Here is a 134108-nt window from a genome sequence, read left to right as displayed (position 1 = left end):
TGATATACTCCTGTATTATATTTGGTGGCAAGATCGTGCCTAGGTCCGTGTTCCACTGTTCAGTCAGCAACTGGTAGTCCGGTTCTTCTGTCCTGTCTTTTAAATGACGATGATTCATGGACAATGACACTCTGCCCTGGGACTGCAGGGAGTATGCCGATGAAAGTTCCTCCTGCACATCCTCTGTGAGGCACTCCCAGGGCAAACTTTTTACATAATGAGTCAACTACCAGTAGTGAAAACGATCCCTTGGTTTGAGGGTAAATTGTGTCTGTAGTTCTTCAAAAGTTCTCATTTGCCCCTCTTCTGTTACCACTTGATGAATATATGCCAGACCGCTTCGCCTCCATATACGGAACCCATCATGCATGATTCCGGGCTGGAACTGCGGGTTTTCACAAATAGATAGATATGGGGTCACTCTCCACGAGAAGTTGTGCTTTTTACATACCCATCTCCATACTGATCTGGCTGTTGGAAGTAGGTATGATTGTTGGAGGAGCCTAGGCTGTTGGCCCATTCCCATATGTAGCCAGCAGCTAAAATGGACTCCTTGAGTTAGTGAAGTTTCTAAGGGTGTGTCTGAAAATTCTGTGGTATTCCTATACCAATCTGTGATATGTCGCATGCCACTGGCAATGGTGAGATAACGCATATTCAATAGGCCCAAGCCTCCATATTCTCGCGGGGTGTGCAATAATTGTATCGGCAGTCTTGCTTTTCGTCCTCTCCATAGAAATCTCTGAATGAGCTTATTTAACTGTTTTTCATCTTCTGTTTTCAGAAACAGAGGGAGAGTCTGGAAAACATATATCCACTTGGGCGCGATCATCATATTATAGACAGTGATGCGCCCCAACAGCGACAGAGGATATGGTTCCCACATTCTTAGTTTTAGACGTGTGGTCTCCAGCAGGGGCTCAACATTCTCTTGGTATAGTCTGCCCAGATCTTGTGTTATGTTGGTGCCCAGATATCTAATTTTCTCTTTTACTTTGGTCAGAGGGCAGTCCTCCCGGTCCGGGCCTCCTTTGTCTGGATATGCCTCCATGGCCAGTGATTTTTTTTTGTTCAAAGTAAACCCTGAGATTCGGCCATATTCCTCAGTTTTCTGTATAATCTGGTCTAGCGAGGCTGAAGGATGAGTTGTCACAATCATCAAGTCATCTGCAAACGCTAAGGTTTTGATAATTTTATTCCCCACCTGCACTCCTGAGACTTCTTCTGATTTCTTCAAAGCTCTCAGCAGGGGCTCTAATGACAGGATAAACAATGCTGGGGACAGTGGGCAGCCCTGTCTTGTACCCCTCGCTATCTCGAAAGGCTTGTCTCTAATCCCATTTACTATTACTGCAGCTGACGGGTCTGTATATAGTGCTACGATTGCATTGTAGAACCATCCCCCAATGCCCATGTACCGCAGGACGGCGAACAGATATGTCCAGTTCACTTTATCAAATGCTTTTTCGGCATCTAGTGAGTATAAAGCAGTTGGTGTCTCTGTCAGCTGTCCCGCTGCCATTGCCAGTAAGAGCCTACGTACATTCTTAGTTGCCTGTCTGGATTTGACGAATCCCACCTGCTCCTCTCCCACCACCCTGGGTAGTATCCCTGATAACCGGTTGGCAAGAATCTTGGCTAGGATTTTTAAGTCCACATTGATAAGTGATATGGGTCTATAGGAGTCGGCCAGGTCATCTGACTTCCCGGGTTTCAAAATTAAAGATATTAAAGCTAAGTTTGCGTGTTGTGGGAAGTGGCCTGCTTCTATTACTTGCTCATAAAATGCATGTATCACTGGGTAGAAGGAGCTGGGCAATAGCCTGTAAAACTCCCCAGAATATCCATCTGGACCTGGAGCCGACCCTGTAGGCATTGACTTGATGACTTCCTGAATCTCTTTTGCCTCCAGGGGTGCCTCCATTTCGAGTTTTTCTTTTTCTGATAATTTAGGTAGCCCAGCCTTATCTAAAAACTGGTTTATCTGCCCTACTTCTGGTTCGACAGGTGAGCTGTACAGGTTGGCAAAAAATTTTGAGAGAAGCTCAGCTATTTTGTCACTTTTATTATATACCTTCCCTGTCGAATCTCTGAGTGTCACTATTGGCTTGCGGGGTCCCCATGCATTGACTAGGTGTGATAGTAGTGTTCCTGGCCTATTCCCAAATCTTTGAAATTTACATCGCTGAGTCGCTAAAAATCTCTGTCCCCTCTCCTGTAATAAAGCATTCAGTGTTACTTGAATTGCTCGCAATTGTTCTTTAGTCTCTTCGGTCGGGCGTTTAATAAATTGGGACTTAGCTTTCCGTAGACTCTGCTCTAATCGTGTTATTGCTATGGATTGCTTCTTATTTTTGGCATGAACAAAGGCAATGATCTCGCCTCGAAGGACAGCCTTAGCTGCACTCCAGAGTAGTTCTGGTTGATCTATGTGGCCACTATTGTTAGAAAGGTAATCTGACCATTTTTTTTAAGAAAGTCTTGGAATTCACTGTTCTTTGCTAGGTAATTTGGGAAACGCCAGTTACGTGTCTGCTGGTAAAATAATGGCACTTCAATGTCAACCCACACTAGGGAGTGGTCCGAGACCTCTTCTGGGCCTATCTCCGATGCTAGCACCCAGGAAAACGCCGGTTGGGAGATAAATATGTAGTCTAGTCTGGAATAAGTCCCGTGCGCTCTTGATAAGTGGGTGTAATCATGCTCCTCAGGGTGTAAGCAGCGCCATGTGTCTATTAGGCCTAGAGACCTTTGAAAAAATGAGAGCGCATGGGCCCTAGGTCCCCCCCTGGAAGCCGCCCTGGGGTTCGAACAATCTGCTTTAGGATCCACCACTAAGTTGAAATCTCCCATCACCAGCAGCTGTGTGGATTTATATGGGAGACAAAGTTGCACAAGGTTGGTATAAAACTTTGCATCATATACATTGGGGCCATACACCCCTAGAATCAGGAGCTCCCTCTGATGTATCCAAAGGCGAACCAAGACATAGCGTCCGTTTGGGTCTGCTCTTATTAGTTCTGATCTTGAGGCAATCCCTTTACGGATCACTACTGCTACCCCCCCTTTACGATCCCCCGAGGATGCTGCATGGACCTCGCCCACCCATTGTCTCTTTAATTTATTATGTTCCTCCATGGTGAGTTTTGTCTCCTGCAGGCATCCTATATCTACTTTGTGTCTCTTTAAGCACATAAGTATTTTTGCCCTCTTTACTGGTGTAGAGATCCCCCCCACGTTCCATGAGGCAAATCTTGTGGTCTTAATGTGGGGTTATTCTATATGTGTTCATTTGCTGTTTCTGTCTACCTATAACCGTCCCCGGGTGCCCAGCCCCACCCAGGGTTGCAAATACACCTTGTTCTGTAATGTATGACTTCCTATAAAGCTTACTCAATTTGGACTTTGTTTGTGGTCTACCCTCCTGGTTGATTTGCTTGGTTCTCCAGTATCTATCTCTTGCCTTTATACCCTCCCTTACCCACCCCCCTTGTCTCTTCCCATTCCCTTTCCCTTGCATCACTATTTACCCTTCCTCCTATCTAATGTGAAAAATATGGGGATCAATAATGTGAGGCTTTCCCTCCCCCCCCCCTTACTTTGAATGTTCCAGTCTTGCCCAGTACCTCCTTATTTTCAGGATCGCTTTCTTGTTTTACAGTTGCATTCTCCAGATCTGCCTGGCGCCATGTTTCATGTAAAGGAAATCTTACTTTCTTTGACATTGAGATTCGCTGCCAGCCAGTCCTGCGCATCTTTCGGGGTTAAGAATGTTCGCCATGTACCTTGGAAATTGATTCGCAGTGTGGCAGGGTATATTAACATAAATTTTTGATTAGCATCCACCAGTGTTTGGCAAACAGGTCCATAAGCTCGCCGTCGCTCTTGCAACGCAGGAGAGTAATCTTGAAAGATTTTAATTGGCGACCCCTCAAAAGCCAGTGTATTGCGTTTCTCTCGTGCTCCTCTAAGGATTTCTGCTTTGTGGATAAAGTTATGTATTTTATCATTACCATTCTAGGTCTCTGGTTACTGTCTATCTTGCGGCCCACGCGGTGTGCTCGTTCAAGGCAAAGCGCGCCAATACTATCAGACAGGGCAAATTCCGTTTGGAGCCATTTTTCTAATACAGAGGGCAGGGAACGATCTGAAACTGTTTCTGGTATTCCTATAATTCGAAGGTTTCCCCTTCTCGATCTATTTTCTAGATCATCAAGTTGTTGCGATTGTTTTTTCACTGTTTGTCTTAGATCTTCAAGCTCCGTTGTCATGCCCGCCTGTTCATCCTCAGCAGATGATACTCTCTGTTCTAATTCTCCGGTTCGTCGGGTCGTGTCAGCCAGCAAGCTTTCCACCGCTTTCATTTGCCCAGAGAGCTGTTGTAATTGCGGTTCCAGGGCTTGCTTAACTGCGTCGGTAATTTGTTGCAGCTGTGGCGGAGAGAACATCGAGGTTGGCGCCTCAGGCTGCGGGCTCATCGCCATTTTGGAGTCTGCGACGCGGGGCCTCTCCGCTTCTTTTTTTGTCGATTTCGGAGGCATTTTTGATTCCAATCGCGTAATAAAAGGGTCCATTCACTTGCGCGACCCCTACCTCAGCGAATGTTGGCTCGAAGGAGTGCTGGGCTGCTATTTTGTCGGCGGGATGGGGGATTCGGCCTAAGAGGTGAGCTTTCCTGCCTCCGCTCTCCTCAGCACATCACGTGATCTCCATCAACCTTTGGGTTTAAAAAGCAAAACCATGTGCATGAAAGGACTGGATAAATTAATTAAAACAATTGCCTTAATATGTAATACTTGGGAGCAATAATGAATAGTCACATAGCAAGCAGCCTGAACGTTAATTATGTTCAGATTTATTTTCCACTGAACATAACATTGTATGACTCCATTTGTTTATACAGCTATTGCATAATAAATCATGGAATTTCTTATTCTTTCAGTACATGATGGTTCTTATCAAAATTCTGATGCTGCTGCTGCTTCTAAGATTATCCAGCACATATGTTCACCATAGACAACTCAGGGGCTTATTTACTAAAGTTTTCTCCCATTTTGCATTTAAGAGGAATAATGCTTAATAAATAGGGTCCATAATCCCATACTCTTCTACCAAGTTGTTGATATCGACCCAGGTTCTAGGTCAGTTCCCATCAGACAGTTCCCACCCACCAATTCCCACTGAACCAATTCCCATCACACCAGGGAGGACAATTCCCACCCCTAACTAAAAAAAAAACAAAGCACATTAGGACAATTAATCTCCTTCCCTTTCCTCTTCTTGAGAATTTTTTTTTTTTTTTTGGGGGGGGGCAATGCCCCCTCAAACATTACCTTTTACACATCCCTTTCCCCCTCCAGACATGCAGTTTGTTTGGGGGGGCAATGCCCCACACACTCTCCCCAAAACTACATCCTTCTGCCTGCCACTAAATAAATAAAATAAACAGAAAATGTAGGCACAGAAGGAAAAAAAAGATGTAAAATTCTCCCAGGTTTCAACCTAATTCATATTTAATGCGGGATATATGTAAATAAATAGATAGAAACCATCTCTCGCCGTCTTCAAATCTAAGCTAAAAGCCCACCTTTTTGATGCTGCTTTTAACTCCTAACCCTTATTCACTTGTTCAGAACCCTTATTTTATCATCCTCACTTTAATATTCCCTTATCTCTTGCTTGTCCTAATTAGATTGTAAGCTCTGTAGAGCAGGGACTGTCTCTTCATGTTCAAGTGTACAGCGCTGCGTACATCTAGTAGCGCTTTAGAAATGATAAGTAGTAGTAGTACAGAAACGCTGAATGTTGAGCTCATGTGCTAGGTGTCCCTATAATCAGCCCCTCAAAATAACACACAGATTACGAATTGTAACAAATACTACTCTACCTATGAAAGTTATTCTATTATACTTCCTGTGTACATCCATCTGCTGCACAATTATCTTCCCTGCCAGCGTCTGAAATGAGCACCCGCTAAGACTTATGGGAATTCACTCGAAAAACAAAAAAGAGACAAGAATGAAAACAAAGGTTAAAAAAAGGATAGGGAGGGTAGGAAATGACCAGGGGGGAAAAGTCCGGAGTGGAAATTGTCTGGGTGGCTACTCGCTGGGATACCTTACCCAGGAGTTGTCACTGTGTGTTCCCTGCTCTGCCAATCAGATAGCAGCATTCTATTCATCTCTAGTTATACGTGATCAGAAATTATCTGACTTTTACAGGTTGGATCAAAACATGGCTGTTCAGTCAGCCTTTTAATTAGAAAGTGGTTTTTTACACTTTTAATTAGTTTTTATTTTACTGTTTTTAATTTACTCTTTTTATATTTTCATGTTGAAATAAATTCTGCTCAGAACATAAATTTATAGCCATTATATTTATTAGTGTGACATTTTAAAATTATACAGAATGTCCAGAAGAACAAAAAAAAAACTCACAGAGATAATGACACGCAGGAGACAGAAAACGTGGCTCAATAATATGATGCTGTATGAGCTTGAAAGTTAATTGAATCAGCAGCAACAACTTGACACAGCCATGTTTCAGGCTAGTGGCCTGCCTCAGGGAGTCTTCTTGTATTAGGTGGCTGAGTCTAACGAGTCACTTCCAGGAATGAAGTATTTCTAGTCTTTTATATTTCAATATTTTTTTTATTTTGATGACAATTCAAAATACATATATTTACAGTCTAGATATACAGAATCACAATTATGTTAAAATGATCAATTAGATCAATGAACTACAAGCCGTCATCAAACTATTAACATTTACCCCTCTCTCCCCCCCCCCCCCCCGCCCTTCTCTCCCTGTTGGTTCCAAAGGCCATTAACATTTCCACCACCATACCACGTCCTTTCCTCTTAAACTATGATAACATAATATATGCCCAAATATTCTAGAATGTGGCAACCATGAAACATATCTTCAATTTATCTTCCCCCCAGTCCCCCCCTTCCCCTCCCCCCCCCCCGAGATAACCGGTAAAGATGTGGTAATTGTCTTAACATCCACCTCTCCGATTAAATCTATAACTTCGATACAGATATCCCAAAAGACAACACCCACTTAACCCCCTCTGGGTGAAGTATTTCTAGTCTTATTTGTAATAGTAGTACACAAAAAGGCGGGAAGCACTGCAAATAGTGCCACATGTCCAAACACACTTGAAGTTATCTCTAGACTTGTGACACCTAGTCTGTAGTCCAAAGAAGCACATCTCTCTATATAAAAAGCAACACCAACGTTCTATGAAGCCTCCAGCCGGAAGTGTGAAGGGGGCGAGATATCCGGTTTCCCTATGAGTGTCTGCCCCGCCCTCTCTGCAACACAGTCAGAGAAGTAAAGGAAAACAGCAGAGCACGAAATCAAATCGCTGGCTCTGTAACAGTGAAGGACTCAGAGGGGGGAGGGGAGAGAGGCCAGAGGGCAGGGACACACACACTCCCACATGCACACAGAAGAACACATTGCTAGCCCCCGTTTCATTTGCATCAGAAACGGGGCTTTTTTACTAGTTTAGTAATAATTGACTGATCACCTTAGTGGAATAACAAGTGAGGGAAATGTGAAGGGATCTGGAAATGCCTATAAAAACCTAGAGCTCAATATTCAGTCAGTGGTGATCAGCGTTTTGCCAACCGGCACCAGTGTTATACCTGGAAAATCAATGCTGGGCTCCGATATTGAATTTTCAGGTATAGAGCGGCAGTAAAAACATAGCCGTTTAAGTGCAATATTCAGCTCTTAGCTGGCTACGAAGAACCACATAAAGATATATAGGACAGCATTTTATTTATCCTATGTAATTATCTTAACCAGGTAAGTGCTGAAGATTGGCATTTAACTGGCTTAGGGGTACTTTTACTAAGCCGTGGTAAGAAGTGGCCTGCAGTAGTGTGGGCTCATGCTTTTGGCACACACTGGGCCATTTTTTTTTTTACCATGGCAGTGGAAAAAAAAGGCATTTTTATAAAGAAATGGGGCAGTGAATGGCCATGTGCTAAAATGAAAAGTAGTGCATGGCTATTTACTGCCTGAGCCCTTACCACCACCCATTGGCCTAATGGTAAGGGTTCATGCACTACTTGTGCGGTAATCAGGCAGCGTGCCAATGTGGCCACACTGCTGATTACCGCCAGGAACCGCCCTTGCGGTAGAAAATAGAAAAATTATTTTCTAAAGTGGGAAACAGCATGTGCGAATTTTGAAACTACCACAGGGTGCCCGTGCTACCCCTGTGGTACAGCCGATTTGGCACACACTATCTGTGTGTTAGCCCTACCACTGCTTCGTAAAGGGGAAGGGAAAGGGAAATGGGACTTGATATACCGCCTTTCTGAGGTTTTTGCAACTACATTCAAAGTGGTTTACATATATTCAGGTACTTATTTTGTACCAGGGGCAATGGAGGGTTAAGTGACTTGCCCAGAGTCACAAGGAGCTGCAGTGGAATTGAACTCAGTTCCCCAGGATCAAAGTCCACTGCACTAACCACTAGGCTACTCCTCTATTCCAAAGGGCCCCCTAACTGCCAACTCCACCCCCAGAACATTCCCCAAAAGAGTCGGTTTTGGCTTGGGCATTTTCCACAGCACTATCTGGTTAACTGCCACTAAAAATGTGCAGTTAGCTCCGAGAATGGCAAGGACAAATCAAACTCGGGTATACATATAAAGTACTGCATACCTTGTAAAATGAGTTTGTCTTGTTGGGCAGACTGGATGGACCGTACAGGTCTTTGGCTGCCGTCATTTACTATGTTATGTTAAAATGGCTGGAGTGTCTCCTGGTCGTTTAAATCATTTTGAATATCCGCTCTCTAGGGTAGATCTGAACTAAGAAGAGCAGTTGACTATGGAAGTGATTGGGAAGGAAAATAGAGAAGTAAATCTAGCTTCTAGAACATTTCCCCGCACCTGCTGTCCATGTACTCAATGGCAGGTTCAAGGAACATTATACCAAACATCTCCGTTTACCCTATTGCTTGTTCATACTTATTGCCTTTTCTACAGCAGCTTAAGGGATTGTAATAGCAGGTAACAACAAGGCCCCTGACGTTTTCCCTATCTTCTGTTCATTTTGCAATACCTCAGTCTAAGCAAACTCTTGTTTTACCCTTCTTCTGTATAACTAAGGATCCTCAATGCTTGATCCAATAATGTGAGAATGAAGCAAAGACAAATATAAATTCATATGAAAAAAGTGCAAATGGAGGAAAAAGACCTCTAATTCCATTACTGTTTTGATCTTCACCATGTCCAGTGGAGGCTATTCCATCCATCAACTTTTCTGTGAAGAAGTATTTCCTTATATTACTCATGAGCCTACTACCTTGCAGCCTCATACCCTGGCCTGTTCTAAAGCTTCTTTTCCACTGGTAATGCTTGTCTTTGTATATTTATAGACCTTTGATGTTTGACAAGTTGTTTCCTTATATTAACACCCCTTCCCCCCACACCTACTACATATTCTCATTCACTCCTTTTGTAGCTTATCTGCCTTTTTGGTATGTTAATATCTTAATCCCCATTTTTTCTTTTCTCTAGCAGAGGACATATTGCACAGAGACACACCATTGTGGAAGCCCTCCTCTGGCCTGGGGATTTTTGTCCCATCTATTTTGGGAATTATTGCAACCACAGTGCTCCAGCTGAGGTCTCATCTGTGTTTCTCTGCCAGTTATCTTTTTTTTCCTGTGCACTCCAGTGTTTCTCTGGCTCTTGCATCTTTTTTGTCAGAAACTTTGACACTATTAAGATATAATCACCAGGGCTGGATTTAAGATTATGATGCCCATAGGCAGAAGACTGGTGGGAAGAAGAGTCCACTTATGATTGGTGAGTCTCAACAGAAGCGTAGCCAGGTTTTGTCGACAGGGGGAGCAAACCTTTTGTAAAACAGGCGCCAGTGCAAGGCTGCAGGGCAATCCACACAGGAGCCATTTCATTCAAAATCCATTTGGGAGAGCAACCACACCCCTTGCACCCCACCCTAGCTACACCTTAGAGTCTCAAACCCAGCCCTTGTGATCACCCATATATTCCTCCTTTTTTTTTTGTACACATTACCTCACCTCCTATTACATAGTGCTCTCTTGATTTTCTGGCCTCCAAATACATGATGTTGCCTTCTTATGTATAATTTTAATCTTCAAGCTTTTTTAGAACAGTCCTCATTTTTTCACTGCATTTGGAGAGTCCTACCTTTTGTAGATCATTGTATCATCTGGAAAATCTACAACTTTCTTGCTAGCTACTGTAAACTACTGAATTTAATAAAAGTGCACCTAGGACTGATCCATGAGGCATTAATTCAAAAGATCTAGGGGTTTTTAGCTAAACTTTACCATTGCCCTGTTGTCTATCATGGATCAGTTTATCAACTGCTCAACTAATCTAGAAACACCTCTGTTTGAACAGTGTCAAAATACTGTTTGAGGGCTCAACCTCATTCAATTCTTTGGTCACAGAGTTAAAACGTTTGTTTGACACATCAATCCATGGTATATCCTTTGATGTGCTAGATTGCTGCAACTCCACCCATCCTCTCATTGGAGCAATTTAATTGACACGACTAGAGTTAGAGTAAATGGTCTTATGGGAACCAGCCTCCTCCTTACTTCCACTATGTGAAGAGGGACAATAACTGCAGTTTTTGGTCTGTTCCTGTGGAACCAATCCTAGCAGATTTGTTAGAGCTACCAGAACCTCTTTCAGCTTCTTAATGTCCTATAGTTTCTCCTGTCTTGCCCCTATCAATTTCTCAGTTTTTCTCGTTTCATGCAAAAGCTTGTGTAAATCGCTTCTGGTGTTTTCACATTGATGCATTTGCCTTCCCTAACCCTTTTTCAGTGAAATATTTGTTTGATATTGTGCTTTTCTTTGTGATCCTCCACAAATTCTTAACCTCACTCTTAAACTTCCACACACTTCCTTTCACCAACATATTTAAAGATACTGTCATATTGTTATAACTTTTTTTTTTTTAATCTTAAGTCTTCTACCGGCTCCTGGCTTCCCTCAGCTATTGCAGACTTCTTGCCTGTTGTCATCCTCCTGGTAGCACTTGTACCTTCTGAATATGGTTAAGGCCATGTTCTCTGAAACCCTTTTCCCAATTATTTTAGCTGTTGCCTTTACAAGAGCTTCTTTTAGCTAACGGACCCATTTTATCATAACTGACTGATGGTTAGAAGTTTCAAAAGGCAGTCAAAACATTTTAAATTAAAAGGGGCTGGGCTACTTTGACCCAAGTTGGGCCTTCTTCTCCATGAGCTGGAACTGCTATGAAGTCACTGTTCAGTTTAAAGCAGGAGAGAGTTGTGGCCATTGCTTAAGAGTGACAGAGTGGTCAGATGCAGGGCTCAGATATAGGGTTCCAAAAGAAGATTTAGTATATAGCTCTGGACCCAGGAACACGTCCAAAGCCCCTACAGACACTGGAAAGCACGGCATCATACACAGAAGCAATCATCTCTCTAAATCAATGGGGCAAGGAAGATTGAGCCCCACTGAAAAGCACAAAAAACAAAACAAAAAGCTTAAAGTAGCAGACGTGTAAGCAGTATGGGCTTGCTCCTACAATACTGATAAGGTACCAAGTAAACTTCTAATTTGCAAAGGACCACTATGAGCCCAACTCAGGTTCATAAAAAGGTTTATTCTATAAATCACAATGTAGGCTACTTTTAGTTTTAGTTCAGGCACACGGTTTCTTTGGCTGCAAAATATACTTCTTAGAAAGTCAGGATAATAAAGTTTTAAGTACCAACAATAAGACACTTAGACTTGCACATGATCCCTACCTAGCCCCAAAGCCATAAGATAAACACAGCCTAACGTTTTAGGGACAGCTCTCATGGAGGTAAGGAGAAATGTCAATCCACAGTGCAATTTGGAGTCGATACCTTCACTATAAGATCTGAAACAGGATTATTTTGTTCCTCAAGTTCCAGAAGGTTTCTTGGCAGAGTATGAGGGTAGACACATGGTGGTATGCAATGGGGATAGGTTAGAGTCCAAGTATGCCAGTGGCAATCAATAGAGGTTAGATGTCAAAAAGCCAAGTAAAGCGTAAGCTCAGGCCATAGGCAGCACTCGAGGAAGGCAAAAGGCCAACAGTGGCCCTTTTAAGGCCTTCTCAGTTCTTATCAATCCTAATCCTGTAATTAAAATGTCAGGATCCTGGAAACAGTCTCTATGATTAGTTATACTAGAGGTCACTGGTACCCAGTGGCTGAATCCACAGTCATCCTTTATGGACCAATCAGGTACACAGCAAACTCTGGTGATGAGAGAGACACAGAGATAGCTACTTCAAGGTCTTAACAGGAGGACCTACATAAATCTACAAACACACACTATCAGCAGTCTTAGCAAGCTTCATTTAAATCTCGATATACTGTTCAATAGCAAACTGAGCAGTTCACAAATATAAAATATCAATATTTAGAATGGAAAAGAACTACATATATTCAATAGGAAAGAAATAGCATTAATAGGCAGCAGTTGGTCAGAGTACATTCAGCACGGTTTGTTCCCTGCTCTTCAGATGGGCATAAGTTAGTAAAAATTCAGGAAACAAGTCTCTAGGTAAGCAAAAAGAATTAATTCTTAGGAGGAAAACGCCTCAAGAAGCACCTCTTCTGCTAACACGCAGAAGGAGGGCTAGGACTTCTTCATCATGGGCAAAATACCTCCTGGTGTGTATCGCTTGCTTTCATATAGCAATAATTATAAAAGGAGCTTAACTTATAAAGTCATGCATATCTTCCATCTTCTATTGTATTAACTTTATGAAAACGTACTTAGCTTTAGGACGCGTGCTTTTCTTCAGTCTTCCTCCGTTATTATGACCGTGGTCATTTTTGCCCATGATGAAGAAGTCCTAGCCCTCCTTCTGCGTGTTAGCGGAAGAGGTGCTTCTTGAGGCGTTTTCCTCCTAAGAATTAATTCTTTTTGCTTACCTAGAGACTTGATCCCTGAATTTATACTAAGTGGATTTCACTAGAGCGGAGACCTGTTCCCCCTATAGAAATATAGTTTATCTCTACATAAGTTAGTAAATACATAGAAGTTGAAGGCATCATGAAATAATAATAATAAAAAAAGACATTTAAATTTCAGATGAGAATGCTCTAGTCTTAGAGATATGGGCAGAGAGTTCCAATGTGTGGAAGCTAATAAGCTGAAAGTTTTGCTCTAATGGCGTCTAGACTGATGGTGCAGAACGAGGGAACCATTAAGCAATTATGTTGAAAGGATCTGAAAGATCGTGAGGGTAAGTAAAGAATCAACAGGCAGAAAAGATATACAGGTTGTCCTGCATGAAAGATTTTATGTCTTTTTACTGCAGCATTCTCAGTTTTCACTGTAGCATAACAAGTTCATAAATGTTGTTTGTACACAGACTCCATCTTAGTTTGCTTCATGTAGTTTTTACAGCACAAAATATTGCATAGGCTATAAGCACTACAGATCAATACTCTGTCAACATTAGCAAATGAAGATCCTTAGAAATCCCCTATTCCCTACTCTTGGAAAAAGCAGGGAGACAATTACAATGAAATGATGACACCACTTTCAACAGAAAATAAGGCACAGGTCATAGGGCTATAGAGCATAAACCAAGGTAGAGATTTGTACATGAAAGAGCCTGCAACTTAGAAATATACCAAGCAGAACAAACAGCCACCAAGGAAAGTCTCCATGACTAAATCCTTTACAGCTGTATAAGGCTTCAAATGGGGTTGACAAATGCATGCCCAGCACCAAATTAAGCATGCATTCAGGTATTTCTGCACTAAAAGAGGGGGGGGGGGGGGGGGGGGGGGGTCAACTCTACTTAACACCATAAAGCAGGGGTTCTCAACCCGGTCCTTGGGACACACAAAATCAGTCTGGTTTTCAAGATATCCACAATGAATATGGATGACAGAGATTTGCATGCAAATTTATCTCATGCATATTCATTGTGGGTATCCTGAAAAACCTGACTGGCTTGAGAACCCCTGCTGTAAAGGAAGCAAGGGATACCTAGATGAGCTTCCACACACCCTACCACTGCAGCCCAAGCCCTACAACAAATGTCTTTATTAAAAAAAAAAAAAATATATATATATATATATATCACCCCTATCATAGTGCAGGAGTTTGTTGACATCTGTGGGTTTCCTATATATGTCCGTCATCACTCTGCCATCTTTAATGCTAATTAAAATATCCAACTGGTTAGGGTATGGATGCACAGATAAAAAAAAAATCTCTCTCAAACTTAAGCCATGTATAAATTAGCAATTGACAGCACCATGGTACAACCCATGGCGGTTCCTCTAGCTTGTTGGTAAAACACTATCAAAGCTGAAATAGTTCTCCTTCAATGCAATCTCTGCTAGGCAGACTAGGAAAATACCAGTTGCATTTTTAAACATTGTATTCTCCAGTAGGATGTCCTCAATAACCTTAAGGGCCTCATCTGCAGGGATGTTCATATATAATACTAATTGTTGGTTTGAAAAACATATATCAACTATATTTTTATTGTTTGGAAAGGCACAGAACAAGAACTTTTTGAATTTATAATTGGGTGAATAGTTTAAATCCAAATCTCAAGTTTCAGCTGAATTTCAGTAAGGATCAGACAGCTCTTTTGGATATTTTAATTAGCATTAAAGAGTGATGACAGACATTTATAGGAAACCCATAGATGTCAACAGACTCCTGCACTATGATAGGGGTAATTTTTTTTTTCTGGACCTGCTTTGTGTTCTTTCTGCCCAAAGTTAGGCACCAGGACGAGCTGTGCTAGGATAATATTCTGTAAAGGGGTTCTGTGTGGAACGACTTTTACAAAATACTAGCTTAGCATGCATTTTGCACCTAACTTTGCATGTCAGCATTTACACCTGTGAAGAGCTGATGTAAATGCTGGTGGCACACAAATGCAGTTATTTCTATTATATTGCGACTAATTTCTGGGAACGCCCCTGAGCCACCCATGCTCCTGCCATCGCCACACCCTTTTTGGAGTTCCACACTGAAATTCAGGCACACATCTTCAGGAATAGTGTGTAGGGCAGATCCGCAATAACTCCTAATTACTGCCAATTAAGTGCTTGTTAACACCAATACTTGACTGTTAGCGCCCAACTGCCTCATTAGTTTACACGCAGATCTGGCATCTATGCCCAACTTCATGTGACCTATATGGGGCCATCTGTTTCATAAAGGCCAAAAAGGAGGGAATATCTGTTTGCCAAGCAGAAAGCCCCTGTTCCTTACACCACCCTTCAAATTGCCACATGTGCACATAAGTCAAATCATATTGAGAAGCGTCAATATCATGGTGAAGGAACAACCTTTACTGGAGGGCCAGGCTGTAATCTACAATGGATTCAGATCCTCCATCAAGATCAAGGCCTTACGTAGCAGCCCTTCCCTCTAGGAAGTGGAAGGGGAAACCCTGCAGAACACTGTACTAGACTAGCATGCCATTGCCACTTAGGCCAATCCAGGGCTACCGAGATGACTACCTCAGCATGATCCTTTATCCTTTGGAGCACTTAACCTCTGAGAGGCCACAAAGAAAAAAAAATGTAAATAAGGCCCTCTGCAATAATGTCTTAGGTTGTAGATGCTGTTGGATCCTGGTTCCTTTCTACAACTGAAGAATCTCAGAGCTTTGGTGTTTTAATGAGTTGTCAAATGCATGACCAGAAAAGTCCCATTCCTCCACTACTAACTGAAAAGCCCAGGCATCCTGCTCCCGCTCTCCTGGATCCAAAGTGTTCCTGCAGAGAAAATCCACCTGGATACTTTCCACACCAATTACAACAGCTGCTGAATTTGCATACAGATTCTGCCCTGCTCAATGAAAGAGCAGACTCATCCCCTGTGCTACCGCCAAACTTCTGATGCCTTCCTGCTTAATAACATATACTACTACCATGGCATTGTCCGACAGGGCACAAACTGCTGACCCCATTCACAACTGGGAGAAAATGGACTAGCACAAGACACTTGGTTTAGCCTCCAACAATCTGATGGACCAAGAGGCTTCATGTTGCGACCAAAAGCCCTGTACCATCTGCCCTGGTAGTGATACCCTCAACTCAGACTCGCATTTGTGGTAGCTGCCAAGTAGTTGGTGGCCATAAGTCCACCCCACTGAAGAGATAAAAAAACAAAAAAAAAACCACTCCATTATGACAGGTCCTCTTGGACCAAAGCAGGGAATAAGAAGCTGAAGCTCAAAGACCTGTGCCTGGTGTGACCAATGAGATAAGAGGTACCCACTACAGAAGTTTAATGTGAGTCCATTCCCAGTGCACCAATCAAAGGCTGCAGCCATTGACTTCAAGAGTTAAGACAATCCCAAGCCCAGGATGCTGGCATAGAACAAAATCTATGCACCTGGTGAACAACTTGATCAAACTCAGATTTTGACAACCGTTGCATCGAAGCAAGCCCCAAGATACTCAAGAGGCAGAGGACATAATTCACGACCCAGCCTAGACTTTCCAAGACCTGAATCACCCTGCTAGTGACCCTCCTGCTGTCTGGCTTCAATTTTGTCACCATGATCACTAATCAAATTTTCCATCTGAAAATGGGGAGAGAAGAGTTGACTTCCTTGAAGTCAAAGATATGCTAAAAAGATCCACCCTTCTTGGGCATAAAGTAGATGGAATAGTGACCTTGACCCTGCTCCTCTAACAGAACTAGCGAAACCACCTCCAGCAGAAGTAATCTTTCCAAAGTCAATTACACTACCAAACTTTTAAGCTGATCCATAGGGGGAAACCATAAAGGTGCTAGAGATTGGGGACGTGAGCTGAAGTGTACACGCATTCCAGATCAGGTCAAGAACCCACTGGTCTGACATATGGTCCAGGCAAAAGACTAAGACACCTTTGGGAACCATGGCTTCCATCAAGAGGTGGACACCACATCATTTCTTGAGGGCTCCCTAAAATGGCCAACTTTTCCAAAACATATTAGAGGAACAGGAGATCCACTTCCCTGATCTGTAACCCCCCAGTCTTTAATGCAAGCACAAATCTTGGTGAGCTCTATCTTCAGTGACTATCTGAGGCTTGGTCTAATCAAGATCCTTCACAAGTTTCTTTACATCAACTCAAAATAGCAAATGCCCCCTAAACAAGAACTTTCTGAGCCAAGTCTTTGAAGAAAAATCCACAGACTAATTAGGAAGCCATAGGCAATGACAGGAGAAAGCCACTAAAAAAAAGACTTTGAAGCTACCATAATGAGGTCATAAAGGCCATGAACAAGGCCACCCTAGATTTGAGACAGGGCACCTCAGGGTTCCCCAGTAGCTGTTGGATCCAATGCAAGGCACAGACCAGAGCATCTGCACACTGCAGGCTCAACACCCAATTCTCAGAAAAGGAAGGGAAATGGGACTTGATGTACCGCCTTTCTGTGGTTTTTGCAACTACATTCAAAGCGGTTTACATAGTATATACAGGTACTTATTTGTACCTGGGGCAATGGAGGGTTAAGTGACTTCCTCAGAGTCACAAGGTAATCGAAACCCAGTTCCCCAGGATTAAAGTCCGCTGCACTAACCACTAGGCTACTCCTCCTATTGCCTGCTTCAAGAGAATAGACACTTCCTATTCAGCTGTCCATAAAAACTAAGCCCTCTTCTACTGGGAGGGCAGTCTTATGAGTCATGGTTATGGAGGCATCCACTCTAGGGAGCCAAAACAGAAGCTCCAGATCTTCCTGGGGAAGGAAGGTGAGTCTACTCATAACTCTGATTCCCTTAACTATCACTTTTGTAATCTCTCATTCTGCAAAGATCATTTTACAGAGGGCCTTATGGAGAGGAAAAGCCCTGGAGGTGTTTTCCAAATTCCTTCCAGGATAGAATCCCATCCACCACTTCCTCACTTGCAGCCTCTGAAATCCAAAGTGAAAAAAAATGTCCTTCCTAACCACACAGGTCGCATCTCCTCCCATCAAAATAGTCCACAGATGGAAGACTTGTGGGGTAATGCTACTACATGGGCTACTAGCCCCCTCCATCCTCCTTTGTATCACCCAAACCCCTCCACAACAGAAAAGGGACAGAGCCATAAATCTCATCTTGTACCTCCCCAGACAGCCTAAAAGCCTCTTGGGAAGTCAAAGGGCCAGAAAATAGAATCCTCTGGTCAACCCAGGACCAGAGATCCCCTTGAACTGCCCTAAGGAAGATTGCAGAGCATTATTTTGCACCCTGTAAAACAGCCAGATTCCGAATGGAGGGCCATGAGAGGGAGAAACAAATGGAAGCTGCTAAAAACAGGTCCACCCCACAACTCAGGGATGGGCTGGGGGGAGGGGGGAGTCCCCAGAAATCCACAAGGACCACAGCTGCCTCATTGAGAAGTGCACCCAGAATCCAAGATGGATGACATTCTTCCTGGCTTACAGTCCAAGGCCCGGAGAGAAACCACATGGTCACCCTGTCCCATGGTACTCCTGCAACCAAGGGAAAGCGTGCTGCACATCTCATCCATACACTCTGCTGTTAAACTCCTCCTTCTACACTTTGATCACACTTGGGGAAAAGAAACCTGGCATGTTACCTATGCATCAACTGATGCTGGCACCACAATGGCACCCTTGTTCCAGCATATATCCCTTCTTATAATGTGCAATTGTCTTCCGCTTTGAACTTGATGGTTAAGTGGATTATCAAATACCTAAATTAAATTAAATGCTTCAACACTCTCCATCCTGATGAGAGGAAGGACCCTAACTGCTGTTTGCTGCTCCCAACTTTCTGACATGATCCATTGTTTTTTATAAAATAAGCTTTATTCCATAACCCTGAAGAGGAATGAAACTAAAAACAGCAGTGAAGCGATTGGGGGTGCAAGGAGGGAAGAGTCTGGCCCAGCTACCAAACACATCCCTCCTCAATCTGGCAGGAACCCAGGTAAGAACCAAGTTCCATCAGGAGAAAGGTCTGCAGCCCAATTCCCAAGAGCTCTAATCACCGATTTCTGTTCAACCCAAGTGTGCAGCCCATAGCCTGCAGCCCGTGTCTCAGGGACCTCAATCAGGCAACTCTGCTGCACCAGTTTAAGCTGTGCCACAGTTTGCTGTTGACAGAATACTGGCAAGTTTCTGAAATGGACCCTCCTTATACTAGCAATGTCATAACTGGAAATATGTGTTCTGTCTCCATTTGCTGGCAGGGTGATATAACCAACTTATTCCTCAGACAAACCCAGGGAAATTCTATAATTGGGTGCGTGAAGTTAGGTGTGTCTTATGCACATAAGTGGCATCTTAATTGGCACTTACACACACAAATGTACCGTGCAGTATTCTACGCCTGGAATAAACTTCCTGAGCCCCTACGTCTTGCCCCATCCTTGGCCACCTTTAAATCTAGACTGAAAGCCCACCTCTTTAACATTGCTTTTGACTCGTAACCACTTGTAACCACTCGCCTCCACCTACCCTCCTCTCTTCCTTCCCGTTCACATTAATTGATTTGATTTGCTTACTTTATTTATTTTTTGTCTATTAGATTGTAAGCTCTTTGAGCAGGGACTGTCTTTCTTCTATGTTTGTGCAGCGCTGCGTATGCCTTGTAGTGCTATAGAAATGCTAAATAGTAGTAGTAGTAGTAGTAGTAGTATCTGATCTAGTGGGATGATATGGAAGCCATATTTAGCAATATGGCCAAATGCATGCAGGCAAGCTGGCAAGGTATACTATGCAGATGTAGCTCATTCCTTTTCAATATTAATTCAAAGCAAGTTATATTCAGGTACTGTAGGTACAGTGAGAAAGACAAGATATGGTACGTTAATCAGTCACCTTTTTTATTGCATTCTGCACATCAGCTAAGAGTTGTGCATTACAGTTTTCAGCTACACATATTACCTATACATACACTAATTCAATTTGCCTAGTATTAAAAGGTACCAAGGCGAAAACTTGATTTATGTTTCTCAGATGAATATTGAAAGTCCTGGTGTTCAGGCTTATTATTATTTTTTTGTTTTAAAATACTTTGGAATATGGTAGATCCTCAAATACTTATCAGGTTTTGGACTTATTCCTCAGACAAACCCAGGGAAATTCTATAATTGGGTGCGTGAAGTTAGGTGTGTCTTATGCACATAAGTGGCATCTTAATTGGCACTTACAACCCACAAATGTACCGTGCAGTATTCTATAAGTTAGCGCTCAAGTGCTATAGTACTTAACTGCAAGGGAGGGGTGTACACATGGGTGGAGCATGGGCATCTGCTACTTGTATGCACACCTTATGGAATACTGTAAGTTGCACACACACACACTTCATGGTGCACATGGGAATGCCTAAATGTTGGCACATCGAGGCTTAGAATAGTACTCTATAAAGAATCTTGGTGCCATTACAGAATTGGTACTCAGGGTGTGGCATCGAGGAGCCTAATTTTAGGGGTAATTCTATAACTTAGCACCTCATCTGAACATGTACTCTTGCAGCTGGTCACTGCAAAGCTGTTGCTGCAGAGGGCACACAAGCAGTAAATCGCCCTCACTGAAAGGCAGGGAATGTGTATGTGCTGCATCTCTGAACAGAACTGCTGTACTATCATCCTGGAGCAGGCACTGTATAATTGGCGAGTTGCACACTGCTCTTTATCTGTAGGATGATTGATCTGGATATTTTAGTTCATTCCTTATTCTAACTCCTCTTGCTAACATGGTGCTCTTGCAGCCAGTTTCCACATAGTAAGCTCATAGACGCCACAGTCACTCTCAAGTGGCCTTAATTTGGGCTCATCTCAGAAAAAGAGCTTCCATTCAAGTGTCTATGTATTTCACTTTATAATTGGAGAGCTTTATTGATGCAGTCTATTTACATTATCTGAAATAATCTTCCTTTCATCGTAGCTAAACATAGAAGCACAATTGCTAAATCCATCCCTCAAATAAACCTTTCCTTTCATACCACTTCATGAAAAATGCGCCCTTGAGTCTTCTTGAAATCACCAGGACTGCACCTCCACCCCCCCCCCCCCCCCACACACACACAATTTTGTGAGCAGAATGTACATTGCAGGCAAATTGTTTCCTTGTGGACAATGGCCACACATTTTTTACACAAGTATACGAGGATGAGGCAGATGAAAGAGGCTGCTACCAGCATGAATTACTTTTGCAACTCTTCCAGCAAAAACTGCCCTTTCAGACTGTCAACTTGCCAATACTGATCAATTTACACTGGCTAACCATAGTGCGGCAAATTCAGTTTAAAATTATAACAGTAATTTACAAATTGCTAAATAATGATGCCCCTTTGTCTATGGCAGCTTCTTTACAAATTTATCACCCCCCTTAGGTCTCTTATGTTTTTCAGATTTGTTGGATGCACCTTCATTCCAGAAAACAGCAGGGCAATAAAATACAAGGGGCACTTGTACTGGGGCAGTTCTGCTATAAATTGTTTGGCTTTTTCGAGTTCAATCAGTTTTACAGCGCTGTAAGCATAGAGGGACTGTACTGCTGAACCGTTTGATACCTTCTTGCAACCAATGGCCTTTTCTGGCTGCATACATCTGTTCATCATTTAAGTGTCTGGTGACACTCTTGAGTACTGCATGACTCCTGATGCAGGCACCAATTGCACAAACGTGGCCGTGTCCAATTCTTGAGTTGTTCTGTTGGTGCCACATTCATTGATGAACTGATATTAAATGCCTGACGCTTTTATTGGACTGGTTCTTGTATTTTATTGCCGCGCTGTTTTGGTTTGGTTGTTGTTGTTACATGGGACTTCATCCTTCTACACTTTGCTTGCACCTTCATTCCACCAGATTAGGCTCGAAGAATACCAAGCTTCTACTTTTCATGTTACAAGCCCAATACTTTTGGACACATCACCTCCTGAATTGCATTCTATTAACAAATTAGACCTTTTTTGGAAACAATTAAAGACTTATTTATTGAGGTACCAACTAGTATCATCTCCTGGTAATACAGGAGGTCTAGTAATTGGTTGGCTGTTGTACTGATCATCCTTTGGAGCAAATTAGAGTTCGCTAGAGGCTTTTGTCAAATTTGTTTATCTTGTTGCTTCATTGTATGTTAAGTTTTGTATTTTAATTGTATATGTTTTATTTTTACCTGTCTAGAATAGTAGGTAGTGTGCGTTACAATTTTATTTTTAAATACAACAAACCCAAGAAGCAGGAATTCAAATTCTGATCCGGGCATACTACAATAGCACTTCATAATACAAAAAAAAAAGCAAAGCCTTTGCATGAAGGAAATGCTGTGAAGTCATATGAGAATACCCCAGCACTGAAGGTCTGCTGCAATCAGTTCTCGAGCAGTATTCTGCATTCCACATGCTTGCAGATATGCACATCCATGGTAGAGTCCTAATTAAGAATCAACTTTTAGGTCCCTCTGGATTTGTGTATCTTTCTCTTGCAGCTCCAGGGAGTTGTACCTGTGAACCTTATAGGTACTCTTCTCGCCTGGAAGAGAGAAACAGATCAAAAGAAATCAATGTCCATCCTGAATTCTCATCCACAAAAAGAGGGGCTGTTGAGTCTGCAGATGTGTCTTGGATATTTTGTACCAGCAGCAGGCCTGCAAGCTCATTTTCAAAGCAAAATTCACTGTGGAGTTTCCCTATGAACATTTTCAGAAAGTGAGGCATAAATATATTGCACCTGTTTTGGACTGTAAAATGGCCCTGTGGGTGGAAGCAGGGGAAAGGAGGATGTAATTTCGATAGGGGCTTTTTACTTTTTGTCTCTCTGTGTTTTAGCAATCTTATAGCAATTTATCAATCATAATTATATCTCTCCTTATTCCATGTCAGGTTACGGCAAAACATACATACATTTTTTTAAACATACAAATTATAAATTGTAGACATGTCTAACATTAAACTGCTAACTCGAAGGAAAAGGCCACAACCAATTTAAGTCACTTATCAACTGTAACTAAAGCTGTAGAAGTGAGATTTATAATTTTTTCTTAACTTGGGTCTGTTTGGTACTCAAAGGGTCTCTTCATATGCAGATTCTAAGGAAAAGTATAATGGGAGAGATTCGTTTTGATATTATGTGACTATTTGAATCTAAATAAAACTTTGTGAGATTTAAAACATTAAAAAAAAACAAGGGGGGGGGGGATGGCAGTTTTAAACGAGTTCATCTGCATATCAAGCTTTGAATATTGCCCCATATTACAGTGGGCATCAAGATTAGAGGAATACTGGGAAAGGGTGAAGAGTGAGACACCAAATACGTTTCCAAATAAATGCAGAAATTCTCATACAGTACAGTCCCTGTCTTATTGCGTATATTTAGTTAGTTTTATTTAAGGCTATATATTCATTCATCTACTCAGTTTAACCCTAGGTCTTATTTTATTCCTGCCGTGACAATATTTAAATTAAATTAAAGATAAAAATCTAAGTCTTAAAACCCACATTTACAGCCAAAGGCAGTGTATATAATACCACCCTCCCCCAATATTAAAATAAATGAGAAAACTATGGTGCAGTCATATCATCAGCTGCACATACTGCAGCAGGGCATGTTTACCCACTCCTCTACTATGCTATGTTACTACATTACCCTAGCTGAGACAATATTTAACCATCTCTCTGACCTCACGTGCAACTTTCTCTAAATCAGTCACCTTACTTTCTAACTCTTCTTACTCTCTTACCTATCTATATGTTCCATCTTTGCTTAAACCCTTCACTGTCAATTAAAATGTTCTATTACGTATTGTGTTGACATTGTAAGTAGTATACTATGCCCAGTGCTTTTTTTGTAGAAAAAAAGGTGCCGGTACTCATTATGGGTGGAGTCACCACATATGGTTCTACCCTCCACTCTTGACAAACATTAGCTGTTTGCTACTACCTAGAGGTATTTCACTGAGATTGTTGAATTTACACATGTTGCACAGCAAATATAAAAACAGAAAAAAGGAGATTTGAGTAATATACAACGGTTTCATTTGTACTTCTGTCTACCCTATTATAGCCACTCCCACATTAGCCATACCTCTTATACTAGCCATGGCACATATAAACAGACATCATTGAAAATATTATACTAGTATAGAAGAAAAAAAATAACATGATTTTTTTTCATTATAAATAATTTCTGTAAGCTGTTACAGCTCCAGTATACCCAGTGCAAAATAAGACAGCAGATGTAAATTCTCAAACTGGACATATTCCAAACACTAAAATGAAAATAAAATGATTTTTTCTACTTTTGTTGTCTTGTGACTTTTGTTTTTCTATCCATATTGGTCCCAGTCTCTGATTCTGCTGCTCTCTATCTGTTCTCTTAACACCGTTTCCAAGGCTTCCTTTCCATTTATTTCTTTACTTTCTTCCTTTCTTCTTCATTTCTTGCCCCACATCCATAAGTAAAAGCTGGATCCTCCTCCGTAGAACTGACTGGAGGAGGTATAACATGGATCCAGCTTTTGCCTATTTTCTCCATCCATGTGCAGTTTTTCTCCTCTCTTCCCTTTCCCTCATCTCCATCCATATGCTGCATCTTCTTTTTTCTTTCCTCCCCTCCATCCAAGTCTAGCACTTCTCCTCTCTTCTCTCCTCCCTTCCACCCATGTCCAGAATTTCTCCTGTCTCTTCCCTCCCCTCCCCTGTATCCATATAAAGCAATAATTCTCTCTCCCCTCTCCTCCATCCAAGTCCAGCATTTCTCCTCTCTCCCCGCCAACTCCATCTATCCATGTCCAGCAATTCTCCTCTATCTCCTGTCTTCCCTCCCCTCCATCCATGTCCAGCATGTCTCCTCTCTCCCCTGCCCTCCCCTCTCATCCATGTGCAGCGATTCTCCCCTCCTATCTATGTCCAGCAATTCTCTCTTCCCTGCCTTCCCCTCAAATCCATGTCCAGCGATTCTCCTCTCTCCCCTGCCCTCCCCTCTCCTCCATGTCCAGCAATTCTCCTCTCTCCCCTCCCCTCCATGTCCAGTGATTCGTTCAAACCCCAGCCCCCCCCCTCCAACTTTCCGTTCGTGTACCTGTGCTCCCTGCCTTGAAATCTTTTGTTTATCCGAAATCGCGGCGAACCGGCAGTAAAAGCAGCAGGCAGGCAGGCACTGGCAGGCAGGCTCGCCTCCTCGTTGCTTCCCTCTCAGTGCGTCCCGCCCTCGCAGAAAGGAAATTACATCAGAGGAAGGTGGGACGTGCTGAGAGGGAAGGGAAGCAATGAGGAAGCGAGCCTGCCTGCCAGTGCCTGCCTGCTGCTTTTACTGGCAGTTCGCCGTAACGTTAGGTAAAGATTTCAAAGCAGGGAGCACGGGTAACAGAAGAGAACAGGCAGGTGAGTCGGACCTCACAAAAAAGGTGCCGGTACACCGTACTGGCACAAAAAAAAGCACTGACTATGCCATACTTTGTATTGATATTTGAATATTTTTTACTGCTGTAATTTTCTATTCCTCATATTTGATCTATTCTTACTGTACACCGCCTTGAGTGAATGCCTTCAAAAAGGCGGTAAATTAATCCTAATAAGTAAATAAATGAATGAATGAAAGAAACAGGCCTGAACCGTTTTAAGCTCCTCCAGATGTTTATTCCACACCAGAGAAACAAGACACCTGCATCCAAACTAGACGAAACTCCTCAGCCACAGGTTAACATCATACCGACCCAACATAAAAAAACCTGGATACCTGCGATATAACGCAACCAAAGAACATAATGGACATACCCTAACTCTTCCTCTGCCTCTCTAAATTCCCCCAATGCGTTTACCATACATGAACCTCATTCTACCACAATATCACCTTCTATTTGCTCATACCTTGTATTTGTTCATACCATAAGTACATAAGTAATGCCATACTGGGAAAAGACCAAAGGTCCATTGAGCCCAGCATCCTGTCCCCGACAGCAGCCAATCCAGGTCAAGGGCACCCGGCAAGCTACCCAAACGTACAAACATTTTATACATGTTATTCCCGAAATTGTGGATTTTTCCCAAGTCCATTTAGTAGTAGTCTATGGACTTCTCCTTCAGGAAACCGTCCAACCCCTTTTTAAACTCTGCCAAGCTAACCGCCTTCACTACGGTTCTCCGGCAATAAATTCCAGAGTTTAATTACATGTTGGGTGAAAACACATTTTCTCCAATTTGTTTTAAATTTCCTACACTGTAGTTTCATCTCATGCCCTAGTTCTAGTATTTTTGGAAAGTGTGAACAGATGCTTCACATCCACCTGTTCCACTCCACTCATTATTTTATATACCTCTATCATGTCTCCCCTCAGCCGTCTCTTCTCCAAGCTGAAAAGCCCTAGGCTCCTTAGTCTTTCTTCATAGGGAAGTCGTCCCACCCCTGCTATCATTTTCATTGCCCTTCGCTGCACCTTTTCCAATTCTACTCTATCTTTCTTGAGATGCGGCGACCAGAATTGAACACAATACTCAAGGTGCGGTCGCACCATGGAGCGATACAACGGCATTATAATATCCTCACAACTGTTCTCCATACCTTTCCTAATAATACTCAACATTCTATTTGCTTTCCTAGGCGCAGCAGCACACTGAGCAGAAGGTTTCAGTGTATTATCAATGACGACACCCAGATCCCTTTCTTGGTGTGTAACTCCTAACGTGGAACCTTGCATGACGTAGCTATAATTCGGGTTCTTTTTTCCCACATGCATCACCTTGCACTTGTTCACATTAAATGTCATCTGCCATTTAGCCGCCCAGTCTCCCAGTCTCGTAAAGTCCTTCTGTAATTTTTCACAATCCTCTCGTGAGTTAATAACGACTTTGAATAACTTTGTGTCATCAGCAAATTTGATTACCTCACTGGTTACTCCCATCTCTAAATCGTTTATAACTATATTAAAAAGCAGAGGTCCTAGCACTGACTCCTGAGGAACCCCACTAACTACCTTCTCCATTGTGAATACTACCCATTTAACCCCACTCTCTGTTTCCTATCCTGACCCTGGTTTTTAGGCCCAAACATTTTTATATACAAGGTCATGCACCAAACACAGACATTCCCTGGGGGATTAGTTTGAGCACAGCTGCTTGGTAGGTGAATACTTACAAATATACATTACATGCTTAAGGTACATGCGCACATTTATACCTTCTTTGGAGCAGGTGTAAATTTATGCAAGAGCATGTACGTGGTACTGGGTGTCACTGCACAAGCCTATTTTATAAAAGGCATATAGGCATAAAAGTTTTACTTTTCTTTAAAGAAACTTTTAGGTGCTCAGTTACAAAATCACATCCATTATATCCATATCTAGGTCTTTAAAAATATTTGAGTCAGCCCTGCCTCCCAGAATTAATTTAAATTCACAAAAGGAAGTGTTTTCTAAAATTAATACACACTTTATGAATGAAGTGTAAAGTCATTAATCACACTATTTCACTGTCCAATTTGTTTGTATCCATTTCTCATCCAAACTCCAAGTCAGCTCTCTGAGAGAAGTTTTCTTTCGACAAACCTTTTAGAAGTCCTTCGTGGGTATCTCTGGAATGGGCAAACTTGTGACTTTGGTTCTCTTGAACCTGTCTTCACTCTGTAAATCCTCTGTGCCCTCATGTTTTCGCTTGGGAGAGGTCTGACCACAGTGCAACACCTTTGAAGCTAGTATGCCAAATTGAAAAATGAACAATAAAAAAAAAAATCAAACCACACAAATCATTCTTATTTTTTCCTTTAGACAGATTCCTACTGCACTCAGGTTTCTCCTAAGTATTTTTATGAGGCTAAAATTCACCAGGTAAAAAAACCACAAGAGCTCTAGCTTCCCTAATCAGCTGCAAAATTAAAAGCCACCTAGAATAAAACAATCTGAGACACAACCTGGGTTTTCTCTGTTCATGGCATCAGATATTTGTTAGGAGGGAAAACACAAGTGATGTTTTATAAATAAGAAAATTACACAGTAGCACTCAACCTTATTTTAAAGTTGCTAGAGAATTTTACTTAATATCCAACATTACTAAAAGACTGTTGACCTGACAGAGACCTTTCTTTAGATCTGTTTGGTCACTTTGGGCCAGAAAACCAAGAGACCTCGGGGATACCAATGGCATATAGAAATGGGAACTATAATCCTCATCACAACAGAGAAAATAAAAGTGCAAGAGGTCAAACACCTGCCTGACTGTACCTAAAACAGTCACCCCCCCCCCCCAAGAAATTCCCAATGATCCATGATGAAATCGGAGAACAGCATCTAAACGTTTAGGAATAACTGAAACTTGGATAGGTGAAACCAGGGGATCGTCAATGTCCGAACTACACTCAAGGAGACAGGGTGAAGGTTGCAGTGCTGACTCAGGACACAAACTGTGCAGAACCAACATCCTCTAACTGAATCCAGATCTCTTTTAGTCCAGCTCAAAGAAAAGAAACCAATTCCGGGGGGGGGGGGGGGGGGGGGGGGGGTTCACTTCATAAAAAAGTTGATAAGCACTGGTCTACAATCAAATCAGTTACAGGACAGTTAAAAGTCAGATCAGTATTCAAAACTTGTGCAATCAGCATCAGCTGCTGATCACACAACACATCTGTGCAAGCACTCCTCAATCTGATTACGGAGGTGATTACAGGATATTTTTATATATCAAATACCATCACAACTGTCTTCCTGGACGTAACAGCAATAGGATCTGCACAGGTGATCAATTCTCTAACCTATGTGCAACCTTAAAAAGTATTCCTAAAATCACAGGGTAAATGAAAAATACTACTAAGTTTGGAAAATCAATGGTCCAATACTAGAGCGCAAAGAAGAAACAACAAAAAAATGGAACAAGGAAATAAAAATTGCAAAAATGTGCACAAGAGAAGAAAAAAACAAAAATTATGTATATAAACAAAATCAAAAAACAGAAAAAGACGTCTTTTTCTGTTTTTTTATTTTGTTTATATACATAATTTTTGTTTTTTTCTTCTCTTGTGCACATTTTTGCAATTTTTATTTCCTTGTTCCATTTTTTTGTTGTTTCTTCTTTTTTCTCCTTTTTTATTTTTTTCCGTTATTTTGCATCATCTTCGCTGTTTTTGATTATTGTTGTTTTCTGCGAAGACAGGTTTCTTCTGTATTTGTTCCAATACTAGAGCGCAACATATATTAAACAAATGTAATGAGTAGAATAACTGGGTTTAAAAAATGGTTTGGACAAAACTATTCGTCAAATAGACCTGGAAGATTGCTTCCTCTTACTTCTGGGGATGAGCAACTGATCTAACAGGGAAAACCATTATCTATCAGGTACTTCCAAGTGACTCAAACTGGCCACTGTCAGAGAAAAAACGCTGGGCTTGATGGGCCGGCAGTCATATGAACATTACGTCAGGGCTGAATCAAAATCAGCACACTGTCTCTTACAGTGGTCAATCCAGATGCTAAAAAGTAGATTACATTTCTCATAGTTCATTCCAAGCATTAAGCAATACTTTCCCCAAGTCTTATCTGGCTAATCATTTATGAACTTTTCCTCCAGGAACTTATCCAAACCTCTTTTGAATCCTGCTGTAAAGTCACCTTAAACATGTCTTTGGCCACAGATTTCACAGCTTAACTATGTACTGCATGAAAAAATAAATACTTCATATAGGGGGTCTTTTACTAAGCCGTGGTAGCGTTTTTAGCTCATGATAGGGAGGAGTGGCCTAATGGTTAGTGCAGTGGGCTTTGATCCTGACAACCTGGGTTTGATTCCCTTGCAGCTCCTTGTGACCTTGGGCAAATCACTTAATCCTCCATTGCCTCAAGTACAAAAACTTAAGATTGTGAGCCCTCTAGAGACAAAGTACCTGCATATAATGTGTACAATGCTGCATACATCTAGTATTTATTTAGATTTTGCTCACACCTTTTTCAGTAGTAGCTCAAGGTGAGTTACATTCAGGTACACTGGATATTTCTTTGTCCCAGGAGGGCTCACAATCTAAGTTTGTACCTGAGGAAATGGAGGGTCAAGTGACTTGTCCAAGATCACAAGGAGCAGCAGTGGGATTTGAACCGGCCACCTCTGGATTGCAAGACCGGTGCTCTAACCACTAGGCCACTCCTCCACTCCAGTAGCACTATAGAAATGATTCTTATTATTAGTAGTAGTAGTGATAGAAATCAGCTGGCAGTAAATTGTGAGAAGCCCATTATATTCCTATGGGCATCTCGGCGTTTACTGTCAGCTGATTTCTACCGCGAGCTAGAGGAGTGTGGTAGCTTAGTAAAAGACTCCCCATTATTTGTTAGTTTTGTGGTATGTCTCAATATGGCATTTCTTATGCTCTACACGTTGTTATTAACATCCTTCCTTACTTCCCATATTAAGGGTAGGACTAATTTCAATTTAATGGCAAATTCATAACAGGTGGAGAATAAGTTATCAAATTGGCAGACGTCCTAAGAGAGAAGAAATTAAACAAAATGTGGCAACTTTGTTTCAGGCTGCATGTGAATCTCCAGTACTTCTAAATTAACTAACACTTCTCACCTGTACCAGTTTTATAGCCCTGGCCTGAGGCAGGATCTGCAAGCGGGTTACTGAGATCTTCTGAACAGGAAGGGACAGAAGCCAGCATACCTGAAACAGGAAAAGTGAAAGTGTGATCAGTAAACAAACTGGTAATAAAAAATTACCAAGAAGGGTAAAATCTCAACACAGGTTTCTCAGCCTCATGGCCTTCTGTGGCACAGTCTGTACTTACACAATCCCCTGTAGCGCGATAGCTGCTGGTAGACCTGCTTCATGCGCTCAATATTTAGCCGGCTTGCTTCTGCATGATTGACAATCGGTTTGGGGTAGTCAACACCAACAATGCATTTGGCTGCTTTTTGTACCGACTCAGGGGCATTCCATGGTTCATAGATGTACCTTGAAGGGTATGCCTTCAGTTTTGGCAAGTACCGTCTGATGTACAGAAGATTTAATATTATGAAAGGGACTAAGGAAAAGGACTTACAAATGTTAAACAACTGAAGAAAACATTTCATAGTCTATAATGAAGTTATTTCTAGACAGTAAAAATTTCTATTTGGCCAACATAAATGAGCCAAGAAATGTTGCTTTATGTAAGCTTTCAAGGCCCCACAGTTCTCTTTGTCTGACAGCCACAGAACCCTAAACTATATAATGAAACCATTGTATATATGCTTCCAATGCCTTACTATATTAAACTAAAATGCAGAAGTTCCAAAACAGATCTAGGGAAAAAGATAGTGTGTGGAATACTGGCTGTCATCACGCATACAGCTAAGGGTACCTTCTTGTACCAAAATCACATGTCCCCTCAGGAGCACTTAAGAGGAGAAAATTGACTTTTGATGGGCATATTTTACCTAGTAAAATAAGACAATGCTATGTTGGCCACTGAAAACAAGAGAAGCATAACACTGGTTTACATCATCCAGAACTGCTAGATGTACTAATGGGAAATGTGCATCTGAGGGATTCCAGCAATACTACCGGTATCTGCACCACAGTTCTCATAACATTGGTTGGCCAAGGTATTCCAGCACTGCTGGCCAAACATTAAAACCCCTTTGTTTTATACACTTTAATTACAATTACGATATAAACTAGGGCTGTACATTTAATGCATTAATAACACGGTTAACACGCTAAATGCTTAACTAGCGTTAAAATTTTTAATGCAGTTAAGGCATTCCTCTGTCTCCCCATCCCCGAATCCAGCTTTGCCCCGTCTTGTCTCCCTGGCCTCTCCTCCTCTCACTGGCTTACTCATTTTAGATTGTCTGGAGCTTATGCGCCAATCCCTTGCTTCTCTCTTCACCGTGGCTGTAGTGTCAAGCAAGCAAAACACAGGCGCAGGGATGTTCCACTCTGCGTGCTGCTGCTGGCTCTGCTGGACCCAGAAACTGGCAGAGCCAGTGGCAGCACGCAGAGGGGAACGCCCCTGTCTCTTGCTTGCTGCCGCTACAGCCATGGTGAAGAGAGAAGCAAGGGATCAGCGCACGAGCTCCAGACCATCTAAAATGAGTAAAGCCAGTGGGAGGGGGAAGGACAGGGCAACTCAGGATCTAGAGGATGAGGAAAGGGCAATACAGGATATGGGGATGAGGTGAGACGGGGCAGTGCACACTATGGGGGGGTGAAGAGAGACAGAGCAGTGCACACTATGGGGAGGGGAAAAGATAGGGCAATGCAGGATATAGGGGAGACAAAGCAAAAACAGATGGTTGGGGGTGGGGAGAGCGGGAGGGAGACAGAGATGGGGAAGTGAGGGATGATGATTTTGTTTTTTGGTAGTGGTGGTGGGGAAAGGAGGAGAGACGGAGTGATGGTAGATGGTTTGGGGAGCGGGACAGAGACAGAGTAATGTTGGATGTTAATGGTGTATGACAGGGAACAGATGGGAGACAATGAACAGTGGGGGGAGAGAGAGAGGTGATGCTGGATTGTGAGAGGAAAGAGAGAGAGATGGGTCGATGGTGGATGATGGAGGGAGAGGAGCAATGCTGGATGGTTGGGAAAACAGGGAGAGAAAGGGGTTGATGCTGGATGGAAGGGGAAGAGAGGGATAGATGTGGAAATGGGGGAAGAAAGAAAGAAAGAAAGAAAGAAAGAAAGAAGGGATATGGTGGCCATGAACAGAAGGTAGGAGAAGGGAAGAGAGGGGAAATGCACATAGATGGTAGGGAAAGGAAGAGAAGAGAGGAGAGAAGGAAGGATTTGCAGCCTATAGATGAAGGGAAAGGGAAGCGCTGTAAACTAGACAGACATAAGAAGGATGAAGAAAAATGGAAGAAAGTTGGACATAAAAGATGGATATAGGGCAGGGAGTGAAGAAGAAAGGAGGATAGAATAGTGAACGGACAGGAGGTCTTGGAAACAGAGTTCAGACCACAGAGACAGGGAACAAGATGATTAAAATAAAATCGCCAGACCATAAAGGTAAGAAAATGATTTTATTTTCAGTTTAGTAATTGAAACATGTCAGTTCTGAGAATTTACTTCTTACTGTCTATATTTTGTACTGAACGGGAGGAAATGCGAATGAGGTTGTTTCTAATCACAATCCATCGTGAGATTAAAAATTGTAATCGATGAACAGCCCTAGTATAAACATGTGATAAATGGAATAGCTTCTACACCTCACAAACCAGCCTGGATCAACAGTAACACTAGTGCCTGTATAGATTTCCCTCTCACCTTACATAATCACCACTGGGGTCAGTCCGACGCCCAAATCCCACAGGGCAATAGCAGTGGAAGAACTGTTGGAAGAAGGCACTACAAGACAGCCACATCCAGCTTCCAGCATTCACACTGAAATCAGCATCCAGTAAGAGTTCATCAAAGACCTGCCAAAGAATGAGAGATGGAAAGGGAGAAAAGATCTTACAAATGGAGACCAGATACAAGACACAGGTACCACAAGGTTTTGAAGTAAATAAAACGCTGGGTGATCGTGTCACTAGCATTTTAGTTTTAAAGTCTGAGCTATCTCTCGTGCGCAACAAAATTGAAGTCAATAATTTTATGTAGCTCTTTGCATATAAAGATATCTCAAAATATTATGCCCTGGCGTATGTATGTATTTATTTATTTATTTTATTGCTTTTGTATCCCACATTTTCCCACCTATTTGCGGGCTCAGTGTGGCTTACAATACATTGTAAGAATGGAAGTACAATAAGTTATTACATGATTATGTGGCTTACAATACATTGTAACGATGGAAGTACAATAAGTTATTACATGATTATGGTTACATTATGAGGAGTTGAGTTGAAACAATGTTCAGGTATCGATAAGGGGAAAGAATAATAGTGAAGAGAAAAAGGCTGGGTGTGTTAGAATTATGGGGATAGGTGTAATAGAAGAATGTGTTAATGCGTTGCCAACAGTGTGTGTGGTCTTCATGTGCTTTGATCCTTTTGATAGATTTTTTCAAAGAGATGAGTCTTTAGTAGTTTGCGGAAGTTGGTTAGTTCATAGGTCGTTCTTAGGTTTCGTGGTAGTTTGTTCCAGAATTGCGTGCTCATATAGGACAAGGCTGATGCGTGCATCACTTTGTATTTTATGCCTTTGCAAGTTGGGAAGTGGAGGTTAAGGAAAGTTCTAGATGATCTTTTGGCATTTCTGGATGGTAGGTCTATTAAGTCGGACATGTAGGCTGGGGCCTCACCATTAATGATTTTGTGGACTAGTGTGCATACTTTGAAAGTGATGCGTTCCTTGAGTGGGAGCCAGTGTAGCTTCTCTCGTAGTGGTTTCGCACTTTCGTATTTTGGTTTCCCGAAGATGAGTCTGGCTGCTGTGTTCTGGGATGTTTGAAGTTTCCTCAGTATTTGCTCTTTGCAGCCTGCATATAGTGAGTTGCAATAGTCAAGATGGCTGAGTACGAGTGATTGCACTAGGTTGCGGAAGACGGATCTTGGGAAGAAAGGTCTTATTCTCTTCAGTTTCCACATGGAGTAGAACATCTTTTTGGTTGTGTTGCTAGCGTGGGTTTCGAGTGTTAGATGGCGGTCGATAGTGACTCCAAGGATCTTTAGGGTTTCTGAGATTGGAAGGTTTAGGTTTGGTGTGTTTATTGCAGTGAATTCATTAGTGTTGTATTGGGAGGTGAGTATCAGGCATTGAGTTTTTTCTGCGTTCAATTTCAATCGAAATGCATTAGCCCAGGTGTTCATGATTTGTAGGCTTTGGTTGATTTCGTTAAGGATTTCTTTAGTGTCCTGTTTGAAAGGGATATATATTGTTACGTCATCAGCATATATGTATGGGTTGAGGTTGTGGTTTGATAGAAGTTTTGCTAAGGGTGTCATCATCAGATTGAAAATAGTTGGTGAAAGGGGTGATCCTTGAGGTACTCCACATTCTGGTGTCCATGCTGCAGATGTAGTTGAATTTGATGTGACCTGGTATGAGCGCAAGGTTAGGAACCCTTTAAACCAATTTAGGACATTGCCTCCGATGCCAAAGTATTCAAGTATATGTAGTAGGATTTCGTGGTCGACCATATCAAAGGCACTTGACATGTCAAATTGTAGTAGGAGTATGTTGTTGCCGGTTGCAATCATTTGTTTGAATTTAGTCATCAGGGTAATTAATACTGTTTCTGTGCTGTGATTCGATCGGAATCCTGATTGGGCGTCATGTACAGCAGTAGGTAAACAGAAATGCATCACAAAACTAACAAATTAGATAAGTCTTGACTACTGAACCCTCCTTCTGAAGTAGTTTCCACACACCTCGTGGCTAGAAGTAGATACTTAAAAATCCGACATCAAAAGACTGATGCTTTCATTGATGCAGGACCATGTAAGCAATGTAACAAAGCACAGAAACTAACTGGCAATGGATATTTTAAAATATTTGGAGGAAGCATTTTATCAGTCAACACATAATTAAGCTGTTAAAATTTCTGCCAGAAAACGTAGTTAAGGTGAGTACTATACCAGAGTTTAAAAAGGGTTGGACGTGCTTTTTAAAGACACATCTGTAAATTATTAGGCAAACAATATACATAGTAGATTATGATAAAGGCTGAAATAGCCCACCCAGTCTGTCCAGTAAGATCTGTGTAGGTTACCCCCATTGCTGGGTACTTCCAAGTGAGCTGGACTGGTCATTTTTGGAGACAGGAAGCTGGGCTTGATGGACCACTGGTCTGACCCAGTGTGAAATTTCTTACATGCTCAGTTCTTTCTGTATAGTTAAGCAAAGGTTTCTAATCAATGAACTGACATTTGCAAGTGTCAGATGAATACTTACTTTGACTCCAGATTCCCAGCTGTTCCAGAGGTCTCCCCTTGTTAAGAAGCAGGCCACAGCATGCCTGGCTAGATGGTGGATCCAACCCTCCTGTCTGAGCTGAGTCATGATGGCATCAATCCAGGGGAAGCCAGTTTTGCATTCTGCCCATTTGGCTAAGGCTTCTGGATTCTTGTCCCAAGGAATCTGGACACAGATCGGGTTCCCTTCCATCCGATCAAATTTTGGGTTATTGGTGGCAGCTGTGTAAAAAAATTCCCGCCACAGGAGCTGACCATACAGCGAGAGAGGTGGCAAATTGTTCCGCTTCACCTAAAAAAAACAAAAAATACCAGTGCTTTCCCAGAATCTACTTATCTATAATAGCATACATGTAAGATTTATTTACTATTTTTATGAAGAAATTCACCCAAGGCAGAGTACAACAAATGTAGTATGACAGACTTAACTCCCATTGTAGTAAAAGCTCAAAACAACAGCGTATTTAAAGATGATTTTAACCTAGTCTGTTGAGGGAGATCACTTGATCCTGGTTTTCAGGATCCCTTCACTCCCACCACTAAGTTATATTATTATAACATTACATTCTTCAGCAAATTGCTGCTTTGGCCTCAGAATGAGAAGCAGTTTTTGGCTATTACTACCTATGAACTGCCTGTCAGATCAGATACGTTGAAACATGACTACATACACTACAACCTGGCCTTTGAACATGTTAATCAGCAAGTAACATACATCAGAGCACCTTGAAACTACTACGAAGGCTAGATAAAATTACTGCACAAACTTTTTTTTTGTCATATTTTTTTTTCTCTATCTCTGTGGATAACACTCTCATCCTCCCTGTCTCATCAGCTTGTAACCTTGGGGTCATCTTCGACTCCTCTCTCTCCTTCTCTGCACATACTCAACAGATTGCTAAAACCTGTCATTTCCTTCTCTATAATATCACCAAAATTTGTTCTTTCCTTTATGAGCACACTACCAGAAACCCTTATCACCTCTCACTTAGACTATTGCAACTCGCTTCTCACAGGTCTCCCACTTACCCATCTCTCTCCTCTTCAATCTGTTCAAAATTCTGCTGCACTACTTATATTCCGCCAGAGTCACTATGCTCATACTAGCCCTCTCCTCAAGTCACTTTATTGGCTCCCTACCCATTTCCACATACAGTTCAAACTCCTCTTATTGACTTACGTGCATTCACTCTGCAGCTCCTCAGTACCTCTCCACTCTTATCTCTCCCTACAGTCCTCCCCAGGAACTCCGTTCCCTGGGTAAATCTCTCTTATCTGCACCCTTCTCCTCCACCGCTTTCCTTTCCATTCCTTTTATCTTGCTGCACCAGATGCCTGGAATAGACTTCCTGAGCCAGTACGTCAAGCTCCATCTAGGGCCATCTTCAAATCTAGGATAAAAGTCCACCTTTTTGATGCTGCTTTTAACTCCTAATCCTTACTCACTTGTTCAGTACCCATGTTTTATCATTCCCACCTTAGTAATTACCCTATTTCTTATCTTATTTTGTCCTGTTTGTCCTAATTAGATTGTAAGCTCTGTTGAGCAGGGACTGTCTCTTTATGTCCAGTGTGCAGCACTGCGTATGTCTAGTAGCGCTACAGAAATGATTAGTAGTAGTAGCAGTAGCCCTAGTTTCACCCAAAACAAGCCCTCTATAATTTGTAAGCACTTGGGTTTTTGATGTGCGTATCCCGGCTTTGTAAAATTGGGACTTAACATGTTTACGCAAGATAAATGTTTAAGTACTGGCTTATGCACATCTCAAACTCAAAATGACTTCTAAAATGACTGCCATAGCATAATAAAATACTTATTAATAAAGGTCTTGCATCAAAACTATTTAGAAGTGTCTTAACAATACCATAATCATGAAATACCCCTGTACCAAGAGCAAGAATGAGAGGAATTTATCTGGTTTGCCCCTAAACAACAAAAACACATACATTTTAAAGGTAAAATTATGTATCATACCTGATAATTTTCTTTCCATTAATCATAGCTGATCAATCCATAGACTGGTGGGTTGTGTCCATCTACCAGCAGGTGGAGATAGAGAGCAATCCTTTTGCCTCCCTATATGTGGTCATGTGCTGCCGGAAACTCCTCAGTATGTCGATATCCAAGCTCCATCCGCAGGACTCAGCACTTAGAGAATTACACCCACAAAGGGACACTCTGCCCAGCTCACCACCGCCAAAACGGGGGAGGGGAATTAACCCAGCTCATCCCCACACAAGTGGGGGAGGGGAATCCGTCCAGCTCATCCCCGCGGAGCGGGGGAGGAACACCACACCCGCCGATGCGGGGGGATCTGGCTTATCCTGCAACCGCAACCGCGGGAGGAGCTGACTGACTCTAACACCGCCGAAGCGGGAGGGGTACAAAGCTGCCCTACTGCCGCACGAAGTGGGAGGGAGCGCCGGCAGAATTTAAGTCTCAATCCAGCCCCATAAAACGGAGGGGAGAGGAATGCATCAGCTCACTGTAACACAAATTCGTCTCAACTCTTGAAGAATCCATTGAAAAACTTGAACAGGAAGTCCTCCTGATCAGGAACTGAAGACTAAACTTGAACCTGAAATGCAACCAGAATATAAACAATACAGATATCTGGGAGGGGCTATGGATTGATCAGCTATGATTAATGGAAAGAAAATTATCAGGTATGATACATAATTTTACCTTCCATATCATCATGCTGATCAATCCATAGACTGGTGGGATGTACCGAAGCAGTAATCACCCAGGGCGGGACATAGAAATCCCTGACCGCAACACTGAAGCTCCAAACCGGGCCTCCGCCCGAGCAGCCACAGTCAAGTGGTAATGCCTGGAGAAGGTATGGGCCGATGCCCAAGTTGCCGCCTTGCAAATCTCTTCCAAGGAGACGGACCCGGCCTCTGCCATCGAGGCCGCCTGAGCTGTAGTGGAGTGAGCCTTCAGCTGGATAGGCGGCACCTTCCCCGCGGCCACATAAGCCGCTGCAATGGCTTCCTTGACCCATCTTGCCACTGTAGGCTTAGCAGCCTGCAGACCCTTACGAGGACCTGCAAACAGGACAAACAGATGATCCGACTTCCGGAAATCATTGGTCACTTCCAAGTATCTGATGATGACTCGTCTCACATCCAGATATTTGAGAGCAGAGTATTCCTCTGGGTAGTCCTCCCTACGAAAGGAAGGGAGACAGAGCTGCTGATTCACATGGAAGCGAGAAACAATCTTGGGCAGGAAGGAAGGCACTGTGCGAATAGACACTCCTGCCTCAGTGAACTGCAGAAAGGGCTCTCGACATGAGAGTGCCTGGAGCTCGGAAACTCTTCTGGCTGAAGTGATAGCCACCAAAAAGACTGCTTTCAACGTCAGGTCTTGCAGAGATGCCCTCGACAAGGGTTCAAAAGGCGGCTTCTGCAAGGCTCTTAGCACCAGGTTGAGATTCCACGCAGGCACCACTGAGTGCAGAGGAGGGCGCAGGTGATTAACTCCCTTGAGAAAGCGCACCACATCTGGCTGCGAAGCACCCTTCAGGCGGCCCCTGAAGCAAGCCAGAGCCGCTACCTGGACTTTAAGGGAACTGAGCGACAGGCCTTTCTCCAGACCTTCTTGCAGGAACACCAACACTGAAGAAATTGGAGCAGTGAAGGGAGAAAGTGAGCCTGCTTCACACCACGCTGCAAAGGTACGCCAAACCCTGGCGTAAGCAGTAGAAGTAGAGCGCTTCCTCGCTCTCAGCATAGTGTCGATGACCTTGTCTGAGAAGCCCTTCTTTCTCAGACGCTGCCGCTCAATAGCCAGGCCATAACACCAAAGGGGGAGGGATCCTCCATCACCACGGGACCCTGATGCAACAGGCCCTGCTCCACTGGCAGCCGCAGAGGATCGTCCACTGAGAGCCTGATCAAGTCCTCATACCAGGGACGTCTGGGCCAGTCCGGACCCACCAGGATTATCCGGCCCGGATGCTTTGCCACCCTGTCTAGCACCCTGCCCAACATGGGCCAGGGTGGGAACACATAGAGAAGCTCCTATGTCGGCCACTGTTGGAGAAGAGCATCTACTCCCAGGGATCGAGGGTCCCGTCCTCTGCTGAAAAAGCGCGGCACTTGGCAATTGGCCGATGACGCCATCAGATCTAGGCTCGGCTGGCCCCAGCGCTTTGTGATGTCCAAGAACGCCTGAGCAGATAGCTGCCACTCTCCGGGATCCAAGGTATGGCGACTGAGAAAGTCCGCCTTGACATTCATGACTCCGGCAATGTGGGCCGCTGACAGCTGTTCCAGGTTCGCTTCCGCCCACTGGCATAGATTCATGGCCTCCTTGGCTAGAGGGGCGCTCTTGGTACCTCCCTGGCGGTTGACATAGGCCACAGCCGTGGCATTGTCCGACAGGACCCGTACTGGCTTCAACGCCAGTACCGGGATGAACTCCAAAAGCGCCAACCGATTGGCTCTGAGTTCCAGGAGGTTGATAGACCACTTTGCCTCTGCAGGAGACCAGAGCCCCTGCGCTGTCCTTCCCAAGCAGTGGGCTCCCCAGCCCGACAAAGAGGCGTCCGTCGTGACGACAATCCACTCCGGGGTCACCAGAGGCATTCCTGCAGACAACTTGTCTGTCTGCAGCCACCAGCTCAGCGTCTTGCGCACTGCTGGGTCCAAGGGAAGGCGCACAGCATAATCCTCCGACACCGGAGTCCAGCGCTGCAGCAGAGAGTGTTGTAGTGGTCTCATATGAGCCCTGGCCCAGGGCACTACTTCCATCGTGGCCGTCATAGAGCCCAACAGCTGCACATAGTCCCAAGCCCGAAGAGGAGAGGCTACTAGGAACTGGTCCACCTGAGCCTGAAGTTTGACAATCCGATTGTCTGGCAGGAACACTCTGCCCACTTGGGTGTCGAATCGAACTCCCAGATACTCCAGGGACTGAGTCGGGCGCAGCTGGCTCTTCTCCCAGTTGATGATCCACCCCAGGGAGCTCAAAAGAGCAATCACCCGGTCCGCACTCTGCATAAGAGGGGGCTCGGATCAACCAGTCGTCCAGATAAGGATGGACTTGTACTCCTTCCTTTCGCAGGAAGGCCGCGATGACCACCATTACTTTGGAGAAGGTCCGCGGAGCAGTAGCCAACCCGAAAGGGAGGGCTCTGAACTGGAAGTGTCGGCCCAGGACTGCAAAACGCAGAAAGCGTTGATGAGGAGGCCAGATGGGAATATGCAGGTACGCTTCCTTGATGTCCAAGGAAGCCAAGAACTCCCCTGCCTTCACTGCCGCTATAACAGAGCGGAGAGTCTCCATGCGAAAGTGCCGCACTTTCAAGGCCCGATTGACCCCTTTGAGGTCGAGGATAGGCCGGACAGAACCTCCTTTCTTTGGTACCACAAAGTAAATGGAGTAACGTCCCTTGCCAATCTGATTTTCTGGCACCGGAACGACCGCACCCAGGCGTATCAGGTTGTCCAAGGTCTGCTGCACTGCCACAGCTTTGACCGGAGACTTGCAGGGAGAGAGTACAAACCCATCTCTTAAGGGTCGGCAGAACTCTAGCTTGTAGCCGTCTCTGATGACTTCCAGAATCCAAGCGTCTGAAGTTACCCTGGTCCACTCGCCCAGAAACGAGGACAGGCGACCTCCAATCTGCACTGGGCCATGGACCAGGGTCCCGTCATTGGACCGGAGGGCGCACCTCCGGGACGGCGGTCTCTGCGAAAGGAATGCTGCTTGGGGGAGAAGTTCCTTTTGAAGGAAGAGGGGGCAGAGGAGCCCGACTTGCCCGGGCGGTACCGACAGGCTTCCTGAAACCGTCCTCTGGAGTTACCAGGGCGAGCACCACTGGCCCGAGCCCTGACCTCTGGTAACCTCTTGCCCTTAGATGTTCCGAGATCGGTCACAATTTTGTCCAGCTCGACCCCAAAGAGCAGCTTGCCTTTAAAAGGCAACTTAGCCAGGCGGGACTTAGATGCGTGGTCAGCAGACCAATGCTTCAGCCAAAGCCACCGCCACGCAGAGACTGTCTGAGCCATACCTTTAGCCAAGGCTCTCAAGACATCATACAGTAAGTCTGCCAAATAAGCCAGGCCCGATTCCAGGGCCGGCCAGTCAGCCCTCAAGGAAGGATCCGAGGGGGAAGCCCGCTGCACAATCGTCAGGCACGCCCTGGCCACATAGGAGCCACAAACTGAGGCCTGCAAACTTAAAGCAGCCGCCTCGAAGGACGACCTTAAGGCCGCCCCCAATCTTCTGTCTTGGGCGTCCTTTAGGGCCGTGCCACCTTCCACCGGCAACGCCGTTTTCTTAGTCACCGCAGTGATTAAAGAATCCACGGTAGGCCAAAGAAAGGCCTCCCGTTCACTTTCAGGCAAAGGATAGAGGCGGGACATAGCCCTAGCCACTTTGAGGCTCGCTTCCGGGACATCCCATTGAGCCGAAATCAAGGTGCGCATGGCATCATGCACGTGGAAGGTTCTAGGCGGGCGCTTCGTCCCCAGCATAATGGCGGAGCCAACAGGGGCTGAGGGAGAGACATCCTCTGGAGAGGAAATCTTCAAAATGCTCATGGCCTGCATTAACAGGTTGGGCAAGTCCTCTGAGCGAAAGATCCGCGCTGCAGAGGGGTCATCCGCTCCATCCGAGCGGGAATCCGTCTCCTCCAAGGAATCCCCAAAGGACCGTTGGGAGAACTCAGATACGCTGCCCTCATCTACATCAGAGGAGACAGAGTCCTCTAAGGCCTGGAAATCCACCCGAGGGCGTTTACTTCCGGGGGCCTCAATCCCTTTATCGGACAAGGGAGCAGGGGCAGCGTTTTGCATAAGGAAGGCCTGATGCAGCAGCAAAATAAACTCGGGGGAGAAACCCCCCAGACTGTGCACTTCAGCAGCCTGGGCCACAGCCCTAGATGCACCCTCAACCGGCGCTCGCAAGAGCGGGGGAGAAACATGCTGCGCATCCAAGATGGCGTCCGGCGCGACACTCCGCGAAGGAGCCGCGCGGGAAGAACGGCGCTTAACTTTAGCCGCTTTTCTGCCGTCGCCCAAATGAAGGGCGGCCATGGCATTAACGTCTCCCACCTCAAGGGCGGCCCAAGAAGAAGCCATCCGAGCAGCGTGGCCGGCCAAGATGGCGGAGGCGAGCAGCGGGGGATGGGCGTTTATGGCGGGAAAAACTGCCGCACCGAAGAACCGGGACACTGACCGGCCTCCAAACTGACACCCAACAAGGGCGAATCAGACTTTAAAAGCCCCGCATCCCCGCTAGACGCGCACACGCGGTCCGGGGAGCGATTCTTTGCGCCCTCGCCCTCCGACGCCATCAGCCACGTGGAGATCAATCGGGGAACCCCCTGCCCGCTACAAAAAGGTAAAATTACCTGCTTTCCGCTCCGAGCTGTAACGACCTGGTGTCCCAGTGAGTAGCTGCAATAAACGTTTAAATAAACGTCGAAATAAACGCCCTTAAGGACGTCCAAAAATTTTTTTATTTATTTTTTTTTTTAAACGGAGCCAGCGGGAGGGGGGAGAAAAGGAGGGACCTGGCACCACCAGGTTTGCACTTGCTCAAGAAGAGCCCTCAACCCCAGGCACTCAACAAAACCTAAAAATTAGGCTTGGAGGCCTAGCCAGAGCTGCTGCTGTGTGTGACCACCACCTGCTGAGATAGAGAACATATTGAGGAGTTTCCGGCAGCACATGACCACATATAGGGAGGCAAAAGGACTGCTCTCTACCTCCACCTGCTGGTAGATGGACACAACCCACCAGTCTATGGATTGATCAGCATGATGATATGGAATTACTTTATAGCTATGACACTGGCTAATCTTAAGTGATGTGAAATGGGGCAAATCACTAATTTATTAGCATTTCTCTATCTCATTGAGCACCTTATTTTTTCCACAGGTATTGCTATTGAGCAATGGCAGAGGACTGCATATCCCTAAAACTTGTAAATGCTGCCTCTGCAGCATCTTTTGCCTTAGCCAGCCCAGGAAGCAGAGTCTTGGCCTGGGAATTAAATTCAGGTCCCTCTTCAAGGACACACATAAAACTGCTGCTAAGCCTGCAAGCCAGCCTGTTGATTCACCTTTGTTTGTGAACAGTTGTTGCCCAAAAAACAAAGTCTTGAACCTCCATTCTCCCTCCCCTCTCCAAAAAACCCCACAATGTATATATATTTTCAGACTGTCTCAAGCAACTATAATATATCACAACAAGTGATGAATGAATAAAATTATTTCCCAATGATATTGGTAATCAAGAACTGGGACAAACAGCAAATGTTTAGCAGCAAGAAAGTAAGATCCGCAATAGAGCGGTGGGCATGGAAAATGGACTGGAGGGGCCTGAGACTGAGTTTTTATGTACATACTGACATCTAGATAAACCAAGTACACAAAAACTTACCTTCTTATAAAGGTCACGAAGCCGGTAATAAAATAATCGACAAGATAAGCAGCCAAATCTCAGGTAAGGACTCAACCCTGTGGGACTAGCCAACAAGGAGTTGGCATTCATCCTTGGTCTCTCGTAGTTGGCAACCCATGCCTACAGTGTGAGAGAGAATGTGAATAGGTGGCGCAAATGAAAAGTGTAAAAAATTCAGTAAGGTCTTTATCCATATATTAAATAAGTTTGGTAGCACCATAGTTGTTTCTACAAACTCAAAATGATTTTGTCCATACATCATCTTTTTACAAAACAAGCACTCTTTTGTCATTCACTATCTCATCATTACAATTCTGGATTATTGCAATAGCCTCTTACATGGGATAAACCTTCTGAACAATAACGACATCAATTAATACAGAATATGGCCATAAAATTACTGACCAACTCAAGAAACTATGACCATGGTACTCCCCTTCTCAAAAGGGGAACATTGGTTTCCTGTCTCCCATCAAATCATTTTCAAAACTCTTACCTTGAAACATAAAATTCATTACTCAGGCTCACCACCCTATCTCTTTCAACACTTAACTCCCTATATTATTATTATTTATTACATTTGTATCCCACATTATCCCACCTCTTTGCAGGTTCAATGTGGCTTACAATTCGTCGTGGATATTGGAAATAGAAAAGAGTATACATTTGGTTTATGGAGGGTTAGGGTTACATGGTGGTGAAGTACATGGTTGTATTACAGCAAAAGACGTTATAAGACATTCCTATATATATTAAAGATTGTACAGTTACATGTGTTGATCTTTGTGATAAATCTTGTCGAAGAGATAAGTTTTCAGTAGTTTGCGGACATTGGCCAGTTCATGGACCATTTTCAAGTTGCATGGTAGTGCGTTCCATAGCTGTGCACTCATATTCCCTCCAGGACCTTACGCCTGTCCCAATCTAACTTCTACAAGTCCCCTCTCTTCAGCAAATATGCTACGATTCCACTTGTACCAAAGCTTTTAACATTATAGGTCCATACTTTGAATGTTCCAAACTAAGATAGATGATTTCATACAATGACTTCCATTCTGCCCTTAAAAACTTTTCTTTTCAAGGATGCCTATAATCTCTAACTCTCCCAATTCCCTTTTGTCTTCTATCTCATAGGTACATTAAAGGCCAGCCAGTGTATGTAATGCGGGTCTGCATGGTCAGCACTTTGCTTAAATTTCAACCCTGTCCTTCTCTGTCCTATAGCAAATGGAGTTTCTGTTTTCTCTCTTACTCTTCACCATTTTATTTTTATTTATTTGGTACATTTGTATCCCACATTTTCCCACCTATTTGCAGGCTCAATGTGGCTTATATAGTACCGTAAATGGCGTTAGCTAATTCTGGTATGAACAAATACAAGGTATGCACAATTAGAAGGTGATATTGTGGTAGAATGAGATATCCACGCCTTACTTGTATTCTCCCTATTCTCTATGTCTGATTTTAATCTGTACATTTACAGGCCTCCTCCATAGGGTGGGACATCAAAATCTTAATACAACTTGAAACTCTGAATGGGAGGTTCCTCTTGCAATGAAATTACAAGATGCAATCACCAACCAGGAGGTAATTTTGCCCGTTATCACACAGCTCTCCTTACTCTTAAGTGCCACATGCACAGACCTGAAAGACTGTGGCACAAAAGGAAAACTATTTACACTCTAGCAGTCTTCAAAGAAAGGGTATCTACCTTAGGATATAAAAAAACCCCACCAAACATACCTACTACTCAATTATTCATTCTATTAGCAAATCACATTAAAAAGCTTTATAGGATTGTCTCTACCCTCTCTAATGTCCCTGATATATCTAATCCTTCAGCAAGTCTTTTTGTCAGAAGTTTAATTGGCAAACTATTTCAATAACAAAATAAGTATGATTCACTCCTCCTGCCCTCCATTCTCCCCTTCAAAAGAGCAGGCCTTATCTCAATTATGAAATAAGGCTGCTGACTGCTTAATAGATGAACCTCATACCTAACCTGTGGAAATAATGAAGTTCAAGCAATAGCCTGGGAAATGATCTCTAGCAACCAATGATCCATCGTAATGGCTTGCTATTGACTGAAAGTGCTGAAGCCTTCTCCGTTAGGAAGTCAAAAAGAAGGGGATAGATTTTGTAATTGGTGCTGCTGGTAAAGCTTGAATCTTGCATTCTCTTCGGTGCTTCCTTTGGATGTATGTTTGTGGTGGTTGTCATGAGGCTTGAACTCTTGGATATGGCAGATATCTTCTGGGGTAAAACTGTTGAAAATACCGATACTGATAAGGTATAGGCTTTTTAGACTGATCTTGAAGCTGAGCAGACAATTTTGACCATCAAGGAATGGTCTTTCATCCAACTCTTTTGCTGAGGAGGCCATCTCCCATGCAAGGTGCATCTGTTAATTTGTCACGGAGGCCTTCAACCAAGCTGTTTGATGTGCCGATACTACATTTGCCGCTGATCTGAATGCAGTGTCGTAAACAACATAAGTTGCATGGATGAAATGGTATGTGGATTCCTGAAGATGTAGAAGGAACAAACTAATCTGTTCCTGTGGTTGGGGAGTAGAAGTAAGATGGTCTTCCAACTGCTGCAGCATAGTACGCTGAAAATGTAACATTTGAAGTTGATGCTCTACTACCTTGAGGGTGAGCACTGAGCTCTATCTTCTTTTCAATGGCAAAGTATTTGCTTCCTGTGTAGCTGTTTTATTTAGCCTCCATTATCCATGATACTCTGCAGGGAAGATGAAATCCAAGACGGCCATGAAGAAAATGAAAGTAAAAGCAGAAGTGACTGAACCACATTAGGAGGAAGTGCGAGTCAACAGTGAAGAAAATAAGCAAAAGGATTATGACTGAAGCCGAGGTACTTTTTATGAAGAAAGAGTTGTTGAGGAGGAGAGTCGGGCATATGCCTGCAGACAAAGACTGAGAGGAGGGAACAGTCTGAGGCACTATGGGTGTCACTGTCTGACTTTACTGAGATAGGAGCAAACTGGTATATCACCTGGAATGTGGCTGCATTCCCATAGAGGCTGTATGGAAAACAGGCATGTGACATGAAGGGATAAAGGGCCCAGCTCCTAGTGGCATTTTTCTTTTAAGGATCAGGAGGTGCAGAGGAGCTGAGGGGCTATCAGTTTTTAAGTATTAGGAGAGGTAGCTATTTTTTTAAACACTGTGCCCCAGTCTTTAGAAGACAGCAGACCCAACTTGTAGCCTCTCATATCTGTATTGCTGCAGCTGGAAACATTTCTTGGCTGTAGCAATATAAAACACGATTTACTATAGGATTTACTGAGGTAACAGGTTAGCAAATTATGTGGTAAAATAGCACACAAATATGCTATTTTATTATAGGTTAGTAAAAAGCTTCTTACTTTTGATTATTTCACAAATTATATCTTCCTTTTAATTAAAAAGATCCTAAATATTAACACTTTAAGAGGGGAAGTTATCAATGTGGGCAATTTTTAAAGCAGGTTATTTTAGCACAGGGTCCCATTTTATGAAATGAGACCCTATGCTAAAATAATGATACCCCATGTTGATAACTTTCCCTCTAATTCACTTGCTATAAGCAGAAGATGCATCCAGCAATGCTATCACCACACACACAAACACATACATATGCCATCTCTGTATAGAGCCACAGCAACATCAGCAGCTACTGAGAAATAGCATCTACTGAAGGAGATACAAGAATACTAGTGGGGACAAAATGTCAGCTCATTTTTGCGCTCTCAGATAAACATGTGCAAAATGCCAGAAAGATTCTCCCTTTACCTTTCGTTCCAAATGCTTATCAAGTCGTGCCAGTGCCTCAGTTTCCCCTCCACACCACACAGCTGGACCCAGTCCTTCAGTACAAAACCCTAAATCACAAACAAGAATCAGCAAATAGCTTAATCAAGTCATGCCAATACAGCTAATGATATTTCTAACAGGTGCTTCCTGACTTACTTTGTAATTTAGTAAACAGGAATATGGGCATTCCTCAATTGCTTTAGCACTATGCTGCTTTACGCTTCCTTAACTAGGAATTTTGGAATTTGAATCAGCCATCCTTGGTCTTAAAAATCAAAGATTCTACCACTGACTTACTAAGCCAACAATCATTAAAGGACTACTGGGACAGAAAGGTATCAGTCCTCACATATGGGCAACAACAATATATCTCCTGTGCTGAGATAGTGCCAGCATGTGGCAGATACCTGGCAGGCAAAAACTGTTTAGAGAGTATAATCCCATGTGGGATTATACTTCTGTGGCTCAGGCTTCACTGGAAGACATCACCAATGTGCGAGGATATTGATATCTTGCTTGTCCTCATCCTGCTTGCTCTTCTTTTCTTCTACACAATCTGAAAACTACATTTCTTTCCATTGAATCTTCAGTGCCCTCATGAAGAAACACGCAGTTGACCTCACTTAATAGATTTCATACTTTATTTATTATAATATAACATAACATAGTAACATAGTAAATGACGACAGATAAAGACCTGAACGGTCCATCCAGTCTGCCCAACAAGATAAACTATAAATAAGATAAATATATACTTCAAGTAACTACAAAAAAAGTTTTATAATACTATGTTTATTAACAAACTTAAAAAATATATATACAACCCAAACTTCCATGAAAAAAAACCTTCCCTTATTCAAAACTCACACTTATCTCAATCACTCCTCATTCCAAACTGCATTCCAACATAATCTAACACTTCCCAAGTGCCTGTGTTGTAAATAGATCTCATCAGTAATTAACTGTATTGCTTTTCAGGTACAATAATTATCATTCCTAAAATCTTCATGTACATAGATCATTTAAACATACAGTGCCAAATAAAGCTATTAATTTCTGTAAGTTCATTTTCTCATACTGTTACCTAATTAAGGGATGATTTTTTTTTTGTTTATGGAAGTTTGGGTTATATATTTAATTTTTTTGAAATTTTGTTAATAAACTTATAGTATTATAAAACTTTATTTCCAGTTATTTGAAGTATATATTGTCTACAGTGAAACTGGAACAAAATAGCGATTCTCTGAAAAGTAGAGTGTATAATTTATTGAGATTTATTAAACACCTTTAAGAAGAGATTCACCCAAGGCGGTGTATAGCAGGTACAGTTTAACATAAAATTTACAATTTTAAAAATATAAGAATAGCCTTACTGGGTCAGATCAATGGTCCATCTAGCCTAGTATCCTGCTTCCAACAGCGGCCAATCCAGCAGAATAGTAAAACGACCAACTAAACACTGCTCACATACCTAGCTCCTCCAGAGATGGCACACCATAGGTATCATCATGGTTCTCTTGAATATCTGCCCTGCACGTCTCCATCTGTTGCTGGGTGATGCTGCACACAGGCTTCCTGGGTAGTTCCATGCGACTGATGATGGCTTGGAAGCGTTTGTACGTCAGGGGTGGCTTCTGACCGTTAAGCTCAATTATTCTAAATAAAACAACAACAAAAAAAAAAGTGTTAAAGCCATTTAAATACAAAATCATTACATTTTAAAAGAACATAACATGATGCAAATTTATGAGATTTTATGTTATTTTGGACTGTAAGGTTTTCAAGTGTTTTCCCTGCATTAACTGATTCATAATTGACCTAAACTGTTTTGTAATTTTTAATAAGATCAAAACACAAATCACAACACACTCTCAAACACTTAGTGGTAAAACTTACTAACCTAATTTAATATTTAAGTCATACAAAATATTTTCTGCTTTCTCAACTCTGCTCCCCCACCCCTGCCCAACACACACGTGGAGGGGTATAATCAAATGCGAACACCCATCTCCATGGGCGTCTATGTCCGAGAACGGGTACGTGAAAGGGCGGGACAAACCATATTTTCGAAAAAAATGGGTGCCCATCTTTTTTTTCGATAATACGGTTTGTGCCCGGCAAATGCATCGGATTTGTGCGGATTTGAGCTGGGCGGTTTCGTTTTTCAGCGATAATGGAAACCGAAGGTGCCCAGCTCAAAAACGAACAAATCCAAGGTATTTGGACGTGGGAGAGGCCAGGATTCGTAGTGCACTGGTCCCCCTCACATGCCAGGACACCAACCGAGCACCCTAGGGGGCACTTGTAACAATTACAAAAAAAAAGTAAAATACCTCCCAAGTCCATAGCTCCCTTCCTTTGGGTGATGAGCCCCTCAAATCCCCCCCAAAACCCACTGCCCACAACTCTACATCATTACCATAGCCCTTATGGCTGAAGGGGGGCACCTACATGTGGGTACAGTGGGTTTTTGGGGTAGGGGTTGGAGGGCTCCCATTTACCACCACAAGTGTAACAGGTAGGGGGGGGATGGGCCTGGGTCCACCTAGCTCAGTCCACTGCACCCACTAACAACTGCTCCAGGGACCTGCATACTGCTGTGATGGAGCTGGGTATGGCATTTGAGGCTGGCATACAGGCTGGAAAACAAAATTGTTAAAGTTGGTTTTTTTTGGTGGGAGGGGGTTAGTGACCACTGGGGGAGTCAGGGGTGGTGATCCCCGATTCCCTCCGGTGGTCATCTGGTCATTTAGGGCACTTTTTTGGGACTTGTTCGTGAAAAAAAAGGGTTAAAAAAAATGACCCAAATTCGCGGTAAAAACGCCTTTCTTTTTTTGATTATCGGCCGAGGGCGCCCATCTCTCCTTGGCCGATAAATACGCCCCAGTCCCGCCTTCACCACGCCTCTGACACGCCCCCGTCAACTTTGTTCGTTCCCGCGACAGAGTGCAGTTGCAGGCGCCTAAAATCGGCTTTCGATTATACCGATTTGGGCGCCTTTGTGAGATGGGCGCCCCTCTCCCGATTTGGGTCGAAAATAAGGCCGACAGTAGACCAAGACTAAGAAAATGGGAAATATTTCTGTATCTTTCTTCCACATCATCTTGGGTACCATATGGGCTTGATCAAAAAGAATTTCCAAGAACATCAGGATAGGTTGCCTATACATGTTACATCTTTACGATTTCCAGAGGAAAGCTGCAGTAAGATCATATTCCATATGCCCTGGCTTAGGAGTGAAGTTCATTCCTGTCACAGTATGTGCAAAACTAACCCATTTGGAGAAATTGCCCTTGACACAGACCCACAGGTTATCTATTGAGACTAAAATCCAATCCTACCTATGAATAGTCTTTAGCTCAAATTTTCTCTACAATACAGTTAAAATCAATCTCCCAATTGCCAGTATCTATCCTCTTTCTGATTTTCCTCTCTTGAACTTTCTACTATTGAAAATATTGGGGGGGGAGGGGGGGGGTTGGCATTAATATTTTACCACACCATTTTGACTATGTACATAAGTACCGCCATACTGGGAAAGACCAAGGGTCCATCAAGCCCAGCATCCTGTCTCCGACAGCGGCCAATCCAGGCTTCAAGAACATGGCAACCCCCCCCCCCCAAAAAAAAAACCCCAACCCTTTAGACGTAGTCATTTGGGTTTTCCTTTGACCTTTTTGAATGTGTGGTACACATTTTCTCTAAGCTTCCAGAGTGGTATTTTAAAACAATATCCACGCTTCATGCAAACTTCTAACCCTTGTAACTGCAACACATACTAAAATAGTCTTATTTCTTATATTTTTTAATGCTACTGTGGTAGATTTTTAAAATATTCACCCTCCAATGATTATGTCAATTGTTATGGCATTATACTCACTATTGCTAAGCAGCTCCATCAGCATTACCACTTGCACCAAGTCCTGAAATTCACTAAGAATCAGATATCTTCGCCTCTCATTGGTTCCAATACCAATTGCAGACACAGGAGAGAGAATCCAAAGAACAAAAAAATATAGACGCATACAAGAAGCATGAGCCTTCCAGATTGGGTAGCGTCAAAATGTTTCAGGACCCGAAACGGGCCATGATGTGATGTGATGTTTTTCTTGTATACCACTAACTCCTTCTAAACAGAGGTTCAAAGCAATTTAACAATCAAAAACAAACAAAAAAGGTTGAATTTAAGACATAAAGTGTTTAAATAGATACGTTTTCAACTGTTTTCTGAAGGAAAAATAATTATTAAACCCATGTTGTACTTGGGGTAAAGAAAGCCAAAATTGAGAAGCTTGAAAACAGAACGACAATACCAAAATTTGTTTATATCTAATGCCATTAAAGGAAGTCAACAGAAGAGGAAGTGGATCTCGGACCGTCAAGTGTTCAAGAATATGAGGAAAAGAAACTAATTTAAGAAAATATTCTGGTACACAGCCGTCAAATATTTTAAAAATTAAACATGCAAATTTAAACATAATCCTAGACCAGATAGGAAGCTAATGTAAGGTAGCTAGAGCAGCTTTTGAGCTGTCAGATCTATTCAAACCAAATACAAGTCTGGCTGCCGTATTCTGCAATAACTGTAATTTGAGAGAAGATTTTTGTGTAAGGGAGGCGGCATACAAGGCATTACAATAATCTAAATGACTTAAAATACATGCTTGTACTAGAATAGTAAAATTATATTTGTCAAAACACTTCCAAATACAACGCAACTGACAGAATTTGAAAAAGACAACTCGTGATAAATGGTTCACTTGGGGTTCCAAAGAGAGAGAGAGGAATCCAAAATAACCCCCAAACCCTAGAAGTTGACTCAATTTTGAGGGAGAAAACTTTAGAAAGAAACAGAATTTCAGGTATAATGCTGCCTTTACGTGCTAGCCAAAGTGGCTTAGTTTTAGCCTCATTTAATTTAAAACCATGAATGGAACTTAAATGTTTGATCTTGTTCATACAACTAGCCACCTTTGAAACAGTATCAGTTAATCACAAACTGGAACAAGCAACAACATATCATCAGAATATGAATAATAATTAGCTGTCAAAGAGGAGAAACCGAAGTCCATAAAGGTCATGTAGATGTTAAATAATACCGGTGATAATGGAGACCCCTGTGAAACTCTGGTGGCAGGGCTGCCAAGAGGGGGGGGGATGGAGGGGGGGGGAAGAACCCCCCGGGCCCAGCCTCCAAGGGGGGTCTGGCGCTGGTGTCCATCTCTCTTCTGCTCCTGATGACCAAGTGATAGCGTCCCGACAGGAGCAGGAGAGCGGGCATCGGGCCCCTCTTACATGCTGCCCTGCTTTTCCCCTCAGAACGAGCATTCTGAGTGGGCAATGCGGCGGAGAACAGCGCTGGAGGAAGGCTTATGCTGGTGGGGCTTGGGGACACCTGCTAGTCAAGGTACGTGGAGCAAAATGTACCCCCCTCCCCCCCCCCCACACACACACATAATTTTTGCAGTCTGGCTACGTCTCAGTCTCTTGGCAGCCCTGCACAGTGGTGTCCAGGGAACAGAAAACTCATTTTAACAGTATACTGTCTATTAGACAGAAATTCACCAAGTCACTGAAAAACTACCAGAAATTCAGACTCAGTTTGTACAATAAGATCTCGTATCAAGGGCATTTATGTACAGAAAGAGAGCCTTTTCCAAATGAAGGAGAGCTCTGGAATGAGGGGGCATATGACAAAGTTAAGAGGGAATAGGCTTAGGAGTAACCTAAGGAAGTATTATTTCACAGAAAGGGTGGTGGCAGCGTGGAATGGCTTCCTGGTGGAGGTGGTGGAGTCTAGGACTGTTCCAGAATTTAAAAAGGCATGGGATAAGCATGTGGGATTGCTTAGGAACAGGTAGAATTTGGGGATTACAAAGGATGGGCAGACTGGATGGGTCATATGGCCTTTATCTGCCATCATGTTTCTATCTACTGTATCAAAAGCAGCAATTAAGTCAAATTGTAGCAATGACTCTTCCTTTAGCCATGAGGTATTTAGCATCAGATATCAAAGCTAATCAAAGCTTATCTAGATTGCAAGGTTAGAAAGGTGCTGGTTCAAATCCAGTAAAGACTCCATGCAAAAAGGGAGAGGTGAAAAAACTGTAGCAAAAATTCTAGTAATTAAGGCACTCAAAGATACATACTGGAAGAAAGGATTAAAAAAAATATTTGGCAAGCTGTGATAAAATGCAGGAGGACCTTAGAAAATTGGAAAATGGCATCTGAATGGTTGATGAAATTTAAGATGAGCAAGTGCAAAATGATGCAAACTGGGAAAAATAATCTAAATCCTAGCTAATTGATACTAGGTTCCGCATTAAGAGACAACACCCAAGAAAAAGATCTGTGTCCTCTTGAACAATGCATTGACATCCGCTGCTCAGTGTGCAGTAGCAGCCAAAAGAGCAAAAATCTAGTGGAGTAGGGTAAAAGGATGGCTTTTACAATACAAACCAGGGAGTCGAAAATCTGTCACACACAGTGTTTATTATCATAAATATACCTTGAAGACTTCACACGGAGCCATATTTTCACATAACTGCTTACCTCAGGGGTCTGTAGATTATAAATTTGATGATATATTGCAAACACTATCCCCTGATTCTGTAAAAGTCGCTGAAAATTGCCAGGCAAATTTAGACATGGTGCTGATTTGCGCGCAAATTTAAGATAACAAGCCAATTAGTGCCAATAATTGTCTTAAGCAATTGGCACTAATTAGATTAGTGTGATATGTGCATAAAGTTATGCGCATAATCTGAACCTAAAATTTACTCATGGCCCGGAAAAGGGGTTGCGGAAAGGGGATGGTTATGGGCATTTTGGGGCGGAACGGGAGTGCGGTTTTCAGTTATCCGCATAATTATAGAATAAGTTTGCTCTGCGCATAAATTTAGGTGCAGGCATTTGCACCATGTTTTTACTGGTGTAAACGTTGGCACTTAAATTTATGTGTGACCATAACACTTAAGCGTTATGCTATAAACAACGCCACTTTAGGCATGGTTATAGAATAACGCTTAAGTGGGGCTTTTTGGTGGTGAATTGTTTTGGCGCCATTTACTGAATCTACGCTCTATGTGTAGAACCGTGTAGTTAGTTGAACAGCAATCTCCAAATAATGCAGTGAATGGCATGGTAACTTTTATAGTTTATTTCTTGTGCTGTAATCAATTTATAATATTTTTATTAGACCATAAAAGCAGGCATTCGCTGAAATACGGATTCAGAGCGTTTGATAACACTGATAGCAGAATGAAGAAATCACCGATTTGTTGGTGTCTCCCAATCTCACCAAGAGGCTCATTTTCAAAGCACTTAGACTTACAAAGTTCCATAGGTTATTATGTAATTTTGTAAGTCTAAGTACTTTGAAAATATGCCTCTACATCTCTTATTTTTTTCCACATTCAACCTTCATCAAGGCATCAGCAAGTGCAGCCTCCATCTAGGTTTCAAAGATATTCTCAAAAGCATAAAAGCTGCAACGTACTACCCTTCACCTGCATTATTTTTTGCCCATTAAAAGCGCTCTGCTTTATTCTCCCAGTCCCCAACACTATTTATTGCAGAATTAATCTTCACCTACACTAAAATGTTAATAGAATGAAGCTGAACCACTGCATTCTCTTAACCCAAATCCAATTTATGCAACAATTATGTAAGCAGTCAAGCTCTCAGCCTTGGTATATTATTCTATTTACACCTGCCTGAATATTTCTCCTCCCACAGTCCCCATTATTAAAACAATAGTACGCAATCCTGTTTGCTTTGCTGCTCTCTGAATGAACATTAATTTTCTGTTGTTCCATTAAAGCATTGTTATGTTTTAGTCCAAGACTCCTCCTTTCCTCTCTCAAAGTGCTGGGCAGGTTTCTACGGTCTGTGCCCTGAGAATGGCAAGAACAAATCAAACTCCGGTATAAAGTATCACTATGTAATATGGGCTTGCCAGCCACCCATGCACGTGTTCAAAGAAGAGATTTATTACTAAAGTATTCAGAGCCTCAGCTTTGCACATGGCCAGCTGTGTGACTTCCCTCAGAGTCAGAGAAACTACTAGACAGAATTCATCCTGTCTCTGCTTTCCAAAGCTTCCTAGCTAGTTCTGTGCACTATCAAATAATAAAGAAACTTACTTAAAGAACTATGTATTCTTCATCTAACACATAATTACTGTTTGTAAGAGTAGGAGTCATTAAAAATAAATCATAAGGACAAAATAATATATTCTTCTATATCTTGGAAACTTATTACTCAGTAGAAGCATATGAAATTCTTCTTCATAAAGTAAAAGCAGTTAATGAATCCCAATAAGGGCTCCTTAATAGTTCTATGTAGATCAAGATGTTGTAATGCATAAGAATCCATAAAATTGCATAGTATCTATTTGAATTCAGTAATTTTCTTGCACAAAATCCTGTGGCAGTTTCACAGATTAACTATGTGGTATGCGAAAAAATAGCTCCTTTTCCTTTCATCTTCCTACCCCTCCATTTCCTGAAATAAGGACTCCCTAAAATTGGGGATTATTGGATCCTGACTGGTGCTCCCTGCAGTACAGGATTGCCCCTGCAGAGAGATGTGAGTCAGCAAAACTAAACTGCTAGTGCAGTGCGCTTAAAGCATCAGGCAGACAGACTCAAGGCATTAATTCTTTTTTTTTTTGAAATTTTTTTTATTCAACCTTCCAATAACAGTCCAGTATACATAATATTAGCCACCAGGCCTCATAACTCTCACATACAAATCGGACCTGTATTCAACTTACACACAGAAATATATTGTTTTCTCCCTACCTCTCCCCTCCCCCCCACCCCCACTCCCCACCCCTTCACCTTCATGGCTTTCCCCCCTTTGTTCCATTTGCAATGTTCCATACACGTTCCAGATGTATCCATTCTGTCGTGTCTGGTTTGTATCTCCCACCTCTCCGACCAAGGCATTAATTCTTAATGTTATGAAGTCCTAATTCAGGAGCCCTTTTACAGAACGGTGGCAAGCCCAACATGGGCTTACTGCTCGCTCTTCTGGGACTACTGCTGGCCCAACACGGCCACCGGCGGTAGTCCTGCCCCGAGTGCACACCATTTCCAGGGAGAAAAGGAAAACCCCTGGAAATGGCTTGCATGGTGATAACCAGGCAGTAACTGGACATCACCGCATGCTGCCCGGTTAACACAGGAGCTCTTATTGCCACAATGGGTGGTGGTAAGGGCTCCTTGCTGCATGGATACATGGTAAAGAGTTATCTCACTGCATGGCCATTTTTTCAGCTTTTACCGGCTGAGGAAAAAATGGACATGGCGCGTGGGAAAAATGGCCCCCACCGCTAATGCAGGGTCCTTTTTCCTGCAGCTTGGTAAAAGGACTTCTCAGAAACATTGTGAACAGAGAAGATTTCAATTGGCGAAAATCAATCTCATGCATATTCATTGTGGATATCCTGAAAACCTGACTGGCAAGGTGGCACTGTCCTAGAGCAAGCAAATAAGATCCTTAAAAAAAATTCTCTTCTACGTAATCAACAAAAAAAATAACCCAACAACTAACCAGCAGTATAAAATTACAATTTAAAAATCTCCTTTAAAAAAAAAAAAAAAAAGGAATCAGGCAGAGCACGGAGTGGAGGAGTAGCCTAGCGGTTACTGAGTTCAATTCCCACTTCAGCTCCTTGTGACTCTGGGCAAGTCACTTAACCCTCCATTGCCCCTGGTACAAAAATAAGTACCTGAATATGTAAAACGCTTTGAATGTAGTTGCAAAAACCACAGAAAGGTGGTATATCAAGTCCCAATTCCCCACTTAATGTAAAAAAGCCAGGAAAAAGTCTAGGTGTAAAACAATCCTTGCTGAACAAAAAGAGGACCAGAACAGCATTAGAGAAAAGGAAAGCCTACATTATTCAAGAAATGCAGAAACTGTTTTTAGGTAATGCAGCTGTCTAGGAAGCAAAACAATTAAAATTATGTTTTCTACAGAATCTTCCTCATTTCTAAGCAGATATCACTGTTTTTAAAGATGTTTCAATCTTATGGCTCATAGGTGCTGCTAAAGTAACAAAAAGCTTTGGGAGCAACTCCGCTCAATTATATGAAACAACAGCTCAAAAATAGCGGGAAAAAAGCAATAAGTAGTGGGATATGAATATTAATCGTGGAGGGGGAGAGGACCTCAGACTCGTGCCACTTTCTGTTATGATCTTATTGATCAGAAAGTGGCACGAGTCTGAGGTCCTCTCCCCCTCCACGATTAATATTCATATCCCACTACTTATTGCTTTTTTCCGCTATCATAGGTGCTGCTGCAATAAACTATAATAACTAAAAACATGGCTTCAGAAAGATTATTTTAAAAATAAATAAAAAAAGGGGGAAGAGGAATTGTCATAACCAAGGTACATATCCTTTTTTTAAATACATTGCTAAAAGGAGACCAAGGAATAACGTCAAAACAGGAAGCAGAGCCAGAGCCAAAGAAAACTAAGCAAGCTGATATTTTGAAGAACTACTACTTGAAAGTCAGAGATCAATTGAGTCTATGGTACTGCATGTAAAAATGGCTGGTTACATGTTGGTTATTTGAATGTTCTTTACAGGGAGTCTCTTTATGTATGTTTATGTCTCAAGAACTCCTGTTTTTTGGCAAAATTCACAGGATTCCTGCATTCTAGTACTCAAGACACCCTATTGAAAGTAAATCATCTTGTATGGTATGCCACGGATTTGCTTTTTTGACAGAGATATTTGTTTCCAGAGGCCTAGTTTCTGCGAAGGATTTCCTTTTGTTAAAAGAGGATGCCCCCGATCAGGTCCTATGTTATATCTGTGCTAGGATCTGAACAGGAGATTTTTCACCCTTCTTTCTGCATACAAAATTAGCTGAGATACAAGTCCGACTTCTCACCTGTCCAAATCATACAGTGTGTGAGAGTTTTCTACAATTACTTCGACTCCTGACTCCTTTGCCATCTTCATAATTGCTGCATCTCTTTCCTTTCCAAAGGGCTCAGAATCATACTCAAAGGTCAGTCGATTCACTCCCCATTCCTACAAGAAAGAGACAACCGCATGTAACTTGAAGTTCTGAAAAAAAGCACTCTTTTGTTTTCCACTGTATTTATTTTCCTTGGTAATGCATGAACTCAACTGACACATTGGTCTCTGATGGAATATACACTTACTACTTTATAACAATGCATACAAAGAAATAAAACTTCCAGTCAGTCAAGCAGCTTGCCAGTAATATTTTGCTTCTACATATTGAGCAGGTCTTAGAGAGCATTTGGTGCTAACTCTATCAGTATACAGTACTGTCATGTACAGGTGACAAGAGAATGACGAGCATGACTGTCAGATTAAAAGTATTATCAAAAGTGCTTCAACAGGAAAGTACTAAAGAAATAAGGATCAGATTACAAATGTGGAAAGATTTCAAAAAGAATAAAATGATTGTTTGTTAAACCATCATCACACCTAAGATAAACCAATAAAATAACTGAATGCTTAAATAAGTTATCTAAAATTAAACAAATTTAGACAAAATTTTATTCAAAACATCAGAACCAATGAACTATAGAGGTAATTTCAAAATACCTATGTATGTAAAACAAAGCTATTTACATGTAACCATTTGTTAGAAATACACACATTAATGTTACGATAAATGTTTCTTGTGAACATTATAAGAATACCCTGAAGATAAAACATGATACAATTGGATAATTTTATGTCCTGCTTTTTCTATAAGAATTATTTTTCTAGTGGCTGTTTTTTAAAAATAATTCTTGCTAACCCAATAGAAATTAGAATGTATTATACAAAAAGGGTCTAAAATCTGTCTATGAGCAAAATAACTCTGAAAATTTAACAGAATGGGATGAAACTTAGCAGAAGGGGAAAAACTAGTAAAAGGATGAGAGTTCAAAAATAGGCCAAATTGGGCTGAGGGTTCCATACATACAACTTCTAAAAAAAATGATGCAATGCAGTTGTATGGGAGGAGTTCCAGCTTCAGTAGCAGATAATTAACAGAATGGGATGAAACTTGTCCCGTGTGGGCAAACTCACACACACTGCGGTTGAAGATGGGCAAAATTAGACCTGCGGTTCCAGAGAAATAAGCCCCCCAAAATATGGTCCAATGCATTTTTTTAAAAATCTTAACAATTTTTATTGATTTTAGCCAATAACATTCAATAAAGACAATGTCAGAACACACAAAAAGGAAATCATAGTACAGTCCAATACCAGCCGTCATCAAGTTTTTATCAATTTTATCCCCCTACCCACAGTCCCAATATAGCAGTTGGTAACAACCTTAACCCCCCCAGAGAACCTTTATCAATTAAAGCAAAGCAATAATACTAAGAACAAAAGAGCTCCGTCTCTTCCGACTCTCCCCTTCTCACAAACAAAAACAAGAGTCCCCTCAACTGCCCCCCCCCAACAGAATCAACCCTAACCCTTCACAAAACCCATGTATTCCCCCCCCCCTTCCCTCCTGAAAATGATCTAAACAGATTGAGCATAATTGAAGAAAAAAAAAAAGGGGTGAAAAAGGGGTGAATCTCCACAGCAAAAATCACAAAGGCAAAGTATTAAGGAGTGGGCTGTGCATTCGAGGAGCGAGGTGCTGTACAAAAGGTTCCTAAACCAGCCAAACCCATTTCCTCCACTTTGCTGTAAGACAAGCAGAGCGGGCCTCCCAGGTTAATAATAACTGGACCAAATTACGCCAGTGGCACTGATTAGGAGAGTCCAATGCATTTTTGTGGAAAAAGAAGTTCCAGCTAATTTAAACATTTAGTTTGACCTTTGAAAATATATTAGTATAATGGGTTTCTTTTCTTAGTTAATTCATAATTTTTGTTCAAAGTGTCCTCCTTCAACCTTGACATATTCACAGTCTTCGAAGTTACTGAGCTGTTGGCTCAATGAATTCTGGTGTTTCATTAATTAAAGCTCAATACACTGGAGCGCCATCCTGTTGAAAAATAAAGTACTCTGAAACGTCTCGAATTTCAGGCAGATATTTCTGCTGCAGTAGGATGTATTTGGGAAAATGTTGGGGGGGGGGGGGGGGGGGTCTCTTTTTCCACGGACACTGTGTATATCACATGGTTATGTGCATCTGTACCAATATGATGGCATGCTAAATTTATTCTGAAACCTCCACTTTTCTTGGTTGTAACTAAATGTTTTAGTGGTTGAAGGAAAAAGTCTCAGGAAGCTCTTAAACATCACCTAATAGCAGAGCCTAAAAAAAAAACCTTTCCTTTTAAACACACAAAAGCTACATTTTATATACACCCAGTAAAAAAAAAAAAAAAATTAAAATCACTTATCTTAGAAATTCAAGGATGTTGCTTAAATATCAGTTCCCAGAATTATTGTTCAAACTGTCTATATCCAACAGTGGCCTTGCTGCATCAGGGATAATTGGACTTCAAACCATAAACACAACTTCCACAGTGCATAGAGACCATACTACCCATTCATAGCTCCACAGAGGCGTTTTCCTTCCTGCAACCACTAAAATTTCCAGTTAAAACTAAACAGTGGCATACCAAGGGCGGGGGGCAGTAGGGGTGGCCCGCCCCGGGTGCAGATCGTAAGGGGGGTGCTGCTTCTCCCCCCCCCCCCCGATTCATGCGGTGCTGGTGCTGCTGCAATGAAGGTTCCGTTCTGGCGTCCCCTCCTTCCTTGATGTATCGCTCTCCCTCCTCATTCCACCTTCCCACCCCCCCCCACCCCCGCTCTGCAGGCCTTTTAACTTCCAGACCTCCAGGAGCGTGCATCAGCGATATGAGCGCTGCCTTTGGGCAGCCCCTGAAGCCTTCTCTGTACAACATCCCGCCTACGCGGGAAGCTGTACAGAGAAAGCTTCCGGGGCAGGCTAAAGGCAGCTTTTACATCACTGATGCTGCCGGTGGACCTGGAAAGCTTGGAGGTCTGCAGAGCGGGGTAGGGGTGGAGAGAGCCGAGTTGGAAGAGCGATGTCAGCCTGACCGCAGGGAAAGGATAAGGGGGAGTGGAAAGAGGAGGAAGATCACCTGGGGATGTCAGTCTGAAGGGGAAGAAGGGGTGTAGAGAAGAGGGCGAGCAATGCCAAAGCTCAGGGGAAGGGAAAAGGAGGGTGGAGAGAGGAGGAAAAGCAATGCTGGACCGAAGGGGAAGAGGGGGTGGAGAGGCAGACAGCGACCCCAGACCTCAGGGGAAAGAAGGGTGGAAAGAGGAGAGGAAGTGATTCCAGACCATAGGAGAAAAGTAAAATATACAGGAGATACTGGAAAGCAGAAGATGGATGGGGAGAGGACAGATAAAATGGAGAGAGGGGGAGATGCTGGAGTGAATCATGAAAAAAAGGAGAGAGGGGGCACAGGCTGGATGGAAGTGAAAGAAAGGGCAGGCAGTGGATGGAAGGGACAGAGAAAGCAAGCAGACACAGGATAGAAGAGAGGGTAACAGTGGATGGAAAGGGCAGAGAAAGCAGGTAGACACAGGATAGAAGAGAGGGTAACAGTGGATGGAAAGGGCAGAGAAAGCAGGCAAACGCTGGGTGGAAGGGAGAAAGAGAGCGCAGACGCTGGGTGGAAGGTGCAGAGAAAGTGGTCACATGCTGGAGAGGGAGGGAGGGAGGGAGGGAGCAGATTCTGGATGGAAGGGAGAAACCAGAGACAACAAAGGTAGAAAAAAAGATTTATTATTGTATTTTATTTTTTGCTTTAGAATAAAGTAGTATTATAATTAACTAGTCATCTTTCACGCTCCTTTTCTTTGATTTGGAATCTTCCTAGAGAGATGTAGCATGGCCTAGTTCTTTTGGCAAACACTGCTTCAAGAACAGATTTAGCTGTTTCCACAGCAACAGTGTGCAAGGTCATGGAAAGGAATCAAACAGCTCTGAACAAATCACTTTGATCTTTATGTAGGATAGCAAAACAAAATTCTGTGAGTTACAGAATGTGATCCAGAGTTTGTCAATGAGTAATAGCTAACTGAAAAGTAAAGACAAAGTAAGAGAGAAGTCTTACCTACTCTAGCCACATGGTATGGTCTGTCTACTTCCTTCTACCCCGGTAAATGCACATACAGCCAAGACAGACAGATGAGATTTTTCAGGATTACTACTACAACTGAACAATATTCTACCTCCCTCCAGGATTTTTCATCCCAATCCAGATCCTTTACATGTAATCAATCATCTCTTTTCTTGGACCAAACCAAAATTTATCAGAGAGAATTTTGCTTAAACATGAACTCTATGTGGAACTCACAATCATCGTAATCTCTGAATAATTCTTATGATTATTGAATTTAAAAAGTATTAACATACCTTTTGATTCTGATTTCACATATAGGCAGTGATTTCTGACTGTCTGATAGTTATACAGTTGCTTAGATTCAAATCTTGCTTCTTCCACTCACACTTGCAACCTGGAAAGTCACTTCACCCTCCACTGTCTCAGGTACAACTGACTGCAAGTCCATTTGGACAGGGAAATAAGCTGTTTACTTGCTTGTAACTTGCCTTGAGCTTGTATTTGGAAAATGAGAATATTTAAATCTAAAATCCAAATCCAAAGAAAGCTTTTTATCATATCCAGCCTTTTACTTGCTTAACAGCCCAAATCTTCAGTTCAGTTCACTAGAAGCTAAAACTTGTTTGTTTTTTAACTAATAGTTCCTGTTTGTATTGCGTGATAGACCTCTAAAATAGGGCCCATATTCCAGAATGCTTGAAGATCCTTGTTTTCCTGCTGAATCATTAGCTTTTATTGATATAGGGACCAATATTCAGCCTGCGGGAGTTTGACTAGCTAACTCCCGCAGTCGGCGCTCAGCCCAGATATTCAATACTGGGGAGTTTCTAGTGACCGGCATTAAATCGGCCAAAGATATCCCATGTTTTCACACAGCCAAATATGGCCGCTAAACCAGCCTTAAAAATCAGCAGATAGCCAGTTATAATCGGACTATATAACCAGCTATCTACTAGCTGCAAACCAGGGATATTCAGCGGGGGATAGCTGGTTATCCCATGCTGAATATCAGTGGATAGCCAGTTAGGTGCCATTTAACCAGTCAGTAGCCGTTCTGGCCGGTTAAATAGTGCTGACTATCTGGGGGATAGTGTTTCTCTCTATACCTGAAGATACAACAGAATGGGATTGGATTTACTACATTGGCACTCCCCACTGGAGTAATGAGCAATGCCATGGTTGTACTGGAAAGAAAATAACATTAATATTAGTGTATCATAAACATAGCTGTACTGGGCCAGACCAAAGATCCATCAAGCTCAGTATCCTGTTTTCAACAGTGGCCAATCCAGGTCACAAGTACCTGGTGATTCCATCAGAAAGAAGTAGAGAGATCGTGGATGCTTTTCAAAGTGCTCTGCTCAGACAAATGGTGATGGAACCCACAAGGGAGGGAGTGACACTGGATCTGGTGCTCACAAATGGGGATAGTGTGTCAAATGTCCGAGTGGGTACCCACCTGGGCAGCAGTGACCATCAAACAGTTTGGTTTGATATAACAGCTGAAATGGAGGGCAGCTACTCAAAACTCAAAGTCCTGGATTTCAAGCATGCTGACTTTAGTAAAATGGGGGAATACCTGAGGAAGGAGCTGATGGGCTGGGAGGACATACGAGAAGTGGAAGGGCAGTGCTCCAAGCTGAAAGAAGCTATAAATATGGCCACAAACCTTTAAATGAATGTAAGGAGAGTAAATAAAAGCAGGAGAAAAAGGAAACCAACGTGGTTCTCCAAGCAAGTGGCTGAGAAAATAAAGGCTAAAGAGTTGGCGTTCATGAAATATAGAAAAACTCAAGAAGAGGAACACGGAGAGGAATACCGGATGAAGCTGAAAGAAGCCAAGAGAGAGATACGTCTGGAGAAAGCGCAAGCGGAAGAACAAATGGCTAGAAATGTAAAGAGGGGCGACAAAAATTTCTTCAGGTATATTAGTGAAAGGAGGAAGACTAAAAATGGAATTGTGAGATTGAAAGATGCTGTGAATTGCTTTGTGGATAATGATGAAGAAAAAGCAAATTTGCTAAACAAATACTTTTGTTCTGTTTTCACTGAAGAAAATCCTGGAGAAGGACCACGATTGTCTGGCAAAAGTACATACGAGAATGGAGTGGATATAGCACCGTTCTCAGAAGAGAGTGTGTATGAACAACTTGAAAATCTAAAGGTGGACAAAGCCAAGGGACCAGACAGGATCCACCCCAGGATATTGAGGGAGCTCAGAGAAGTTCTGGTGGATCCTCTTAAAGATTTGTTTAATAAATCCTTGGAGACGGATGTGGTCCCTTGGAGACGGATGTGGTCCCTCTTCACAAAAAGTGGTGATAAGGAAGAAGCTGGAAACTACAGGCCGGTAAGTCTCACTTCGGTTATTGGAAAAGTAATGGAAGCGATGCTGAAGGAAAGGATAGTAAATTTCATGGAAGCCACTAAGTCGCAAGATCCGAGACAACATGGTTTTACCAAAGGTAAATCATGCCAAATGAATCTCATTGAATTCTTTGACTGGGCGACCGAAGAACTGAATCAAGGAGGTGTTATATATGTAATCTATTTAGACTTCAGCAAAGCTTTCGACACGGTTCCCCACAGAAGGCTCTTGAATAAACTTGACAGGCTGAAGATAGAACCAGACGTAGTGAACTGGATTAGGAACTGGCTGACGGATAGACGCCAGAGGGTGGTGGTTAATGGAATTCACTCGGATGAGGGAAAGGTGAGTAGTGGAGTGCCTCAGGGATCGGTGCTGGGGCTGATTCTGTTCAATATATTTGTGAGTGACATTGCTGAAGGGTTAGAAGGTAAAGGTTGCCTTTTTGCAGATGATACCAAGATTTGTAACAGAGTGGACACCCCGGAGGGAGTGGAAAACATGAAAAAGGATCTGCAGAAGCTAGAAGAATGGTCTAATGTTTGGCAATTAAAATTCAATGCGAAGAAATGCAAAGTGATGCACTTAGGGAGTAGAATCCATGGGAGACGTATGTGTCAGGCGGTGAGAGTCTGAAATGTACAGGCAGGGAGAGGGATCTTGGGGGTGATAGTATCTGAGGATCTGAAGGCGACGAAACAGTATGACAAGGCGGTGGCCATAGCCAGAAGGTTGCTAGGCTGTATAGAGAGAGGTGTGACCAGTAGAAGAAAGGATATGTTGATGCCCCTGTACAAATCGTTGGTGAGGCCCCACCTGGAGTATTGTGTTCAGTTTGGAGGCCGTATCTTGCAAAGGATGTAAAAAGAATTGAAGCGGTGCAAAGAAAAGCTACAAAAATGGTTTGGGATTTGCGTTACAAGACGTATGAGGAGAGACTTGCTGACCTGAACATGTATACCCTGGAGGAAAGGAGAAACAGGGGTGATATGATACAGACGTTCAAATATTTGAAAGGTATTAATCCGCAAACTAACCTTTTCCGGATACAGGAAGGCGGTAGAACTAGAGGACATGAAATGAGGTTGAATGGGGGCAGACTCAAGAAAAATGTCAGGAAGTATTTTTTTCACGGAGAGAGTGGTGGATACGTGGAATGCCCTCCCGAGGGTAACAAAATTCAAAAAAGCGTGGAATAAACATAAAGGAATCCTGTTCAGAAGAAATAAAGGAATCCTGTTCAGAAGAAATGGATCCTCAGAAGCTTAGCAGAGATTGGGTGGCGGGGCAGACTTCTACAGTCTGTGCCCTGAAAATGGCAGATACAAATCAAGGTCAGGTATACATATATAGTAGCACATATGAGTTTATCTTGTTGGGCAGACTGGATTGACTGTACAGGTCTTTTTCTGCCATCAATTACTATGTTACTATGTATTCCAAAAGATAAAATGCTGCTTATCCCAGAAATTAAAATCTCAGGGAAGGGGGTACGGACTAGAGCATGAAAGTTAATTGAAGGAGTGCAAGGCTGAAGGTTTGCCCAGGGTGCCTCATACCCTTGCAGCAGCCTGGCTTTGATGTAAAGTCATTACATGAGGTATGATGAATCAAAATTTGAAGATGTCCCAAAACTTAAAAAAATCTTTTTACGGGGACATTAATCAGTTAATTAACCAAAAAGAACCCACAGCAATATCATCAACCACATAAGTAAGGGCAGGAAATGCGATATTCTGTGAAAGAAGAAACCTCGGCAGTGACAGATACTCAACACTTTAAATTAATAGTTTACTGTGAAACACTTTGAGACAGATGACGAAGCTAGAAAGCTGTCGGGCAGTGTTCCCGGCATGAAACAAGTCGTTGCCGAGGTCTCTTCTTTCACAGAATATTGCATTTCCTGCCCTTACTTATATGGTTGATGATATTGTGTCGGGTTCTTTTTGGTTAATTACATGAGGTATAACATGTGCTCTGTATTCCTTTCTTTTGATAAATCTTCCTTCATGGAAAATGAAGGAATAGAAGTAAGCCTCTGTCAAATTATGACTTAGCACTATTTCAGTCTCCTGTTTTGACAGGGTCTTCAGGACTTTGGAGGAAAGGCAGCACACTCAGGTTGGAAAAGGGGATGTAATTAAGGTAGCAATAACCCTCATAACCACAAAGCACCATGCTGAGTGAAGAGAATATTTTCTTTAGAAAACTTCCTTCAAGTTCTCAGCTAAGAGAAGCCAAAATTGGCCAAATAATCTGGGAAGGGCAGGTAACAAGACATATTGGTTGCAGTACTGTGCCTGTCAAACCTGTCTGGAGGAAAGTAAAGGAGTTTGTGTATTCTGTAACTTAGTTCTTTTGGGCTAGGATTTTATTTGAACATAAGAATTTAATAAGATGTGTCACACTGGGTCAGACCAAGCCGTACATCAAACTCCATCACACTAAGGATATCAGAAAATCTTCTCAACTTTTCATCACATTCCACATGAAAAATCCAGGAGCTTCTGCCAACAGTAACTAATCCAAGTCACAAGGGCCCAGGCAGGATCCCTAACAGTAGATCCACTCCTTGTTGCATACACCCAGGAATAATCAGTGGCATTCCCAAGTCCACCTGGCTAAAAAATGGTTTATGGACTCTTATTCAGAAACTTATCTGAACTCAAAAAGATTTTAGACATGTTAATTGCTTTCATCAAACTCTGTGTAACAAATTCTACAGCTTAATTGTATGCTGGTGGCAAAAATACTGTCTCCAGATTGTTTTTAAAGTGCTACCTATTAGCTTCATGGAGAGACTCTAGCCTTTACACTTTTTCTTAAAAAGTAAAAACAACCAATTTGTATTTGCATGATCTATTCCATTCAGGGCCACCGAGAGACTGGGCTGGGCCCAGGGCAAGGCCGACCCTGAGGCCCCGTCCCCGCTGCCTCCCCTCCAACCGCCACTGGACCAGGCCCCTGCATTGAAATCACAGCGCCTTTCACCTCCGTGTGAAAGCGCTAAAGGCAGCAGGGCGCCTCCCTTCAGCCCTCCTTCCCTCCTTGTGTCCCGCCCTCGCGGAAGTTACGTCAGATGAGGGCGGGACACAGGGAGGGAAGGAGGCCCGAAGGGAGGCGATCTGCTGCCCTGCTGCCTGCAGCGCTTTCACACGGAGGTGAGAGGCGCTGTGATGTCAATGCAGGGGGCCCGGCCCGGTGGCAGATGGTCGACGACGGCGGGTAGGACTGAGGCGCCGGGTCCAAGGAATTTTGTCCCCCCCTGCCCCCCCTCTCGGCAGCTATGATTCCATTCATGCTTTTATAGATCAATATCACACCTCCTCTCAGCCATCTCCCTTCCAAGTTAGAGAGCCCTAACATCTTTAGCTTTTCTTTTATAGGAGAATTGTACTCAATATTCAAGATGCAATCACATCATGGACTTATACACATAACCTGATCAGAATCAGCACCCTTGTAGCACAGAGAGATTTCCAGAAGTTGAGGGGGAGGGCCTAAAGCCTTTGGTAAGAACTGATGCATTCTCAAAAGTACTGTTTGTGGAAAGGGAGAAGAAAGGCAATGTACAAACACCTTCAATATGTGGTTCAAAACCTGGCGTAATTAGGAAGATTTTGGATATATTAATAGATGAAGAAATCCATGTGTAACTAGAGAAAAGCAGATGTGGTCACACTTCACAAAAATGGTATCAGACTTAGGAAACTACAGGCTGGTAACCCTCACCTTGGTGGTAGGAAAAGTAATAGAGATGCTGTTGAAGGAAAAAAGTACATTTTATGCAGTCCAGTAGGCTGCAAGATCCAAGGCAACATGGTTTTGCCACAGGCAAATCTTACCAAATGACTCTAATGAACTACTTCAATTGTGTGACCCAAGAACTAGAAAAAGGACATGCACTGAATGTGATATACTTGAATTTCGGAAAAACCTTGATATGGAGGCTTATATAAAAATGAAAATGACCAGCCTGGGTATGTTTACTGACAGATGACAGATGGGAGCAATAAATGGCATTCAGAAGAAAGGTAAATAGAGAAGTGCCTCAAAACGTTGGTCCTGGGGTCTGGATTCTTTCTGAGTAGTATCTCTGAAGGGTTAGAAGGGAAATACTGTCTTTTGCAGATGACACAAAGATCTGTGACTGAGTGGACTCCCTAGAAGAGTGGGTGAAATGAGAAGTGATCTACAGAAATGCCCAGCATACAACCAGACCTCTCTATTAACCTTTAATGGAAAGAAGCTTAGAGTGATCTTTTGGGATGCAAAAACTTAAAGGAACTGTATACATAGGAAGGAAGTAGCTGATGAGCACAAACCAAGAGGCACACTTTGGGGTGATACCCGAGTATCTCAAAGTGCTGAAACAAAACAGCAGGTAAAGCCACAATGATGCCTCTTGACTTAATTGTCTCCAATTTATTCCACACCACCACAGTACCACCACATACTCCCTTCCGGACAACTTTTTTTGTCTTTGTACTGTAAACTGCTTTGATGGTTCTCCCTAAAGTGGTATAGCAAGGCCTAACAACAACTTGATATTTTAGGCAACTTTCAAATTTTTTATATTTATTTTACTGCCACTTTCTTGGAGTGCTTTTTCATCTGGCAGGCAGGTCAGTAGCTAAGAAGAACTGAATTTTATCCTGCTTCAGTACTTGCCTGATTAATGATTATTCTCCAAGTCAGCAGAAACCAAACTGAAGAACAGTTTTCCTTAAACACTGTGGGGGTCCTTCTATAACTTGGCACCTTGATTTAAGCACCACAAAGAGGTACACTTAACGTCCATTCTATAATGAACCAAAAAATGTAGGCACACCAACTTCTGACAGGTCAATAGCTGATTTAAATTAGTATGCCGAAGAGTACCATGTCATGCGTGGAACGTACAGTATTCTATAAACTACATGCATTGTTTGCTGACATGTCCATGCTCCATCCACATGTACGCCCTCTCCTGTAGTTGCACACATTACAGAGCACCTACCAGTTACGCACAAAAAATAAAACTTTAGCATGTGTCAGTGTTCTGTAAAACGTGCCCTATTGACCCTATCTTTAGGCACAAGTTTATAGAATTGCTTTTATTTTTTTTGGTATCAGCAATTAAACATCAGTGCACACATCCACCAGAATGCCTCAGACATGATCCAAAACTGCTATGCTCAAGTCTTACCTTGAACAGCCTTGGGAAGACATCTGCTGGTTGCCCTCTGACCACAAACAGTCTAGAATTCAGTTTTCGTAATCTGTTATCCAAGTCTTCCAGAGACTGAAGCAGAAATCTGACAGAAAGAAAGCAGAAGCATAACCAAGGTAGATCGAACAAGTACAGAAAAATAGTTCTCAGCTGAATCCTGAAATAGTTTAATGCAACTCACACCTGTATCTTCCTGTCATTTAATTTATAAACCCTGTGACAACCCAAAGAGCAAGCATTACATAATCTGTTAGCATGGTCACTGCCTCTTGATGCTTTGGGTTATCATCTACATATCTCATCTTCCTTATGACAGTATCCCAAAGGTTGTAGAAATACATGTAAACAGATTATTCCACTAAAAGTGGCACATATTTTTGGTCCAACCTACCCTACCTCCATAAATGCATATGTTGCAGTGGACATTACTGGAGGACATTTCATAATGGGATGCCTATGTGAAATGTTCAAAAGCACTTATTTTATAAAAGGCAACATAGATGCCTATTTGCCTTTATAAAATGGGTTCATAAAATGAACTCCAGAAGGACACAAATTCATATCTGTACACATTTATGCAGACAGCAACTCCACCTAACTCCATCCCTGAGTACACATACGTGCAGATCGCATAAAGGAAGGTACAATCTTGCATTTTCCCTTCATATTAAGTTAATGCCACATTTTTGTTGTGATTTGTGTTCTCCTCAGGACTTTCTGAACGGCTGTAGAACCTGGCTAACTTAACAGAATATTTTATAATACTGTGCAATACTCCCCCACTTCTACCTGGTTACCAGAAAGTTCTGGGGAGAACACTGCAAAGCCTGCCAAAAATGGAGGTTCTAAAAAAATATTCTGTGCTCAGAGATTTCGATAAAACTGAAATACAAGGTACACATATTCAAACTGTGAAACACGCTCTACTATAGAACACTAGTATACAATTCAGAAGATATCTGATATGAAGTCAAGACAGAAGTCTGCTGCTGCCTCTACAATTCAGTTTATCCACCTGTGCTGCCAGGGTCCACTTGAAAACATCCTAATTGGTTTTCCCAATTAAAATATTATAATGCCTTTGCATCGGTCCATGGTACAACCTCATTTTGAGTACTGCATTCAATACTGGTGGCCATATCTCAAAATAAGATACAGTGGAATTAGAAAAGGTTCAAAAGGTGAGCGACCAAAGTGATAAGGAGGGGTGGAGCTTCTCCCATACGAGTAATGGTTAAAGAGGTTAGGGCTCTTCAGCTTGGAAAAGAGATAGCTGAGGGGGGATATGATTGAGTTCTACAAAATCCTGAGTGGTGTAGAACAGGTAAGAGTGAATCGATTTTTCACTCTTTTAAAAACTACAAAGACTAGGGGACACTCTATGAAATTACATGGAAATACTTTTAAAACAAATATGAGGAAATATTTTTTCACTAAAAGAACAGTTAAGCTCTAGAACTCATTGCTAGAGGATGCGGTAACAGTGGTTAGCATATCTGGGTTAAAAAAAAAAAGGTTTGGACAATTTCCTGGAGGAAAGACCATAGACTACTGAAATAGACATGGGGGAAGCCACTGCTTGCCCTGAAATTGGTAACATGAATGTTGCTACTATTTGGGTTTCTGCCAGGTACTTGTGATTACTGTTGGAAGCAGGATACCGGGCTAGATGGACCACTGGTCTGACCCAGTATGGCTATTCTTATGCTCTTATAACTACTACAGCTAAAACAATATTTAACATGCACTATTCTCATTAACATGCACAATAGGCGCATTAGCGTTTTTAACGCACATTAATGGTTGATGGGCATTAAATGCTACTGCGCCCATAGGACTGTATTGGCACGTTAGCATTTAACGCGCCTTAACTTTAACGGCATGTTAAAAAACGCTGATGTGCCTTAGTAAACATACCCCCAAGTCTTAAAACAGCCTCTAAACTATAAAATATGTTTTTCTCCCATGTCTCAACCAACAGACCACTTGGCGACTTCCTCCAAATTTGCAAAATACCATGTCCCAATTAAGTCATTAACTTAGCCTATGTACAGATAACTGTAAATGTACAAATATGTAATATAAAAACATCAAGTGCAAGTGGACACATACCGCAGCACCTTCTCAGCACACAATCGGAGCTAAAGAACATATGTGCAAGTGCATCTAAAAGCAATGATGAACTGTATAAAAATCTTAACAGCTACAAATAGCGCCTAAATAAAAATAATATATAGCACTAAATGATGAGGTAGATTATAATAGGCATCTCAGAGACTTGGTGGAAAGAGGACAATCAATGGGACACTGTGTTAACAGGATACAAATTGTATCGCAATGATACAGAGGATCAAATTGAAGGGGGGGGGGGGTTGCGCTATATGTTAAAGAGGGAATTGAGTAAAATAAAATAAACATTCCATATGACAGACAGAGTGGAATCATTATGGATAGAAATTCCATGTGCGAAGGAAGGAGTATTCTTATAGGGCTTTATTACCGTCCGCCGGGGCAGAATGAACAGATGGATGAAGAAATGTTTACAGAGATTAGGAAAGCTGGCAAATTGGGCAATGCTATAATAATGGGTGATTTCAATTATCCTGATATTGACTGGATAAATCAGGGAGCGCCAGGGAGATAAAATTTCTAGATGTAAAAATTTCTACATGTAATAAACGACTGCTTCTTGGAGCAGCTGGTCCAGGAACCGACAAATGGGGGAGCCATTTTGGATCTGGTCCTTGGTGGAGTGCAGGGCCCTCTGGGAAACAGTGATCATAACATGATCAAGTTTGAGCTACTATCTGGGATGAACCCACAAAAGAAATCTACTGTAGCTGAATTTAATTTTCAAAAGGGTCACTATAATAAAATGAGTAAAATGGTTAAAAAGAAACTAAAAAGGATCAGCTGCAAAGGTTAGGATACAAAATCAGGCGTGGGTGTTATTCAAAAATACCATCTTGGAAGCCCAGTCCAGATGATTCCAAAACGTCAGCCTGCATGGTTAAAAGGTGTAGTAAAAGAGGCCATTGCAACCAAAAGATTATCCTTAAAACAATGGGAAAAAAGGTTGCAAATGAAGAAAATAAGAAGCAACATAAGCACTGGCAAGTCAGATGCAAAGCATTATTAATAAAGAAGGCTAAAAGAGAATTTGAAGAAAAACTTGCCACAGAGGCTAAAACTCACAGTAACAACTTTTTCAGGTACATCAGAAGCAGAAAGCCTGTGAGAGAATCCACAGGACCATTAGATCAAGAAGGAGCAAAAGGGGCGCTCAGGGAGGACAAGGCCATAGCAGAGAAACCTGAATGAATTCTTTGCTTCTGTCTTTATGAAAAAAGATGTAAGAGATTTGCCTGTACCGGAAATGGTTTTCAGGGTGATGATGCGGAGGAATTGAAAGAAACCTCTGTGAACCTGGAAGATGTACTGAGCCAAATTAAGAAATTAAAGAGTAGTAAATTACCTGGACCGGATGGCATACATCCAAGGGTACTCAAAGAATTCAAGCATGAAATTGCTGATCTGCTGTTAGTAATATCTAACTGAAGATTGGAGGGTACCTGAATATTGTAGGGTGGCCAATGTGACGCCAATTTTTAAAAAGAGTTGTAGGAGTAATCCGGGAAATTATAGATCGGTAAGCCTGACGTCGGTGCCGGGAAAAACAGTGGAAACCATTATAAAGTATAAAATTATAGAACACATAGACAAACATGGTTTAATGGGACACAGTCAGCATGGGTTTAGCCAAGGGAAGTCTTGCCTCACCAATTTGCTTCACTTCTTTGAAGGCGTGAATAAACATGTGGATAAAGGTGAGCTGGTTGATGTGTATCTAGATTTTCAGAAAGCTTTTGATAAAGTTCCTCATGAGAGACTCCTGAGGAAATTAAAGAGTCATGGGATAGGAGGCAAGGTTCTAGTGTGGATCAGGAATTGGTTAATGAACAGAAAACAGAGGGTAGGGTTAAATGGTCTTTTCTATCAATAGAGGAGGGTGAACAGTGGAGTGCCACAGGGGTCTGTACTGGGACCAGTACTATTTAACATTTATAAATGATATGGAAATCGGAATGATGAGTGAGGTGATCAAATTTGCAGATGATACAAAACTATTCAAGGTTGTTAAAACACGTGCGGACTGTGAAATATTGCAGGAAGACCTTAGGAAATTGGAAGACTGGGCATCCAAATGGCAGATGAAATTTCATATGGACAAATGCAAGGTGATGCACATTGGCAAGAATAATCCGAATCACAGTTACCTAATGCTAGGATCCACCTTGGAGTTCAGCGCTCATGAAAAAGATCTGGGTGTCGTTGTAGATAATACACTGAAATCTTCTGCTCAGTGTGTGGCAATGGCCAAAAAAGGAAACAGGATGCTAGGAATTATTAGGAAAGGGATGGTGAATAAGACCAAAAATACTATAATGCCCTTGTATTGCTCCATCGTACAATTGCACCTCGAGTAATGTGTTCAGTTCTGGTCGCTGTATCTCAAAAAAGATATAGCGGATTTAGAAAAGGTTCAAACAAGAGCGACTAAAATGATAAAGGGGATGGAACTCCTCTCATATGAGGAGAGGCTAAGGAGGTTAGGGCTCTTCATCTTGGAAAAGAGACTGATGAGGGGAGATATGATTGAGGTCTACAAAGTCCTGAGTGATGTAGAACAAGTAGAAGTAAATCGATTTTTTACTCATTCCAAAAGTACAAAGACTAGGGGACACTCGAGGAAGTTACATGGAAATACTTTAAAAACAAACAGAATACTGGTCTAGCTGGACCACTGGTCTGACCCAGTATGGCTACTCTTATGTTCACAAACATTTATTGTGACTAGGGCTGCATCAGGGGCTCTAAAATAACAAACAGTAATAAAATAAATATATCAACAACATATATAACACCACTCATGATATATATAGAAAAATAAATAAAGAAAGTTAAGAAAAAATAATTAAGAAAAAAGACGTACATAGGATACCATGCAATAACAAAATCTCAAATAAATACATCTAAATATTCACTACAAAAATACATAATCATAATTAAAAAATAATACAAATTATATAACCAAAGGAAGACTACTCAATATTAAAACAATAATCCTCCTAGTAAAATGATCACATATTCAAACTGTATATCCATAAATATAAAAGACAACATAATGACCATATACAAACGATCATATACTACAGCATAGCGCAATAAAAATATCAAAATTACAACATGTAATAAAAGATATTGGACATTCTTCTAAACTAGTATAGAAGACAGTAACGTTATCCATAAATATAAAGGGCAGCCTAATAAACATATACAAGCGATCATATACTACAGCATAACGCAATAAAAGTATCATAATTTAAACAAATTTTAATAATAAAAGATGTTGGACATTCTTCTAATCTAATATAGAAGACAGTGACATGAGAGGAAAAATTAAGCTAAAAGTATGAAAAAGTATATAATGTATAATGACTCACTTCTGTTGCTGTAATATCAAACAAAGCAAAAGCGTATAAACAGCAGGTCAGCTTCTTCCCAAGCAATATCTAAAAAATCAAATCAAACTGCTTGAATAAAAATAAATTTAAAAACCCAGAAAAAATATGACTAAAAATAAAAACCAAAATGAAAAATTCAAAATGATGATTAAAGCCATAAACTAAAAAAGATAAAAAGAAAAAGAAACAAAAGAAAATATAATAAATTGTAACAAACGCATATGTCTCATAGGGTCACCAACAATACCAGCATATCATTTATATAGGAAGCACGGAAACTCCAATACTATTGGTGAAGATGTGCAATGAAATTAATGGTAATAAATAACTGAACAACTTGAATATGCTGTTAAAACTTCATAGATTAACCAGCAAATATATAGACAGCACAGTTATTAAACAGCATAAGACCACTGTTAAAACCTCATAGGGTGACCCTCAGAAATGGCATACCAAACGTACAGACAGCACACGGCTCGAAAACTGTTGAGTACAACTATAGTTTAGTGCAGGGCGAAAACACAGTCTGTGTCGGGCGATTATTTCTCCAATAAAGTCTTATTAATACCACCTAGTGATCTGCTCTTTTGTTTGCTTCCACGTTGGATTTTGCGGATCATCTGCCTTCTTGTTTTCTTGCACAAACATTTATTGTACATCACCTCATTCTCTTGACACTTGTGAATTAGGCTTTTCAAATTCATCTGCAACCGGAACTTTATAACAGATGGCAAAGACTTGACTAAAAGTGGTATCTATTAATACAACCAAGTCTGACATTAAGGGGGGGGGGGGAATGGGACTTGATATACTGCCTGTGTTTTTTTGCAACTACATTCAAAGCGGTTTACATAGTATATACAGGTACTTATTTGTACCTGGGGCAATGGAGGGTTAAGTGACTTGCCCAGAGTCACAAGGAGATGCCGTGGGAATCGAACCCAGTTCCCCAGGATCAAAGTCCACTGCACTAACCACTAGGTTACTCCTCCACTAATTAACTGCTAAAGAGTACATTATCAATGTCTTTTCAACACCGGCAAGTCAGGTACAAAGTAATATGACAGAGCAACTCATGTTCAAATATGGCAATGTACTGAAGTATCACATACCATATGTATGTAGTGAGTTTATCTTGTAGGGCAGACTGGATGGACTGTACAGGTCTTTATCTGTCATCATCTGTATTACTATGTTACTGCTGTCTTAAAAGCCATAAACATTCATCATTTTTTATAAAAGGACCCCAGAATCACAATTCAAGATGTGAAAAAAATTGATACTGTCCTATTTTAATTGTTAAGGTCTATAAGTACTTTTTTTCTCATGTACTTAAACAAGGAAAAAACTTTCAGTACATCTGGCCCTAAATATAAAAATGGATTGAAGTACATTATATTTTAGTATAACTCTTTTATATAGACCTGAAAAGATATATATCAATCAGTTGAAGATGCTCTTGTTTTGAAGGGTATGGAAGCTAGGTTATCATATAATCTCTTACAAATCTCCTGTCCCTTTTGTCCAAGTATCTTATAATTGGGAAGAGATTTAAGAAAACACTTGCGAGGCAAGTTTACAGTATATTCATGTATAAATACAATGCTGGGAAGAGATACTGATAAGGAACAGCATAGTAGCACACAATTTCCTTAGATTCGTTGTAGCAGATGTAGTGAAAAAGCATTAAGCATTAAATACTATAAGGGGCATTTTTGAAACAGAAAAACATCCAAAAAGTGTCATAAAGTAGCACCTGGATGAATTTTTTTTCTCAAAACATCTAAATCAGTATTTTCAAAACCTATTTTGCAGACGTTTATCTAGGCAATTCGTCTGCAGTGTGTCCAAATCACAAGGGGTGTTGGGGGGAGAGATTAGGGCATTCCTAACACTTGCACGTTTTACAGCCGTAATGGAACAAAATTAAAATGTCTAGAGCTAGAACTTCAACGTTTTGATCTAGACCGGTTTTTAGAATGAAGGCGGCACAAAAAGGTGCCCCACATGACCAGATGACCACTGGAGGGAATGACCCCCTCCCACCCCCCAAAGATGTGAATCAAAATATTACTTACCAGCCCCTATGACAGTTTCAGATGTTATAGCTAGTTCTAGTATAGCATCAAGCAGGTACCTGAAGTAGTGTATGGTTGGTACAGTGCTCTGTAGAGAGGGGGACCCAGGCCCATATCCCACTCTACCTCTTACATTTGTAGTGGAAAGCATGAGCCTTCCCACAGTCCCCAAAAACCTACTGTTCCCACATATAGGTGACCTCTTCACCCATAAGGGCTACTGTAGTAGTGTACAGTTGGGGCGGTGGGTTTTGGAGGGTTCAACAAACAATATGTGGGAGCAAGTGTGAGATGTGTACCTGGGAGCTTTTATATGACGTCCACAACAGTACCCCCTAGGGTGCCCCACTGATTACCGGGGATGTCTGTGTGGCCAGCCTACTAAGAATGCTGGCACCTCCTACACCCCAATGGCTTAATTTTTTAGGTTTTTCACTTAGACTTTTTTTTTTCTAAAATGCACCAAAAAGATAAACATAATGAGCACAAAAGCATCTAGCAAAGGGCCATTTTAGGGGGGAAAAAGACACATTTTTCTGTTTCAAAAATGGCTTTATTTCCTATTCAGATTTTGGACATTTAGCGCAAAACCTTGACGTCAGACTTAGATATCGTATCAAAAATGCCCTCCATATGTCCTAAAAATATTACCAATTAAATCAATGAGTTCCCTTTTTAGTGTTACATGAAAAAAAAAAAAACACCTCACACAAAAGACGTGCTTATTTTTGGTTTTGTAAATCTGTGAAAATGATGCCAGAGAGACAAAAATTGGTAAGCAGGCAGGCAAGCAGACAACAAGTACAGCAACTAGTAGAGCAAAAAAAACAAAGTGTGACTGGCGGGGATCCCAGGTCCTACCAGCTGAAGAAAAGGAAGATGCTGGCAAACTTGAGCAGCACAGGTGGTTAAAGTCCTGATGTAAGTGTTGAAGACAGAACAGGCAAAAAAAATGTGCCACTCACTCATAAAAATCTCTCACCATCACACCTCACCTAAACAAATTCTTCTTCCCCCACAGAGCAACTGAAAGACACACTTGTGGGTATGTTTACTAAGGTGCGTTAGCATTTTTAACGCACCTGTAAATTTAAGGCGCATTAAACGCTAACATGCCTATACATTTCTATGAATCAAAATTTTAAAAGACCTAACTTTATAAATGTGGGGATTATTCCATATGTGAAAGTAATCTAATTTCCCAAACATTCACTTTTACACAAATTATATGAATCTAATTCCCATGTAACTGAAGAAATAAGTTCTTTATGGGGATCATCAGAATCTTTAGCAGCAATCCCTTATGGGCACAATGACCCTCCTCCTTAGGGTGCCGTATACCTCCTCATTGATCAACCCAATGTTCTTCATTTTTTGTTTCTTTTTTTTTAAACTTTTTTTGTTTTTTTGTCTTATCTTTTAAATTCCATAAGGTTCTCTCTTAACAGTTAAATAAGCACTGAATCATCTCACTTTTACTTATAAGTAATATAGTACTTAACTTCCTTTTAGCAGCAACAATTTTTGCAAACAAGCCAAACCTCTGCCAACATGGCCAGGTTTCGAGAATCTTCATCAGGGTAGAGGTTTGCACTTCATTGTCTATTTTGCAACTACAGCAAAAATTGTTGCTGCTAAAAGGAAGTTAAGTACTATATTACTTATAAGTAAAAGTGAGATGATTCAGTGCTTATTTAACTGTTAAGAGAGAACCTTATGGAATTTAAAAGATAAGACATAAAAACAAAAAAATTTTTTAAAAAAGACAAAAATGAAGAACATTGGATTGATCAATGAGGAGGTATACGGCACCCTAAGGAGGAGGGACATTGTGCCAATAAGGGATTGCTGCTAAAGATTCTGATGATCCCCCATAAAGAACTTATTTCTTCAGTTATATGGGAATTAGATTCATATAATTTGTGTAAAAGTGAATGTTTGGGAAATTACTTTCATATATTTACATTTCTATGGGCATGTTAGCGTTTAATGAACGTACACCATTTACGTGCATTAAAAACACTAACGCGCCCATAGCGCTGCTTAGTAAACCTAGCCCTAGGTGTGCACCAGAAAAATGTTAATTGTTTCCATTTTTTTAAATTTAGTTTGCTACACTACATTTCAGACATTCTCATTAGTGTACGCTCTTCTTACTTGGTGTATGGCTATCGCTGACGCTGATAATACCTCAAATATTTTTCTTCCTATTGAGAATAATATGAAACACATAAGAAATGTCAACATCATATCTTATGGCATTAATTACCACATATCCCTAAGATATACACAGGTTGTGGAGTCAAAGCCTGTACTCTGAAATTGCCATGCAATTCTAGATTACTAGTCCTAGAAACCTGTATGGAATACAAGTTCGCTGTCCACTTAAAGAATATGAAGAGTGTAACAACAAAAATGCAAAATGTGTCACGGAAATTTTAGTTCTCAAAATCAGTTCCTGACCTCATCATCTCTATTCAGATGCTTTATTGGATATACCTGCTGTTGTAACTGGTTAACTGAAGGTTCTAGGGGGTTGGGAATGTGCTGGTTTTAGTTTTGCTTTATGATTGTATTGTTTGATGTTATTTGGCAAATGCAATTATGAATGTTTTTTGTTTGTTTTTAAATGAGAAACTTGCTGGGATGAGCGTCAGTAGTAATCATTTCATAAATAAATAGAAAACATGTTTAGTGCATTTCATTACACCATAGTAGCAATCTAATTAGGGTTTCAATTTCCCACCTACCATCTTAGACAAAAGGAATCAGCTTGATTTTTTTTTAACTTGTCTCATTCTTTTTTTCACTAACCAACTTTGATAGAAAATGCATCTTAAGGAAAATGAAAAAAAAAAACATTCTACGTGAAGGTCATCTGCAAGAAAACTACCTAAAACTCAGTCAAATATTGAACAGGAGAGCAGGAAAGAAACAGTTTATATTTTAATGAATGAATGAATTTTAAATTCTGCTTAGAAAAATTAGTTTGCATTGCGACAATGTCATTTAATAAAAAAATAAAATAAAATTTCAAAATTGTGAATCTAGTATCTAAGAGATCCTGAAATCTACCAGAATGGGGTGAGAAGAAATCTCTTTACCTTATTGACATGGGTGTGGGGTGAGCTAGACACTCATCGCAGCATCAAAGTCCATTACTTTCTAAGGACCCATTTTACTAAGGATTTTCTTTCAGTCAGTCTATGGAGGTTAACAAAACACCTTAGTAAATACAATCTTAGAATCCACTTTCTTTTCCTACCCCTTCTTCAGTTCTTTTTTCTGTGCCAAAAGAAATTCCACAACTATGACAACGCATTAATTTCTGCCCAGCCTGAACAGGTAGCTTGGCCTACATGACAAGCAATGCACATCTTTCAGAATTGTGTTGGACCACACACTCTTAATTGCACATTAATGTGAAATTATGAGGATGTGGCAACACTATAATAACATAATGGACCACTATCCTGAGGAAGGTGACGAAACAATGGCCGTGTTGGCAGTGGGTCTGGAATCTGAAGATAAGTAAATAAATAATTGTGATTTAGTAAATGAAGAGATTGCAATTTTATAAATAGGACCAATGAGGATTGGAAGAGATGAGAAGCAGCTGTATTTTGCATTAATGCTATTCGCTAATTCTGATGATTTAAAAAAATGTATTGAAAAAATTAGAATGAATGCATGAATGCCATTTATAAATCTAAAGAGCTGGGATTATTGAATTGATACTATAGCTTAAGGTCCCCGCAATAAGAAGCTACCCCATATAACTGGATCTTCAAGCGGGGTCAATTTTCCATAAAAGGGAGAAATTCCATTATATGGAAGGCTGGCCCTACCCAGTGCATCCCAGGATGCAGGGCAGGGCACTGCCAGAGGCAGGATCAAGGGGCATCACACCTGCCTCTTTTGAGATATGGGATTGGGGGGGGGGGGGGGTCGGAGAGGGTGCTGGTAGACATCAGGGCTTTTTTTTTTTTTTTTTTTTAATATTGAGGACAGAAGATTAGGTCCAGGAGAGAGCACACTGGACTACCTGGGATTTTTGTAGATTTTAAGAGCGGGGGATGTGTGATGAGGCCCTCTAGGCCACCAGGTATTTTATTTTTTTACTGTTAGGGGATGAGGGGGGGGGGTTGCATCATGTTGGGGAGAGGAGGGGAGTCACTGGACTCTGGACAAGTTGGTCAACTGGAGTGGGGAGGGGGGGTGCCATTAGATATCCACTCCTCTCAACCAACCCTTCTATACTGCCCCAGACCTGGTGTATAGTTTCCCGCACACAATGCGCAGGAAAAACTTCCCTCCTTGCATGATTGCAGGATAGCCCAGCAGTTCCCAAGCTGTGTGCAGCGGCAAATCCTGACCTCCCTCCCACTGCCCACAATCTAACATCATTCCCTACTTTCCCCTCCCGCAGGTCCTGAATCTGCCACGTCCTCCTTCTTCCCCTGTCGCCGCTACAGTGCTTGAAGCTTACATTTTTGGGCCGTCCACAATTCACAAAGGCTCTGCGGGGACTTCCCTCTGCCGCATCCGGCCCTTGCAACAGGAAGTTGCACCAGAGAGGGCTGGATGTGGCAGAGGGAAGGTCCCAGAGTGCCTGTGTGAATCCAGGACAGCCCAAAAATGTAAGCTGCAAGCACTGTAGCGGCACGAGGGAAAGAGAAGGAAGCAGCAGCGATCCTGGACCTGCGGGAAGGAAGGTAGCGAGCGATGTTGGATTTGGAGAAGGTAGAGGTGTGCTGGACTTATGGGAGGAGGGAGGCTGCAGGGAAGGGAGAGATGTGCTAGAATATCTGGAAGGAGAGGGACTGCAGGGAATTGTGTGCTGGACTTTCTGGGAAGAGGGGCTGTAGGGAAGGGAGAAGTGTGCTGGACATGAGAGGAGAGGGGCTGCAGGAAATAGTGTGCTGGACTATCTAGTAGGAGAGGGGTTGCAGGGAATGGAGAGGTGTGCTGGACTTTCTGGGAGGAGGGGATCTGCAGGGAATGGAGAGGTGTGCTGGACTTTCTGGGAGGACAGGTGTGCTGGAGTGAGAGGAGGGGGCTGCAGAGAATGGGAGACCTATGTGGTGGAGGGAGGTGGAGACCTATGTGAGGGGGGGGGGGGGTGCCGCAAAAAATTGCACAGACACTAAGGGTGCCTTGAACCGAAAAAGTTTGGGAACCATTGGGATACCCAATGACTGCATTAACATGCATTTAACAACGATGGGTAAAGGATTTTGCACAAGTTAATACCCGTGCTAAAACCCTTCCTGTATTAGGAGCATAACACAGTTTTACCGCAGAATAGTGTAAACCACGCCAGACATTTTCTGCATGGGCCCCTCAGTTTTCATCATTGAGCAAAAAAGCTGGAGTCTGAGATATGCATGTAAGGAAGAAAAGGGAGGGGCTCCAAACATCACCTTTTGACATAAACAAGATACCTGGTCGGGGGCGGACTGACCACTGAAACAATACAGCAGTGCCCAAAGGCTCACAGCAGAAGGGACCCACTCCCCCCTAGCTTTCAGCTAATGTAATCACTTTTGATAGGTGGTTAGGGGTCCACAGCCTTCATTGCCCGAGGGCCAGAACCCTGTCAATCCGCCCCTACATCTGGCTTGGACTTCCTCAGGACAATCTCTCCCTGCAGTACAGCAAAGGGCTGCAAAAAAAGCCCCAATAAAAAAACAGATTATGAGATCTTGCTGACCCCGCGAGCTCACCTCCAGCGGATGATCCCCACCGAGGAAGATGCGGCGAACCAGGGATCCAAAATGTAGATGCAGCGCACCGTCTGAGCCCCGCGCAGGGCCGCCTGCAGCGCAGGGTTATCGTGCAGCCTCAGTCCCTTCCGGAACCAGTGCACCGAATTCACCACCATGGGCCTGGGGAAGACACGGGGACGCCTCCCCGCCTCAAGCCGGCTTCCAGCCACTCGTTCCGGTTCCACCTTCAGGCCGGGTCCTCGCGCCCTCCTCCGCAGCTCTTCTCTCCTGTATCTTGCGCCCGCCGTCCCTCAACAGCTCCTGTCTAGTCTCGCGCCCGTTGATCCTAGTGGCTCTCTCAGTATCTCCAGCCTGTAAGCCCCTTCAAGAATTTACTGGCACTCCCTTCAACAACCCATTTCATAATGCGACGCTGCTGTCACCTTGCAGTACAAGTGACGTTCGGTAATCCTCGCAGCAGGGGCGTGGTTAGCCATGCTCTTGCACTATTGGACAGTGTTGTGCTGTTCAGGCGACAGGCAACTTCCTGCAGTTTCCCGCCATAGTCCCTCCCCTTTCAGGTAGTTTGCAGGGACCAGGTTGATGGGAGGAGCTAGAGAAGTCAAAACAGAGCAAGGCAGGAAAAATCAGCCTGCGCTTTAATTCATCATCTGCCCCTTCTTTATAGGGGTAAGGCAGGCTAGACTAGTCAACAAAACATTGCAAAGGTGAGAAACAAAAAACAGTCTGTGTTATAATCTAGCCTTTTCCCCTTCTTCATATGGACTGGAAGATAGGGGTGAAGTTGGAGCAGACAAAATAGAGGAAAGGCAATAAAAAAAGTCTTCTAATCCAGTCTTTTCTCCTTCTTTATATGGACTGGAAGATAGGGTTGAGGCTGGAACTGTCAAAACAGAGCAAAGTCCACCCCCCCCCCAAAAAAAACCCAACCAAACCCAAAATAAAACAAAAACAAACAGTCTGCACTCTAATCCAACCTCTTCCCCGTCTTTAAAATGAAAGGGGGCACGATGCTCAAAGCAAACCGGCATGCAACATTTAATTTAAGACTGGTTTTAGACAGTGTAAATTAAACATTTTTTTCCATGGAATACACAGAGGCTTTCAGCCACTGTTTTACTGTGCACTGAAGCAGTGACTGAAAGTCCAATGCTAATGAGTTCACTTGTATTAAAACAAGCTAATTAGCAATTCTATGTAATGCATAGAAAACTGGCACAAAGGAAACCCCTGCCCTAGAGGCAAAAAACTTAACCATAGCTCAAGAGCTGTCATTGGGGGTCCCCTGCTAAATTTCCTGCCAGTGCCTGTGAGGACTGATTGGTTCAGGCACTGACAGGAAAGTCTGCTGCCACAGCCCCCTACCCCCCTCCAGAGCCTGAGCCCCCCCAACCTTGACACAAAATTCCTGGTGGTTCAGAGGACCCCCCCCCCCCTCAATCTACACCAGGCCATGGTGGTCTAGTGTAATCCCACCCTAACCCCCTCTTTAAACCTTCTGGAATTTTTGGCCCCTCCCAGTTCATCCCAGGATACACCAGGCAGGGGCAGGGCACCACCAAATAGTAGTAGTAGTAGTAGTAGTAGCAGGCAGGCCCAGAGGCAGGAGGTAGTAGACCTGCCTCCAACTAAACAATTTATGAGGATGGGGTCAGTGGGGTGCAATTACATTAGACTACCAGGGCCCAGTGTTAAATTAGAGGGGGGAGGTCTGGAGGGTCCACTTGTTACTGACCATACACACAAGAGCTGTGCCAGAACCGCTTGGACCCCTTTACTGACCGATGCATATAATTTGCATGCCGTTGGTGTTGTGCTTCTCCAGTGCCGGAGTTCGGTGCATCAGGCCCTGGGCCTGGACCATGAGGGGGGATTCTGACCCCCAGCCAAAAAATACACATGGGAGCAGGGGCAATAGCTTTCTGGTCAATTTCTCAGATTGAACTGCTGATTTTGTATTTTTTCACAAGTTACAATGGATGGACAGACTGGATAGGCCATCCTGCCTACATATTTCTATGGAAGGAAGTTCCTGCAAGTTTTAAAGGCAGACAGAAAGTAACAAACATGTGTGTGGGTCCGAGTAAAATTGAAAGTAAAAGAACACATCTACATACATAGTAACATAGTAGATGACGTCAGAAAAAGATCTGCATGGTCCATCCAGTCTGCCCAACAAGATAAACTCATATGTGCTACTTTTTGTGTATACCTTACCTTGATTTGTATCTGTCATTTTCAGGGCACAGACAGTATAGGTCTGCCCAGCACTATCCCTGCCTCCCAACCACCGGCTCTGGGACAGATCGTATAAGTCTGCCCAGCAATATCCTCGCCTCCCAACCACCGGCTCTGCACCTGTTCTTCCATGCCTAAATATGACCCTTGCAAAAATTCCTTGTTCTAATAATATTTGTGAGGCTCTTATTTAGTCACTGAAGGAAAAGCGCTGATGTGTGCTGAAAATTCTGTTTTTCTCTGGGCATACACACAAGAGCCGCGCTTACCACAAAACCTTTGTGCGCATGTGTCAGGCATGTTCCTCTCCCCACTTTTGATTTAATAGCATGATTTAACCGTGCATAACATTTGTAAACAATTAGCTTTGAGCATCTATTCACTATTTTTTTGTGTGTTGCTGTTACGTTGTTGGCCCATCTGCGCACAGCTTTAAGCATTGGTCCCTTTGTGGCAAGGAGTGCCTTAACACTAGTGAAAGCCTCTTAATAAAAAAAATGGCTGCACAGCATTGATTAGGCAATAATCAGTCACCAAGCATACAGTCCTTCTTCTGCCCACTTTTTCATGTGGGTGAAAATCAAGGGTGTGTATTATTTTACCCACACAGGGAAGGAACAGTTTTCAAACTGTTTTTAGGTATACATAAGGATTTGAATATTATCCTCTATATAACCAGACAGTAGTTGTCCTGTGTTTTTGCAGGACCATTCTAAGAGGTAAGTGGGGGGAGCTAATCATAATCACTGACGTTGTCAAAATCTTGGCATAGTAGGGGCAGCCCCATGACCTGGAGCCTCAGTATTTAAGTACCTACCAATGTCTCTTTCTGTCAACTTGATCCTTTTTTAGCTGTGCAGGTAACTACTAATTGGCCAAAGCAGCAACCCTGTCAGGGTGTGAGCAAGGCAGAGATTCTCACATTGTTTGCCATGTGTTTTGGTTTGTGGGGCACAGGGTGGAGCCTTAAGGAGGCACTGGTTAATGTGAGCTACAATAGGAAGCACACAAGACAAAAGGCCCAAAGCAGAGCAACAGTATAGGAGAAAGGAGAGGCTGGGCCTAAAACAAGCTTACACCTGGCAGTGAACATCAGGCGTCACGTGGGATAAGAAGAGGTTGAATCCGAGTAGGTCCATACCTAGAAGGTATACAGGTATATAGATATCCCATTGCTATTATACTTACATCATATCTCTGTTATTTGAATTTCAGTGCTGTAAAATGTGTATATTTTTGATCCTGTTTCAAGTTAGTCCTACCAATAGGTTTCAATTTGCCATTTCCACATTTATATTATTTATTGTATTTGTTTATACTTGTTCATTTTTACTATTGTTATGCTGTTAACAAAATTGTAAGTTTGATGTTAAACTGTACCTTCTGTACCACTTTGGGTGAATCTCTTCATAAAGGCGGTTAATAAATCTCAATAAATAAAAATAAAGCAGTGCGGTGCAGAGCACAGGACAGTGAGTCAAAGACAGGCTTAAATTTGTGAATTACATGTGTCCAAATAGTCTGGTGCTCACCTTCTTCATTTTGGTTGATACTAGTTCATTGTGAACCTCATCCAGCACCTTCAGAATATTCTGTAACTGTTGGAGTGGCAGTAAACTTCTTTACTGGGCCAGCTTAAGCCATCACCCAGGACAGCAAAGTGCAGCTATAATAAGGTAAAACAAAAGGTCTGGACAGCCACACTAACTCAAAGAACCATCAGTGTGCAGTTTTACAGCATATTTTAGGAGGGGCGGTATTGGAGTGATCATAATTGTCATGTTTAATTATAAAAATCTAAGGAGGAGGGCGGAAAGAACCTATGATCCTAAAAACTAAGAGGACACAAGACTAAGGGTCGGCCTAGAGCACCTAATACTCTTGAGGCAGCCCAGACTCTACATTTCTTTCCAAAACTAAAACCTAGATGTTTTGGACTAGACTTGTTTTCATAATGACTAAGTCACAAAAAGGTGCCCCAAATGACCACTGGAGAGATTAAGGCATGATCCCCCCATTACTCCCCCAGTGGTCACTGATCCCCCTCCCACTCCCCAATGATGCAAAAGAAACAGTACATACCAGCCTCTATGATAGAACTGGCCATAATATCTGACACTATTAGAGCAGCAAGTAGGTCCCTGGTGTAGCCTAGTGGTCGGTGCAGTGCAGTGCAGTGCACTGTACTGTACAGAAGGGGACCCAAGGTTCAGCTTGTCCAGAATATCGAAGCATGCATGGTGGTAAATGGAAATAGAACAGATCACATAATGCCTATTTTGAAAGATTTACATTGGCTGCCTATCTCTGCCAGAATTGATTTTAAAATATTAAGTTTGGTCTTTAAAGCTTTTTTTTTTCTGAATTTACCTGAATATCTTTCTGTTGTGCTAGTTAAGCAAGAGGTTTGGACAAATTCCTGGAGGAAAAGTACATAGTCTGCTATTGAGACAGACATGGGAAGCAACTGCTTGCACTGGGATTTGTAGTATGGAGTGTCCTTTATGAGTGTCCTTGCCCCCCCCCCCCCCGTCCGAGGTCGCCGCTGCTCCCCACTCCCCCATGCTTAAAATTGTGCCTTTTGTAGGCAGCCCCGACTCCCCCTCTCCCTCCTGCTTTTTTACAAAAAAACAGCTCCTGCCATCCTCCGCCCCGAGGTCCCCTTGCGCCCCCCCATCCAAGGTCGCCGCTGCTCCTCGCTTCCCCCACTTCACAAAAATCAAAACTTTAAGCTGCCCCGTCGGCCCCCTCCCTTCCTCTCTTCTCTTTCTCCCCAGCTCCGCCTCCCGCCATCCTCCGCCACGTGCCCCGCCCCTGCCGCCCCCCCAGAGATCATCGCCGCCGTTCTCCCCCTCTACCGGTGCCTCCCTCCATCTTACCAGGCCGTGCAGCGCCTCTCACCTCTGTGTGAGGGCGCTGCACGGGGAAGAACAGCTGATCGCCTCCATCCTCTACAGTCTCCAACGTCCCTTCTTCCTCCTGGGCCCACCCTCGCCTGGTTACGTCAGACGAGGGCGGGCCCAGGAGGGAGGAGGGACGTTGGAGACTGTAAAGGATGGAGGCGATCAGCTGTTCTTCCCCGTGCAGCGCCCTCACACAGAGGTGAGAGGCGCTGCACGGCCTGGTAAGACGGAGGGGGGCACCGGTGGCGATGACCTCTGGGGGGGGGTGGCGGGGGTGAGGCACGGGGCAGAGGATGGCGGGAGGTGGAGCTGGGGAGAAAGAGAGGAAGGGAGGGGGCCGGCCGGGGCAGCTTAAAGTTTTGATTTTTGGGAAGTGGGGGGAAACGGGGAGCAGCGGCGACCTCAGGCGGGGGGGGGGGGCGCAAGGGGACCTCGGGGCGGAGGATGGCAGGAGCTGTTTTTTTGTAAAAAAGCAGGACAGGAGGGAGAGGGGGAGTCGGGGCTGCCTACGAAAGGCACAATTTTAAGCATGGGGGAGCGGGGAGCAGTGGAGACCTCGGGGGGGGGGCAAGGACGCTCATAAAGGACGCTCCTGACGAGCGCCTTTGCCCCCTCCCGATCCTTTTTTCATTTTTGTTTTGATGCGTGTCTGACAGCTCAGGCCTTAACGAGAGCTCTGAACTGACGTAAAATTTATCACGGTAACTGATGCGGTGCAATAGTCGGTATGGTTAGTGCATTCCGAATTGTCCACATTAGAATGGTAGTTACTTGTTTGCATTCCGTTTTCGTTAGGTGCTAGCGTCGTCGGAAAATGGCCTTTAATGCATGCTACGGTTGATATTTTCGTCGTTAAAGTTTAGTGCATCTGGGCCAAAGACCCAACACGGGCCGTGTTTTGGCTAAAAAGCCTTCAGCAGGGGTCATAAAAGTGCAAATCAATCAGCGTCACAGAATCATAAAACATGTAGAACAACTGAAGACATAACCAGTCATCTCTCTTTTTCACCCTCGCTGGTGCAGTGTAATAAACCATACTTTTATCATGGAAAGCAAAATGTTATATTTAAAGCTATTCAGTTCAAATAGTAGAGTTGCAGTACTACTTACAATGTTTTCTCATGTTGGGTAGTATCAATAGAGCTGTCACAACACCAGGAAGGAGGGAAAAAATAAATCACAGCATCGAACAGTGACTTATACTGTCTTCTCTACTCAGGCCCCGATGCACAAAGGCAGACGTAAAATACGGCTGCCTTGCTAAAATTTAGTGAATCGCTAACAGCCAGCGATCCACAAATGGGATTGCATGCAAATGAGCTGCATGAATCCCCCTTTGGGCATCCTCACTGTTTGCGAGTTCGAGCTGTCAAATCCATTTGACAGCTCTGATGCACTGGATCTCACCCCCCTCCAACTTTATTTTTATCTTTACCCTGGTGGTCCAATGGACCCTAACCACCCCAATCTTTTTTTTTCTAGTGGACCACGACCTGCCCCATGACCACTTTTTTTTTTTTAATTTCCATGATGGTCCAGTGGACAGAACCCTTTCCCCTGCCCCTCCCTATACAACAAGGTGGAGGCAGGAGCAACGGCTTCTCCCTCCTGCCCACCTAGAACAAAAGGGTGGCACCCAGGTCCAGCCCAGTGCATTCTGGGATGCATTTGGCAGGGCTAAACACCACATAAGGAGTTATATGCACTGGGCAGGGCCTGGGTGCTGCCATTTTGTTCCAGGTGGACCCGAGGCAGGAGCCTTGCTCCTGCACTCCTGTCTCCACCTGCTTGTAAAGGTACAGGGAGGGGTGGGGGAGTGGGTCGGGTGTGGAAGGGAGGGGTATGTGCCTGCGCAGGGGAAGGGGTTTGGTCCACTGGACCACCAGGAAAAGTAAAAAAAAAAAAAAAAAGATTGGGGGGGGGGGGGGGGGTCAAGGCCCACAACCACCAGGGAAATAAAGAAAACACAAAGCGGGGGGGGGGGGGGGGGGGGGGGGGGGTGTTGTGGTCCATTGGACCACCGGGGAAATTTTTTTAAACAATTCAGGGGGGGGGGGGGGGGGTGCCTGGAGGTGAGAGGTAGGAAGCACAAGCAGGCAGCCTTTATTGCTTCCTGCTTGTCTCCTCTCCAATAGCTCCAGAGCAGCTGTAAAATTTGCTCATTAATTAGGGCTGCTCCGGAGCTGAGCATCCCCTGGAATACACTTTAGACTACTAATGAGCTCATTGTAATACATTTGAATGGGGTTCTCGGTGGGTGCTATCAGCAAATGTTAGAGCCGTGTTACAGCCACGGAAAACCCCTTTGTGCATTACTAGCTACATAAACGTTTACTTTAGACTGGCTAGAACCAGTCTAAAGCAAACGTTAATAGCACGGTAAGCTTAGTGCATCTGGCCCTCAGTTGGTCCCCATTTCTCTCTAAAGGACAGGAGGAAATGAGCATAGGAGCACAGTGCTGTGTCCTATTTTTTTTTCTAAGTTATTATAACCTGGATCTCTCTTGCTATTTGTATGGAAGTGAGCCAAACCTGTAGTTTTGGGGATTAATTTTCCATAAGAACTCTTGCATAAAATCATCTCCGAACACTTTAGTACTGGCTCTGTACCACACCGATGGAATATAAATGGACTGGTTAGCAGAAAGAGTATGGGGGAGGTTCAATTCATTAAAAAAAAAAAGTAAAGGCTGGCTAATTAGGATGATCAGTCAGAAGCCACGGGTTGCTTCCATCCATTCTATAGGCATTATGAAAACCAAGTATACAGCAGCACCATCTACAGTTAGGATTCAGGGTGCACATCACTTCAGAGAAAAATTCGCACACAGCATACAGTGGCAGTTCACATAGACCAAGCTCTGTGGGTGCTTGAGTACCCCCAATATTAAACAAACTCTTTGACTGTATCCAGGTAGTTGTAATTTCTGTTGGGTTTAGCACCCCCAATGATCTTGAAAAGATGTCTCCTATGCCCTGAGCAGTAAATAGTTCCTGCCATGCTGACTGGCACGGGAGGAGGAGAAAAAGCAATTGCATATTGTCTTTCCACATCCTCCCCTTCTGCCACTCTGATTCTGACTACTGGTTTGAACTGAATATGACACTGTACAGCCCCCTGTTTCAAATTTAGCAGTTAGGCTCCACGTGGCAAGAGAAGAGTGCAACTCTTCTCCTCCTGTGCCAATCAGTATGGCAGGGAAGAGGGTTAAGCTTCAGGTTTGTGCTGTTATGTAAGTGGGGGAGGATAGCAGAGTTTGAAAGAGAATGGGGGGGGGGGGGGGGGGGGGGGGGGGGGGGGGGAGAGGACAAGAGACAGGAAGGATTGGGGGGAGGAGGGTTACAATGAGAGGATATCCTGAGTCTCTAGTGCATATAAGTTGTGGCTATCCTGAACACCTGTCTGGCTATAGGCTCTCCAGGACAGGTTTGGGAAGCCTTAATTTAAATGTCTAGAAAACTGTCAGTTGTAAGATTCTAAACATGATGATTTTTTTGAACAGGTTACCTTTCGCTTTGTGCCTGCAAAAGCATACTGCTAATTTCAAGAAGAGTTTAAAGATTATACTTGTTTGGGCAAGCTTTCCCAACCGAGATCGATAGCAAGTCTTAATACAGCATATGATGTTTCATTTTGTTTTAAGATGTGTGGGTTTGATTTTGCTTGTAGTCTGTGACTACTTTACTTTAATTATGGATGTTACTTTATAATCTGCTTCGTCTAAGTGGATGATAACTGCCCAAATAATGAAATAAAACTATCATGCAGACATATGATCCTGATATGGGTTCTCTAGCTCTGTCAAAAGCTGACCCTTTGTAATGCTGCTATGTGATTTATTCTTGACACTTAGCTTCTGCCCTTAGTGCCACTAGAATCTTCTGTAGATTAATCTGTTTGGTTTTATACATAGGTAAACAGAATAACAAACCCTTGGAAATTTTCCTCATGGGATTCTTAAAATACATAAAGTAAAGCAAGCAGTAGAGGTAAACCATTATCTATATATATAAAAGGCACCACTGAAGCCTCCAGCCGGAAGTGTGAAGCGCCAGAGATATCCGGTTTCCCCATGAGTGAAGGAAAACAGCACAGCACGAAATCCCACGAAACAGTGAAGGACTCAGAGGGGGAGGGAAGAGAGATGCCCTCACTCTCTCTGTAACAAAACACAGAACAGCAGGAAACAACACTGAAGGACTGGACTTGGAGGGGGGAGGGAGAGAGAGAGAGAGAGGGCAGAGCAGAGGGCAGGGACACACACACTCCCACATGCACACTCTGAAGAAAACCTTGCTAGCCCCCGTTTCATTTGCATCAGAAACGGGTTTTTTTTTACTAGTTTACCCATAATATTCCGTAAGAAAGAAACAAGCTAAAACAATGGAGGCTTACTATCAACTGTGTTTTAAAGGCCTGACTCAGAAAGGACCTTCCTTTCTTCTCTGCCTATAGAAAATAGATTTATTGAGAAATGACCTCTGCGCTAATCATAAGGGCCTAAACAAAGAACACTCATACATTTGCCATTTCTAATATGCATTACAGTATAACATATCTTTTCTCCGAGGACAAGCAGGCTGCTTGTTCTCACGACTGGGTTGACGTCCGCGGCAGCCCCCACCAACCGGAAGAAGCTTCGCGGGACGGTCGGCACGCAGGGCATGCCCACCGCGCATGCGCGGCCGTCCCCCCGCCCGTGCGCGACCGCTCCCGCCAGTTACTTTTTTTCCGCGACTGAGAGAGTTGTGCAATTGCCTCTCTCTCTGTTCAGCCGCCGGATTTTCGACCGCGTTTACGCGGATCGTCGCTTTTGGATTCCCGTTCGGTTTCCTCTTTTCTTTTCTTTCTTTTGTCTTGTAAAAAAAAAAAAAAAAAAAAAAGATTTCGCGCGTGTGGAGCACGCGCTCCCCTTTTCCCTCGCTTCTAGCGGGGACGCCACGTTGCGGCCTAGTGGCCGCTCGGTCGGTTAGTTTTTTCGTGGTGTGATTTTAGCCACCATTGCCGACTTTGACTTCGCCGACGCGATTTTTCCGTCGATGTCCTCGAAGGTCCCGAGTGGATTTAAAAAGTGTGGTCGCTGCGGCCGGCCGATCTCGCAGACCGACACCCACGCTTGGTGCCTCCAGTGCCTCGGGCCGGAGCACAATCTCAAGTCGTGCGCTTTGTGTCTCGGTCTCCGGAAACGGACTCAGGTTGCGAGGCAAGTTCTACGGGACCGTCTTTTTGGAACTTGCGCCGGCCCCTCGACGTCGACCTCGATGGCATCGGTATCGAAGGCCGGTTCTTCGGTACCGGTATCGATGCCCGAGACATCGGCACTGATGGCAGCGACCCCAGGAGAACAGGTCCCGTCGGCCCGCCGGTCCGCCGGTGAGAGTGGGGTTGAGAGGCCGCGTGGGCAGTCGGCCCCGGTCACTCCCTCAGCTCGTGAGCCACGGGACCGAACCCTGTCGGACCCGGTACCTCGAGACCGAGGGGGATCGACCTCCTCCTCCTCCATGCCCTCCGGCGCCGGTGACGTGCACCAGAAAAAGGACAAGAAGCGCCGTCACCGGGAGCCCTCGGTGCACTCTGAGGAGGAGTCGACGCCGAAGCGTCATCGCAGAGAGGAGAGATCTCCGTCGGTGGTGGAGGTACCGACGCGTCGGGGTTCCGGCACCTCGGTGCCGTCTCCTGGCCCCCAGCAGCTTCTGGCACCCTTACCGGCCCCACCGCCTTTCCCGGCAGCGGGCCTGGACGAGTGCCTCAGAGCCATCCTTCCGGGGATCCTGGAAGGGCTGATGCGCCAGGCTCTGCCGGCGTCGGGGGTGCTTGCGCCCCCGACGCCGATGACTGTGGCGCCGGCGAGCTCTAGCCCGGCGCCGGGGCTGTCGACACCGCCGCCGCTTGCGGTGCCGGTCTCGACCGCCACGCAGGTGGAGTCCCCGTCGACGTCGATGGAGGGAGCTCCGTCCCCGCCGGCGCGGGAGTCCACCGCTCGACGACACCGAGACCTCGGTGCCTCGACGTCGAGCCGGGCCCGGTACCGGACTCAGCTACATGAGCTAATGTCCGATACCGAGGATGAGGACTCGTGGGGGGAAGAGGAGGACCCGAGATATTTCTCCTCAGAGGAGTCTACGGGCCTTCCCTCGGACCCCACGCCATCACCGGAGAGGAAGCTCTCCCCTCCTGAGAGTCTCTCCTTTGCCTCCTTTGTGCGGGATATGTCTATTAGCATTCCCTTCCCCGTGGTCTCTGTGGAAGAGCCGAGGGCCGAGATGCTCGAGGTCCTCGACTATCCATCACCACCTAGAGAGTCCTCCACGGTACCGCTGCACAATGTCCTGAAGGAGACGCTGCTTCGGAACTGGGTGCGACCATTAACTAACCCCACCATTCCCAAGAAAGCAGAGTCCCAGTACAGGATCCACTCTGACCCAGAGCTCATGCGGCCCCAGTTGCCCCATGACTCAGCGGTCGTGGATTCTGCTCTCAAGAGGGCACGGAGTTCGAGGGATACCGCCTCAGCGCCCCCGGGGCGGGAGTCTCGCACTCTGGACTCGTTTGGGAGGAAGGCCTACCAATCCTCCATGCTCGTGACCCGCATCCAATCCTACCTGCTCTATATGAGCATCCACATGCGGACCAATGTGCAACAGCTGGCGGACCTGGTCGATAAGCTCCCGCCGGAGCAGTCCAGGCCATATCAGGAGGTGGTCAGGCAGCTGAAGGCGTGCAGAAAGTTCCTGTCCAGGGGGATTTTTGACACCTGTGACGTGGCATCTCGTGCTGCGGCCCAAGGTATAGTGATGCGCAGGCTCTCATGGCTGCGTGCCTCCGACCTGGACAACCGCACCCAGCAGAGACTGGCTGACGTCCCTTGCCGGGGGGATAACATTTTTGGTGAGAAGGTCGAGCAGATGGTTGACCAACTGCATCAGCGGGAAACCGCTCTCGACAAGCTCTCCCACCGGGCGCCTTCAGCACCCGCCCCCACGGGCGGGCGTTTTTCCCGGGCCCGGCAGGCTGCACCCTATTCTTTTGCGAAGCGTAGGTACAACCAGCCGGCCCGAAGGCCTCGTCAGGCACAGGGACAGCCCCAGCGCGCTCGTTCCCGTCAACAGCGTGCGCCTAAGCAGCCCCCTGCGCCTCCACAGCAAAAGCCGGGGACGGGCTTTTGACTGGATCCACGGGAACATAGCCACCCTACAAGTGTCCGTACCGGACGATCTGCCGGTCGGAGGGAGGTTAAAATTTTTTCACCAAAGGTGGCCTCTCATAACCTCCGACCAGTGGGTTCTCCAAATAGTGCGGTGCGGATACGCCCTGAATTTGGCCTCCCTGCCTCCAAATTGTCCTCCGGGAGCTCAGTCTTTCAGCTCCCATCACAAGCAGGTACTTGCAGAGGAACTCTCCGCCCTTCTCAGCGCCAATGCGGTCGAGCCCGTACCACCCGGGCAGGAAGGGCGGGGATTCTATTCCAGGTACTTCCTTGTGGAAAAGAAAACAGGGGGGATGCGTCCCATCCTAGACCTGAGAGGCCTGAACAAATTCCTGGTCAAAGAAAAGTTCAGGATGCTTTCCTTGGGCACCCTTCTGCCAATGATTCAGAAAAACGATTGGCTATGTTCCCTGGATTTAAAGGACGCATATACTCACATACCGATACTGCCAGCTCACAGACAGTATCTCAGATTCCGCCTGGGCGCACGGCACTTTCAGTATTGTGTGCTGCCCTTTGGGCTCGCCTCTGCCCCACGAGTGTTTACCAAGTGCCTCGTGGTGGTAGCGGCCTACCTACGCAAGCTGGGAGTGCACGTGTTCCCATATCTCGACGATTGGCTGGTCAAGAACACCTCGGAGGCAGGAGCCCTCCGGTCCATGCAGTGCACTATTCAACTTCTGGAGCTGCTGGGGTTTGTGATAAATTACCCAAAGTCCCATCTCCAGCCATCCCAGTCTTTGGAATTCATAGGAGCGCTGCTGAATACCCAGACGGCTCAGGCCTACCTTCCCGAAGCGAGGGCCACCAATCTCCTGGCCCTGGCTTCGCAGACCAGAGCGTCTCAGCAGGTCACAGCTCGGCAGATGTTGAGACTTCTGGGTCATATGGCCTCCACAGTTCATGTGACTCCCATGGCTCGTCTTCACATGAGATCTGCTCAATGGACCCTAGCTTCCCAGTGGTTTCAAGCCACCGGGAATCTAGAGGATGTCATCCGCCTCTCCACCAGTTGCCGCACTTCACTGCTCTGGTGGACCATACGGACCAATTTGACCCTGGGACGTCCATTCCAAATTCCGCAGCCCACGAAAGTGCTGACAACGGATGCATCTCGCCTGGGGTGGGGAGCCCATGTCGATGGGCTTCACACCCAGGGTATGTGGTCCCTCCAGGAAAAGGATCTGCAGATCAACCTCCTGGAGCTCCGAGCGATCTGGAACGCACTGAAGGCTTTCAGAGATCGGCTGTCCTGCCAAATTATCCAAATTCGGACAGACAATCAGGTTGCAATGTATTACGTCAACAAGCAGGGGGGCACCGGATCTCGCCCCCTGTGTCAGGAGGCCGTCGGGATGTGGCGTTGGGCGTGTCGGTTCGGCATGCTCCTCCAAGCCACGTACCTGGCAGGCGTAAACAACAGTCTGGCCGACAGACTGAGCAGAGTCATGCAACCGCACGAGTGGTCGCTCCATGCCAGAGTGGTACGCAAGATCTTCCGAGAGTGGGGCACCCCCTCGGTGGACCTTTTCGCCTCTCAGACCAACCACAAGCTGCCTCTGTTCTGTTCCAGACTTCAGGCACACGGCAGGCTAGCGTCGGACGCCTTTCTCCTCCATTGGGGGACCGGCCTCCTGTATGCTTATCCTCCCCTACCTTTGGTGGGGAAGACCTTACTGAAGCTCAAGCAAGACCGCGGCACCATGATTCTGATAGCGCCCTTTTGGCCCCGTCAGATCTGGTTCCCTCTTCTTCTGGAGTTGTCCTCCGAGGAACCGTGGAGATGGGAGTGTTTTCCGACTCTCATCTCGCAGAACGACGGAGCGTTGCTGCACCCCAACCTTCAGTCCCTGGCTCTCACGGCCTGGATGTTGAGGGCGTAGACTTCACTGCGTTGGGTCTGTCTGAGGGTGTCTCCCGGGTCTTGCTTGCCTCTAGGAAGGATTCCACTAAAAAGAGTTACTTTTTCAAGTGGAGGAGGTTTGTCGTGTGGTGTGAGAGCAAGGCCCTAGAACCTCGTTCTTGCCCTGCACAGAACCTGCTTGAATACCTTCTGCACTTATCAGAGTCTGGCCTCAAGACCAACTCAGTAAGGAATCACCTTAGTGCGATTAGTGCTTACCATTATCGTGTGGAAGGTAAAGCCATCTCTGGAGAGCCTTTAGTCGTTCGATTCATGAGAGGCTTGCTTTTGTCAAAGCCCCCTATCAAGCCTCCTACTGTGTCATGGGATCTCAACGTCGTCCTCACCCAGCTGATGAAACCTCCTTTTGAGCCACTGAATACCTGCCATCTGAAGTACTTGACCTGGAAGGTCATTTTCTTGGTGGCAGTTACTTCAGCTCGTAGGGTCAGTGAGCTTCAAGCCCTAGTAGCTCATGCTCCATATACCAAATTTCATCACAACAGAGTAGTGCTCCGCACCCACCCAAAGTTCCTGCCGAAGGTGGTGTCGGAGTTCCATCTTAACCAGTCAATTGTCTTGCCAACATTCTTCCCCAGGCCGCATACCCGCCCTGCTGAACGTCAGTTGCACACATTGGACTGCAAGAGAGCATTGGCCTTCTACTTGGAGCGGACACAGCCCAACAGACAGTCCGCCCAATTGTTTATTTCTTTCGACCCTAACAGGCTAGGGGTCGCTGTCGGGAAACGCACCATCTCCAATTGGTTAGCAGATTGCATTTCCTTCACTTACGCCCAGGCTGGGCTGACTCTTGAGGGTCATGTCACGGCTCATAGTGTCAGAGCCATGGCAGCGTCGGTGGCCCACTTGAAGTCAGCCACTATTGAAGAGATCTGCAAGGCTGCGACGTGGTCATCTGTCCACACATTCACATCTCATTACTGCCTCCAGCAGGATACCCGACGCGACAGTCGGTTCGGGCAGTCGGTGCTGCAGAATCTGTTTGGGGTGTAAATCCAACTCCACCCTCCAGGACCCGAATTTATTCTGGTCAGGCTGCACTCTCAGTTAGTTGTTCTTCGTAGGTCAATTTCTGTTATACCCTCGCCGTTGCGAGGTTCCATTGACCTGGGTTCTTGTTTTGAGTGAGCCTGAGAGCTAGGGATACCCCAGTCGTGAGAACAAGCAGCCTGCTTGTCCTCGGAGAAAGGGTATGATACATACCTGTAGCAGTTGTTCTCCGAGGACAGCAGGCTGATTGTTCTCACCTACCCTCCCTCCTCCCCTTTGGAGTTGCGTTTTCTTCATTTTTGCTAGTCATTCAACTGGCGGGAGCGGTCGCGCACGGGCGGGGGGACGGCCGCGCATGCGCGGTGGGCGTGCCCTGCATGCCGACCGTCCCGCGAAGCTTCTTCCGGTTGGTGGGGGCTGCCGCGGACGTCAACCCAGTCGTGAGAACAATCAGCCTGCTGTCCTCGGAGAACAACTGCTACAGGTATGTATCATACCCTTTAAAGTCTGATGGTCTCTGAAGAAACATTTTATTAAGCCAAACAGGTGTACTTTCTCAGAAGAAATTCAAACAGGTTTAATTTCTGCTAACTTATGGCCAAACGTTTCTTGATTTATGAAATAACTAGTAAAAAAGCCCCGTTTCTGATGCAAATGAAACGGGGGCTAGCAAGGTTTTCTTCTGTGTCCCTGCCCTCTCTCCCTTCCCCTGTGCTCTCTGTCCCCTCCCCCCTCGGAGTCGAGTCCTTCAGTGGTAAGTTTCCTGTTGTGTTTGTGTTACAGAGATAGTGAGGGCTTCTGCCCTCTCTCCCCTCCCCCCTCTGAGTCCTTCACTGTTACAGAGAGAGCGATTTGATTTCGTGCTTTGCTGTGTTTTCCTTCACTGTTTGTGTTACAGAGAGAGCGAGGGCGGGGCAGGCACTCATTGGGAAACCGGATATCTCTCCCCCTTCACACTTCCGGCTGGAGACTTCATTTAGAACATTGGTGGTGCCTTTTATATATAGAGATTATAGGAAAAAAATGTACCACCTGTTGCTTTTTTTCTGCTTCTTCACTGGTACCATTTTAGCCCTCACAATGTCTGAGAGGAAGGAACATACTTTTGAAGATTTTTAAGATTTCCACTTTCAAATGAAAGTAGGAATGACCTCATTAAAGCTCCAATTTATAGTTCTTTTATTCTTGAGGGGCATCTCCTCTCTTCCACTCAAAAACGTGATTCAGTTCAGTGCTGAAATCTCAAACATTTTCAGAGAGCCAAACCAAAACATTGATATTTCACTGCTCTCAGAAAGAACTCAACATTTACCTTTCCCACACTAAAATGGCTGCCCTGTAGCAAGTTTAGTCAGCAAGAAGTCAGTCAGGGACACACATTCAAGCTGTGTTCTGCTACCGACTATGGTCGAAGGCAAGTTACTGCATCTCCTTGTATCCTTGGGACCTAGCTGTAAACAGAAGGGTTTTTGTCTTGGCTTTCTTGAGCAAAAAGTACAGTTCTCTGTCCCCTACACTGTTTGCAACTGATTACCTCCAATAAATGTGGGTGCCAGCCGGCTCCAAGTTATAAGACACAGGCTGATGCAGTCCTGATCTTACCTTACTTACATGAGGGCGGGAGGGACAAATCAGCCTGCTCCTGATAATATGGAGATAGCTACAGCTTCCCTCTGCAACCGGTTAATGGGATAATTTCTGTTTTGTATAGAGCTGTTTGGTTTTGCAGATCAGCCAGCTTTGTATATATAAAACGTATTCCCTTATCTTTGATCTACAGATATACTTTAAAGCCTCTGTTTGTTTCAAACAGACTCTGAACTAATACAGAGACACTCTTACAGTGAAGGAAATATGAGTGTTAAGATATTCAGGGAGATTTGGTGTTGCAAAAGGCAAATGATGGATAATTGGGGAAAAAACACCAAAGAAGCAGAATTATGTGAAGGTGACCTTAGAGGTCAGAGTTGAAGAATACCACATAAGTATGAGAGAAAATATAAGGCATTAAGTGATTGAACAAAATTAAGCTTTGGTAATCTGACAAGCATATCTTGTAGCAGTCAAATTCATTAAGCTTCCAGGGAAATAAACAGAAAGACCAGAGAGAGATTTTATTTTCCTTGTACTGAAATTTAGACTTATATAAATAAGAATTCAATTTTCTGTAACACTGGGATAAAATACATTTTATTGCAATCATTTATTTACTCCAACAAATTTTAGCATTATTATAAAAGAGAAAAACTAAATTCTGGAGTGTGTTTCCTTTGCCAGATGGGCTTTCAGTCTCTTCTGAAGTGTTTAGCTCCGTTTTAGAAGCAAGAGGGGGGTATTTACAATTTCTTATACTGTTGTACCACTTTCAGAGCACCACTGAAGACCGCCAGAACTCTTGTAGGAGACCTGCCGCTTTTGCGGGGTGCTGAAAGTGCTGGAGATACGAGTGTATAACAGTAACACAGGATTGTATTAAGCTTGGTCAGCTTTGGTTCTACCCACGTCAAGGTTTATCTTCACGTTCAAAAATCACGTTCAAAATCTGCTCCCTAGTTCATAAAATCATTCACGGAGAAGCACCAGCCTACATGTCAGACCTGATAGACTTACCACCCAGGAATGCCAAAAGATCATCCCGCAAATTCCTTGATCTGCACTTCCCTAACTGCAAAGTTCTAAAATACAAATTAATGTACGCGTCAAACTTTACCTACTTGAGCACACGGTTATGGAACACACTGCCGCGCAACTTAAAAATGATCTACGAACTAACGAATTTTCAAAACTACTGAAGACCCATCTCTTTAACAAGGCATACCACAAAGACCAACCAATGTGAATATACACAAACCCTCCACTTATATTCAGAACAATCTAACAATATCTGCTTGTTTATTCAAATATTACGTTCTATCTTTATTGTGTCGCGCAAGATCTTTCTGTAACACTAAATGTCCATTTTCTAATATATTTCCATCACTCATGATGTATTGTCAGCCACATTGAGCCTGCAAAGAGGTGGGAAAAATGTGGGATGCAAATGCAATAAATAAAATAAATCTGATCATATTGATATCTGTAATGTTGTCTCCCCATTATTACTTGAAAATAGATGTAGGTAGAGGTATGACATTTTGGGGCACACAAGAATGTAGAAAGGAATGCAAATTTTGTAATTTAGATAGGTTGGAACAATCAGAACTGAAACACAAAAAACACGCATGGGACATTCAGTTGGAGGTTATGCAGAAATAGAGTAGCCGAGGAAAAGAACACATTTGGAGCACCGGATGCCTATAAGCAGACATTTAACTGCAGCAAGATCTATGTAAAAAGAGTGAATCCAGAACAAGAGTCCCACGTCTAGCTTACAATAGAGGTCCATTACTATGTCAGGTTCTAGATTTATATACAGTTTATAGGTCTCTATTGAGCAACATTAGAATAGCCATACTGGGTCAGACCAATGGTCCATCCAGCCCAGTATCCTGTTGCCAACAGTGGCCAATCCAAGTCACAAGTACGCGGTAGAAACCCAAACAGTAGCAACATTCCGTGCTACCAATCCCAGGGCAAGCAGTGACTTCCTCATGTCTATCCCAATAGCAGACTATGGACTTTTCCTCCTAACGGCTGTTGCCACATCATCTGGCAACAAGTTCCAGAGCTTAATTATTCTCCGAGTGAAAAAATATTCCTTCTATTTGTTTTAAAAGTATGTCCATGTAATTTCATTGCGTGTCCTCTGGTCTTTGTACTTTTTTGAGTGAAAAATCGATTCACTTTTACCTGTTCTACATCACTCAAGTTTTTATAGATCTCCCTCATATTCTGTCCCCCCCCCCCCCCCCCCACATCTCTTTTACAAGCTGAAGAGCCTTAACCTCTTTAGCCTGTCCTCATATGAGAGGAGTTCCATCCCCTTTATCATTTTGGTTGCTTTTCTTTGAACCTTTTCTAATTCTGCTATATATTTTTTTGAGATACAGCAACCAGAATGGAAGGCAATACTCAAGGTGAGGTTGCATCATAATATTCTTGGTCTTATTTACCATCCCTTTCCTAATAATTCCTAGCCCTGCTGAGATGATGTACTCATGACAAACCTGGCTTTTTGCCTGGCCATTACATACAGAGTATGACAAATGTAGCATAACACAGATTACTATTTTTATTCTGGTTTTTCCACTGTACACAAAATCAATCCCAGGATCCACAGGGACTACGCTTTTCATCTCTCTGTGTAAACTATGTTACTAGAGATTTCAGTGTTTAATAACTAACATTTAGCCTGCAGGGCTTGACCCAGGCCAACTAACACAGGGACTGCTAGGTAATACCAGGCAGGCTGCTCTCTTGCAGCCTGGCTTGAAGGATGTGCAACAGGTGGGATATTAATTCTTCATAAAAACTCAAGGTGTTTTCTGTGCCCAAGCAGCATTTTCTGCAGCCCAGACCAGGTCCATTAATATGAGAAGTGGTATAGTCCTCTAGCTAACTGCACTGTGCGGGTACAAGTAGCACAGCAGACACTCCGTAATGGATCAAGGGAGGCAAACGCTAAAAAGATGCCTTCTGTCATCCAACTCGGACCCTTTAATTGCAGAAACTGCCTTATTGGGAAAGAGGGAGGAGTGGCCTTATGGTTAGTGAGGCGGGCTTTGATCCTGGCAACCTGGGTTTGATTCCCACTGCAGTTCCTTGTGACCTTGGGCAAGTCACTTAACCCGCCATTGCCCCAGGTACAAAAACTTGAATCTAGTATCAGCTCCTGTGTGTGTGGTTTGCAGAGTGCTGAGCCAAACCAGCCCTTGAACGCTTTGAATATAGAATTTGGGTCTTTTGAAGGTCCATGACACAGACACACGGAGACAATACAGTATCGCAACCCAAGAATATATTTTTCTCTCTGACCCAGCAGTGCCATCCTGTACCTTTTGAGCTTCTAGCCCAATTCAGACCAAAGCTATCTGCAACTACCTTCTCAACTCAGTACAGCTATTGTGGTGATGGTTCCTAGCAAAGGGCCATACGCCAGGTCCTTTGTGAACTCTGCCATCCTAAGCCCTAGGGCAGCCACTAGGTGCCATCAGAGCACAATGATTGGGACGCCCACTTCACAGGGGCTTTGACCATCATCTTCACAGCTTTCCCACCATACAAACCAAGGAAATGGAAGACCTGAGCTGGAAATCAAACCCAGGCACATTACTGCCTCTGAGCCACCAAGCCAGGCCGAGAACCCCATTTAACATACTCGACAAGATTCTAAAGTTCCCACCACCCACAATTCTACACCATAAGCACAGCTCTAGCAATGCACCTTAATCCAGCCCTGCAGAATCCCCTATTACTGCACTATGAGAACCCACTCCCAGCTTTACCAACATGCTATCGCTCTTCCAGAGCCCCTCCTGGATTTATAACGTCAGATGTCATTACTAGGATGGGCAGGTATTCCACTCCTCATTTGGCTGCTTTGCAGAGGAGCAGACGTCATTCTAATTTCCCTAAACAATACATAAGTGAACCCAGGACAGAAGCAGTTAGGATTTATTGGCACAGACACCAATAGAACAGGGCAACCAGTAGCTTCCACCGGACAGCTTGGAGGATGGGGCAGAAGCGCTGAGGCATGGTGCTCAGTCCTACATCATGTATACTGTTCAGTCAGCTGTAAGTTTCCTTAGGGACTGCATATAACAAGAAACAGCACTGGGTTCTTACTGGGAAAGGGGCAGAAAACTAAGTACTTTAGGCACTTTTAGGAAGTGCAAGAGGCCACCTCACCACTCCCAGGAACAGGAAGAGAGAAAAGCAGATAGTACTCCAGTCTCCTGGCAAACACTCTTACACCAAAATCATTTTTTCAACCCCTTTGGCTATAATAGCAGCATCTTTAGCATGAATTATTCTTCACATTCCAAGAGTCTCTGCACAGGGAGACAGACGTACATGAACAGCTGGCTTTGCTCTTCTCATTCAAATCTACATATAAAATATTCTGTATAAAAACTCTGTTGTCAGGTTTTGCTCCCAATTAAAGATATGTAATGAAGATGAGGGTCCCCCATCTCACCAACCTCTGGGCTCCCTCTCAAAAACAATGTTTGCCCAACAATTAAGGTTTAAACCGTAGGGTCACTTTTCTCATTCATTTTTGGGTTGTGTTCCTCCTGCACTTTTTTCATCTCCAGACTCTTCACCCAGGTGTAAGAGAAAGAGCCACTCAGTACCATCAGGTTGCTGGCCCACCAGAGGAGGCTCTTCACCTCCTCATAGTAGAGAACAGCCAGCACAGTCTGGGCACAGGCCTTGGCCGTTCCGGAGATGTTGTGGCTCAGAGGGCTGGTGAACTTGATCTGAAGTCCAGTCACATACCCAATAGCAAATCCAAAGATGCCCCCCAAGGTCATCATGCCCCAGAAGTGCAGTGTACCTAGTTTATCAAATTGATAGACTGTTTTCAGCTCTCCCAGTAGCAACATCAGGGGCAGAAAGAGAATGCAGGCATTCAGGTTATTGTAGAACGTCAACCGCCAGACACTACCATCCACCACCGGCAGAAACTTCTTGGTGTAGATTGCATTGAGAGATACAAAGAGACTTGCCAATACGCCAAAGACGATGCTAATCCATGAAAGTGTGCCTTCTTCACCCTCTTGATCTATCCCCAGCCAGAAACCACCTGCAGGGAAGAGACAAAAGCAAGATGCAGAGAAAGACTTTAGACCTGCTGTTACACATTTCTGAAGAGCTAATGTCTGCACTCCAAAAGAAACAACTGTTCATAACTATCTTCCCAGCCTACTGAATGCACATCCTTTGTTACCTCTAGATTACTGCTCCTTGACAATATGAGTGCTGAATGTGCCCTGTCAGCAGAAGCTGACAGCTTGCTGAAATGAATAGACCAGTGTTTGCTAAGTCAGTTCTGAAATACCCTCTTGCCAGTCAGATTTTCAGGATTTCCATAATAAATATGCAAGACATTGATTTGCATACACTGCCTCCATTGTATGCAAATCTTTTATGCATAGTCATTGGGAATATTCTGAAAACCTGACTGGTAGGTGGGTACCTCCAGGACCGACTTGGTAAACACCGATATAGACTTTTAAGTCTCTAACCAGCACAACTGCCAAATTACCCAGGTCCATGTAGAAGACTTTTTGGCCAGTCCTGGTTTTGAACTTACATCCCAAAGCAGTGTGGGAGTTGTAGTCCCTGATCCTGCCCACTGAAATCAGTGCTGCTTGTTCCATAATGCATCAGAATAGGGATGTCAGAAATCCAGGACTGGCCTGGAATTGGACAAAAAATAATCCAATGAAATGGCAGTTATTTTTCATGGCATCTTCCACCTGTGTTTTGGTATTTCAGTGCTGCTTTCCATACTAGAGTGTTTACTCTCTCCACTTAGCACATAGACTTTTATTATTATGTTTCTGGATTCTGTCAATACACTTTCAGGTACATAAAACATTTTACACAACAGACCCTGTGCTTGACATTTCAACCATCATCTTCTCTAATCCTTCACCCCCTCAACCCCCATCCTCCCTCTTTTGGGCCCCTTGGAAAGAATGAATGGATGGTCAGATCCTAGTGATCTCTTGCTCTCTGCTCTAAGTAGGCAAAGGTTTGCCCTTAACTTTCTGCTTCCACACTCAATATCTGTCCAAAACCACCTCCATTTCTCAAGCTGTCCCCTCCTCTGATCCATACGATTACACGTGCAGTGCAAGTAGGTCAATCTACTGCAGAGAGTTCTAATGTCCAGCAACCTGCTACTTTTCCAATTAGCTGCTATCTCATAGCAGGTCACTCCTATTAAATGTTTTAGCAGACTATTACTGGGCTTCAAACAAGCAGGAAAAAAAATGAGAATCAAAATAACACAGGTTCTGGTAGCAGTTGGTGCCCATGGCAGAAATCTATTACAATGAAATTTAATGTGGACAAATGCAAGGTGATGCACATTTTTTTTTGTTACATTTGTACCCCGCGCTTTCCCACTCATGGCAGGCTCAATGCAGCGAGCAATGGAGGGTGAAGTGACTTGCCCAGAGTCACAAGGAGCTGCCTGTACCGGGAATCAAACTCAGTTCCTCAGTTCCCCAGGACCAAAGTCCACCACCCTAACCACTAGGCCACTCCTCCATTGGCAAGAATAATCCGAATCACAGTTACCTGATGCTAGGGTCCACCTTGGGGGTCAGTGCTCAAGAAAAAGATCTGGGTGTCGTTGTAGATAATACGCTGAAATCTTCTGCTCAGTGTGTGGCGGCGGCGGCGAAAAAAAGCAAACAGGCTGCTAGGAATTATTAGGAAAGTGAGTAAGACTGAAAATACTATAATGCCTTTGTATTGCTCCATGGTGCGTCCACACCTTGAGTATTGCGTTCAGTTCTGGTTGCCGGATCTCAAAAAAAAAAAGATATAGCGGAATTAGAAAAGATTCAAACAAGAGCGACTAAAATGATAAAGGGGATGGAACTCCTCTCATATGAGGAAAGGCTAAAGAGCTTAGGGCTCTTCAGCTTGGAAAAGAGTCGGATGAGGGGAGATGTGATTGAGGTCTACAAAATCCTGAGTGGTGTAGAACAAGTAGAAGTAAATTGATTTTTTACTCGTTCCAAAAGTACAAAAACTAGGGGCCAGTCGAGGAAGTTACATGGAAATACTTTTCACTCAATGAATAGTTAAGCTCTGGAACTCTTTGCCTGAGGAGGTAGTAACAGCGATTAGTGTATCTGAGTTTAAAAAAGGTTTGGACAAATTCCTAGAGGAATAGTCCATAGTCTGCTATTGAGACAGATATGGGAAGCAACTGCTTGCCCTGGGGTTTGTAGTATGGAGTGTTGCCACGATTTGGGTTTCTGCCAGGTACTTGTGATCTGGCTTGGCAACTGTTTGAAAAATAGGATACTGGGCTAGATGGACCATTGGTCTGACCCAGTATGGCTACTCTTATGTTCTTTTGACATGTCACCATTGCTTTGTACTGGTGCCAGAATATGTGTTATTTTGATTGTCTCATGGTGCCCGTGTCAGGTCCTGTCAATAAAGGCTGATTTCACTCACACATTACTTTAGCATGTTCTGAGTCCACTCCTCATTTATCCTGGGTAATTTGTTTAAACATTACAGTCAGTTGTGCCTCATCGGTGTGCTTTGCTTCGAGACTAGAGGGATTAGAATTGTGATATGTCAGATCTGATGGCAAATCTATGGACTCATGAAATACTGAAGGGATAATAGTTTGGATTCTTTATATTTGATAAATGGAAAGTACTTTTTCTGAGAATGACCAATAAAATGGCCAAAGATTTATTGACAGTTACAAGACAGCTCCACTGTCCTAAGCAAGTGCTAACGCTGAAGTTTGACAGGCCCATCAGAACTACAGAAAAACCCAGGTATATTCTAACTGATGGCAGACAAACATGGGAAGTGTCAATAATCAGTCACTAGTTAGCAAGGATGCCACAAAGAGCCTAACACACTCCAGTGCAGGATTTATATTTAAGAAAGCTGCCAAGGTTTTGTTATTAAGAGCAAAAATAAAACCCTTAATGACAGGCTTCATAGTAGGGCCCAACACAACTATGCTTCTTATAGATATCAATTATATAAATATGCTAACAGAGGTGGAAAGATGTTGGCTAGGCTGGCAAAACCTAGGCACGGCCCCCATAAAATAAACGCACTATATTCATCTAGTGGAACTTTAGAAAATAAAGATGCCCAAATAAATAGAATTTTGCAAGAATACTATAGGCAGCTGTATGCTGTCCCGGATCCACCTCCGATGGATAGCGAAATGTATCTGGAGGGACAAAATCTTCCGAGAATAGATACAAAGAGCCAAGAAATGTTAAATGCTCCCATAACGGAAGACGAAGTATCATGGGCTATGCAGCAGGGACCTTTGGGGAAGGCCCCGGGCCCAGATGGGTATAGAAGAGAATTCTATAAAATGTTGAGGGATGAAGTAGTGGCACCCATCACATTAATGTTTAATGCCATAGTGCAAGAAAAACAAATGCCCATCTCCCTGAGGACAGCCCAGATCATTGTGCTCCCAAAACCTGGACGGGACACACAGAAACCAGAATCTTATAGGCCAATTTCGTTACTCAATTATGAGGCTAAACTATTTGCCAAAGTTTTAGCAAATCGCTTATCGCGAATTCTGCCAGACATTATTGAGGACTCACAGGTGGGATTTGTACAGGGTCGAAATATTACAAAAAATGTGAGAAAGATATTGGTAACGTTGGAGGCGGTGTCGGAGCGAGCTACACCGTCGGTGCTGGTCAGCTTCGATGCCGAAAAGGCATTCGACAGGGTGGTATGGGACTTTCTGTTTGGAACGTTAGACGCATATGGTATAACAGGGTTTTTTCAGGAGGCAATTCGAGCATTATACTATCTTCCACAAGCCCAGGTGTGGGCGAATGGAATATTGTCCCCTCCCTTCCTCATACATCGGGGAACTAGGCAGGGATGCCCACTATCGCCTTTATTATTTGTATTAACATTAGATCCATTGATTAGAAATATTCAACAAACACCCGATGTACAGGGAGTTAGGATAGGCACAGAAACTTTTAAAATAGCAGCGTTTGCTGATGACTTATTAGCACATGTGACCCATCCAGAGACATCATTGCCAGCTCTCATAGAGTGTATGGCAGAGTATGGCGATTTTTCAGGTTTTAAGCTAAATCTAGAGAAGTCTGAAGAGCAGAGGGAGGGAGACCACGTTAAGAGAATGGCAAGGACAACTTCCGTTAAAATGGGCGGAGGACTCGTTCAGATACCTGGGAGTGCGCTTGACTATGGATACTACTAATCTTTATAAAATCAATATAGAAAAGTTGTTACAGGACACCAGCCGGTCTCTCGAGAGATGGAGCCATTTGCCTCTGTCCTTAATAGGCAGAATCAATTTATTTCAAATGATTATATTCCCAAGATGGCTCTACATATTGCAGGTATTGCCACTACATATGCTGGGTAAAGACATAAGAAAGTTAAATAGGATATCTCGGAAGTTCCTGTGGTGGAGGGGGGGGGGGGGGGGGGGGGAAGAAATCAAAAATTCGTTTCGAATATCTATATGATGGCTGGGTGCAGGGTGGAGTGGGGTTACCCTGTACAAAATGATATAATCAGGCATACTACACTATTTTCAAAGAAACTCAAAAACCCTAAAAAAATTCTAACTAATTTTGTGTCATTAATAATCTCCAAAGTTAGGTATGCAATTATTTTCCTATCTAACTATCCCAAGTAAAGAAATGGATAATTTTTAATCCCTACACTTTCCCTCCCACACTTATTCAAGCAGAAAGGGTACGTTAGAGGTAGTTTTCTTTCAAAACTACAGGAAATGTAAGATCCTCTGAGACTAAAATAACTCTCAGCTGTTTCATATGCACTGCAACTTAAGTTCAGTGTAATATTTTTTCCCTTTAAATAATCATTTATTTAAAGCTTCAGTGAGGCTTTCCACTTTTAAACTCCTACTAAAATCAATAAGGTTTGATAGGATTTAAGGTGCACTTTAGTCCGAGAAATACACGTAAATTAAACTAATTTAAGTATCCTTTTACCAAGGCGCGCTAATGGATTTAGCGTGCATTAAATACTAAAACGTCCATCATATTCCTATGGGTACCTTAGCATTTAGCGCACCTTAGTAAAAAGACCCCTTCGTATGCTATATACAGAATCACATGTAGAGGTACTGCACCCCAGTCCAATCAACCATCACTGACAAGCCTTTCTTTATAACGCGATACTAATAATGGCTCTGAAGTTCCGCATGATACCAAGGGAGCAGTGTACTAATATAGAAAAACCTGGGTCAACAACTGAACATTGACAAAAATCACCATCTGCCAAATACAGAAGGCTGAGCTTCTTGGAACTGCCTACATCCTGCACCGATGCTTCTTGGGAAAGACGATATTTAGAGCTCCAAACCTAGCCAAGAGCATCTGGCAGGCTGTGCGAAGGCACAATGATATAGAAGACGTGGCTTTGTTTATTCTAACTTCTACTTCATAACAATGTACTTTGAGGAATGGCTCTTTGTTCATTCACATGCAAGAGTTTGCATGTGAAAATGCCTATTTCGAGTTATTTCTGGTTGTACATTCACCCTTTTCTTGTTAAGAGAGTGTGTGACGTGCAAATATATTTGAGCTGCTTTGCAGCTACAGAAGAGTTTTGCCTCTAGCCCCCCCCCCCCCCCCCCCCCCCCATTCACTTAGTTCAAGTTATCTGCAGCAGGGCCCATTTTATTCCTACGCACCCTGCTGCAGATAATTCAAGCTAAGCTTTAGTAAACAACCCCCTAGCTTTGTTTCAAGGCACTTCTATTGTTCTTGTGAACTGCCTCTTTCCATTTTTAGAGATGTTAGTTGACACCATTAGATAATAAATCTTTATACAGATAATCATCTTGAGCACTGAATTCTATCATCACCTAGCAGTAACTAGATATCTTGTTCACAGAGACACAAAATGGGAAAAGAAACCTGTACCGGTCAATATTTAGCTGGTGGCAGTCAGCATTTGTTTTGAAACTGACCGTTGCTGGCTAAATCAGCCCTGTATTTTCAAGGCCGGGCCATATCTGGGCATCACTGGACTTCTGTCCGCCAGAATTTATGCAGGTCTGGCCAATATTCAGCTGGGACCCATATAATTGGGGTTCACAGTTCTTCCCTCCTGCCTCTCATAGTTCAATCCCCAGTCCTAGCTCTTCGCCAAGCCGCAGCAGCCCCCCCCCCCCAGCATTCCTTAATAAGGCTGGTGATCTAGTGGTAATTGGGGCAGAAGCAAACCACATTTGCCCCTGTCTCTTGCAGCTCCTGTTGAGCCACAACCTCTAGCACAGTCTCAAGGTACCACCCCTAGAGCCAGACCCCTAGAGGTAATAATGTGGCATTATTGCTAGATGTTCACTCCTGCCCTTGACCACTAGGCTTAAGGTAGGCCCAGGGAGTGGGAGAAGCAGCTTAAGATCACAACCCGGGTCAGTGCCAGCAGCAGCACAGCTAACCGGGCAAAGTTAAGACAGCTATTTATGTGGTCCTATATATTCAGGTGCCGATGATCAGAAGCCCTGCATTGTTCCAAACAGTGCTCTGAAAATAGTGCCAGAACAGCACAGGGCTATAACTCCCCTATGATCAAAGCTAATAGCATGCAAATTTATGTGCACTATTAGCTCTGATCATAGGGGTACCTCTGCGGGAGGACTGGGCCTGGGCATGCGCCGAAGACACAATCCTCCCACAGAAGTTCTTTGACAGGTCTGGGCTGTCAAAAGCAGAAGAGGTTTGACAGGTCCAGGAGAAGTCAATCTAAGCCCCCCTTCCCCCCCCAAACACAAGACACTAAAACTCTGGTGGTCCAGTGGGACTGCTACCTTCCCCCCTCCCACCCCCTAAATTGAACAAAAAGGCCTGGCGGTCCAGTGGGATCGCTATCTTGCTAGCCCGCCCTCCCTCCCTCCCCCCAGCAGCCTAACTCTCTGTAGTAGTGGTTGGAGGAGGGAGGGGCTAGCATTCCCCTCCCTCCTCTTCTCAAAATGTTGGTATCCCACCCTTCCTGATGCATCATTGGCCCATCAGTTAGCTATGTGGGCCCCAGCACTGGCATAACTCCCTGATCCTCCTCAGCTCTGCCCCCTTGCAACATGGCTGGTTAGTGCCGATATTCAACAGTGCTTAACTGGGCGGGGATCAAAATGATGTCTAAGTTTGGGCACCATTTACTGAATCTGGTCCTCTGTCTATGGAAAACTGTTTAGATTTTAACAATTTTTATTGATGACTTCGTGAAAGGTAACACAACACATGAAGTAAATACAACAACCTTAGAAAACCAAAGAAAAAACATTCCCTGCTCCCAAACAACTCTCATCCCCCAAATCCCAAAGTCTAAGTCAGCAAAAATGGAAAGAAAACCTCCAGGGCTGAGGCCTACAATCTTGATACCTCTAGACCCCCATAGGAAGGGCAATGAAAACAATACCTCTCATGTTTATCTCCCTGGAAAACTGTTTATTAAAAAAAAAAAAAAACCCAAACCGTCCAACCTCATATGAAGTACTAACACCTTTATTGTTTGTTTCAATAATGTGGACTAAGTCTCACTGTGCTCTTACCCTCAGAGCACCTTGTATCACAACAAGCATAGGAGCCTCAGAAAAAAAAGAGTCACATTTTGCTCTTGAGCCTTGACTTGAGCCCCTTCCCCATTACTGCACTTACCCAAAATGATCCCACAGGAGAGGAGAGCATACAAGGAGGTGGTCTGCTTCAGCAGCAGGAAGGAGATGATAACATTGAAAATGGTGCTGAGACAGCGGCCCACGGTGTAAAATGCCACTCCAATGAACTTGAGGCACAAGTTATTGAAGGTGATCATACCGATGAAGACGAGAGAGAGGGGCAGGATGCTGCGCAGCACCTTGAGGTCAAAGCGGAGAGAGGGGAAGTCCATGGAGCTTGCAGGGAAGAAACTGGCAAGCAAGCCAAGCCCTTTACACAACAGCACAGTGACGACACACTGGTAGAAGGTGACAAACAGTGGGGCATCAAGATTCAGGGAAGGGCTATCCAGCAGGTAATGGTTCAGAAAGACCATGGTTATAGAGACGAACCAATAGAGAGATACCACCACGACAATCTTGACAGCTCTGGTTAAAAAGAGTTCCTGCGCAGTCTTCTCCTCTCCCTGCCCATCCAGGCTGGAGCTGGACCCCATCAATGCCATCTGAAGGATTCGTGAACGCTTTAGATTTAAAGGACTAGTAAATGAAAGCAAAACAGAAACAGGTTACAAACTCAAAGTCCTAAAATCAAACTGCATATTTCCTAAAGTCAATCCATCTAAAAATGAATGAGAAGGTGCAGAACAAAAACAACACACATAAAAAGTATTACACAGTTCCCAAAATACAAAGTCCTCTCCCACTCCAGGAAGAAAACCAGACCAACTTTAATTAACCATCCATTTTCCCTCCCCAAGGACAGCCAGATCAACCTCAATTCACTACCTTTCAATCCATGCTCAGGGAGCCAAACAAGCCATTACTTTGATTCTGACCTGGGAGAGGGAGTGGGCCAAACCTAGATCATCCATATCTGTCAGATCAAAGTCACACCATCTTAAAGAAGATGCTGGAACCTTCTGGATCCCTATCTTAAAATACTGAACAAAATAGTTTGCAATTCTGAACAGAGCCCAAGAAGATCAGTTCAATTATCAACATTATTTTAAAAGTATCAGTCAGAATTGGAATAAGATGCATGAATCCTCTGGATCTGCTTGGAAATTGCTTGAAATGCTATGAATGCTTTTTAATGTGGAATTGTTAAAGCCCTCTTCAGCAGCAGTGACAACCAAGCACAGCAGCACCAGCAAATCATTTTTTTAAAAGAAGATCCAGTGGATCTTCTGGATCTACATGGAATTGTTTTAAATGCTGAACTACAAAGTCCTTTTCAGCAGCAGTAGAAAAGAGACCCCAGCTACATTGGCACATTATTCTCATTTTTTTTTAAAGTGGATCTGGTGCATTTCTCAGCACATCTCCCTCTCAGCTCCACATCCCTGCCATTTTTTTTTTTTACCCATTCATTAAAAAAAGATGCTGACTTCAGAACAGCAAGCAGTGTTTGGCCCTACCACTAGGCAGACTGGGTATCTTGCCTAGGGCTGCAAGCTAAAGGAGGGGGGGGGGGGGGGGAGAAAGGCCCTTTAAAAGCCACCTTTCAGCTCCCCAGTGCATGCATTCGCAATCAAGGCCTGTTACATCTTACCTCCTCCACAGCATATGGGAAGGGACAGGACATGGCACGCTTTGAGTGGGTGCACTGGGATACTGATAGGCCCAGCACTCACAGCAGCTTTTAAAGGGCTTCCCTGTTTGTCTGGTTGCTGTGTTGATGCTGCACTGCTGACCCCTCCTAAACCCTGTTTTTGTTTTTTTTTAGCTCCTATGGTGGCAGGGAAGAAGAGAGAAGGTGGAGGCTTAGGGAGTTGGGAAGGGGAGGGGAGATGCTGGACTACAGACAGGGTGGGGCGAGGCAGAGGGGATACATGACTGATGGATCACCTAGGGTGTCCAATACCCCAGGGCTATCCTTGAGCACATTATCCTTCTATGGTATTCCTTCTTAAGTTAATGCCCCAGTGTTAGGAAACCTGTGTTAAGCCTTTGGGGCTTCTGTACATTTCTCTACATCAGCCTTCATCACCATAGAACTCAAATGAGCTGTGTGCTGATGTTGTGCAAATCTAGACAGCTCATGTGCAAAACTTGCTTTAATATGGGACACCCACAAACTTGAGCACAAAAGCTAAGTTAACTCGTGTTAGGCTTTGCACACAGCTTATTGCCTGAGGCCCAAAAAGCTGCATTAATTCAACTAGTTTAAGTCCCAGATGAAGTCAGCATTTCCCCCATAGGCACAAAACAGGAAAACCACTTTGGTAGAGGTGGCCCTCGTATAGTATCAATACCAAAGTAAGAAGGCTTAATTCTGGTCTCCCAAATCTTATCCACAACACTTTTTTTCTAATCATCTTTTCCTGCCTCTTACCTTATGCTTAAGGTAAATATCACACAGGCAGTATACAGTATCTATGTCTTGTTTATGCAGGTTCTCAAAGCTACAACCTTGCCTTTAAATTTAGGATGTCACCGAGAAATAACTGTAAATGGCCTTTAATACCCACACAAACAATAATTAACAGAAGGGGGAGGGGTCTGCATTCCTTTCAGTACCATTATAGTTTGTTGATTTCCTAAATAATGAAAGCAAAGTGGGTGCACTCAAAACAAAAATAGTTACGGATCTCACTGAAACGGAAAGCAGCCGATCTGGGAGATACTACTACTACTACTTAACATTTCTAGAGCGCTACTAGGGTTACGCAGCGCTGTACAAATTAACAATAAGGACGAGATCCTCCATTTGCCCCGAGGTGCAGTGAAGCCAGGTCCGGACTCAGCAGTTAACCCTGCTTGCCCCCAATAACCTGATAAACGGGGTAATACAGAAGACAGACCTCATTCCCAGCCATCAGCAGCAGCATAGCATTCCACTTCCTGCTCCACTCCCACCCTGACGTCACGAGGCTAGATTGAGAACAGCAGGCGGCATGACGTCTAAACGTTGAAGCCGCCTCAGCTGGACCCCGCGTCAGCGTCTGCATCGCAGCCGTCATCCCCGTACACTCAATGCTGCTGCACTGGTGTTGTCGTTCTTTATTGTTGGTAGCATTTTTATTCGATCTCACTTATATTTTCAAACATGCCGTCTTGTGCAGCATGCATATGTAAACAGAGGAAGTATCGATTTAATCAGTTAAAATACTAATTTGTTCTAAATCGTAATCAGTGTGACAGTTGGAGGGGCCGTTTATAGGGACTCTCTAACACCGTAGCAGGCGTTGTATTCGTGCAGAGATGCCAAGTTGCCAAGTTACCCAGTTACAGGCTGGAGATTTTGGTCAGTCCTGGTTTAGAACTTACATTCCAAAGCAATGTGGGATTTGTACTGCCTGATCTTCCTAACTGAAATCAGTGCTGCAAGTTCCAAAATGCAACATGGGTGGTTAGAAATCCAGGACTGGTCTCAAATCTCCAGCCTGGAACTGGATATCATGGCATCTCTGCATAATGTTATGAGAATCATGTGCTAAAAATTCAGAGATTCTATTTATCAGTAGTAAATAGAAATCAAAACATGGAAAAGAAAATAAGATGATACCTTTTCTATTGAACTAACTTAATGCATCGTTTGATTAGCTTTTGAAGGTAACCCTTCAGATCAGAAATAATCAAATGTTGACAAATATCAGAACATAAAGTGAAACACAGAGGCATTCCAATGACAGCCTCACAGGAAAAGGGAGGGGTAGGTTAGGTGAGAAACAGGGAGAGCTGGGTGGATGAGAAACAGAGAGAGATGTATGGCAGATAAGAGAGTGACAATGACAAAGCAGTAGAATTTTATGGTTTATAGTGGGATACAAAGACCAGATCTTTCTTAAGTCCTGTCTGGTGGGTGTCAAAATATTTCATCATTTTGACTTCAATGATCTTACATTCCTGGATTGTCTTAAAATTTAATTTTAGTGTTCTCACCATAAGATCATTGATGCAATGTTCTGTTTTTGTAAAGTGCTGTCCCACAGAGGTGGCATCCTGGTTGGCACTGGAGTGTTTAATATTGTGTCTGTATAAAATGAGCAGTGTCATCAGCATCTGGCTTGTTCTTCAATATAGCACCCTTCTTCACACTTTTTACATTGAATGATATATACCACATTGGAGAATGAGCATGTGAATGATCCCCTTATTCTGAATGTTTTGAGTTTGCTTTTCACTAATTTCTGTTTCAAATTAGGTGACAGTCTGAAGGTCAGCACTGGTGGGGCTGGGAATCTCTCTCTCAGTAATTCATCCTGCTGGAGTAGTGGCTGTAGATCTTTTATGATTCTTCTCAATTTTTCTAGCTCTGGTTTGTATGTCACTACAAGACGGTTTCTTTCTGTAGCTTTCTTCTCTTTGTACTGTAGTAGGTTTTCTCTAGGTATTTTAAGGGAAGAAGCAATATTCTTGGAGATCATTTTGGGGTTGTAGCCTTTTTGTTTGAAGGAATCAGTCAGGATTTTGAGGTGTTTATCTCTGTCTCTTTGGTCAGAGCGGATACAATGGTATCACGTGGCTTGGCTGTGTAAAATGGATTTTTTAATATGTGAAGGGTGGAAGCTAGAGTTACTGCATCTGTCTGTAGGTTTCTTGTATATCGATGTCTGTATGTAGCCATTGCTGATGGAAACTGTGTTGTCTAGAAAGTTGACTTTTTCTGGGGAGTAGTCAATTTTCAATTTTGTTGTAGGATGGTATGTATTTTGAAGAAACTGTAAAATTATTTGAGAGTCTCTTTTCCCTCAGTCCAAATCATGAAAATGTACCAATATACCAGTAGTATTTTAAGGGTTCAGTCTGATATGTATTTAAAAATCTCTCTTCCAGTTCTGCCATGAAGAGCTATGCCATTTGCATGGGGAATATTTCTGTACAGTGCTTCTACATTCATTGTGACCAGAAGAGTATCCAGTGGTAGCTGCTTGATGTTTGTTTAGAAAATACATATCAAACTAAACCCTTTTAGTTTGTTTAGAAATACTAACAGTATATTGATAACATTTTCATAATTTGGACTGAGGGAGAAGAGACTCTCAAACAATTTTACAGTTCCTTCAATACATACCATCCTATAATAAAATTGAAAATTGACTACTCCCCAGAAAAAGTCAACATTCTAGACACCACAGTTTCCATTGGCAATGGCTACATACAAACATTGATATACAAGAAACCTACAGACAGATGCAGTTATCTCCATAACTCTAGCTTCCACACTTCACATCCAAAAACTCCATTCTACACAGCCAAGCCACGTGATACCACCATATCTGCTCTGACCAAAGAGACTATCCAAAACACGGCAGCCAGACATATTTGGAAAAACGCCATTCGAAAATGCCAAACCCCTACGAGAAAAACTGCACTGGCTTCCAATCAAAGAACGTATTGCGTTCAAAATCTGCACCATGGTTCATAAAATTATCTACGGCGAAGCCCCGGGATACATGACATACCTCATTGATCTACCAACCAGAAACATAACAAGATCAACACGAACATACCTAAATCTCCACTACCCAAGCTGCAAAGGACTCAAATACAAATCAACTTATGCATCCAGCTTCTCCTATATAAGCACACAACTATGGAACACATTACCAAACGCCGTGAAAATAACGTATGACCACCTAAACTTCCGGAAATCACTAAAAATGAACCTGTTCAAATAGGCATACCCTTCCGATCCAACTTAAATGCCTGAACCCTGCAACACAATGAAACCAAAGATCGTACTGGGCATAACTTAACTCTTCCTCCCTATGATTCCCTAATGTGTCTGTTACACATGATTTTTATTCTTGCACAACATCACTTTGTATTTGTTCATACCGGAATTGGCGATCACCATTACGGTACTATGTAAGCCACATTGAGCCTGCAAATAGGTGGGAAAATGTGGGATACAAATGTAACAACCAGAATACAGCGGGTATTACATATTGATTGTGAATAAGTGACAGAGGGGGAGAGGACCTCTCCCCCTCTGTCACTTATTCACAATCGATATGTAATACCCGCTATATTCTGGTTGTTATGATTTATAATCCAGCGAAGTGATCCCTATTTGTTTTGTTACTTGGATACAAATGTAACAAATAAATACATAAATAAAATCCTGACTGATTCCTTCAGAACATTCAGAATAAGGGGATCATTCACATGCTCATCCTCCAATGTGGTGTACATCATTCAATGTAAAAAGTGTGAAGAAGGGTGCTATATTGGAGAACAAGCCAGATGCTAAATACACTGTTCAATTTATACAGACACAATATTAAACACTCCAATGCCAACCAGGATGCCACCTCTGTGGGACAGCACTTTACAAAACAAGACCATTGCATCAATTAGCTTATAGGAAGAACACCAACATTAAATTTTAAGACAATCCAGGGACATAAGACCATTGAAGTAAAAATGATGAAACATTTTGACACCCACCAGACAGGACTTAATGAAGATCTGGGCTTTCTACCCCACTATAAATCATAAAATTCTACTGCTTTGTCACTCTCTTATCTGCCATTCATCTCTCTCTCTGTCTCTCATCCACCCAGCTCTATTGCTATCAAGTATTACATATTATGGGCATTTGCTTTAAACTTTGTTTTAATTTGTTTATTCAGAACTTACATGTACATGGTATTGCTTGTTAAACCCAAAGGCGAAACCTAAGGATGGTTAAACAATTTGGAATAAACTGTTATGCTATAGTTGTTTCAAGTTTATTGTAGACTTACTACACCGCTTATCAACAATGCCAGCTAAATGGCTTACAGACTAATAATAGATGAAAGAGAAAAAGAAAGGACAATACAGAGTAGATGGGTAAGGGGGAGAACTACAATAATCATGATAAGAAAGAGGGAAAAAGGGAAACACATCAGGTGAGAGAGTAATTTCCAAACCCATGGTGCAAGAAGTTACGGATGAGATAATAACTGGGAGAGGAAGGAAGATATGAGTTTTTTGAGGTCTGCCTTAAACTGCTCCAGTGAAGTTTGAGATCTGAGATGCTCCGGAAGCTGGTTCCAGAACCCTGGGCCTGTACTGAAAATACAGAATGTCAAATCCTAGCATGAGTAATGGCTTTAACCATAGGAGCAATCAAACAGTGCTGCGTGGTGGAGTGGAGACATTGTGTTGGGATGTATTAAGAGAGTAAACAGGTAAGAAACAATGGATCTCCTGTGGAGCGTATGTTAAAGACAAGAAGCAAGATTGTATAGATGATACAATAAGAGAGTGGGAGCCAATGAGAGGAATTATTTACTTTTGCAATGTGTGTATGGATGCCTGTTCTGGTGTGTGCATGTGATAATATTTGAATAACTGTCAATAAATAAAATAAATAAATAAAATCGGGTCCTAACTGTCTGTTCGTCTGTCCAATTTAGATTGTAAGCTCTGTTGAGCAGGGACTGTCTTTTCATGTTAATTTGTACAGCGCTGCGTAAGTCTAGTAGTAGTACTTATGGCTATGATTTCTGAACATGCAACATCATTAAAGGACAGACTTTTAATGCCCAGCTGGGTATATATGGTAAATCTCATCTTCGTTAAATGTTTCAGACATATCCATTGACTTGCTCCCATGATGTTACTGAATTTTATTATTCTGTTTCACTGTATTTTCAAATGTAAGCCACATTGAACCCAAGATTGCTTGGGATAATGTGGGATATAAATGTCAATTTTAAAAAATCCTTTATCCTCTATCTTTTAATTAATTAATTAATTTGTTGCATTTGTACCCCACATTTTCCCACCTATTTGCAGGCTCAATGTGGCTTACATAGTACTGTCAGAGGCATTTGCCCAGTCGGTGGATAACAAATACAAAGTTGTATAGTGATCGTATGAGGTATAAGTGGAGGGTCAGAATGGATGAAGATTGCGTGTTGTCCTGTTCGATCATAGTCATGCTGTGTTGGTAGGTGAAGAGGGTTATGTGGGGTCATTGGGGTAGGCCTTTTTGAAGAGGTTGGTTTTTAGTGATTTCCTGAAGTTCAAGTGGTCGTGGATTGTTTTCACAGCTTTTGGGAGCCCATTCCATAGTTGTGTGCTTATATAGGAGAAGCTGGCTGCGTAAGTTGTTTTGTATTTCAGTCCTTTGCAATTTGGGTAGTGTAGGTTTAGGTAGGATCTTGATGATCTGACTTTGTTTCTTATTGGTAAGTCCAAGGCACTGCCTATCCAACTGGATGGTAATGACACAAGGAAAGCAAGTTTGGTCCAGTGCAGACTAACTCAAAATAACCTGTTCTTTAGCTGGGCTCTAGTATTATATTGAAAATGTGACCATACCATGTCTTTGTGGTTATGTTCCATTAATATGTTAAACTAGATTACTTTGGGATTGGTGGAAATATACTTAGTTGGATCAAGGGTTTCCTAACCACTAGAACATATCAAGTGAAATCAAATTCCAACATATCATCACCGTGGAAAGCAGACTGTGGAGTACCTCAAGGATCACCACTATCACCGATCCTCTTCAACCTAATAATGACCTCACTAGCCAAGTCCTTATCCAGCCAAGGCCTTAATCCTTTCACCTATGCAGACAATGTCACAATATACATTCCTTACAAACATGAACTGACAGAAATCACCAACGAAATCAAGCTCAGCTTGAACATCATGGACTCATGGGCAAATGCATTTCAGCTAAAACTCAATACAGAGAAAACACACTGTCTCATCCTCTCATCCCAATACAGTGTGGACAACCCCACAAGTATAAACACCCCAGACTGCACCCTCCCTATCGCAGACAGCCTGAAAATTCTCGGCGTTACAATGGACCGTAACCTCACACTAGAGAGCCAAGTGAAATCCACAACAAAGAAAATGTTTCACTCAATGTGGAAACTCAAACGCTTGAAACCATTCTTCCCGAGGGAAGTATTTCGCAACTTGATACAATCAATGGTACTAAGCCACGTAGACTACTGCAATGGAATTTATGCAGGATGCAAAGAACAAACTTAAAGAAACTTCAGACCGCTCAAAACACGGCAGCCAGGCTTATATTTGGAAAAACGCGATTTGAAAGCGCAAACCCCTCCTTGAAAAACTGTACTGGCTCCCAATTAAAGAACGTATTGCTTTCAAAATCTGCACCCTGGTTCATAAAATTATCTTCGGCGAAGACCCAGGATACATGACAAACCTCATAGACCTACCAACCAGAAACACATCCGGATCAACACGAACATATCTAAATCTCCACTACCCAAGCTGCAAAGGATAAATCAACATAAGTACATAAGTAATGCCATACTGGAAAAAGACCAAAGGTCCATCGAGCCCAGCATCCTGTCCCCGACAGCAGGCCAATCCAGGTCAAGGGCACCTGGCAAGCTACCCAAATGTACAAACATTTAATACAAGTTATTCCCGAAATTGTGGATTTTTCCCAAGACCATTTAGTAGCGGTCTATGGACGTGTCCTTTAGGAAACCGTCCAACCCCTTTTTAAACTCTGCCAAGCTAACCTCCTTCACTACGTTCTCTGGCAACGAATTCCAGAGTTTAATTATGCTTTGGGTGAAGAAACATTTTGCCATATTTGTTAAAAAATTTACTACACTGTAGTTTCATTGCATGCCCCCTAGTCCTAGTATTTTTGGAAAGCGTGAACAGACGCTTCACATCCACCTGTTCCACTCATTATTTTATATACCTCTATCATGTCTCCCCTCAGCCGTCTCTTCTCCAAACTGAAAAGCCCTAGCCTCCTTAGTCTTTCTTCATAGGGAAGTCGTCCCATCTCTGCTATCATTTTTGTCACCGTTCGTTGCACCTTTTCCAGTTCTACTATATCTTTCTTGAGATGCGGTGACCAGAATTCAACACAATACTCAAGGTGCAGTCGCACCATGGAGCGATACAATGGCATTATAACATCCTCACACCTGTTTTCCATACCTTTCCTAATAATACCCAACATTCTATTCGCTTTCCTAGTCGCAGAAGCACACTGAGCAGAAGGTTTCAGTGCACTATCGATGACACCCAGATCCCTTTCTTGGTCCGTAACTCCTAACGTGGAACCTTGCATGACGTAGCTATAATTTGGGTTCTTTTTTCCCACATGCATCACCTTGCACTTGTTCACATTAAACATCATCTGCCATTTAGCCGCCCAGTCTCCCAGTCTCGTAAGGTACTTCTGTAATTTTTCACAATCCTCTCGCGAGTTAACGACTTTGAATAACTTTGTGTCATCAGCAAATTTAATTACCTCGCTGGTTACTCCCATCTCTAAATCATTTATAAATATTTTAAAAAGCAGTGGTCCTAGCACTGACCCCTGAGGAACCCCACTAACTACCCTTCTCCATTGTGAATACTTCCCATTTAACCCCACTCTCTGTTTCCTATCCTTCAACCAGTTTTTAATCCACAATAGGACATTTCCTCCTATCCCATGACCCTCTAATTTCCTCTGTAGCCTTTCATGAGGTACCTTATCAAACGCCTTTTGAAAATCCAGATAAACAAAACGCGTCCAGCTGGCTGGGCTTGGGCATCCCTGCCAGCAAAGGTAACATTTTTAATGGGGGTGGGGTGGGAATGGAGTTGGGGAGAGAGCAAAAAGTAATCGGTACCCAGAGTTCCCCCTCCCCCAATGGGCTGCTGCTGGCTATACCTCTGCATTTTCTGACTGATGGTGTGGCGGGATAGGGGAGTGGGGGACCCTGTCTAAGACTGTTTGCCCCAGACCTACTTTTGTCTCTTGGCGGCCCTGGTCTGTTCCCACATGGGTGGGCACCCACTGAATAGACTCTGTGCTCCACATCCCAGGAGATAGAAATCCTGTGGCCAGTGATCCTCTGAAAAAAATTTTTTTTATGTGAAAAGCCTGGGAAAAGAAAGCCCCTTTTCTCAATGCAGCCCCTCCCTACCCCACTTAACCCAGTGGCAAATATAGAAATCAGCAAAATCTGTCCGGTCAGCCAGAATTAAGTCTGAGCCCACAGACTTACCTGCCCCTTTGCCTACAGGTGCGGCTTCTCCTAAACCAAACTGAAGCTGATTTCTGAGACTTATGAGTGATCACTTCCTGGTGAGCCTTTATAGCAAGCTGACAAACAAGTTCCTGAAAGCCTGTCTCTAGTTGCAGAACACTCCCTCAGCTCGACCCTGTTAGATTACAAAAGAGAGCTGGCCAGGCTTGGGGCAAACCTAGGCTTAGACACAGGTGCACCGGACTGGATATTTCTGTTAGGAGAGTGCTTGCCAGATATATGCTGGGTTTATGAATGTCTGAGGAAATTAAGACCTGATTAACCCCATAGGATTCTGAGGAGGATGTGACCTAATTTTTTTTTTTTTTTTGTTACATTTGTACCCCACGATTTCCCACTCATGGCAGGCTCAATGTGGCAGGCAACAGAGGGTTAATCCAAAGCACAGGTACCAAAATATCTGTGGCCACTAAAGCGTCAATAGTCAGTGATTTAACTGGGCAGGAAAGGGAAGGGAAATGGGAGGATATATTTTTTTTTATTACATTTGTACCCCGCGCTTTCCCACTCATGGCAGGCTCAATGCGGCTTACATATTGTATACAGGTACTTATTTGTACTGCCTTTCTGTGGTTTTTGCAAATACATTTAAAGTGGTTTACATAGTATATACAGGTACTTATTTGTACCTGGTGCAATGGAGGGTTAAGTGACTTGCCCAGAGTCACAAGGAGTTGCAGTGGGAATCAAACCTAGTTCCCCAGGATCAAAGTCCACTGCTCAGGACCCTGCCCAGTTAAATCATGCCAGCCAGCCAAGGAGCAGATGTTCAGCGATACGTAAGCAGACAGTGCTGCTGAACATAAGAGTAGCCACACTGGGTCAGACCAATGGTCCATCTAGCCCAGTATCCTGTTTTCCAAACAGTGGCCAAGCCAGGTCACAAGTACCCAAATCATGGCAACACTCCATAATACAAATCTCTGGGTAAGCAGACTATAGACTTTTCCTCCAGGAATTTGTCCAAACCTTTTTTAAACCCAGATACGCCAAATGCTGTTACCACATCCTCAGGCAAAGAGTTCCAGAGCTTAACTGTTCATTAAGTGAAAAAATATTTCCTCCTGTTTGATTTAAAAGTATTTCCATGTAACTTCCTTGAGTGTCCCCTATCTTTGTACTTTTGGAACAAGTAAAAAATCAATTTGCTTCTACTCGTTCTACACCACTCAGGATTTTGTAGACCTCAATTATATCTCCCCTCATCCGTCTCTTTTCCAAGCTGAAGAGCCCTAACCTCTTTAGCCTTTCCTCATATGAGAGGAGTTCCATTCCGTTTATCATTCTGGTGGCTCTTCTTTGATCTATTTTTAAATTCTGCTATATCTGTTTTGAGATACGACCACCAGATCTGAATGCAATACTCAAAGGGCGGACGCACCAAGGAATGAATATCCACTATTATCTCTGGTTAGTGTCAGGTCAATCCAGGGTCAGAGTCAAGCGATGCCGGGAGTTATGTGGCCACCAGTGATATTCAGTGGGCAGGTTGAACTGCATAAAGAGAAGTCCTACGTCTTGACAGCTATGTGGCTACTTTTCTCAATATCAGCCATGCCCCAGACAGCTTCAGACACCACCCAAAGAGCCAGTTTTTCAGTGCCAGTGCGCGGATAGGGCCTGGCACTGAGTATGCGGGTCTGATTTAGCTTGCAGTGATCAATGTTTAACGAAATGCTGACTACCGCCAGCTGAATGTTATCCCCTATATTTTAATGTGGTGTTAAAGTTTAAATTTCAAAAAGTTTCACATACACATAGAACAGGGGTTTTCAACCCAGTCCTTGGGACACACCTAGCCAGTCAGGTTTTCAGGATACCCATAATGAATATGCATGAGGTAAATTTGCATACAATGGAGGAAGGGTGTGAAAATCATCCTCATGCATGTTCATTGTGGGTATCCTGAAAACCTGACTGGCTATGGTAATCCTGCAATATGCGTCCAGCTCTAGATTTCAGTCAAAATGTGGTCTTTGGCAGCTCAACCATTAGATGAACTAGGCATTCGCCTGGGGAAGTAGCTTTTGGGAGTGGCAAAGAGTAGCTGCAACCAAAACAAAACAATATTGTAGGTCCTCCCAAGGAATATTCCTAACCACATTCTCTCCAAAGGAAATCACATGATGTGACACCTGCCAACACGCCTTCTCTGGAGTTGCCCCCCACACTCTGGAATACACTCCCTGAAAGGTTTTGTTCAACATAAGACTATCTGTATTACAGGAAGCAAGTGAAAGCTTGGCTCTTCTCCTCCCAAGCCTTTAATGGAAGAAGCAATTAATTTGCTGGTCTCACACACACACAAGGACTAACACCATAGCAGGACTTGCTTATCCATGCCTACTGTAGGTGAAATCATTTTAATACACCTTTTCTGCAGTTTTCCTTAAATTAATCCCCTTATTGTCGAACTCCTATTACTCTATCTGTCTGTCTGTTCCACCACCTTCTTACACCCTATATAACATATTTATTTATTAAGGTTTTGCTCACACCTCTTTCAGTAGTAGCTCAAGGTGAGTTACATTCAGGTACTTGGGATATTTCTCTGTCCCAGGAGGGCTCACAATCTAAGTCTGCACCTGAGGCAATGGAGGGTTAAGTGACTTGCCCAAGATCACAAGGAACAGCAGTGGGATTTGAACCGGCCATCTCTGGATTGCAAGACCGGTGCTCTAACCACTAGGCCACTCCTCCACTCCACATAGTAAATGACGGCAGATAAAGATCTGTACAGTCCATCCAGTCTGCCCAACAAGGTAAACTCATTTTACACGGTATGTGATACTTCATATGTATACCCGAGTTTGATTTGTCCTTGCCATTCTCAGGGCACAGACTGTAGAAATCTGCCCAGCACTGTTCTTGTCCTAAAATTTCCGAAGCTAACGTCGAAGCCCCTTAAAATTTACACTCTAGCCCACCCCTATCTATTCAGTCATGGTCAGGACATAGAACGTAGAATTTTGTTGACATTGTAAGTAACTTACAGTGTCATAATGGGGGGAATTCCATAAAGGGTGATGAAAAATGGACACTGGAAAAGATCAGCGCTAAATGCCGTTTTATAAAGGGTGCATGCCCTTTAAAAATAGTGTTTAGTGCTGAATCCCGCACCCAACTCTGGACACCAATCTTATGCCTGCTGAAACCTGGTCTAAATCCTGGCGTGAAGACTCATTATTCTATAACACTGCACACAACTTTTAAGAACACCCCTGACCTTCCCATGCCCTGTTTGGAGTTGCACGCTATGGGATGTGTTATGGAATAGCGCACAGCCCATTGTGCATGCAAATCCTAATTTTCAGACAGCCTGAAAATTCTCGGCGTTACAATAGACTGTAATTTAACACTAGAGAGCCAAGTGGCATCCACAACAAAGAAAATGTTCCACTCAATGTGGAAACTCAAACGCTTGAAACAATTCTTCCCAAGGGAAACATTTTGCAACCTGGTACAATCAATGGTCCTAAGCCACGTAGACTACTGCAATGGAATTTATGCGGGATGCAAAGAACAGACCATAAAGAAACTTCAGACCACTCAAAACACGGCAGCTAGGCTCATATTTGGAAAAACGTGATTTGAAAGCTCAGAACCCCTCCATGAAAAACTACACTGGCTCCCAATCAAAGAATGCATTGCCTTCAAAATCTGTACCCTGGTTCATAAAATTATCTATGGTGAAGCCCCAGGATACATGACAGACTTGATCAACTTACCAACTAGAAACACATCAGAATCAACATGAACATATCTATATCTGCACTACCCAAGCTGCAAAGGCCTCAAATACAAATCAACTTACGCATCCAGCTTTTCCTACATAAGCACACAACTGTGGAAAAGACGTACGACCACCTAAACTTCCGGAAATCACTAAAAACTAACCTGTTTAAAAAGGCGCACACTACCGATCCAACCTAAATGCCTGATCTCTGCGACACAATAAAACTAAAGTTCGTAATGGACATAACTCAACTCTTCCGTTGTATGATTCCCTAATTGTGGCTGTGCCACACAAACTTTATCTTACCACAACATCACTTTGTATTTGTTCTCACCGGAGTCTGCAAACGCCTCTCCGGTACTATGTAAGCCACATTGAGCCTACAAATATGTGGGAAAATGTGGGATACAAATGTAACAAATAAAATAAAATAAAATAATTGGTGCCAATTAATGCAAGCAATTGGTTGTTAACATCTAATTACTGATGGTTAACGGAAGCATGCCCAAATTTAGGTACTCAAATCTGAGCGCCATATGCAGAATCCAGGGGAATTGTCTATTGCTTATGTCTGGCTTATTCTTTACACTGCTTTGGGTGAATTTCTTCAAAACGTCAGTTAATAAATCTCGATAATAATAATAAAAATGAATGCATCCTGTTTGTGGGACAAGCTCTCGCAGCTGTATTGGTTCTGGCAAAAATTGGATTCCTTGTAGTTCATGATATTCTCTATGGACCAACATACAAACGAGCCAAAGATGTGAAGGTACTGGAGCGTTTAAGGCTACCAGGGCCCCTTCTGATGTGGGATCTATATGGACTCAGAAGCCCATGTTTAGCTTGTTTATATAATTCTTGGGTTGACTTAACAACTGATTTGAGAGGTTGCAAAGAATCTGGCAAGCAAAGTGAGGAAGGAAATATTGTACAAGAAGATACAGGCACTTTTTTCACTGTACACAACACACTTCACAGTTGCTTCACACCTCATCCTGGTGTCTCACACCTCATCCTGGAGCAGTAGGTTAGGTTAACCAGTAATAAACCATGAGCTAATCCTCAATATTTGCTTTCTTCCTTCCCCCTCCCCCCCCATTAAAAAAAGCAAAAAAACCTCAACTACTGGTCTGTAGGGTTCTGGCTCCCTCTAATGCTTTAATTGTGCACTGCAGATGCAACCCATTCATCTGTAAAAGGCTCACTGTCTGCAAAACAGGGGTTAAACCAGGCTCAGATTAAGGCATAGACAACCTATCAAACTGCCTAGGGAACCAAATTTTGAAGGAACCAAATACCTAGGTGAAACAAGCCTGATCCCACTTTCTTTAGAATCACGGTCTATGACATCTGGGGAAGCACCCTCTTTTCTGGTCCTGCTTATGGGGTCAGCATGTTAAATCCAGCCCTGGGTTAAATACCAACTTCCTAGATTCTTGAGAGAAGCTGCACATGTCATTTTGTTCCCCACAAAATGTGCTGAGACTCAAAGAAAAAGAGAGTGAGTCAAATGGAAAACTCAGCTCCCTGGGTTGAAACTTTGTCTCAGAAAACTTTTCCATCCCATATGCGTGATATGCATGAATGTGGGTTTGTGTGTATGTCTCATTCTATATGATCACTGAGTGGATTGTTGTTATGCTCTAGTGTGTCTATAATTAGTGTGTACAAGTGATTTATAAGTGTATACATACATACACACTTTCATAGAGGTGACACAGATACATAGATATGTATTTTGGGGTAAAATTTAATGTAAAGCCTTATAACCAATATATATCAAAGCGTTTTACAATCCAAAACTATTCCAAACATATAATCAATTAAAAACAATACACAAAACACGACACATTAGGGGAGGAAATGTCCGTGGCACAACAATTCATCACCAAAAGACTATGTAAGAAATAGGGACACACTAGGAAATTTGCTCCACCAGAACTGCTTCCCTCCCCCCAAAAATGTAAACTAATCTACAAAAAGCTCTTGAAAAAGCCATGTTTTCAAGGACTTCTTGAATTAGGGAACTGAAGATTCAATTCTCAGATCAAATGGTAAGTGTCACGGGCCAGGGAGGATGAGCACTTAGGCTGCAGCTGAGTTTATGCTGCCTAACTGTCCTAGAGACTAGGTAGGCCTCAGGTAAGCAAGAGTCAGGGTAGGTGGTGGGCCAGAGGAATCGAGGAGACAAGCTGGGGTCTGAGTCGAGAAGTCAATCCGAGGAAGGAAGCAGGAATAAGAATAGGTTGGCTGAAGATACAGTGGAACAAGGGCAGGCAGGCTGGAGAGATGAACTGGAATGAAGGCAAGCAGGCTGGAGATGGTCTGGAACAAGAGCAGGCAGACTGGAGAGATGAACTGGAATGAAGGCAAGCAGGCTGGAGAGATGGACTGGAACAAGAGCAGGCAGGCTGGAGAGATGAACTGGAATGAAGGCAAGCAGGCTGGAGAGATGAACTGGCAGGCTGGAGCGACTGCAGACAAACTGGAGAGACGGACTGGAACAAGAGCAGGATGCAACTTACATCAGGCGAAGCTAGATCTGTTGCAAAGGCAATGCAGAAGAGCCCCAAGATCCTTTATAAGGATCTCAGCTCATAATGTCATCAGTGGGCGTCCTGTCATTCTTCCACCACTGGTCTTTAAAATGTGGTTCCCAGGGCAAGCACACACCTAGGGAAACTGGTGTCAGCTGATGCTAGAGGTCTCAGAGGAGAGCAGCCCTCATGACTGGTGGGCACCTCAGAGTGCTGGAGGCAGCGACGCATTGAGCCCAACCCTGATGCCTGCCAAGGCCAGCAGGTGAGCCAGGGTATAGGGCATGGCCGTGGCCATGACAATAAGCTATTGCAAATCATTGAAGTGACTACACTAAATGCAATCCTATTAGAAGAAGATAACCACTGTCTAGAACAGGATGGAACAGCTAGATAATTTGCCTTTGAAGACAACAACTAATGAGGTGGATGGTATGGTGCCACCAGAGAATGCAGATAATGAGGAATCTCGATATAGTGAGCCTGGTGAGCCAGAACCAAGATATCATACCTAATTTGAGCCAATACTGGCAGCCAATCCCTAGCCTTGGCATTATTCAGTATCCTAATCGCTGTATTTTCAACTAACTGTAAGTGCTTGAACAACCCACATAAGGAGCTGCAATAATCAATCCAAGTTAAAACCAATGCATGAAGCAAAATATTCTTAGCTTGTTTATTTAACAGATGTTTCGTTGATCACATTTTCTTCAAAAATAAAAATGAAGGTTGCAGAATCTTTGAAATATAAGGAGTAAATGACAATTTAAAATAATAAAAAAAATCACCCTCAATGAGGTAATAGTTTCTTTAATCACAAGAGAAAGCTTTTGTATATGGGGAATGAATGGCGTTGCCTTTTTTGCTGATATCCACATAGCTTCACATTCCTTTGGATTTAGAACAGTTTGTGATCTGAAAGTCACTGTTCCGAGGTTCATATATAGTGGGTTTTATTTTAGATAGATCTGTCCCATCCTTAGAGTAGAGTGAATTGGGAAGATTGCCTAGGGCTTTCCCCCCACAGTAGCTCCTCATCCTGCAACCAGCTATAGTGCCTGCCTAAAAGACAGTATTGCAAATATCCCTAGAAAACCAAAACACTTCCTACTGCAAGATGGCGATTTGCTGGACTGCCATGGATCCATCCACAGAAACCACATACTCACCTCCCTGGGATTCCAGGTTTCTTTATATTGGTAAATTGATATTCTCTTTCATAAATGTAGAAATAATGATCAACAAAGAAGTTGTAAGGGATTCCTTTTGATTGAACAAACTCAACACATCTGTGACGAGCTTTAGGGAGCTTTGCTGCGTTCAACAATCACTCACTAGTCTGAAGAAGAGAGGATAACTCTTGAAAGCTCGTCACAGATGTTCAGAGTTAGTCTAATGGAAAGATATCATCTACAATTTATTTTGTTGATCTTTTTTTACATATGCAAATAGACTAACACATCAATCACAATCATTAGCTTTTGAAGATAAAATTTTTTTCCATCTTTGGTGTCTACTATAGAGCTTGATTTTTGGGTTCAGTGTGTCTCTTTTTTTTCTCCTCCTCAGGTCCTGTCTCTACTACTGCTACTACTACTTATCACTTCTATAGCGCTACAAGGCATACGCAGCGCTGTACACCATACATGAAAAGACAGTCCCTGCTCAAAGAGCTTACAATCTAAATAGGACAAGGAAACAGACATAACAACTAAGAGGTAAGGGAATTATTTTAAATCCTTTTTATTGATGGTAATTGCAAAACACAACACTTACATCATGGCAAAGCATCAAAAACTTATTCCAATAAACAATCAAGGTCAACAGGTTCAACACCATCGTAACATTTTCCCCCCTGGGTTACTCCCCTCCCATCCCCTTCCTTCCCCCTGGTCGACATTTAACAATATAACATTTCTTGTTTAAGTCTGCTTGATTTTACAGCACTCAGCCTCTGGGATACCCTCCAAGTCTGGCAGTGACTCCAACTGACTTCAGCGCCCACTTAGGGTCTGTTCTCTTACGGCCCCCAGTAAATGATCAACATCTCAAACAAATATGAGCCACTGCTCATTAATCCCAGTTTTCCAGGTGCACATCCGGGCCACTGTCAATGCCAAACCCTTATAAATATCTCCAAACATCACCTCCCAGTTCCCTTTGGCTAACAAAGTGTGAGGCGGCTAAAGAGAGGCTAACAGACACTATCAACTGGTGGATCTCGAACCAAACCCTACACTTCTAAACCCTCTCCCTTCAAACCACCCTAGCCCCCTTCCCTCCCCCCCCCCCCATGTGTTTCCATGGTGTACCGATCAGCAATTCAGAACTCTACTGCGCGCTACTGGGGTCAATGAGTCCCAAAGAGGTAAGGGAATTAAAGAGGAGGGAGTAAAAGGGTACAGGGCAAGTGAGTAGTGGTTAGGAGTCAAAAGCAGCGGTAAAGAGGTGGGCTTTTAGCCTGGATTTGAAAACAGCCAAAGATGGGGCTAGACGTACAGGCTCGGGAAGTCTATTCCAGGCGTGAGGTGCAGCGAGGTAAAAGGAACGGAGTCTGGAGTTAGCAGTAGAGGAGAAGGGGACAGACAAGAGAGATTTATCCACAGGACGGAGTACCCGAGGGGGGGGCATAGGGAGAGACAAGAGTGGAGAGGTACTGGGGAGCGGTAGAGTGAATGCACTTATAGGTCAGTAAGAGAAGTTTGAATTGAATGTGAAAACAGATAGGGAGCCAGTGAAGTGACTTGAGGAGAGGACAAATGTGATCATAACGACTCTGGGGGAAAATGAGTCGTGCAGCAGAGTTTTGGCCTGATTGAAGAGGAGAGAGATGGCTAAGTGGGAGGCCGGTGAGAATCAGGTTGCAATAATCTAGGCGAGAGGTGATAAGAGTGTGGATAAGGGTCCTGGTAGAGTATTCAGAGAGGAAGGGATGAATTTTGCTGATTATAGAGCAAGAAACGACAGGTTTTGGCAATCTGCTGAATGTGAGCAGAGAAGGTGTCACGTCTGCCGCAGAAAGAAAGCGTCTTGAGAGTCCTGAGCTCCGGGCTTACCTGGAGTCCAACCTGAGGGATGCTTCCAGCCGAATTGCTCCGGAGTCCATTCAGAGTTCCAGCTCCGGTCAAGATGCTGAGTCCCAGCCGAGTTCCAGCTCCATTCAAGATGCTAAGTCCTCTCTGAGTTTGAGTTCCAGCCAAGATGATGCTGAGTCCACTCCGAGTTTGAGTTCCAGCCAAGATAATGCTGAGTCCACTCCGAGTTTGAGTTCCAGCCAAGATGATGCTGAGTCTACT

General features: G+C 43.3%; 2 protein-coding genes across 5 annotated transcripts; both read right to left on the bottom strand.

Annotated features, from left to right (window-relative positions):
• Window positions 1-19824: 19824 nt before the first annotated feature.
• Window positions 19825-84446, bottom strand: CRY2 (cryptochrome circadian regulator 2). 2 transcript variants are annotated; one of them, XM_030200832.1, is made up of 12 exons: window positions 83981-84445; window positions 70628-70736; window positions 58934-59076; window positions 49494-49678; window positions 48002-48090; window positions 44187-44327; window positions 35767-36078; window positions 33196-33347; window positions 30731-30933; window positions 30517-30606; window positions 27507-27649; window positions 22408-22498 (listed from the first exon to the last, which is right to left on the bottom strand). In XM_030200832.1, exons 1-11 carry the CDS (start codon window positions 84136-84138, stop codon window positions 27510-27512), a joined length of 1722 nt encoding a protein of 573 aa, XP_030056692.1. In that variant the 5' UTR covers window positions 84139-84445; the 3' UTR covers window positions 22408-22498; window positions 27507-27509. The 2 variants fall into 2 exon arrangements, with proteins under 2 accessions (XP_030056693.1, XP_030056692.1); XM_030200833.1 differs by lacking the exon at window positions 27507-27649 and having other exon boundaries at window positions 19825-22498; window positions 83981-84446.
• A 19516-nt stretch (window positions 84447-103962) lies between these two features.
• On the bottom strand, window positions 103963-124571 carry SLC35C1 (solute carrier family 35 member C1). Of its 3 annotated transcripts, XM_030200830.1 has the most exons (4): window positions 116353-116389; window positions 113547-114085; window positions 105367-105937; window positions 103963-105322 (listed from the first exon to the last, which is right to left on the bottom strand). In XM_030200830.1, the coding sequence occupies exons 1-3, from the start codon at window positions 116355-116357 to the stop codon at window positions 105378-105380; spliced, it is 1104 nt and encodes a 367-aa protein (XP_030056690.1). In that variant the 5' UTR covers window positions 116358-116389; the 3' UTR covers window positions 103963-105322; window positions 105367-105377. The 3 variants fall into 3 exon arrangements, with proteins under 3 accessions (XP_030056690.1, XP_030056691.1, XP_030056689.1); XM_030200831.1 differs by lacking the exon at window positions 116353-116389 and adding an exon at window positions 124498-124571 and having other exon boundaries at window positions 103963-105937; XM_030200829.1 differs by having other exon boundaries at window positions 103963-105937.
• Between the last annotated feature and the right edge of the window lie 9537 nt (window positions 124572-134108).

Source organism: Microcaecilia unicolor, chromosome 4 (genome assembly GCF_901765095.1).
Source record: "Microcaecilia unicolor chromosome 4, aMicUni1.1, whole genome shotgun sequence".
Classification (NCBI taxonomy): Eukaryota; Metazoa; Chordata; class Amphibia; order Gymnophiona; family Siphonopidae; genus Microcaecilia; species Microcaecilia unicolor.
This window is presented reverse-complemented; position numbering and strand designations above follow the sequence as displayed.

What these genes read in the sequence shown, in the direction of transcription:
- CRY2 (XM_030200832.1), bottom strand. Translation starts at nt 84,138, where the DNA reads ATGGTGGTGAATTCGGTGCACTGGTTCCGGAAGGGACTGAGGCTGCAC. An exon ending in TCTTCCCAAGGCTGTTCAAG is followed by an intron (nt 59,077 to 70,627) that starts GTAAGACTTGAG and finishes TCTTTCTTGTAG; the next exon opens with GAATGGGGAGTGAATCGACT. An exon ending in GGGCTATAAAACTGGTACAG is followed by an intron (nt 27,650 to 30,516) that starts GTGAGAAGTGTT and finishes TTGGCATACTAG; the next exon opens with CTTCAAAGGTGTTGCACTGT.
- SLC35C1 (XM_030200829.1), bottom strand. An exon ending in CTCCTGTGGGATCATTTTGG is followed by an intron (nt 105,938 to 113,546) that starts GTAAGTGCAGTA and finishes TCTTCCCTGCAG; the next exon opens with GTGGTTTCTGGCTGGGGATA.